The sequence below is a fragment of the Choloepus didactylus genome, chromosome 3 (genome assembly GCF_015220235.1).
Source record: "Choloepus didactylus isolate mChoDid1 chromosome 3, mChoDid1.pri, whole genome shotgun sequence".
NCBI lineage: Eukaryota > Metazoa > Chordata > Mammalia > Pilosa > Megalonychidae > Choloepus > Choloepus didactylus.
In genome coordinates this window covers 108548183-108692361 of record NC_051309.1, presented here as the reverse complement: position 1 = coordinate 108692361, position 144179 = coordinate 108548183, and the positions used below count along the sequence as shown (strand labels likewise).

At 38.6% G+C, this 144179-nt stretch overlaps 2 protein-coding genes across 2 annotated transcripts; one reads left to right on the top strand and one right to left on the bottom strand.

Annotated features, from left to right (window-relative positions):
- Nucleotides 1-36246: 36246 nt before the first annotated feature.
- Nucleotides 36247-41637, top strand: C3H4orf54 (chromosome 3 C4orf54 homolog). Its single transcript, XM_037829019.1, has one exon. It carries the CDS (start codon nucleotides 36247-36249, stop codon nucleotides 41635-41637), a length of 5391 nt encoding a protein of 1796 aa, XP_037684947.1.
- Nucleotides 41638-73931: 32294 nt separating this feature from the next.
- LOC119529693 (microsomal triglyceride transfer protein) lies at nucleotides 73932-115352 on the bottom strand. Its single transcript, XM_037830322.1, has 18 exons — nucleotides 115228-115352; nucleotides 110840-111027; nucleotides 109430-109573; nucleotides 103701-103808; nucleotides 102479-102595; nucleotides 102037-102176; nucleotides 99958-100108; nucleotides 97680-97837; nucleotides 94445-94613; nucleotides 93483-93590; nucleotides 88311-88523; nucleotides 86568-86779; nucleotides 84268-84365; nucleotides 84045-84166; nucleotides 81955-82182; nucleotides 78952-79076; nucleotides 76751-76921; nucleotides 73932-75372 (listed from the first exon to the last, which is right to left on the bottom strand). Exons 1-18 carry the CDS (start codon nucleotides 115286-115288, stop codon nucleotides 75201-75203), a joined length of 2685 nt encoding a protein of 894 aa, XP_037686250.1. The 5' UTR covers nucleotides 115289-115352; the 3' UTR covers nucleotides 73932-75200.
- Between the last annotated feature and the right edge of the window lie 28827 nt (nucleotides 115353-144179).

Sequence of the window (144179 nt, the reverse complement as noted above, 5' to 3'; positions counted from 1 at the left end):
CTTCCAGAGAGATTGCAGCGAAGAGAAGCAAAGTACTTGGCACAGTGCTCAGTCTGTAGACATTCAAATAAGCGCAATCCAAAGTTAGTGATCATGAAGATGATACTAGAAACACAGGGTGTCACCGGACATCACCTTCCAAATTCCCAAATGCATTATGAGATCTGTATTTGAGATTGGATTCTTGAGTGGCTCTAATACCAGATTCCAAAGATCCCTGACACTCTGTAGCCACCATAATGAGTTGGCACCTCCTTACCTGTGTACTGTGTGCTAGCCTTGGATATCTAGAGAACATGGAATTCTTCGAGGCTCTTCTGAGTCTGGAGATAATCTAGGTTTGAGGCAAAAGCTCTGTGGTGGCTCCAGATTTCCCTGGCAACCTCCATGCAGAAGTCCTCCTTTGGTGTGAATCTGGACTAGACAAGGACAAAGCAAGGAGCTCCCACTTTTCTACACTCAGCATGGCACAACCCTATGTGTTTTCTACTCTAGAGGGTTCTCTGCAGTCAGACCCCTCTGCTCCAACTCTGGAGCTCTGGGGAAAAAACAGCTTTACCCTTAAAATTCCCCATTTTATAGACAAAATATATTTCACATTCCACATTTTATGGACAGATGAAGTCATTCACCATTCACTAATTTACTCATTAATTCAACAAGCAGGTATTGAATGCCCAATATGTGGCAAACTCTGGGTTAGGTAGGTTAGGTAGGCACTGAAAATACACTGACAGAACAGGCTGCAAACTAAACATCATTTAAATGCTAGTGATAGATATCACACACTCAAAGGGCATCCAGTGTGGAAAGTCAAAGCTGACTTCTAAATGTGCTTGTTTCTTTCCAAGGTGGCTTATGTGGCACTGCCAAAGCCATCTGCTCTGGAGCAGAAAGACTACTTAATAGGCAAGAGCAGCTGCCACTCTAGGCTTCAATGTGCTCTTTCGGTTCCCGCCAGGATGACCTGGTGTGACCACCCTTTCTAGGTAAAAAGGATTCTGTCTCCATTTGACAATAAATCCTCAACCTGAGAAAAGAGAGGTCATGTCAACTGGGCTGACTTTAAGTCACAGGGGATAGAATTTTTACGACAGTACTACCAAGCAAAGGCCAGCATGTCAATGACTCAGGTGAGCCAGGTTGGTTTGGTTTAGGATCTGATGTTTCATTATCAATGTTTCAGCACCAAGGATGTGAAGGACAATATTTCTGAAATACTAATGTATGTTAATTTTTTTCCTGATATTTTGAGTCTCGTTAAAGCAAAGTGGCTTATCCCTAGCCAGGCGGTGCAGCCAGGGGCAGAGGTAGAGTTGGGCTGGGGAAGAGGGGCAAATGAAATCTGTTGAGATCAAGGTTTTCCACTCTTACAAAATGAGGACTTGAAATAAAAATTAATTTTGCTACAGAAAAACAAATTTTAATCTCTCTTCTGCACATGTGACTTTGTGAGATGGGAGTTATAATTGGATACTTTTTGGGCATTTGGTCTGAAATTAAAGCATCCTAATGCTAACTGCTCAATAGTGCACAACTTTATCAAATTGCTAAATAATGAAAGCAAATATAAGGTCATTGTAAGAAATGTGGAAGATGCAGAAATGCCTAAAGAAAGAGACAAAAAGATTTGTTTGTAACGTTTGTGTGCATTTCCTTCCAGTATATTTTCCGAGCATTTACAAAAATGTTTCATTGAAATTATATTTAGAAAAATATTTAGAAAATAAAGTGAGAAAACCCCAAAATACTAAGCCTATAATTCTAACTAACCAGAGATAATTAATATTAATATAGTTATCCCTGAAAACAAGAGCAAATATCTTACCTCTTAAGGTCTCATTTTCCTTATCTGTAAAATGGATATAACAGTAACTTCCTTGTGGAGCTGTTATGAGATATTTTATGTAAATGTAAAATGTTTTTCACAGTGTCTGTCATGTCATAAGCATTCAGTAAATATTTTTAATTGAATACATATTTTAAACAAAGCAGTATCGACCTCTACAAATTGTTCCATTACCTGCTTTTTAAAAACCTGAGTAATGTATCAGTATCATTTTTCCATGTTGATAAACCTAAATCTACAATGTAATTTGAATGCCTATAGTGTTTCTTTCTGCAACTATATCATATGTATGAGACATTTAGGTTGCAAATATTCTATCGTGTGTATATACTGTAATTGATTTGGCACTTTATGTTGTCTGTAGTTACAATTTGGTATGATCCTGCTGCCTAAGGAAATTAGATCATGTTAATTGCAATAAAATATATTTATCAGACTCTTTCAACTCTCTTTTGCTGGACTTTCAGTTCTCCTCAAAGATTCCTCCACTCATGTCTAAGAGTCCCCAAGAGATTCATCCATTCATTAAATCAACAAGTATTGTTGTACAGGCACTACACTGAGAAAAAATAGACAAACCTGCTGTTCTCTTGGCATTTCCATTTTACTTGGGGAAACGAGACATAAATCAAATAATCACCCAGGTAAATCACAAACTTTGTTAAGGGTTATATAGAAAAAGTAGAGAGTGTTTTGAGAACAAATGACAAAGGAATCAGATCTTGACTGAGTCTTATGGAAGGGTCTCTGAGGAAGTATCTGTTTGAGATGAGATCTGAAGTGAGAAGTTCACTAGGTATGGGGGAAGGTGTTCAGAGAAAATGAGGAAAAGTAAGAGCAGGCAGAGGCATGGCAGGAGGGAGCAGGGAGAGCTTGAGGACTGGAGAAAGCCCAAGGGGCTGTGAGTGAAGTTGGCAGATAACCCGGAAACAGCACCACAAAGCTGTGGGGGAAGGGTACTTTGCGTGTTTGAGGAACATCAAGGAGTCCAGAGTTGCTGGGATGGAGTTATCGAGAAAGGGAAATGGTAAGTTTCAACATCACTGGGAGATTTTGGTGAAAATAGAACTTTCCAGTTTTTGTCATCCCTTTCTCCTTTGGACACAGACTTGCAGGTGGAATGGAGGTCAAACCTGGGTGACTGACACCCTTCACTCAGAGGTGTCCCAACAACTGAGGTGCTGCTATTGGACTAAGCCTGAGTGCTGAGTTTCTTCCTTGGGAATATATTTTTTCCTGAAGTTCTTTGGTCAAATAGACCCTGCAGCAGTGATTCTCAATGGGGAGTAAGAACCCCAGGGGACATATGAAATATCTAGAGATAATTTTGTTTGTCAAAACTTGGGGGGTGCTACTAACACCAATGGACAGTTGCCATGGTGCTTTTAAACAATCTTCAATGCACAGCACAGCCCCCTCCCCATGCCCACCCCTAAACAGAATTATCCCACCCAAAATGTCAATAGTGCCAAGGTTAAGAAACTCTGCCCTAAATTGCAGCATCTGGGTAACGAATTGGGCCAAAGCTGTAATCCTTTACAACATAACTTTTCAATAATAATGATATTATAGCAGCCGTATTGCATACATCATTTTTTTGAACTCTTTTAACCTCAAGAAATATCTTATTTTTCTTCTCCCTTCTTCTTCTCTCCATATCTGTGCCTGGGGGAAGAGGACTAGGGAGCTTATGTGAAAAGTGTCGCTTAATTTCCTACCTCTTACAGCACAATTTCCAAAGCCCTTTCAAGTACTGCCAATTGCTTGTTTTATTTATGTGAGTTGCACCATTACTTTATGAGATCAAGTCAACTCAATCAGTCTTCAATGACTGCCTACCACATGCACAGAACTCCCCAGCCTCTAAAAATCCAGCACAGTGCCTGACATTACATATATAAGGCCTGGGCCCATGGGGATGGACACATACATTACCTAATTTGGCTCTTATATTAGCCCTATAATGGAGGGAACTATATACATCGTTTTACACGGGAGAAAATAGAAGCTCAGAGAGTTGAGTCGTCTGCCCAGGTCATATAGCTAGTATGCAGTAAATTGTCTTAGTTTCCTGGCTGCTACGATAAATATCTCACAATGGATTGGCTTAAACAATGGGGATTTATTGTCTAATGTTTTCAGAAGTGGAAAGGCTTGCTTCTTTCTGGGGTCACTAGCGTTCTGACTGCTGTCTGGTAATACTTGGGGTTCCTTGGCTTTCCCATCACATGACAATGTCCTTTCCTTTTTCTTCCAGGTTCTGTTGACTTCAACTTCTGCTTCCCCACCAGGCTTTCTCTTCAAAAGGCTTCCAGTAATATGATTAAAGTCCATTCTATTGGGTCAAACCTTAACTAAAAATAACATCTTCAAAAAGTCCTATTTACAGTGAGTTCACACTTACAGGAATGGATTTAGATTAAGAAAATGTTTTCCTGGGGTGCATAATTCAAACTACCACATAGAGTTAGGATTTGAACCCGTTATGGTCTGACTCCAAGACCAAAGACCTTTCCTGGACACTGTCACTTGCTCCCTGTTGGGGGAACTGGGAACCAGGACTCTTTTTCTTCCATTAAGAACAGTGTTCCAGTTGGGTCTTTCAATTTGGAAGGCTCCATTATACTCACTCCCAGCTTCCCCCCAAATCAATAATCATAGTCCTGAATGAAGGGAAGATTATTAATCAACTGAATAAGGAGCCCTCATAATGACTTGACTCCGGCAACACCAGAAAGCTTCTGTGAGGCTTCATAAACAGCAACTTCTACTTACTTGGCTCCTTCACTGAGATGATAAAAACTAGCAGAGATCAGTCAGGAATAATAACGTTGGGGAAAATTTCCTGATGTTACACAAGTTCGGTTCTGCAGATTGCTCCCTGGGAAATTGAACAGATTCTCATGGAGCCTGAGGTTAAAACTGAATTTCTCAGAAGATGGAGAGGCTTATTGCCAACAGGCCTATTGCTAATCCTGAGAGAAATGGCTAATCCTCAGATTCCTGTGCCCTACTCACCCCCCAGGGGTACCTATTGTACCTCCCAGAATGTCAGAAATTATTAAAAAGGTGTTATACCCTTCTGTATTGTTGTAAATGTTTGTTCCATTATACACACATTCTCTCTCTAAATGAAAACCTGAGCTCACTAGCTAAATAAACTTTGGTGTAAATACATAGTATATATGCTGTGGTATAGCCTAAAGCTGAAATACATAAAGCAAGTTGCAGAAGAGGATATATAATGTGATTTCAACTGTGCCATAAAAAGAAACATATTTTAAGATGCATAAAATATATCTGGACTGAAGCAATGGATGTCACAGGGAGAGGGCCTGAGGAGGTCAGGGGAGTGGTGGGATGTAGGACACTTTTGCTTTTAGCAGTGTTTGAATACCTAGTCTGCTTTCCCAGGTGAAAATCCACAGTTGACAAGACGACATTTAGGAAGCTCATGGCTTGTATATAATTTAAGGCATTAAGCTCATTATTTATTTACTAAAGGTTGTGCTTCAACTATAGGTCACAGAGACCTTTGATAAAATAAATTACTAGTCTTTAACAAAACTTCTTTACATATCAGGGATCTACAGTCAGATTTCAACATGGTTGTGCCTTCCACCAAAGAATATGGCACATCTTTCATGCACTAATGTACTTCTCATTTTAGGTTGATGTCTCCCTGGTTGGTACATCTCTGTTGAAACCTGGCAATGCTGATTTTGCTGTAAACAGCTACAAGTATCACTGGGCAAAGATGGCTTTGGCTGCACAGTGTCCTGTCACTACCCAACAAAAACGAGATAAGTCATTCACTGACTGATCACAGTTGAAAGCAGAATCAGTAAATCTTTGTAATGTTGGGCTTGCCAAGCAGAACTCTCTGGCACCACAAATGTACAGACTAGTTAGGGAAAGAGCCTCCAGGTCACACTATTCACTCCACACTCCCGACGATCTTTTCTCTTCTCATCCAGCATTTTTTTTTTTTTTTTTTCTGTGATCATACTGCAGTCTCGGCTGAAATTTAAGAAAGACTAAAAATCAGGGACACCTGTTGTATTTGGAAACTACCAAGTCGTTTGTGTACTAGTGGCCATGAGCCTGACAGCTGTGTAAATCCAAGGCAAGTCAGAGTGTACTTCAATAGAAGTGTCTTCTCTGGAAGAAAACATGCCAACAGAACCTCAAATTGTGGCCTGCTACACTGGGTTTGTTTGTTTGCTTTTGCAAAAAGAATATTTTCTGGTCTGTCTCTTTATATACACACACACATACACATGGGTATATGATTGGACTAGTAGTGAATTTAGAAACACCATTTAAAGTGAGGAATCATACAAATAATATGTATAAATGTATACATTTTAACATTTGATTTTATCTTAAAACACAGAAGTGTATTTATTTTCCAAGGTCCATGGAGGGCTAAGGCTTGATTTGAATATGAACACACTGGAATTCTGTTGTTAATTCTTTTGTGTGAACTTCATTTCCAGTGCATCAAAAATGATTTCCAGGTTGGATTTCTTTAAAGTGGAATTAGAACCCAAAGATACTTGTGAAACAATCTGATACCATCTAGATTTTTACAACCTTTTCCCAAATACTTATCACACCCATACATAATTCTACAACAATATTTTTAGTGACTCACTTTTATTAAGTCTTTCCAAAGCATTCTCCGTGGAATTCTAGAAAAAAAAAGACTTTCTTTTCACTGAACTTTATTGACTTATATAATTTGTAATTAAACTAATGTAATCAAAATAGCAAGTACAACTGACACCGACTAGTTTGGGGAAAAAGTCCAACTGATCCTTGGAAAGTAAATGGCTCAGCTGGAGGGAGCAGAAGGGACAGGTGAGGGGGCGTGTCCTCCACGGAGGGCCCAGCTCGCCACTGAGTATAACGGCCAACACATTCCAGTGAGGGAGAGAAAGGCGTGGATGAGCTCTGGGAGAAGGTGAAGTGAAGTTTGGTTCATGAAATCTATGTGGTTTAGTACCTCTTTTAGGGGGTTTCAGTTATTTTTAAGCAGCATAGCTCTTTCTTCAAATGAAATCTTACAGAGAAGAGCAGAGTATCTGACAAAAGTGGAGATACTATTTCACACACACTAGAATGGTTATTGTTTAAAAAGCAGAAAATAACAAGTGTTGGCAAGGATGCAAAGAAATTGGGACCCTTGTACAATGCTGGTGGGAATGTAAAATGGTGCAGCCACTGTGGAAGGCAGTATGGTGGCTCCTCAGAAAGCTAAACATAGAATTACCTCATGACCTGGCAATTCCCTTTCTAGGTATACACCCAAAGGAGTTGAAAACAGGGCCTCAGACAGATATTTGTATACCAGTGTTCACAGCAGCATTATTCATAATAGCCAAAAGGTGGAAACAACCCAAGTAGCAATCAACCAATGAATGGATAGACAAAATGTGATACACACACACAATGGAATCTTATTCATTTGTAATAAGAAATGAAAATCTATTACATGCTACAACATAGATGAACCTTGAAAATATTATGCTAAGTGAAACAAGCAAGACACATAAGGTCAAATGCTCTATGATGCCACTTACATGAAATATCTAAAAATAGCAAATTCTTAGAGACAGAAAATAGATTAGAGGTTACCAGGGTGTGAGGGGAGCGAAGAGTCGTCACTTGGTGGTAAAGCATGTTTGGAAATTTTAGCAATTTTGAAGAAAATAAAGTTTTTGGGAAAAAAAATGAACCAGTTAAACTCATCCCCTCAATTCTCCAAGGTGACCCTTGAAAACATCTGGAACCCCAAAGACTGGTGAAGCATGATTTGAAAACCTCTGACAGAGTCCAATCCTTTCACTTTAAAATGATAAAGTGAGTTCTAAAGATATTGTGACCCAAACTCAGTTTTTCTGTTTCCTGAGCTGATGCTTTCTCTGCTATATTTTCTACTTTTTGTTTGCTGTGTGACTTAGAGCTGTCACACGTGAGACCTTTTCACCATCTTATCTCTGTGTGGCAGCCCAGGGGTACGTATAGTTGCCCACCTCTCCTTGGTATCAGTCTTGGCACATGGCCCAGAGACAAGGAAGGAGTCCAGTAGTACAGCATCAGCATGCCCTTACTCTCTGTGCAGTTCCCTGGATTTCTTGCCAGTAGCTTCTAAACCCTATGAATCATGTGTATGATGAATCAGGCATTACTTTCCTTCTGGTCGTTCTTTAAGATTGTTACTTTTCAACACTTTGTAGGCTCAAGAAGTATTTTAATTGCTAAATACATAGTCCCTCCTCTTGTCTCAAAAGAACTCCCAAACATCTGAGCTGAGTTTGGTCAGCAGAAAGGGAGAGGGGCTAGAATGGCCTTGTAGGCACAGTGAGCCTCCAATGGAAATACCTTGAGATTTGGGCAAGCAAGCATGGTGTTCCAGAAGCAGAAGATGGTAACAGCAGGTGCCAGGCTGTGAAGGGTCTTATATCCATGATAAAGAGTTTGGATGTTATTATGAAGATGATGGAAAGTTATTAAAGGATGGCAGGCAGGAGAATAACATGACCATATTTGTGATTTAGATGGGTCACCCTCTCAACACTGTAGGAAATTGATGGTGGTAAAGGAAATAGGTGAAGGCAGGGAGACCAGAAAGAAGGCTGATACAATAATTCAGGGGAAAGATGATAGAGAGGCCTGAACTAAAGCAGAGACAATTTGGATGGAGGGAAGGAGATAGATTCCAAGGACATTAAGCATGCCAGTATTTAAGTCAGAACACTTTCCAGTGTTAACTGACTAAAAAGCTAGATTGAAGTGGCCAAAACTTCTTTTGGGGGCATGAAGGACAGCATGGATTTCACATGTCATCAAGCTTCATATTCAATTTCAGAGAATATTTCAGTTCAATATCTTCCTGTGGGGGCTGGCATATATGGCTGAGCAGGCTGTGCACTGCACAACTCTAGGGGGTGCTATTAACATAGACTACAATGTGTTTGGAGCCCCTTGGAGTTGTGCAGTGCTACTACCCTGTTCCATGCAGTTGTACAATCTTAAATTTCCAGGGATGGTCTATATAATTTCTTGAGAAATATTGTGTGACATATATAAGTCCTACTTAAAAAAGGAGATAAAGCAAGATTACCAATGGTAGCTTTTACAGTCTAATGCAAGACTGAAACAGTGTTGGCTCCACACAGGCATTGAGAGAAGTTGGAGAGGAGTGTTGATGGTAGCAGGCTATCAAGCAGCTGGATAGAGGACCCATAAGGAGGTCTTGCAAAGCACTTGGGATCCGAACAGACAGAGGCATAACTTGATCAATATGGTGCAGCTCTGGAACACTTGCATCAGCCTCACCAGGGACAGCTTCCAGTGGTGCCCAATTCAGGTGCTTAAGGTATGGACTTCAGAGGAACTTGAAGGGGTCTCAAGAATGACAAGCCCCTCAATAGCATCTACACCCACAAACCAAGCAGTGTTTTATTTCCATTCTCTAGATGGGAAAGTCTGAGGTTCATGTACCTTCCTTTCTCTCACATTGGCCAACAAGGATCATAAGCCTTCCAGAAATAAGCCCTTTGGTTTACAATTTATAGCATATATGAAATATATAAAGAACTAAATGAACACATGAAATTACCCTTCTCTTTACACAGTTGACATCTTTCTGAGACATTTTGGTGCACTACCTGCAAATCAAATTTTATTTTAAAATAGTAGTTCTCATCTTTGTGACAATATAAAACTGCATAGCAATGGCAGTTTATTAAAAATTTATTTGATTACTGAAAGGCTGATGAGAGTGTGATATCATATAGCATGTTAACACAAATTGGAAGTCTCTAAGAGATGAAAATTGCAAATGAAAGTGTCACATGCACTTGATTGCAATATCAGTGCCTAGCAGTATCCGGAACATAGCAGATGTGCAATCACTGTCCACTAAATTAAAAAATAAATAGGGTTGTGTTAACCAAGAGCCTCTACACAAATTATCTCCTTTGATCCTCATAACAACTGTGCAACTTAGGTATTGTTATCTCTGTTGTATAAAAAAGAAAACAGAAACTCAAAGAGGTTAACTGATTTAAGGGCTCAAGGTCATACAGCTAATAAATGGTGGAGCTGGGATGTTGGGATCTGATTTTTTCCACCACTTGACAGCATTTTGTGAAAGCTTTGTTCTATATAATTTTGATGTTAAGGAACCTACTGAAGTATCCTCTTGTAAAGAAGAAAACCATGACCTAATTTAAGTTTTATAAGTCAATTTGTGGGTAGTAGAGGGGAGGTTTTCTAGAGTGGGACATTCATCTTGTAAATGCATAAAACCCCAGTTCCCACTCATTTTGAAGATGGAGTTACCGATGCACACAAAGGACACCATATAGCTGACGACCACAAAAGAAGAAAAAGAGCAAAAGCAACAAAGCAAAATACTACTAATAATAAAAATAATAAATAGATCCAGAATTCCCAATTCCTGCTCTTTTGTCCTGTCTACTAGAATGCTACCTCATTCATATTTAGCTAGAATTATATGATGTTTTATTATTATAATTAAAGAAGTTGTGGGTTTACAGCAAAATCATGCATAAAATACGTCAAATCATACATTAGTGTGGAACATTTGTTACAACTGATGAAAGCACATGTTTATAATTATACTATTGACTGTAGTGCATGGTTTATCTTAGGATTCACTATTAGTGTAGCGCAGTTCCATGGATTTTTAAAAAATTTATTATCATATATGGAACCTAACATTTCGCCTTTTAAACACATTCAGATATATGATTTAGTGCTGTAAATTACATTCACAGTGTTGTGCTACCATCACCATTTCCTTTTTCTTTCTGATTCAAGACTGACAAGTTCGTTTTCTGAAACCATCACCCTGCTTTGTTGGGTGGACTTCATAGGCTAATAAAGTAGAAACTGGTGAGGAGAGGAATGAACACAGGTGTTGGAAGTAATAGACGGAGGGAATAATGATTCTTTGGGCACCAAGTTTTCTTCCAAGTAAAAACTAAAGCCCAGTGTGAGAGGGAGGCTGGTTTAGAAAGTGTCATGTCTCAGATGAATGCAAAGAGTGGACTCGACCCATTTGTGGTTTTTCAGATTTCCGTGTCTCTCCTCACCAGAGTGGGGGCCTCGTGGGCCAGGCCGAAGTCACCTCTAACCATCACATCCTCCTTTGGTGATCCCCATGCTTCCACTGGAGATCATGTCCCTAGGTTCCCATCCCAAACTGTTTTGAGCTTTGCATACTTGGTGTGCTTTCTCTCCTCATCTTTTTTTAGGTGAGGGTGAACAAATGCCCAAGGATCAGGTGTTGGCTATGGAACAGAGAGTTTTCGTTCTCATCAAGATAAAAGGTGAACATAAACCAAAAATAAGGACAGCACCTTCACCAGCAGGATCTTTCAGAGAACGAAACCAGATATAACTAGTTGTATCAGCAGACGCTGCTCAAGAGAATTTATTTAAAGCAATGCACTGCCTTAGTAGGATCAATCTCTTTATTTGACTTGTGAAAGTGTCACATCATGGGCACAGGGCATTGGACCTTAGTGACATTTTCCAAGAAACTTGGAGATCTCAACCTTTCCTTTGTTTGAACATCATTCATTCACCCTGTCCTGATTTGGAACTCCCTTTCCTCAAATCGATTTATTGAAGGAGCTCAGCAGGAACTGATGTAAATTGCCTATAAAGTATAAAATAAGAAGTGAACTTGCTGATTGTTGTAGTTGATAAAACAAGTTCCAGAAAGATATAAATACATACATGCATGCACATAATTTTGGTAGAGGTAACTATATATTCCCCAGCAAGCAATTGCAGATTCACAATGGTGTTTACTGACGTGCACTATATTTAGAAAAGTCAAGTCTGGTAGAACTTGGAAGATGGTAGAGCTTGGCTCTGAGGGCCATTTAATCTGCCCTTTTATTGCTATGTAGTGGAGAGGACACTGGCGGGCCTTGGGTAGGGAGAAATCACCACTAGGGCTTCCACTGCACGAATCTCCTCTTTTGTGACCAAACATAGCCCTACTGCTTCAGGAAGGTTTGCATAAAAAGGGATTGATTTTCATTTGATTCTGCAGAAGGACTCACTGAGCAAGCTTGGCAGAAAGGAGGAGAATAAGAGGGGGAAAAAAATTCTTAAGCAGGTCTGGCCAGCTTCCAAATGCTTCAGGCTGACAGTACAACTGGCTTAATCTGCTTCTTTAGAGCCGAAAACACGCTTAACTTTCAAGGCCAGAAACTCGGGACTTAACAAGTGATTGCCTGAAATTCTGAATTTTTTTCTGGTTAAAAACAACACAAAGCAAGCTATTATGCTTGAACTACTCTGCATGTAAAAAATTAACAATTGCAGGAAAGGTAGTCCTTTTCTTTTACTTAAAGAAACATTTTTAAAAATTTAAAAATTCATACCTCCTGTAATAAGGAATCCTTTTATATCTGCTGCTACAATATGATTAAGTTAAAACTATTTGAGGCAAAAAGATATCATTATTTGAAATGAAATTGATTGAACTGGATCTAAAATAATATTTATTTATTAAACATTTACCATTGGCAGGTATTAATCTCAGTTTGGTTACAAAGACAAAGACCAGTAAAACGTAGTCACTGTTCTCAGCGGGCTTGCAATCTAACAGAGAAAACATACATTCATGATGACATAACATATATATATATATTTCAATTTCCATACAGTATGATGAATGTGATATAAAAGGTATGGACAAAATGTTGTGAAAACAATAAGTAGTAATAAATGTTGCTAGGGGTGGGACAGAAGTTGGTTAAGGCTTCAGGTAGGAATTAACGATCCAGTGAGGCTTTAAAGAGATACTGTTCTACAAGTGTTAGGAGTGAGACTAGGTCTAAGTGAGGACATGTTGTACAGCACCCCAGCACTTTAACAGGAAGGCCAGCTCTGTTCAAAGTGGTTGGACCAGAAATAGTGTCACTCAGCTGCTACCACTTCATCCAAGCCATACGTTCTCTCACCTCAACTTGGACAATAAGCTCTTAACTGTTTTTTTTTTTTTTAAATATTCATTTTATTGAGATGTATTCACATACCACACAGTCATACAAAACAAATCGTACATTTGATTGTTTACAGTACCACTACATAGTTGTACATTCATCACCTAAATCAATCCCTGACACCTTCATTAGCACACACACAAAAATAACAAGAATAATAATTAAAGTGAAAAAGAGCAATTGAAGTAAAAAAGAACACTGGGTACCTTTGTCTGTTTGTTTCCTTCCCCTATTTTTCTACTCATCCATCCATAAACTAGACAAAGTGGAGTGTGGTCCTTATGGCTTTCCCAATCCCATTGTCACCCCTCATAAGCTACATTTTTAAACAATTGTCTCCAAGATTCATGGGTTCTGGGTTGTAGTTTGATAGTTTCAGGTATCTACCACCAGCTACCCCAACTCATTAGAACCTAAAAAGGGTTGTCTAAATTGTGCATAAGAGTGCCCACCAGAGTGACCTCTCGGCTCCTTTTGGAATCTCTCTGCCACTGAAGCTTATTTCATTTCCTTTCACATCCCCCTTTTGGTCAAGAAGATGTTCTCCATCCCACGATGCCAGGTCTACATTCCTCCCCGGGAGTCATATTCCACGTTGCCAAGGAGATTCACTCCCCTGGGTGTCTGATCCCACGTAGGGGGGAGGGCTCTTAACTGGTTTTTTACTTCTTCACCTCTTGCCTTTATACAGCCTTTTCTCCACAGAACACCCAGAGATTAAAATCTTGTTTTCATCTTGTAGGTAAATTCCTTATGACATTAAAGATAGAAACTCTGCATTCCTATATTACGGTGGTCTCAGTTTATTACCATGTACATTCTTCTTGTACATGTGTAATTGTATCTATAACAGTCTTAATTTTATGACATATCTCTTTTTCTAGCTTCTTTACTCCTTTTTTTTTTTGATACCCCACCATAAAGCAAGTAGGTTGAAGTATTCTCATGACAGAAGCACTATACTATTGAGTCAATTAAGGCACAATTTTAGTGATACATTTAATTTTGGCAATTATTTATATTTCTACTGATCTTTGCAGGAAGGTGACCTCATGTTAAAAAGATACTGAAAGTACATAAATTGTTCAACTCCTCGAATCGTTATAAAGATGCACAACTATAACTTTAAATATTTGAAAACCTTGTAGGGTTAGTAGATCTCACTTTCTCTAAAGAAGATTGGACTATGTTTTAGTTTGCTAGGGTGACTGTAATGAAATTCTAATGACTAGTTGGTTTAAACAGCTACAATTTATTATCTCATGATTCTGGACACTAGAGGTCTGAATTCAAGGTGTCAGCAGGGCCATGCTTACTCTAAAGGGGACAGTCAATTCCATGTCTCTCTGTGGCTTCTGCTGGGTGACCAGCAGTATGTGGCATTCCTTGGTTTGTGGCAGCCTGACTCACTCTCTGCCTCTATCACAAGGCCATCTTTCTATCTCTTTTCTCTTTTCTCACTGTGTCCAAATTTCCTCTGCTTATACATACACCAGCCATTTGGAGTAAGGGCCCACCCTAATCCAGTTTGGCCTCATGAACTAATCACATCTTCAAAGATCCAATTTACAAATGTATTCACATTTACAGGCATAGGGGTAGGAGTTGAACACGTCTTTTTTGGGGGGTGGCGGTGGGGGGTACAATTCAGTCCATAACAGACTGTTTCAATCTCATGGTTAGATGTGATTCTGATTTTCTTTCCCCACTGTATTAGTTAGGGTTTTCTAGGGAAACAGAATCAAAGAGAGGTATCTATGAATATAAGATAAGAGTGACTCACGCAACTGTGGTATGCACGAGTCCAAATTCTGTAGGGCAGTCAGCAAACTGTCAACTTGAATGAAGATGTCCAATGAACTCCTCAGGAAATGAATCAGCAACTTCGACGAACTCCTCAGGAAATGCTTTGCTGAGCAGCCGAAGAAGAAGTGAAGGTCTTCTATGTGTCTCGCTTATAAGTCCTCAACTGATTAATTGGATTAAATCCAGCCAATTGCATTCTCTCATTGTGGAAGACACGCCCTTCAGTGAGTCATCAGTCACAGCTGCAGTCAATTGACTGATGATTTAATAAACCAGCCTGTTGGTTTATTAACCAGCCACAAACCTCCTCACAGCAATTGTTAGGCCAGTGCTTGCTTGACCAGACAGCTGGGTACTATCAGCTAGCCAAGTTGACACATGAACCTAACCATCACAGTCCACCCCTTGTCAACTTGTCAGGTATACACATCACCTAAAACCATACTTTATCTCTAAGTAGATAACAATAACAGACATATATTTTGCCTAATAATACTACACTGTGCAGAGTACAACTGGAAACACACTAAATCTCTTCAGAATAGGGCGCAAGTTCTTGGGTGACATTAGCTCTTAAAATTGATTTCCTTTAGCTTAAATACAGCAAAATGAACAGTACAGCTTATGCTATATGATAAGGGGATAAGACAGAGAAGAAAGCAAAGATATTTGCTTTACAGACAAACACAAACATACTCATAACAAAACAAGGAGGAAATATTCATGCCATCATAGTCCTCGTTTCTGTAACTGGTCACATGGCGTAGTTCATATTTATCATGACCTTCTTCCACTAAACATTCCATGTTCCCTTTACCCTCAGCAAACACTTCAGCTGGCTGTGGTTCTTTGCCTGGTGGGGTGACCAAAACCTTCATTCCTTAAGTTTCTTGGCCATTGGTAGTCCTGCCTGGATTGAGTTGTTGCAGTTTTCCATTGACTTTAATCACAGGGTATGGTAGTACTAAGAGATGGCCTAGGGGATCTCCTGTATTCCAGGCAAACTCTTCTTGGCCTCCATTGTGTAGTTGCAGTGCTATTTCCCCTTGATAGTCAGGATCAATCACCCCAGCCAGTATAGTAATCCCCTTCCTTGCCTGTTGATTCAGAGGCATAAGAAGCCCAAAGTGGCCAGGTGGCTGTCTTAACTTCCAGTTCAATGGGATTATTGATGTGTTTCCTGGTGGAAGCACTCCTCCTTCTGGAACAAAGACTTGTAGACCAGCAGAGCTTAAGCTTGCAGGGACAGAAAGCAAAAACTTACCTAGTGGATCACTAGGAGTGATAGTGAATGGTGCCACTCCTGTTTCCACCCCTTGATTCCTGGACCCATGAATCCTGGCTATGGGAGAAACAGCACAATAGAGTGGATGCTGATTCAGAGCATACACAGCATCCTGGAGAACACTGCCCCAGCCCTGCAAGGTATTGCCACCTAGTTGGTGCTGTAATTGAGTCTTCAACAGACTATTGCACCGTTCTATCAACCCAGCTGCCTCTGGATGATGAGGAACATGGTAAGACCACAGAATTCCATGAGCATGTGCCCATTCCCTCACTTTATTTGCTGTGAAGTGGATTCCTTGGTCAGAAGCAATGCTGTGTGGAATAACATGATGGTGGATAAAGGATTCTGTAAGTCCACGGATAGTAGTTTTGGCAGAAGCATGTCATGCAGGGAAGGCAAACCCATATCCGGAGTATGTGTCTATTGCAGTAAGAACAAATCACTGCCCCTTCCATGATGGAAGTGGTCCAATGTAATCAACCTGCCAGCAGGTAGCAGGCTGATCACCTCGGGTACTGAGTGTGGGTCTCTGCTGCTGGCAGATTGGGCACTCAGCAGTGGCTGTGGCCAGGTCAGCCTTGGTGAATGGAAGTCCACGATGCTGAGCCCATGTATAACCTCCATCCCTACTGCCATGACCACTTTGTTCATAAGCCCATTGCGCAATGACAGGAGTTGCTGGGTGTGCTGGTTTGAATGTATTATGTCCCCCCAAACACCATTATCTTTGATGTAATCTTGTGTGGACAGACCTATCAGTGTTAATTAGATTGTAATTCTTTGAGTGTTTCCATGGAATGTGCCCCACCCATCTGTGGGTGATGTCTCTGGATAATTTCCATGGAGGTGTTGGCCCACACTTTCAGGGTGGGTCTAAATTAAATCACTGGCACCATATAAATGAACTGGCAAACCAAAGGAACTCAGTGCAGCTGAGACTGACATTTTGAAAAGGAGCTACAATCAAGAGGGATACTTTAAGAAAGCACAGGAGCTGCAGATGAGAGGAAGTTTGAAGACAGCCGTTGAAAGCAGACTTTTGCTCTGAAGAAGCTGAGAGACGACAAATATCTCAAGTGCAACTAAGAGTGACATTTTTTGAGGAACTGCAGCCTAGAGAGGAACATCCTGGGAGAAAGCCATTTTGAAACCAGAACTTTGGAGCAGACATCAGCCATATGCCTTCCCAGCTAACAGAGGTTTTCCAGACACCATTGGCCATCCTCCAGTGAAGGTACTCGATTGCTGATGTGTTACCTTGGACACTTTATGGACTTAAGACTGTAACTGTGTAACCAAATAATCCCCTTTTATAAAAGCCAGTTCATCTCTGGTGTTTTGCATTCTGGCAGCATTAGCAAACTAGAACACTGGGGAAAGAGGCTGATTGGTATCTGTGATGGTTAGGTTCATGTATCAACTTGGCCAGCTGATAGTACCCAGCTGTCTGGTCAAGCAAACACTGGCCTAACAACTGCTGCGAGGACATTTGTGGCTGGTTAATAAACCAACAGGCTGGTTTATTAAATCATCAGTCAGTTGACTGCAGCTGTGACTGATGACTCACTGAAGGGTGTGTCTTCCACAATGAGAGAATGCAATTGGCTGGACTCAATCCAATTAATCAGTTGAAGACTTATAAGCGAGACACATAGAGGACCTTCACTTCTTCGGCTGCCCAGCAAAGCATTTCCTGAGGAGTTCGTCGAAGTTGCCTGTTTGTTTCCTGAGGAGTTCATCAACCACATTCGTCGAAGATCCCAGTTCATTTCCTGAGGAGTTCATCAAAGTTTCTGGTTCTTTTCCTGAGGAGTTCATCGGATATCTTCCTTGGAGTTGACAGTTTGCTGACTGCTCTACAGAATTTGGACTCGTGCATACCCACAGTTGTGTGAGTCACTTTTATAAATTTTATAGTCATAGACACCTCTCATTGATTCTGTTTTCCTAGAGAACCCTAACGAATACAGTATCCACTAAATGGGTCATTTTATCCACTTTGTTACTAAAATCTTCTTCTGCTGAAGTCACTGTCTTTTGAGCATTCACATGGGACACAAATACCTTCATGTTTTTTGCCCACTCAGAAAGATCTATCCACATAACCCTTCCCCAGACTTCTTCCAATCATGTTCCTTCCAAGTCCTTGACCATCCAGCCAAACCATTAGCAACAGCCCATGAATCAGTATACAAACACACTTCTGGCCAGTTCTCCTTCCAAGCTAAGTGAACAACCAGGTACATTGCTTGAAGTTCTGCCCACTGGGAGGATTTCCCCTCACCACTGTCCTTCAGGGACATCCCAGAAAGGGGCTGCAGTGCTGCAGCTGTCCACTTTCAGGTGGTGACTGCGTATCATGCAGAACCATCTGTAAACCAGGCCTGAGTTTTCTTTTTCTCAGTCAACTGATTGTACGGAACTCCCCAAGATGCCATAGCTATGGGCTGGGAAAGAGAAGGTAAGGCAGAAGGAGTGGGGGACATGGGCATTTGGGCCAACTGGTACATTCAGAACCTGCTTGAGCTCTATCTCATATATACCATTTCCATTTTATGATGGAGTGCTGCTGTGCACACCCAACTTTATGGCTTGTTGGGTCAGACAACACCCAGCTCATGATAGGTAACTCAGGTCTCATGGTAACTTGGTGGCCCATGGTCAAGCATTCTGTCTCTACTAAGGCCCAGTAGCAGGCCAACAGCTGTTTCTCAAATGGAGAGTAGTTATCTGCAGAGGATGGTAAGTCTTTACTCCAAAATCCTAAGGGCCTATGTTGTGATTCTCCTATAGAGCCTGCCAAAGGCTTCAAACTGCATCTCTATTTGCCACTGACACTTCCAGCACCATTGGGTCAGCTGGATCTTATGGTCCAAGTGGTAGAGCAGATTGCACAGCAGCCTGGACCTGTCACAGAGCCTCATCTTGTTCTGGTCCCCATTTAAAACTAGAAGCTTTTCTGGTCACTCAGTAAATGAGCTGGAGTAGCACACCTAAATGAGGAATATGTAGTCTCCAAAATCCAAAGAGGCCAAGTAAGTGTTGTGCCTCTTTTTTGGTTGAAGGAGGGGCCAGATGCAACAGCTTATCCTTCACCTTAGAAGGAATATCTCAACAGGCCCCACACCACTGGACACCTAGAAATTTTAATGAGATGGAAGGCCCCTGTATTTTTGTTGGCTTTATCTCCCATCCTCTGCCACTCAAATACCTTACCAACAAATCTAGAGTAGTTGCTACTTCTTGCTCACTAGGTCCAATCAACATGGTATCATCAATATATAATGGACCAGTGTGATGTCTTGTGGGAGGGAGAAATGATCAAGATCCCTGTGGACAATATTATGACATAGGGCTGGAGAGTTGATATAACCCTGAGGTAGCACAGTGAATGTAAACTGCTGGCCTTGCCAGCTGAATGCAAACTGTTTCTGGTGGTCCTTACTAATAGCTATTGAGAAAAAAGCATTTGCCAGATCAATAGCTGCATACCAGGTACCAGGGGATGTGTTGATTTGCTCAAGCAATGATACCACATCTGGAACAGCAGCTGCAGTTGGAGTCACCACCTGGTTAAGCTTACAATAATCCACTGTCATCCTCCAGGACCCATCTGTTTGATGCACAGGCCAAATAGGAGAGTTGAATGGGGATGTGGTGGGAATCACCACCCCTGAATCCTTCAAGTCCTTAAGAGTGGCATTAATCTCTGCAATCCCTCCAGGAATCCGGTATTGCTTCTGGTTCACTATTTTGCTAGGCAGGGGCAGCTCTAGTGGCTTCCACTTGGCCTTTCCCACCATAATAGCCCTCACTCCACGAGTTAGGGAACCAGTATGAAGATTCTGCCAGTTGCTGAGTATGTCTATTCCAATTATGCATTCCAGCACTGGGGAAATAATCACAGAATGGGCCTGGGGACCCATTGGACCCACTGTGAGATGGACCTGATCTAACACTCCATCGATCACCTGGCCTCCATAATCCCCAACTCTGACTGGTGGACCAGAGTGACGTTTTTGGTCTCCTGGAATTAATGTCACTTCTGAACCAGTGTCTAATAATCCATGAAATATCTGATCATTTCCTTTTCCCCAATGCACAGTCACCCTGGTAAAAGGCCGTAGGTCCCCCTGGGGAAGGCTGGGAGGAAGATTAACAGTATAAATTTTTGGCAGTGTAACAGGGTCCTTCCCCAAGGGACCCCAGCCTCCCCTTCATTCAAGGGGCTCTGGATCTGTAAACTGTCTAAAGTCTGGGAATTGATTAAGGGACCATGACTCTCTGTTTTTGTAATTCAAGGGAGATTTTTGTTCGTGTGACCTAGAATTCTTCTGCCTATATAGTTCAAACTAGAATTCAGTCAATTGCCCATCTATTTTACTACTTGGTACTCCATGATCCACTAGCCAACACCATAAGTCTCTGTGAGTCATATTATTTTGATTGCTGCTTTGAGCCTGTTTTCCATTGTGGTAGCCATGCCCACCTTGTCTGTAGCGATTAACTGCAGCCACTTGGCTTCTGCCGACTCGGGACCCGAGTACCCCCATTGTGTTTAAGGATTCCAGCTCAGTGAGAGCAGTTCCTGCAGTGATATCTGACCTACAGAGAAGGGTGGCTATAGAGCTCTTCAGGGATAATGGAGCTAGTCTCACAAATTTATTCCTCACAGTCCTGGTAAAAGGTGTGTCCTCTGGACATTCTAGGGCTGTGTGAGCAGGTCTTCCATGATAAATCCACTCTAACATTCCAATCTTTCTAAGCCTTTGAATCCCCTCCTCCACATTGCACCAGGGCAGTTCTGGCATTTCAACCTCTGGTAATGCCGGCCACCTTTTGATCCATGTTTCAGCCAGCCACCCAAACAGATTGTTAACACCCTTTCTAACCCCTCAAGCTACAACATTGAATGCAGAATCTCTGCTTAGTGGGCCCATTTCAGTAAATTCAGCCTGATGCAACCTTATATTCCTTCCACCATTATCCAACACCTTTAATATCCATTCCCACATATATTCCCCTGGTTTCTGTCTGTGTAAGTTGGAAAACTCATACAGTTCTTTTGGAGTATAGCATACTTCTTCATGGGTCACATTTTGTACCTAACCCTTCGGGGTCTGTTGGGACTTTAGTCTAGTTGTAGGTCTTGAAGCAAAGACTGGTGGTGGGGGTGGGTCATTAAAAGAGTTAGAATTATCCCTCAAGCCATTTACCTCAGGACATTCTGTTGCATTTTCATCTCTTAAAATCAGATTAATCTCTCCAGACAGAGGAGTGGGGGCTGCTTCCTCAGGGGAGGTGATTACAGGATTATCAGGTACTGAAGGGTTAATCTCTTTAGGTGGGGGTTGGATGGCAGGCTCCTTGGGGCAGACTGGAGGTGGGGAAGCTGTTTCCTCAGGACAGCCCTCTACAGGTAAATCTAACAAGGACTCAGCAGAATCCAGGGTTCCAATGTCCTCACTGCCATTATTATCAATCCATATGTCCCCATCCCAAGTTTTGGGATCCCATTCTTTTCTAATCAATGCCTTTACTTTAACAGCAGACACCCTGAGAGGTTGAGATTTTAGTTTATGTTGTAAATCTGCTACTTACCCAATGAGAGTCTGCATCTGGTTTTCAGAAACCTCAAGTCTGTGGGCACAGGAAATCAGATTTTCTTTTAGGGCACATATAGAAACCTTTACGTCTCTCATATGGTGTTTAAGTTTTCAATTTGAAGACTTTAGCTCGTACCTTTCTATTACATCTTTATCCAATGTATCTAAGAGCAGCCAGCCAACATCATTATACCTCTTAATTCTGCAAAACTCTGTCAAGGTGTCAAAAACACTGTCACCCAGAGCCTTGTGTCATACAAGAGTATGATTAAGAGAATCAAATGGTGCTATTTTGCATATCTCTTTTGCCAGCTCATGCTATGGACTGTCAGTGACCTCTTGATTATTGGAAATAGAGTCACTAGTGCCTTTGAATCTAATCAGAGTAGAAAACAAATTATAAAAGCCAATTTTAAGATTCTGTTTCTCAAGAACCACTCCTGATACCAAGTTGTATTAGGGTTCTCTAGAGAAACAGAATCAGTGAGACGTATCTGTGAATATAAGATAAGAGTGACTCACGCAACTGTGGTATGCCTGAGTCCAAATTCTGTAGGGCAGTCAGCAAACTGTCAACTCCAATGAAGATATCCAATGAACTCTTCAGGAAACGAACCAGCAACTTCACCAATCTCCTCAGGAAATGCTTTGCTGGGCAGTGGAAGAAGAAGTGAAGGTCCTCTATCTGTCTCGCTTATAAGTCTTCAACTGATTAATTGGATTAAATCCAGCCAATTGCATTCTCTTATTGTGGAAGACATGCCCTTCAGTGAGTCATCAGTCACAGCTGCAGTCAATTGACTGTTATTTAATAAACCAGTCTGCTGGTTTATTAACCAGCCACAAATGTCCTTGCAGCAGTTGTTAGGCCAGTGCTTGCTTGACCAGACAGCTGGGTACTATCAGCTGGCCAAGTTGACACATGAACCTAACTGTCACACCCACGGAAGTTGACAAATAGGGAAAGAAGACCTACTTATCACTGTTAGTCTCTGTGACCTTGGTACCTCTTATGTTCTCAGTTTTATCATCAAAGTAAATGGATTGGGTTAAATGACTTTAATGATCTCTTCGAGTAATACGATTATTTATTTCTTTGACTAGCCAGGCCATCCATGTGCCACTGAAATTTTAAAGTAAAGAACAATCCTGAAGAACTATGGAGTAAATCTTTCTATAGATTCTCACTCTTTCTCCAAGAGGGAAATCACAAGCCCACTTTATAGCTTCCCTAAAGTCTGCAAAAGATGGAAAACTTGGCTACACTTTCTTTGTCTCTAAGTGAATATGGAATAGTAAATGTGAACTCTGCCCAGCCTTTTACATTTCTTTGGAGTAACTTTGGTCAGTAAGTCATGAAAACTTCACTAAATGGCCCCCAAAAGATCTGAATCTCAAGCCCAGAATGCTCATTTTCATGAGGCTAGAACAGAAGCAACAACAACTAACAGTGGCGGAATCACTCTTTGGGGGCACTGTTTAAGGCACAGCACGTGTATTACCTCCTTTAATCTTCATCCTGACCCCGTTAGCTGCCTGTATTTCCATTTCACAGTGTCGCCTTGCATCTCATTCAGTCTTCTCCATTCTCCACTCACCAAACTCAGGAGGGAACATTCTTACAGTATCCACAGGGCTGCTGCCTAAGCAACTGAGTCATCAGCATTGTCTTCTTTAAAAAGAACCGTTCTGCATAGTGAGAATTGAATAAGACGTATCCATTAGCAGCAAAAGTACACACCTATACACAAGGCATTCACTGAGGTCATTTTAAATCATTTAAATTTGATTTCATCCCACAATATAAGAAATGGAACCTATTTTACATTTAATGGCTTTTCCAAAATCTCAGTTACCACCCCCAAAATCAAACAGGTGAACGAATTGTTTATAGAAGGAAGGCAGCAAATAATTAAGAATTTGAAAATACCGGAGCTGTGGCTGGGAAAGAAAAGATGCCTGCCTTTCTAGGTAATCGGGTGGGTCTGTGTACAGGCTTCTTATGACTTTTTGATTTTTCTGGCTGAGGTCATTGGTATTAATTAAAGTTCTTCCCATGGAGACAGTATCTAAGGTATACAACTGGTTTTAAATGAACTTCCTTCAAATACAGAACAGGAAGCCAGTTTTCAGGATAGAATTCATCAGCCAGGAGGTGTGTCTAACTTGTGAAGTTGAGCAACTTCTTGGATGCAAGTGTATTTGACTTATGTAAATTCAACTACTCTAGCCATGGGGTGGGAGGTTGGGAAATAAAAGGGTTGTAAAATGTGATTTTGCATATGTGTTCTTTAGTATATACTGAATAAATGTGTGCTAGGTAGTAGAAAGTGTACATAACTATATTCATCTGCATATATATTATATAGGGTTATATGTTCAAAATGCCAAAATCAGACTTTGTGGACAGATTAAGCGAGAAGGCCCATTGGATGGATGACTCCTGGTTCCAAGAACTAATCCCAATCTGATGGTGGGATTATCGGTGGGGTCTCTCTGTGTCAGATACTGGAATTCACCAGGGATAGGGAAGGAAGCTGGGTCACAGTGACTCAGGAGTGTTTTTGTTCAGTCCATTAGGTCTTGTCCAGAATCATGCAGAGTTTGCTTTACCTACACTAAGGAGAAAATCTGGTTGAGAAGACCATTTGGAACTGGGTGAACATATTCCAAAGTCAGTGAGAGACTGTTTTGTGAGATACTGTATCAAAAATGTGTTGCATTGGATTAGATATGGTTTTCTTTCCTATGCATTTGCTTCCCTAGCTGATAAGGACATATAGAGTGTACAGGCCACCAGTCCTTCTATCTATTCTTAGAGACTATGTATGTCGTAAATATACAGACACTGACTCAAGTTTTATGGAAGAGAGTATATATTTACAGGGACTGAAATAGCAGTACATTAAAGTCAGGCAGGTGCTTAGCTGGAGAATGTGAAACCATCTTCTCAAAAGAGTTTCTGGAAGTTTTTTTTATTTAAATATTTTCAGCTTAATAAACTGTTACTAGGAAAATATGTTGTTCAAATTATGAGAAGGGTCTGTAAGTCTGAAATGTATCTGGCTGATTTCTCCTTCCTTTATAATCCCACTAAGCCTAGACACTCAGCAGTGAAAGTTGAATCTTCTTCCACTCTTCATCACCCACGGCTGCTGGCAGAAATTGCCAGCTTTCTGTGCTGAAAGTAAACAGTCTGTTTTGATTAAAAATCTCTGACCTTTTAAAAACTTGTAAACAGAGAGTCTATTTTGACCTGGGAGGCTCTCATATGATATAAAGGGCCAATTTCTAGAAAAGAATTTTGTTGGTGGTAGTGATTGACTTAATGAAGTGCTATGGCATATTCCAAAGAGGCCTATTCTGAATTTGTCTCAACTAAGTTGAGTAACAAACAAAAGTCATTAATTTAGGATTTATTAATTCTGAATTTATTTTAAATGACAACAACATATTTAGACATCTACCTTTGTTTTGAAGAAGTTTTTTACTTAGCATACTTATAAGCTAAGCAAGATAACAAGGGAACTGTTAACTTTTGAGTATTGTGTTCCTAAGGACTTTGGATGCAACCATTTATAGAGAAATGTATTAATAATACCTATAGATCCTAATTCTTTGATGCATTAGTTACAAATCATTCATAACTATTTATATAAGAAGGATTATCCTCAAATAATTTTGCAATTATTCAAAAGTAATAACTAAATTATTTATTGATTGGTAAAATAATTATTAAGTCCCTATTGTTCTGTCATTGAATAGTTAGCAAAGTTATTCATTGTGTGCCTCCTGTGTGTCAGGCCCTGCTTCAGGCCATGGGACAATACCAATGAACAAAAAAGTAAGAAAGAAAAGAAAAAGAAAAAATCCCTGCCCTTGTGGAGTTCATATGGCCCTAGATGTTGGGATTAAAACAACAAACTGCTTCCACAGAGTTTAAATTCTGATAGGAAAGATGAACAAGAAACCAGGATGACAATTTTAAGAGATAATTGGATGATAATATAATCAATATAATATAATATAATGCAATGTAATATAGAGGGTAATGGTATACACGGTTGTTTTGAGGCCCACTTTAGATAAGGTATTCAGGGAAGATCCCATGAGGAAATGATAATTGAGTTAAGCATGAAGGATAAGGAGGACCCAAACATTTTAAAAGCCAGGAGAAAGGGGAGAAGAGTTTTTGAGGCAGATCGATAGCTCAAAGCAGGGAAGAGTTTGCTGCTGGAGGAATATAGAGAAAGTTGCTATGAGTAAAGTTTAGTATGAACGATATTGAACATACAGCTGGAAACTAGATTATATGTGTCCTTGTAACTGTGGTAAGGAGTTTGGACTTTATTCTAAGTACAGTGGAAACAGTTTTAAAAGAGTGACTGGCAGCACTGATTTATATTTGTAAGAAACCATTCTGGCTACTGGAGAATGGATTGTAGGATGCAGGGCGGGAGTAGGGAGAGCAGTCTGGAGGCCCCCTGAGTAGTCCAGGAGAGAATGGTGAGAGCTTGGACCATGGCTGTGACTCTGGAGATGGAGAGTAGGGAAAGGGTTTGGGTATATATTTTGGAAACTGATTTATTAAATGACGGGATCAGGTATGAACTGAAAAAGTGCCACATACTAAGATGGAGAAAACTGGGATAGAAATGTTTGTCCTGGAGAAAGGGCAGGGTGGCATGAGCAACCGCAAGTTCCCTTTTTGACATGTTAAGCCCGTACTGCCTATTGGGCATCCACGTGTAAATGTCAAATAGCTTATGGGATATGAATCTGGCATTCAGGGACAATGTCTAAACTGAAGGTATAAAGTTGGCAGCTTTGAGCACATGAGAAGTGTTTAAAGCCATGGGTCAGGATGTGATTATGTGGAGAAAGAATGTAGATGAAAAAGGGTCAATTAGTCACTAAATCTTTATTGTGTATTCACTATGTGAAAGTCCCCCTGCCTAGGCATTGTGGGACAAACAAAAATGTCAAGACAAAAATCTTTATCCTGGAGAAACTTACATTCTGGGTGAGGAGGAAAAAAAACATGAAAATGAAAGTAAACATCAAAAGAAGGGGCAATTTATTAATCCAGAGAGTAATTACTATGGGCATGGAAAAGAGGAATCACTTTGTGATGGTATTGGTAATATGGGAACCATAGGTGGGGGTTTTCAGGGGCTGTAGGGGGGATTGCAAAGCCCACAAAATTGGATAGGTTGTATATATGGTTGTACATATATTTTTTTCTAAGAGAGGGCCATAGTATTTGTCAAATTCTCAAAAGATTATGTGAGTCAAAAAATATTAGAAGCTTTACCACAGGGGTATAAAGCTTTGATCTTTTTCTTAAAGGATGTGTTCAATTTTAGAAGGTACAGAGAAGGAGGAAGGATATTTTAGGAAGGGAGGGAATATGAGACAGGAGAATATAAATGTTCTGAGATAGAAAAGTGTGAGGCATCCTTGGGAATCCTTTTAGACCTTATGATTGGAATAGGACATTTATATAGGGCAGTGAAGAAACTGAAGTTAGAAAATAGGTAGAGATTAAAATGGGGATAATTAAGGAGATTGGACTTTCTCCTAAAGACCATGGGGAATCAATGGATTCAAATAAATTTTTTTTTAAATATTGAGCATCTGATATGTAGAAAGCAATGTGTAGTGTCCTGGCTGCACATGTAAAAGGAGGCCAGTTAAAAAGTCCACACAGCATAACCATAGTTACCAATAATTAGCATTTATTCAATCACTATTATGGACCAGACCTTGTTCTAAGTGCTTTAGATGGATTATCTAATTTAATCCTCACAACTCTATGTGGTGGACACTAATATTATTTCCATTTTCTAAATGAGGAAATTGGGGTATAGGGAAGTCAAGTTAACTTGTCCTTGGGTATATGGCTAGGAGTGCTGGGGTCACTGACTACAGTGTCCGAGATCCAAAATACTCTGTTGACTGCCCAGGAAAATCTTGACTTACCACAGCAGGAAGAGGCAGCCAGGTCCCATCTTCTCACACCAGGGATATTGATGCCTCTGAAGACACTCTTGCATTTGCCAGGTAGTATGTGAAGTGACAAAATAAATACTGCATAATTTCATAAACGTTCAATTTTATTTGGAGATTTGAAAAGAAAATATGAAAATAGACATGATCAGGAACAAGACAAGGATGCCCGCTGTCACCACTGTTATTCAACATTGTGCTGGAAGTGCTAGCCAGGGCAATCCGGCAAGACAAAGAAATAAAAGGCATCCAAATTGGAAAAGAAGAAGTAAAACTCTCATTGTTTGCAGATGATATGATCTTATATCTAGAAAACCCTGAGAAATCAACGATACAGCTACTAGAGCAAATAAACAAATTTAGCAAAGTAGCGGGATACAAGATTAATGCACATAAGTCAGTAATGTTTCTATATGCTACAAATGAACAAACTGAAGAGACACTCAAGAAAAAGATCCCATTTTCAATAGCAACTAAAAAAATCAAGTACCTAGGAATAAACTTAACCAAAGATGTAAAAGACCTATACAAAGAAAACTACATAACTCTACTAAAAGAAATAGAAGGGGACCTTAAAAGATGTAAAAATATTCCATGTTCATGGATAGGAAGGCTAAATGTCATTAAGATGTCAATTCTACCCAAACTCATCTACAGATTCAATGCAATCCCAATCAAAATTCCAACAACCTACTTTGCAGACTTGGAAAAGCTAGTTATCAAATTTATTTGGAAAGGGAAGATGCCTCGAATTGCTAAAGACACTCTAAAAAAGAAAAACGAAGTGGGAGGACTTACACTCCCTGACTTTGAAGCTTATTATAAAGCCACAGTTGCCAAAACAGCATGGTACTGGCACAAAGATAGACATATAGATCAATGGAATCGAATTGAGAATTCAGAGATAGACCCTCAGATCTATGGCCGACTGATCTTTGATAAGGCCCCCAAAGTCACCGAACTGAGCCATAATGGTCTTTTCAACAAATGGGGCTGGGAGAGTTGGATATCCATATCCAAAAGAATGAAAGAGGACCCCTACCTCACCCCCTACACAAAAATTAACTCAAAATGGACCAAAGATCTCAATATAAAAGAAAGTACCATAAAACTCCTAGAAGATAATGTAGGAAAACATCTTCAAGACCTTGTATTAGGAGGCCACTTCCTAGACTTTACACCCAAAGCACAAGCAACAAAAGAGAAAATAGATAAATGGGAACTCCTCAAGCTTAGAAGTTTCTGCACCTCAAAGGAATTTCTCAAAAAGGTAAAGAGGCAGCCAACTCAATGGGAAAAAATTTTTGGAAACCATGTATCTGACAAAAGACTGATATCTTGCATATACAAAGAAATCCTACAACTCAATGACAATAGTACAGACAGCCCAATTATAAAATGGGCAAAAGATATGAAAAGACAGTTCTCTGAAGAGGAAATACAAATGGCCAAGAAACACATGAAAAAATGTTCAGCTTCACTAGCTATTAGAGAGATGCAAATTAAGACCACAATGAGATACCATCTAACACCGGTTAGAATGGCTGCCATTAAACAAACAGGAAACTACAAATGCTGGAGGGGATGTGGAGAAACTGGAACTCTTATTCATTGTTGGTGGGACTGTATAATGGTTCAGCCACTCTGGAAGTCAGTCTGGCAGTTCCTTAGAAAACTAGATATAGAGCTACCATTCGATCCAGCGATTGCACTTCTCGGTATATACCCGGAAGATCGGAAAGCAGTGACACGAACAGATATCTGCACGCCAATGTTCATAGCAGCATTATTCACAATTGCCAAGAGATGGAAACAACCCAAATGTCCTTCAACAGATGAGTGGATAAATAAAATGTGGTATATACACACGATGGAATACTACACGGCAGTAAGAAGGAACGATCTGGTGAAACATATGACAACATGGATGAACCTTGAAGACATAATGCTGAGCGAAATAAGCCAGGCACAAAAAGAGAAATATTATATGCTACCACTAATGTGAACTTTGAAAAATGTAAAACAAATGGTTTATAATGTAGAATGTAGGGGAACTAGCAGTAGAGAGCAATTAAGGAAGGGGGAACAATAAAAAAAAAAAAAAAAAAAAAAAAAAAGAAAATAGACATGAGTATATTATGGAGTAGGTTGTAATCCTAAAATTAATTTGCATTACTTTTAGTGAACATATTATGTAACTTAAACAGAGAAGTACACAAATCATAAGCACACAGATTGATAAACTTGTACCAAGTGAACGCATCCATGTAACTACCACACAGATGAAGGAGTAAAACCCTACCAGCACTCCAGAGCTCCATGTGGTGCCCCTTCTCTGACACTGTCACCAAAGTTAACCTCTAGCCTGACTTCAAACACCATTGCTTAGTTTTTCCTGTTTTAAATCCTTACATCAGTGGAATTGTATTGTATATTCCATTTGCAGCTGGCTTCTTAATGTTATGTTTGTGAGATTCATCCATTCATTGCATGTGGCAGTAGTTTATAAAATTCACATTAATTTTTAGTGTAAAATATAAAACCACAAAGTTATTTGCTTTTGTACATATTCCGATTTTTTGAGAGTGCTAATTTACTCTTCTTTTCCCTTTAGGACACTTTGACAAAAAATTCGAGCAATGCTAGAACAAGTGCTGAATTTAGGGACAGGTGAACTGGGTCTCTCCTGTCCTCTCATCTACTACACATTAGTTGTGTGACCATGGGCAAGTCACTTAATTTCTCTGAACTTCAGTTTCCACATTTAGAAAATGATGGAGTTAAGCTAAAATGCCTCTTTAATCACATCATTATGAGTTGTCTTTGCCTCAACTCTAAAGTGAATGGGCTTAACTTAAGGGAAGTTTATAGGAGAATATGAATTTTTCCAAAATAATATTATTTTTTCTATTATAAAAGAAAAATACATTTGCTGTAATAATTCAAAGAACACTGAGTTGCATAAAGGAAAATTCAATAATGTATTCACCTCTTTGTTGAATCTTACCTTCCCACATTTAATAAAAGCAATGCTAGATTGGTGTTTATATTTCCATAATATTTTCTGTTGATTCAACTTTATGCTCACTTAAATGGATTTCATTTTTGAAAATTAAATCATTCTAATGCATTTTATTTTGCAATTTGCTTTCCACGGAAACCCTTTCAAGACTGGTACATTTGTCCATCTTCATTTGAATTAATGTCGGCACAATGTTCCATAGCATGTGTGTGCTCTAATCAATCAACCATTCCTCTATTGATTGACATCTAGACTATTTCCAATTTTTTGACATCACAAAATACCGCAATCAAAATCTCTGTACCTATATTATTAAGCCTTCATGTTCTTATTCTCTGTGATAAATTCTTCAAAGCTGGGATTAAATAGATTCTTACAAGATACATGCATTTACATTTTAATAGGAGCAGTCAGATTGTTTTCCAAAAACTTGCTCTTATTTGCATCTTAGTAGCTGAGCTTGAGCAGATTTAAATGTAAGCTTTGAAGCAAGGGAAGATACGAATCTTAAATAGTTTTCAAAATTATTTCAAATATTCATAGAAAACAAGATTGAAAAATAAAACATATTAAGTATATCTTTACAGGCTTGTTTGAAATTGCTGAAGTCTGAAATCAGACATGTGGGGAGAAGAAATATTTCCAAGGTATAATAAAAACAGAAACTTGATTTTGGCCCCTCAAAATGAAATACCAACAATTAAAAGGCAAAGAAAAAAATCAATTCTAGAATCATAGCAAAAAGTCCTTCATGTGATTGTGTAGACAAGCAGCTGAGTTGGTTGGTTATTTAGGTGCTGTTTTGACGCTAACGTAGCAAAACTAAGAATAATGTGTTAAAGCCTCATGTGACATCTTCTCTGTCCTGCCCTCCTGGGCTGGAGCACACCCTATCAAGGCCCTGCATCCTGCAGGTGAGGAAAAGAGATGGAGGCCTTGGGTAAGATGGACAAAGACTTAGAGGTAGCCTATTGGAAATAGTCACAACTTTAAAGAGAAAGATTTATTTGTCCTGTTGATGTTTCACTTGGAAGCTGGCCTGGGAGGGATAATTTTCCTTTATCTCGTAAGATCTAAAACTCCAAAACCTGACAATCTCCAATTCCCATGAGGAAAAGCCAGACAGAAATTTTTGTCTGGGATCCCAAGCAGTGGCTAGGAGCAAGAAGGAGGAGAGTGGATGTAGGTAAAATATCTAAGACCATTCAATGAGGGCAGGGAGAGGGAAGGAGACCAGAGAGGAGCAACTCCTCAATACACAACCTAACTCCAGGGGAGCAGTAAAGAACTTCCTTTGCGCCACCTGTATCCTCTGTGTACGTGCCTGAGTGACTGTTAGTAAGGTTTTATTTCTGGTGGTAGAAGTTCCTATCTGTCCTTCCAAGTTTTAAGGGCATAGCTAATAGGTGGCACTTACAACATGCATGGCACGATTCTGCAATAATGCGCTCTTCTTTGCACAAAACGATAGTGCTACTTTATTTATCCTCATAGTACACACTGTTGTTCTATTCACAGGGATAGTTTTACACTAATCCTCCCTCTCCATTTCCTTGGACTCCAGGGCTACCAGCTGGTCCCATGTGCAGGCAGCTGGTTGTGGTTGTAGAACAACTAACTGGCCAGCAGTGGGAATAACCCTGTGACTTCCACCTCAGAGAATGAATGCTCTATCATCACCAAGCATGGGCTCGAGCCACTCAGTGTTGGGTTCCAATCCAGGCTCTGGCACTTACTGGTTGTGAAATGTCACACAGGTCACATGTCTAGATTCAGCCTCCAGTTTTTGTACTTAAAGTGGAAATAATAATTGCTTTCTCATGGTATTTTTGAGAAGATTATATGTGCTAACATATGTAAAGCATTTACATCAGTAACTAAATAATTAGGTACTCTTTGGCCATCCCCCTCCCCACTGGCAGAAATGATCTTATGGTGCCTTTCCTTCAGATGGGGTTCTTTGAGTGCCTACCTGGGCAAGGAAGAGAAACAGCTGGTCACACTCTGGGTACAGCCAGCAGAAAGGCCTCTTTCAGAAAAGCCTCCTTCATGTCAGTGTGTGCGAATACGTGTGCAGGTGTTTTATAGAAAGTCTTACCCAAAATGTAAAGTAACAAGAGAATATTCTAGCTCCATGATGCCCCAGAAAATTGTGAGACTACCTGTGTTTGAAAGGTCTTTCTTCTGACTCCAATGTTCAGAGAAACCTGGAAATGGAAAGCTTAAACAACTTGCATCGTTTGAGTCTGAGCTTAAACCTAATTCTTCATTTCCAGTCTAGTGGTCTACATTTGATAAAATGTTCTTCCTTTTGATTGACACGTTTGTTTAATGACACTGTCAGTGGTCCTAAATATAGCCATGTCCTTTTACCAGTGGATGCAGAATCTGGCCTTCATTCTTAATTTCTTTGATCATGTTAAAGTTTTACATACTATGATACAGCTGACAAGACTTGCAGGGAATGTTAAGAAACTTTCTCTGCAAAGATAAAAATAATGACACTGAATCATTTCCTTTGTTGCTCTCTGAATTCCCATATAAAGTTATCAACTGAGTAGACCTTGCCTAGTTGAACAAGTGTGCCTGTTTCACACTGGTTAATGCTGGTGACATTAGTCACTGTTAATTGCTCAAGAGTTGAAATCGGGAAGGCAATCACTGAGTTCATCTGTAAAAAAAAAAAATTACTGTAGTTATATTAAGGAATAAAAAGCTCCATGGCTACCAGATGACTTCAAATTCTTTCAGTCAAGAGTCTCCACTTTCATAGTAAATATACTGACCCAGAACTCTGAAAATACCAAAAAGCAGGCAATTTGGGGTTCTTAATAATTGTTTTACTATAACCTACAAATGGTTTTTCCATTTATTAGTTTATTTTCTTCACTTTTCTAAAGTAGAGATTGTCTACTCCAAGTTATAGATTTGTTTGATTTTTAAACAGAATTTGTACTTCGAATTAAACTCTAAGTTTTGGAAATTGACTCTATTTGAAAAAGATTTCCTTTAATTTTTTTTCCACATTGGCATTTATTTTGATAGAGAGAGTAAAGGAGCCACACAGATATTTTGGAGGTAAGTACCTCTTTTACAGAAACCCTCTCTTTTGCCTCTTGGGGAGTTTTGCCTAGGACTGTACTTTCTGAAGGAAGCAAGGCTTTGGAGGTAGATTTGCAGAACTTCAGGCATTAAGCAATTATGCTTTACCCTGCAGCCAGGGCATCTGATCCTCCAATTTTATAGTTTGCCAACTCCAAGGAGAAACTCTGCTGAAATCTGTTGAATACTCATAACAGACAGGGCCGTATGGAAAGTGCTGGAAAAATTCCTCCTTAAACTATAATTCCCTTGATGGGCAAAGAATCTGCCTTCTTCAAATTCTATTCAGCTTTGGGGTGTGTATAGTCTCACAGTCCCTGAGGTAGTGTTCAGGGATTGTTGTCCAAGGCACAGTCAGCCTCAGAGCAAAATTAAAATGGGGTACTAAAAATACACTGTTTGCCTGAAGGAGTCAAGTGTATTTTATTTCATTTTATTTATAGGGGCATATTTCTTAATCCCTGGGTACATAATCTGTATAAATTTGATTATATGAAAAAAAAAAAGAGTGGTTTCTTAGTCTTTTGTGATCATGAAGATGAAACTGCCTACCTGATAAGTTGTTCCCTTCTAATTGAGCAGCTGGGTGCCCTGTAGTCATAGTATTTGAGTATGAGAATGAACAAGGTAGTACAGCATAGAGGTTAAGGACCGAGTGCTGGAGCCAGACTGCTGAGGTTTGAATTCTGCCTCTTTAATTTCTTTCTTTCTTTTTTTATCATTTGGATTCCTTTATTTGTTTAAATGCAATTTTAATGAGATATATTCACCTCAATAATTTCTTAACATCTGTGTGTTAAAATGAGTATAATAATTGTATCTAATTCATAAGGTTGTTATGAGGATTAAATAAATCAATATACATAAATTAAAAAGTGCTCAGAATAGTGCCTGGCACATATTAAGCACTATATAAGTCAGAGTTGTAATTATTATTATTGTTATTTTCATTAAGAATCTTAAGATTTTATGCCATTAAAACATGATTCTCCATAATTAAAAAGTTCTTCACAAATCTAGCAGGTCATGAAGTTTTCTCTTCTTGTTCTTTCATCTCTGTCCTCTCTCCCTGTTTCTTTGTCCCTTTCTCTTTTACTGTCTTCACCCGGCTTTCTGGCTTTATACCCACATTGTGTTCTTGTTATTTCCAGACTTTTTCATGGAGGCAGTGTGAGCAGGAGGGATTTGTGGTGGGGAGAATGGCAGGGTTGTGCTGTCTGTCCACCTCCCAAGTATGAGAAGGTGGATCCTTCAGTTGTTAGTGGGCTCCTACTCCATTGCTACCCACATGTGTACCCAGAGGAAGGAACATATTTTTGCGTGGGGGTGGCATTCATGTTGCAAGGAGATGGTTGATGGTGTTATTTTTGTTCCCCACAAACGTGGATGTTTAAAATAGTGCTTTATTCACTCGGCGTAAGTGACACATTGACTATGTATAGAGGTGGAATTGGGCTTAGCAGGTGATGAGGGCCAGAACTCAGCAAGAGTCATGGGTGCCTACTGCTAGCGCCCAAGGGATCTGCTCTGAGGATGGCCTGCACAGAACCCCCTTTGGGTTGCCTGGCAAATTGGCTTGCACAACTATTGAACTGCCTGAAAGGGCTGCACCCCAGAGCCAGTGAACTTAGATTTTGGCTCCGTTTCCATGGGGCATGCCAGAGGGTCACATTTCCTCTCTGAACCTTCCTCCAAGCTGCACTGTACTCATGAAGGGTAAGTGTATTCGTTGTTCTTTCGTGCCTTTTGACTTGATGCCCTGCAGGGCTGGAACCCAGCCAGCGTAACCCGAATCTTGGGACTGCAGCTGAGGATATATTTAATTGGAGGTTTGTTGTCTTGCCACGGTTTTGAAAACAAACTCTTTTTTGAGATTTATTGGATATTGTAGAAAGGTCTTTGAAAATTGCATTGTTTTACTTTGAGTTGACACAGTAAGGATTCTAGAAAAGATTCTTCCTATTTTGAAGCAAACAGGTTATGTTTCATAGAATGTAACCTGGGGGAAAACGGGATGGAATATTTTATTCCTATGAAAAGTTTTATTACCAGTATTCATCCGATTTGGCTCTCCAAAGAGAAAGAAGAAGAATAGATTTCAAGGTGAATATAAAGCTGTTCCATTTACAAGCAAAATTTTGAAATATTTCTGGACTGTCCTTCATTTAAAATGCAGTGCAGAATTTGAACTTTTTTAAAGAACAAGGGAGAAGACCCTTAATCAGGGACTTGGGAGTGAAAGATAGCAGTGAGTAAGGAATAAAATTTCAAACTTGCTAGACGTCTTTACAATAGATTATACAGAACATTTGGTTGATTTGAATTAAAACCCACATGCCTCCTCCACCCCCACCCTTCTTTTTTTCCATCTCTTTAGAGCCTCTTCTCTCTACCCTCAAGTGTAGTTTCAGTATCACTACAGAATGGACACTAAAAATATTTCTGGAATGACGTGACCCTCTCTTGCCCCATCCAGGAAAGGGACAAGGCTTCACGAGAAACAGCGCATGCTTTCTCTTCATTTCTGGGAGTCTCGGAGTCAATCTACAGATGCTGCTCCTTCCGTGGCTGATGGCATTCAGGCTCACAGCTGCCGACAGTGCCAGGGAAACAACTGTGCAGGACAGCTCAGCGACAGGACACTGGCCACGGTCTCGGCCAGAGCAGCAGCCCCCCGGCCACAGACCACCTCTGCCACCCCACATAGGTATCTTCCCACTTCCCTCAGGTTTGCCCGAGACCCGCCAGAGAGGCTGAAGCACTTGGAGGTGGTGGCAGCAGTGGCAGTGGTGCCTACAGCATTGGGGCCCATCCAGGCACGTGGGACCCTGTTTCGGGCAACTCTGCAGCCCCTCCAGGGCAAGAGAGGGACCCAGGACAGACCCAGTGCTCACCACTGCCTTATCCTGTCGCTGAAACCCAGGCAAGGGCTCAGAATGGAAGTCGCTGCTCCCAAGCTGATGTCGCAGGTCAAACTGACGGAGGTGGGGGACAGGGTGAGCGGAGCTCAAGACTGCCAAGAGCTAAAGCAGCAGCTGCAGCCGCTTCCCGAGGCTTCAGTTTCCTCCCAGGGAGAAGAGAAATATGTTGAGATGTGTGCTTCAGCTGGAATGCAGAGGCAGAGTCCCCGGGCGATGAAACTCACTCTGGAACCCAGCCCAGGGCATCAGAGGGCCTCTAGGAGCCCCAAGGAGAAAGCCAGAAGAGTCCAGGATGAACTGAGAGGTCAAGTGTCCACGGCTCCGATGCCCCAGAAGAATCCTGCTTCCGGCGAACTCTCCAGACCCCAGCTCTCCTGCACTGATGAGGCTGATGACTTCTCTTCTTCATCCTCCTCCTCCTCCCCTATGGACAAAGCAGAGGAGGGTGGCCTTTCCAAAATGGAGGATACCACCACATCAACAGGGGCTCTGGCCACCTCCTCTTCATCCTTAGGCTTTGAGAGTGACGATGGTGGGAGCAAAGAGAGCTGCCAGCCTGGAAGAGGAGGAGGAGGGAGAAAAGCAGGCAGCAGAGGAGGGGGAGGAGGGGGTGGAGGAGATGACACAGAGTGCAGGGGCATTATTGCCAAGTCCCAGGGCAGCAGGGACCCCCCCAGAAATGAGGAGGCTCACTACATCACCACCCACGAGATCCAGTTGAGTGAGGTGGAGCAGGACATGGATTTCGACGTGGGGCTGGCCTCCCGCTGGGATTTCGAGGACAACAACGTGATCTACTCGTTTGTGGACTATGCTTCCTTTGGTGGCAGCGACGAGACCCCGGGGGACGTCACCACCCCAACTGAAGAGGACGACGACAACAGCTGCTACCTCAGCACCACTCCCAGCATCAACGCCACGCGGACTCCCAGCCCCACCAGCAGCGACCCCGCCCGCCCTGGCACGGGCAGCGGTGGCAGTGACACTAGCAGCACAGAAGTGGGCAGTGGCCCCTCTGACAGTGACCCCACTCCCCCACCCACTGGGCCTGGCACTGCCACTGCTTGTGAGCCCTTGCCGGAGCCTCCGGAGGCAGCTTCAGGGGTAGCAGCCGCCGTGAGCAGCTGTGGGAGTGCAGCAAGCCAGATCCTCCTATCAATCAAACCGACTTCCCGGGCTATAAATGAGCCTAGCAACGTGCATGCAAAGCAAAACATTATTTATGCTGCCAAGCATGAAGGCGACATGAGCCTCCGCATCTCCAAAGCTGCCGAACACCATTCAAGTTCACTGAAGCAACACCCGGCTGCAGCCGTGGCTCAGGACCATGCGAAAAAATTCATCGCTGTCCCTGCTCGCCTGCAAACCAGGTGCGGGGCCATCCGGGCGAAGGAGCTGGTGGATTACTCCAGCGGAGCCTCCAGTGCCGTGAGCGAGCTGGACGATGCCGACAAAGAGGTGCGTAACCTGACCTCCCGTGCCTTCCGGAGCCTCGCTTACCCCTACTTTGAGGCTCTAAACATCAGTTCCCGGGAATCCTCCGCCGCACTCTCAGAAGTCGGCTTTGGGCGCTGGTCGACCTTCCTGGACTTAAAATGCGGGGGTGTCGGAGCCAAGGTGGAACAGAGCCTCCTGCGGAGCAGCGCAGCCTCTGTGGCTGCCGGTCTGCGGACGGGTGGTGGGGCCAGGCCCACTGCAGACCAGCTCTACATCCAGTCCAAGAAGTCCCAGACCAAGGCTTTGGAGTTTGTGGTCAGCAAAGTCGAGGGGGAAATCAAACATGTGGAGACACCCTTGTGCTTCCAGAAGCAGGTCCAGACGGGCTCCCGCACTGTCACCCTTCTTGAGCCCCTAAATTTACGCAGTGACAGCAAAGCCAGCCCAGCCACCCGGCCCGGCAGGACCACCAAAGGCTCCGAAAAGGGCCCCGGGTCAGTGTACACTGATGATGGCTCTGAGGCTTCTGAAAGCAGCAAGCCTGCCTTCCGAGCTGAAGGCCACCAGAAGAAGTCCACGTTTGCTTCCAGCCTGCTCAAAAATGTCATTTCCAAGAAGATGCAGCGGGAACATGAGTTCAAGATGGAGAGGGGAGAGGTCACCGACACATCCCACAAGAAACTCCCCGGCAGCTCCAAGGAGACAGAAGGATTTCCCGGGTGCGAGAAGCAGAGGGAGAAGGGTTTGCAGAGGCAGAGTTCTCGCCACTCAGAGGCCGGCTCCGAGTACACCGTGATTAGTGTGTCTGATGCAGGTGGGGAAGGGTCTGTGGCCGACCCTAAATCCCCAGTTTTCAAAGCCAGTGCTCCTCGGGAGAGCCATGCAGGCTCTGGCCGGAATTTTGCAGATGGACACACAGAAGAAGTGTGTGAAATTAAGAAGAGTGCCTCAGAGACTGTCAAGGGCATCTTCCTCCGTAGTCAGAACAGTGCATTCCGGTCTTGGAAGGAGAAACAGGCTGAGAAATGTGAAGAGAAGGCCCCCATTGGAAAGCTGAAGCTCCCCAAAGGTGGGGACTGGCGAGCTGACCTCGGGGAGATTTCTGCCAACAAGTCCACCATCATGTCTCGCCTCTTTGTCCCCAATATCCAGCAGACACCCAAGGACAAGCAGCCCGGGAAGCAGGCCACCAAGTATCCTGCTGTCCAGGCTACCTCCACAGCAGTGATCAGGCCCAAGGCTCCAGAAATCAAGATCCGCCTGGGGAGTGTGCAACAGCCAAGCTCGGACTTCAACATTGCCAAATTGCTCACGCCCAAGCTGGCCAGTAGCAGCACCTCCAACCTCTTCAAGACCACTGAGGACAACAGCAGGGCCCAACAGAGGCTCTTACGTGGGGACAACCTGGAAAAAGTGCCCCAGTTCCAGGTGAGAGACATCAGAGACAAATCCAAGGTTCAAGGCCCCCTCCACCAGGTGAGAGATGTCAGGAAACTTATCAAAGGGTCAGGGGATAGCAGTGACAAGGGCAGTGTTACTCCAGAGCAGGGACTGACTGGGCCCAAACCCAGGCAGCTGGCAGCTGCAGCTGGCGGATCCAGATCCCTGTCCCCATTGGTGATTACGTGCCAGGCCATTGTGAACCAGAGGGAAGACAGCATGGACCGAGAGTCAAGGGAAAGCATGGGCAAAGGTGGCGGCAGCAGGGTCCTGAGCTCCTCCTCCCCAGAAGGGACCGTCTTGGTTCACAGGGCATCTGGCAGGTTGCCTGTGGCCACCATTGCACCCAATAAACCTGAGCAGGGCTCATACCTGCCCGTGCTCAAGATTGTCTCCAAGGCTTCTGCCCAGAGGACCCCAGATAAGCCCAAGGATGAGGAGGTCAAGGAGGAAGGGAAAGCCCCAAAGCCAGCCCGGAATGCCCTGGAGAAGCTGACTGCTGCCGTGAGGTCCATGGAAGAGCTGTATAGCTTCAACAGGAACGAGTGGAAGCGCAAAAGTGATCCTTTGCCTGTGATGACAGATAGCCATGTCCTGTCGCTCATTGCCAGCGAGGAGAGAGAAGGGGCGGGGCATGCTGAGGGGGACACCGACAAGCTGTCCAAACGGCTGGGGGAGGTGGAAGAGCGGGGCGCAGGAAGCAAGAGTGGCGTGGTCCTGCGTGGGGCCCCCATAGAACGTCTGCAGCGGAGAAACTCCAACCCCAGCACTGAGAGCGTGTCTGCCAGGGCAGCCGCCTTTGAAAACCTGGCCAGGGAAAGGCCACGGTCCCTTTATATTTCCCCGGTCCACAAGGATGTGGAGAGAAGCCAGCCTCTGCAGCCTCTCCCACCGCTCCCCAGCAACCGAAATGTGTTCACAGTAAGTACCAGCAGCACCCAGAAAACTGGAGGCGTCGCCGGCAAGTTCCCACAAGGGCCTTCTCCAGAGATTGCTTCAGTGGCAAAGGGCACCAAATCGCAGGGACTGAGGTCCCTCAAGATCTCTCCAGCCACCTGGGCACCTCCTGAGGAGATGATCAACAGGAAAAACAGTTTGGAGAAGGGCAATAGTGACTGTGAGAATTACCTGACCATCCCTCTCAAAGGAAGCTCTGCAGCCAGGGAACTTTCTGGCAGACCTGGGGCTGGCAGGGAGGGTCCCCCGGCTTCGTCAGCTGCCACTCTGTGCAATTTGCCCCCACTGAGTGCCCGCAGTCAGGTCCCAAGTAGCCCCAAAGGTTCCCAGGTCAGCGGAACCAGCCGGCCAGCTTGGCGTAGCAAACCTGACAACCCCCGGGAGACAGTAGCTGTCCCAACAGGGCCTCAGAGTCCAGACCATCCTCCCACTGCCATCTACCACCAGCAGCCACTGCCCTTCACGCTGCAGGGAGCCCAGCCCCAGGTCCTCTGCTTCTCCCCGCCTAGTATGCCTGCCCCAGCACCTGCAGGCCCAGCTCCGGTCCCCACAGACCCCTTCCAGCAGCCTCAGCCTCAGCAGACCCAGCGCAAGATGCTCCTGGATGTGACGACTGGCCAGTACTATCTAGTGGACACACCAGTGCAGCCCATGACGCGGAGACTGTTTGACCCTGAGACGGGGCAGTATGTGGACGTGCCCATGACCTCCCAGCAGCAGGCCGTGGCGCCCATGTCCCTTCCTGTGCCCCCCCTGGCCCTGAGTCCCGGGGCCTACGGACCCACCTACATGATCTACCCTGGGTTTCTGCCCACGGTGCTGCCCACCAACGCCCTGCAGCCCACACCAATAGCTCACACTCCAGGGGTCAGCGAGCTCTCACCCATGTCAGCAGAGACCCCTGGCAAAGAGGCAGCTGCCACATTCACCGAGGTCCCATACTTTGTGGCCTCTGGTCAGTCTCCCGCCTCCTCTTCTTCTTGTAACCCAGCAGCCACCTCCCAGCTTGTGGGGGCCAAGGGCTTCGCCCAGCTGCACGGCAAGCCTGTCATCAGCATCACCTCGCAGCCCCTGGGGCCGCGGATCATTGCCCCCCCTTCTTTTGACGGTACCACCATGAGTTTTGTGGTGGAACACAGATGACAAGCCAGAAGGCAAAATGGAGCAGCTGCTGGTGAGTGAATTTTTATTTGATAAGGCTTAAAGGATTAAGAGCAATCCTGTTTCTCTGTGTTTGAAGTGGCAGATTTACAGCAGGGGAGGCTGTCTCTAGAAATGGGCATTTTTGGAAGAATAGAACAAAACCCCATCCAAATTATTGAGGAGCTAATTTTCCTGCCAAAGCTCCTCCTCTCCCCACTCCTCAGTCCCCAAGGCCAGCCTTTCCCTATAGATTTTTCCAAATTGCCTGACTGCTTCTCCCATCCAAGAGCAGGAGGGATGTGAACCTTCAGTTGGTTGGTTTAGCCATTGGCAAAAGGTTGGCAGGGGGTAGAAATGAAAACCCGGTCTGGATTTTGCAGAGCTTTACTCCTTTTTCCTTGGCAGCACAAGCAACAGAAGGCACTGAACATCCCAGGAAATCATTGGGAACACAGTTAATCTGTTTGCTCCTCACAAGGAAAGGAAGTCAAAATTTTCTTGGTAGGGAGGCACTTCCTCCTTCTCTTGAAATTTCTTGTACCAAGTTACTATTTTTAAACTCTGGCTTTTCAGCTTTCAGATGATCAGAGCACTTTTTTCTTAGGGTGAGTCCAAGGTCTTTAATGTATCTCATGCACACACAAATGCATACACACACAGCTGGACCTCTATGAGAGGGAGAGAATCCAGAGCTGGAGGTGCGCCTTGGAGGGGTTGCTGTTACTTGATCCAGTGACTTCAGACTGAATCCGTTCCGTTCTTCTGCTAATCCCTACCAGACACTCACTTTCATAGGTGTATCCCTCCCTTCAGGAAAGAATCCATGAATCCATTTCTAGTCTTGCCAGCACCCGCCCCCCCCCCCCCATCTAAAGGAAATCAGATAATATCGATTACTGCCTCTCTTGAGTTAATCTGCATTTACAGACTGGAATCCCCTGCTGGAAATGCAGTTCCTGGATGGGAAAAGTAAGATTAGCTTGTCTGAACCAGGACACATCAGGTCCAATGCAAAGACACAGCCAGGTACAAGTACAGAGCTGGCAGTGCTGTGGAGACTAAACTGTCCCTTACTCCATTCACTTCAGATTAGGAAGGGTTGAGATCAGAAACACTCCTAGGACCTTTTACTACTTAGTAAGATCATGCTAAACAAAGAAAAGAGATAGAGGAGAGAAGTCTTTTCTATGCTTATGTGAAAGAAAGAAGCCATTTCTCTTTTCTAAATTAAATGAAAAAGAACAGAAGAACTTTCTTTGTGCAGCAAGAGCCTTAAATTAAGAAATAGAATCATTGGATTACAGTCACAGCTGCTTCTTCTCACCAGCTGTGGGATCTTGGATATGATCAACTCTCTAGCACTCATTGTGTTATATCTAGGGGACAATAATATCTACCCCTCAAAATTTATCTGAATATCAGATGATATGATGCATATGTAAGTGCATCATGAGCTATAAAACCTTTTTTTATACACAATGGATTGTCGCTGTGTATCTGCAAGACAACACTAGGCTACTGTTCAGAAATCTTTTGTTCTTTCTATAAGGATTTAGGTGAATGCACAAGAATCATTTTACTTGCAATCTAGAAATAGATTATTTGAATTACTCCGTTCCAAGTGTTTGCAACCGGCACTGTATCATGATCACAAAGAGCAGAGGGGGAGAATTTTAAAGATAAATCATGCATCTTTTTTTTGTTTGGGGTAGACATTTTTTTTTTTAATTCAATATGCATGAGGATGAGACTCAGAATAAGAGAAGTAGTTTTGCAGAAGGAGCAGCCTATAGGTAAAAGTGTTCTGATTTTCTTAACAGGTGGTATGCTTACCTAAAGCTATTTGGGGCCAGCTAATCCTGTGGGGCCTTTGTGTAAGCCCTGGAGGTACAGAAGCAAGGTGAAGGGAGGACAGAAAGCAGAGGAGGGAGGGACGGGGCACATACTCCCTTAGTGTCCTTTTAGCAACTGCCTTTGGCTTTTCTCCTAATATCTGGAGATACTAGGCTTGGAGTTGTTTCCATCAGTTACAGGCATAAATCAGAGTTTTTAGCATTCAAAATTTCACCAGTGTCTTTGTTAGGATTTTTCCCTTTTTGAAAGCACATCCTCTATTTTAGTAGTAGACCTAAAAATAGACAGAAAGGGCAAAACCTGCTTTCTTGATTTAAGACTAGTCAGGAACTAAAGATTAACTTTTTATGTGCAGGAAAAAATCTAGTTATCCAAACTCAGATATCTAATTAAAATCCTTCAAAACTCACCTTTCTGAAATGTCTATGCCACTTACCAAAGAAAAGTCAGCATTCATAAAAAAGGACTGTGTAGTTCTTTTCTTTATGGGAAAATCTGTTTTTAAAACCCTGTTTAGATATTTCAAAAATTTATATTGTGCACACAATTGATGCTCATAAGGATGGTCACTGTGAGAAGTCTTGTACATTGGTTTTAATTCAAGATTTCCTTTGAAAACCACATTTGTCCCAGAGATTTTCCATGAGGTGGGGTTGAACTTTATTTGCCCCTTTCAGCCGAAAAGACACATAAATGATCTGATCCAACAGCAACATTTGACAGAGGAGAAACCTGGGTCTTAGAAAGAAATGTTTTTTTCTGCAGTTTTCAGAGAGGGAGAGAGCCAGGACCAGTGGAGCTGGCTCTTAGCTCCTACACCCACTCCATGCTCCCAGCAGGCTGCTGTTTATGTCCCTTGGTAGGATGTATGGAGCAAAAGAAAGACGACAGAGGAGGCATGAGTTCTCATCTGGCAGCCAGGACACCTGGGATCAACTTCCAGTTGGTATTTGGCCATTATCTATCTATGTTTCCATTTGCCTCTCTGGACATTTGAACTAAATTTATCAGTTTCCTCATTCGTTTGACAAACATGAATCACATGCCTACATTCTACCAGATGCTGCAGTGGGGATTGAAACCTACTTATGACCAGTATAGTCCCACAACCCAGATGCCTGCACTCCAGCAGGAAGAGACAGACCTCTACAAAGAAAACTGCAAAATTCACGTTCAAGTTCTGTCATAACCTTTAAGATTCTTTCCAGCTCAAACAATAAGTATTTCATCATCTATTTTTAGCACCACGTTATTCAGGAAGCTTTGCTTTCCCCCTCCTCCCCCTGTCCTTCCCACCCCCATATATATTTGAGCACAACTGGCTGCTGTTATCTTGTTCTGATTATTCTCTTATGAATTTTCCTTTTTTTGTTGTTTTTATAGGTGGCTCTTGGCTGCTTCTCTCTTTCTGTGTTCAATATGCTGATACTTCCCAAACTTTGCCATGTGACAACCGATCTAAAAAGATAATAATTAATATTATTTATCTGATTATTATTTGACGATGACATGGCCTGATGGCCCCATAGCTGGAGGGCCACCACAGTTACCCATTTGCAACACACTACTGTGCTAGGCATACTGGTTGCAAAACTTCTACTTTCTCCCTTCATGAGTTCCGTCTTTGTTTAATGCATTAGACCTTATTTGTTTGTCTGTTTGTGTTTTGAAAGTCCCTCTTCACAGGATCTTTGATGACTTTTTTCCTGAGATTACTTTTGTTTTAGTTTTCAGTGATTCTAGGCATGTGACTGTATTTTCTTTCCCTGACATATTCATTCTCGTGCTTTCTCCTGTCCACTTAGATGCCATATTTTTGTTTTAAAACTTTGAGACTAGATATGAAAGGTATAAAGGTAAAATAAATATGTAATGACAACAAAAGATAACTTTAATTGGCACAGTACCTGCTTTGCAGTTGGTACCAGCCTAACAAGAGAACTGCAATTATTTTGTTTTATTTGAATATCCTTTTTTAACTCCTTAGGACTTCATCCATTTGTTTCTCTCATTTCTGAGTGTGCTGTATCCTTGCTTTCTTTTCACTTCCTCAAAGTTATTTCTACCCCTTGAATCGGGACATACACATCAGCAACAGAAGTGGAAAGACGAAGGAGGATCATCAAATCCAGTCCCCTTGGACTAAGGAGGTGGACATAGGAGCTCAGATAGATTGTATGACCCCTCTTAAGTTGGGGTCCCTTTGAGGCTGAGTTGGGACTCAAAACTGAATTACCCCATACCAGGGTCTTATTTCGGTTTGCTTCTTTCTTATGTGCTCTCCATTTCCTCTTCTCCTTTTCTCCCTTCAACCATTTTTCTTTGGTGATTCTACTTCTTAATGTATCTCCCAGTAGTCTACTCCCTGCCCCCACTTTTTTCCTTGCTATTTGTTTGAGAATATATTTTCTGTTCTTTCCCTTTTTTTTCTTTCTTTCAATTTTGGAGTTTTCTTACTTATTGTGGCTTCTCATGACCCATTAACTTCAAGTAGATTTAATTCGGTGCCATGCCCACCCACCCCCCGCCCTGCCCTGCCCTGCTTCTTCCTTTCTCCTCACCTTTTTTTTTGTGTTTTGTTTTTATCACACACTGAACAGCTTAAAGCGGGGACTAGGTGGGTCTTCCCAGCTTCCTCACCTGCACCAGTCAGAAGAGGGACAGGAACCTGACAGCCCCGTCAGCAGCTCTGACCTTTCATTATCAGTTCATCCCATAATTAGTTTCCTGAATCAATTATTTTACTTCTACTCTTTTCCTAACTTGGTTGCAACTTCCTCTCCTGATTACCATATACACCGCCGTTTTATGTTATCTTCTTAATGTCTATTTTTGCTTTTTCTTCTTTTTCCTTTTTCTAAATTGTAGTTTTCCTCTGGCTTACTATTTTGTGCCTGTCTCCACAATTTCACTGCCTTTGTATTTTCTTCCCAAGCTTCCCCTAAAATAACAAAAAATGAAAAATAATAGGTAATGTGTACTAATTGCTTACTACATACCAAGACTTAAATGATGCCATTTGTTTCTTAAAACAAATAGTTACTATTTTTAATCCCCATTTGACAAATGAAAAATTTGTCCCAGATCAATAGCAACAACCTGGGAGAGTAGGGACGGCAATCCAGGCCCGCCGGGCCCCATAGCTGAGCTCTGAGCCGTGACTCCCTTGTTTAGTCACTTCTCTTACTCTCTGCCCTCTGGGTCTCAGTTCCTTGTTGTAAACTGTTCCTCTTCCCTTGTCCTTTTTGTTTTGGGCCTTCCTTGCTACCTGACTTCTCCAAAATTTTTAAGCAGTTACATTTTGCCTCTTGGCTGTATCTTACCTGCAAGGGGGTCAATTAGATGAAACAATATCCCTGAAAAGGGCAAAAGAGCACAGCTGGAGTTTGCCCTGGTGCTAATTTTCCTGACTTCAGTTTCGTTCAGAGGAAAATACAAGTCCTATTCAGGAAGAGAAAAAATCTTCAAGCCATCTCACTGCTGATGGGTGTGTGTGTGTGTGTGTGTGTGTGTGTGTGTGTGTGTGTGTGCATGCTTGCTGCAAGGTTGGAGAAAGGAAAGGTAGGGGAAGAGAATAAGGTAAGAAACTGACCCTGTGTCTGGCGATGTCCAGTACATGGACACAAGCCTCCATGTGTGTTTTACTTTGATTAAAAAGTCTCTATCCTTAATCATTAGAACATTTTAACCCCAAAGAGAAACCTGGCCACTTTTAGAAATTCTAGGGACTGTGGCTGCCTGTGGTGGGGTAATTCTGGGTTTATGTAGAAAGGGGTGGCTATGGGACTAGGAAGACAAGGTGAGAGTGGGTTTGCTGCGGGATGTCAATGAGTTAATACACTTCAGTTGAAAGGGAGCTGTGTGGCTTTGTCTACACAAGAGCAAGTACAGGTTCTTTGAAGTTAGGCCAGACCCTGGCTCAGATTTAATGCTGTTTGTTACTACTCCAGGCAAGGCAACTTGCCCTCTGAGCCTCTGTTTTCTTAACTATTAAACAGGGATAACTTGCAGGGATGTTGTGAAGATTGAGTTATAAAACCACTACAAAGGACATAGCATAGTACATGGTACATAGGAAATACTCGATTTGCCTTGGAAACTAGAACCTTATGAATGTCTCAGAACCCAATTCGTCTTCTCAGGGGCCCTCCTCAGAGCAGAATATCAACCCTTCTTGCAGGCCTCCCAGGGAAGCTTCAGGGGCCAGCACTCAGGGTTGCTCTGTATTTCCCCAAATGGGAGGTGTTGCCATAACTCTGCAGTCTGCTTTGAGTTGGTTGACCTCTTAGGGCAAGCCAGTTGACTATGTGCCAACGTATTCTAGTATCCCATAAGACCTTCTAGAATGTTATACAACTCTGGGTGTGCTTGCCAGCTATGTGTGGTGATTTTCCTCTCTGTCTGGGCACAGGCCTGTGTGGAACAGGGGAAAATGTGACCCAGCTCCCTGCTGGACTGTGTCATGTGTTTTGGTCCTACAATCACGGGAAGTCATCCAGACCACACTTCCACACAGTGTAGTCACCCTCTCATCTCCGGTGACTTCTTGATGATCCACCGCACTACAGTAGATGTTTGTGAGGCTTCTCCTAGGTTAAACTGGGAATTTTTATGATTTTATCCTTAATAGGAATTGAAGCAACTTTAAGACTTTCAAGATTTCAAACAAAATTCCTCCAAAGTTAATGTAAGCGGAAGTGATATGTGAAAGTCATGATGGAAAACATAGTATCTAGACTATTGACCCCTAAAAATAATCCCAGTAGATTGTATAAACAAATTTCTCACTCGCCTTTCTTGCTCTCATCCTGCTGTAGTGTACTTTTCCCTCTCTCTCTCTCTCTCTGTCTCTCTCTCTCCTTCTCTCTCTCTTTCTTCTTTTTCTGTCTTCTATATCTTCTCACTGTGCTCGGGAAGTCTTTGCAAACCTTGCTTTGTGATGGGACTTAACCTGGGTTGTTGTTAGATCCTTAGATCCACATTGGAGTTATTCTTTGTGTACTATTGTCTTTTACTCCTATGTTTGATTTTCCTTTTTCTGCTCTATGTATCCTAATGTAGAATAACTAAAATTAATTATGTCAAAAGTTTTAATTTCCAGCACTTAAGTGCAAAGCAAAATCTAATTAACACCATACAGAACAAATCAGTCCCCAAACTCTCTTGATGGTCATTTCTCAATATAAATTACAAAGGAATAAAATATATACATATGAGCTATAAAACTGTAATTTTTCTTATAGACTTACTTTTTCTTAAACACTTAAACAGGTCAGTTTCTAGATGAAAGGATTAAAATATCCCTTGTCTTGCTACTCTGATTGCATATAATTGGTTAGAGAGCTATTATTTAATACTTCTTGGAAGTTATTTTTTACATGATAGTGTCTCCCTGATCCCTAACAAGCATTGCCTGTAGTCCCCTCTATTTCTGTCTTTCATGATATTATGTTCAAATATTGACTCTCAATGTTAAAAAAAAAAAAATGTTGTTTAGGCAGAGTTCTAGTAGCTGCACAAGAACATATGTAGAAATCAACAGAAAAAAAAAAAGGGATAATTTTTGGTAAGCTTTTGAGCATGCCAATGCTTGTCTTTGAATGGATTTAGCTAAGTTATAGGGTCTAACCACTATCTCCCATTTTAAACAAAACCCACTAGGTGAAATTTCAGATAATTTAGTTAACTGTCATTGGCTTTACAAGAATTCTCATTGTAGTGTTTAGTCATATCTGATTAGTTTACTAACTCATGGTGAATTTCAAACGTTTCGATTTAATTTAAATATCAACTTTACATGCTAACTTTAGGAACGTATCTATTATACTGTTTTAATCCAGCTATGAATGATTTCTATGAAACTGAACACTTAACTCTAAAATAATTTTTGAATAGTTGATTGGGTTCACTTCAATTTTCAAAGAGAAGTTTCCTTTGGACACTTTCTTGAAGTCAGCATAATGCCTTTGGGGTTCAGAAATGCATTCACCAAATGCATTTTAAAATGTGAACTTTATTAATATTGAAATTAGCCAAACAGTTAAATAAAATGTACTTGGACATTTTTCTTGCTTCTTTAAAAATGAGATTTGTGTTTGCAACTAACAATCTTCTTTGACAATGTTTTATTTTTTTATAGGAGCAAGAAAGAAAGATGGACTGCTCTTCTGTAATCTGAAATTTGCATTCTAATAGCACTAAGATGTCATCTGAAAAATCTCCTCTACGTTTGTTATTCTTAGTTTTTGCTTCTTATATACCAAGTATGTAGGTTTTTAATATTTTCCTAAACAACCTTGTTAAGGCAGTTTGTGTTATTTTAGTTTTACAAAGCTGATTGAATGGTTGCATTTTTTTCCCCTTGTAAAACTATTTCTTTTTATACTTTAATACAGGATGTAAGCTTTCTATTCATCTCTTTCCCTCCTGCACTTGTGACTAGGTAAAAAAAAATCCTCTAAGTGTTCATGTAGTTCAATCAAAACATACAACAGAATGGGACTGATTCTGCCCTACTATTGTAAACCAAACCAGCAAAAATCAGTAATTTGAACCACAAATCTCCTTATTGGTTCTTGGAGTGTATCAGTAATCAGGAACTAGCTGGCAGAATTGTAGCACAGATTTAGAGATTAAATATGATAGGTCTGCACTTTGACTTATATACCAGCCAAAACTCGTCATTGTTCTTTTATTGGGTTTGGCATGATTTCAAATGTAATTGTGAAGAACGGTGATTTTAACTTTTGCGTTTTCTTTTAATTTTTTCACTTATGCAATGCCATGCCTGTATTGTGGCCTTAAAATAGAATGGCTTGAAACATTGTAGAGCCAGTAATTGCATTTAAAAATATTAAGTTAGTCTCAGAAAGGCATAAAATATCTATCTCCCTTTAAGAATCCATCCTTTGTTAATCAGCGTTATTTTCCCTTCATAGTTGCATACTCCTGTCTTTCACAGATTGTTTGGAGTTTGAAGAATGAACTGTTTGGGGCAGTAGAGTGGAATGTGAACTTTTATTTAGTGGCTCTGATTCACTCTAACCCTAGCCATACCTATCGCAGTAACCTAGAATTACAAGTACTTGCTCCATATGAGGCAGATTTTAAGAAATGTAGAGAATCCACCTCACAGAGTCTTTCATCAACGTTCAGTACTACCTCTGTTGTAACCCAGTTCTGAAGGTTATTTTAGTGAGTGTTTACAGTTAGTCTTGAAAAGTTGATAGAAGAGATTATTTAGCTTGTCAAAATTAATGCATCAACATATATTTGACTAATGATGCACTGAAACATTTCTTACTTTTTAAAGGTAAGAAATAACTTAAATGTTCTCCCAGGTTTTCTGGAAGGAATCTCCTCCCTTATTTACTTATTTGTTCAAAGATAAAACATTCTGGTAATTTTAAAAGGCCTTATCTTGATTTTAATAATCAGTAATATTTGGCTTCTGCTTAAAATTGCCTTTTGAAGCCACTGAATGTTATGCTATTCATGACAGAAGGTTCTCAGTGAAAAACCCATGTGCCCATTTTTTGTATGATTTGCATAATCTTATTACTTTGAAGTTTTGCTCCCCATCTCAAACTCTAAAAATAACTCAATTTCACTTTCAGGGCCTTCCTTAAAGGTATCTTATATCTTAGAAAGAAATTCTGTTGTGTCAAGGGAATAGTCAGCTCTGGTCACAATTGAATCAATCATTGGGCTAATGATCTATGAAATAGAGTTATACCTTCTATGAAACATGTATGGACAAGATGGTCTTCTGCTGTTTTAGGGAAAGCATTATTTCTTTGTCATGGAGGTCTTCTTACCGAGGTATATCAGCTGATCCACCTGAGGAGTTAACTTCTCACCCCTGGAAAACTTCTCAAAGAGCAATAGCAATTCCTCATTTTCAGGAGCAATTGGCTGGATACAAGGTCACTTAATCTTGAAATGAGAACGGCGAATCCACTTCAGAGATCTCAAACATGTCATACTAAAAGTGGCACCAGGAAATATCAAGTATTTGAACACACTGGGTGAAACTTATGTAGGATTTGGACTGTATAGTACCAGAAGGCATGATGAGTTTTAGGAGAGTCTAGTAGGCATGTCGAGTTGTCAAGTCCTTGCCAGTTCTTCAAAAGGAGAGATACCTCCTTAGCTAGAAAATGTGGAGAGTTCTTACGTAGTGAGGGTCTCATAAGCTATTTATCAATATTTATCAATATTTCTCCCCAGCAGATTTGAGCCTGAAATCTTCACATGGAAGTCAACAAAGACAGAAACTAGGAAAGAAAGGAGAATTTTCACTTGTTGGTTCTATCAAAAAGACCACATTCTCTAGAAAACTGCCAAGGAGGTAGTGAATGTCTAAGTGGTTAAAAAAATAGCTTAAAAATAATGTTTTATGAATACCACCTCATCTATTTGTAATTTTACGTTTCCATATTTCAACAAACTGTACAAAGCTGCTAGGCCACTTACTACCTCAGGTGTTATGGGAAACATTTTGATAGGCATTAGATAAATCTAAATCCTCGTTCTTGTTGTTTTGTCATTTCTTGAGATTGTATTGATATTTGAATGCAGTGGTTATACTCTACTTCTTCAGCCAAAGTTAAGTGGAATAAAGCAAGACTCTATGAAGCCTTCTGACCCATAAAACTATTTCCCCAACAATGTCCTTTTAGCTACTGAACTTCCCTTTTGTGTTTTATGTACATAAAACCATTAATAAAGCAAGTAGCATTTCCTAAATGGTGACCTGAGCTTGAATCTAATCAGAAGTGCATGGTTTGGCTTTTACCTTTTCCTCTCAGGGTTACATGTGTGGCTCAGTTTTCTAAAGGAACCATAGAGCACCATGTATAGGAAATCGCCCCATTTCCTTTTTATCCTGTTGGTAAAATGGTCAGATTGAAATATGCCCCATTTGAATTGCTTCTGGAAGACTGAAAACATTTGTAAACAGTATGAAATTTAATTCACCAGAATGTATTTTCTTAAAAACACTCACTAAAATTAGCTTCAGGACCAAATGAAACCCAGATATGCAGGTGGTGACTTAGAATACAGGCTGTCTATATTTCTGTTCATCGCCAAGTAAATAAATTGAAACAAGTTACACTTTGACAGCATTACAATAAATCTTGAAAGGTAACATACTTTTCAAATTCATCCTTCTATCACTAGGAAGCATTTAGTGATATGACTTTCCTTTTACTTAATTTCAGATTTGACCTTCATCATCCTTGCCTCTTAAAGAGATTTACTGCATTTTCATTGTACTTTATAGCAATGAAAGAATGTGTTTGCTACAAATTGAATGCTCATACTACTTGAAATAGTATTTTGGACTGCAGGACAGTACTGATTTCTAAGTAGATTGACTATATTCTCATAATAAGTAATGTATATGTGTATGGGAAAACACATAAAGTAATAGTCTTTGTGTTTAAAAGCTATCATGGTACACATTTTCCTATGTGGTGCTTGAGGAATTTCATTCTACAGTTTACAAGGTGTAGGTTTGCACCCCCAGGTTCTCAGGGTATGCTATTTTACCCAAATACTTGAAAGAAAAAGGTGCCCTGTATTTTATCAGTACTGTTGAGGGGAAAGATTATATGTAAGTTTGTTGTTTTAGAAAATGGCTGATAAAAATCAAATTCATAAAGTATGTTAGGCTTTTATGTAATTTCTAAGGAGATAAATATATCTGACATATATTTGCAAGAGACTGCTTATATATTCTTAACTAACTTCTGGGTCCTAAGTAGACCTCACATGTGCATAAAATCATTAATACAGCATGTAGCATTTGCTAAATGGTGCCTTGAACTTGAATCTAATAAGAATTGCAGAGTCTGGTTTTCTGGGAATAAAGTGTGTCTGTTTGCACCACAAGTGATTACAAGGCCCAGGTGAGGATTCTAGAAATTGAACTCATTTGTGTGTTCTGTGTCTCAGAATAGAGCTGAATGTTCACATCAACATTTACAAGCTATTAATATTCAGTGTTTCATGTTGCAACTGCAACACATTATTAGATTTATTCCTTTTTAATTCACAATGGTGCACAGTTTAAAACACAAACACACACAGATCTAATTTGATTTTTTTCTCCTTTTTTAAAGTTTCATAGTTGCTTTTACAGCCTAGAGTTTATGGCAAAAAGCCCTGAAAATACCTACCCCACCTGTATCCATTTCCTAACAGGTGTTCCTTTCTCTCTATGTGCCACCCCCCCTTGGAAGATGTGGTTTCTATATTTACATATAAATCATATTTTGAATAATAAAGACAGTGATGGTTGAAAAGAATGTGAAGACTGTGGAAGTTATGTCTGAATAGATGCAAATTGTGGGATAAATGGGGAAGGACATTGGATAATGCTGAATTCTACCTCTGCTTATGGAAAAAGCCAGAGATAAATGGAGAAAGAATGCGAAAATTTAAACTTCTCTCAACAAAGAAATCTTGGTGGAAAAATTTCTGTCTGAAGTCTAATGTGATTAAATTATAGAATGCAGTGAGTTTGGCCAAGGGGACTTTGGATCCAGCCAAACAGCTCTGAGAATTACATTATTGATATATTGCATATGGAGAAAACTAGACAAGGATTCTATGAGACTAGCCTACTCAACTTTATTGCCAGCATTTGTAAATGATTGTGCAATTTTGTGTAATGGACTTTTATTTTGACTGTTTCAAAAAAAAAAAGTTTTCTTTTTTCCAGTAAAAGTAACTGCAAAGAAAACATACATTGTTTGTCTTTATTTTAACTCAAAAAGCAAGCTTTGGACATTTTCATTTTCTTCTGGCCTCTACCGTAAATCTTTCATTTAACTAAAATACTTTTTATTAATGTTTCACATACAATTTGTATTAATTTTCCATTGCTGCTATAACAAATTACCTGTAATTTAGTAGCTTAAAACAACACAAATTTATGATCTTACAGTGCTGGATGTCAAAAGGCTGGTATGGGTCTCACTGGTAGAATCATGCAGCCAAACCTCAAGAATCTGACTGCTTGCATCATTAAACAGCATCGGGAAGAGCCCCCACCAATGAAGTGTGAGGCTCTGCTGACACCAAGGAGCAACCTGGACAAGTGTCTCAGGGGACCCACACTGAGGCCTATGAAAGCGATTTTATTTCTTGCCCTGAGCAGCCAGCCACCTGTATTAGGGCAGTCATTTTGGATACTTACTGCACAGTGAGGATCAACCCTATATCATGTCCCTTAAGTCATGCACTAATCAGCTGAAGTCACAATATAACCCTTAAGATTGAAGCCAGAAGATATCTGAACCCACATTCTACAAAGAGAGACACCCAGGATTCCTCACACTATGTTCAGTGATTAAGGGTTGTAGAGCAGGAAAGAAAGCTGAGGCAGTCCAAGGCCTTTAATTTTGCTGAGTCACCTCTGGTTTACAGCTCTTGTTTCCGGTCCATTCTCAAGCTCTGTTTGCCTCCAGTGAGTGCTGTTCTTCTCTGTGTTGCATTGCCCACCAGTCTTCATCACAGCACACCCACCCAATCCTGGGTATTACAGACCCAAGGCTAAATATGCAGCAGGATTTTGCTGAAAGTGTAGAGTAAATGGGATGTAGATTATCAGGTGGACCATCATAGCTGCATGAGCAAACAACTTAAACCTAAAACACTAACATCCTTATTCTTGTTCCTTGCTATCTCTGACATTAGATAATTTTCACTGATTGTTGATCCCATTCTCCCTATTGCTAGAGCCCTCTCCCTCCTTTCACCCTCCACATCCTCCACTTAATCCAATTTCCTGATTTTTCTTATATGGAACAAATTATAATAAATAATGTTATTCATTATATACTCTACCTAATGAAGCCCTTCTATTGCAGGCTCACTATGCTATGCCCAGAAGTCCTCACCTTCATACCAAGCATGCCCAGTCTTTCAAGGAGGCCCATTGTTTTGCATAACAATTAACCCAAAAACCTAATGGCTAAAACTACAAAAGTGACTTGTTTAGCTCACAGGTTTGTAGTTTGGGCAGGGTACAGCCTGGAAGGCATGGCTTTGTTTCACACAGCAGCTTGACTGGGGACTGGAGGGACCATTGCCAAGTTTGGCTCACTCACATGATGGGAAACCTGATGCTGGGGCTGAGAGCCAGATGCCTCAGTTCCTTTTGCCTCTCTGTGGGCTGCTTGTGCTTCCTCAAAACATGGTGGCTGGGTTCTAACAGCCAGCATCCCAAGAGAGGTGGATGCTGCAAGTTTCTTCAGGCTTGGCTCAGAAACTGATACAGCATCATTTTCATTATGCTCTATTTGGCAAACTCACTGAACAAAATTTAACAGGTGAAAACATAGATCCCAGCTCTCAGTGGGAAGTATGTGAAAGAATTTGGGGGTCATGTTTTAAAACCTACATATTCATTAAGGTGTGTATGTAAGCAGACACATGTTTAAAAAAAATAATTCTGAAGTCAGTTCTTAGATTAGCATAGACAATGTCAAACATTCTAGAAAGAATCTAGAATTAGTTTCTAAAAGGTTTGATGGAAATGCTTTTTGTGTGTGTGTGTTGGGCAAAATATTCGAGTCTGTTAAGGCAGAAATCACTATGTACTTCCAGTGTTGAGGGAATCAATTTTCTTCAGGAAGGAAAGACTGCCTACTATATGCCTGTTGTTCTGATTCATAAAGAGGTTGGGATTTCAGGAAGCCCTTAAATATGGTGAGAATGCCTGATATGCTGATGAAGCTGTCTAGCCTAAGCCTTGCCAAAGGCATGGAGATTGAAAGAGGATACTGGCTAACAGCCACAATAAAGAGGTTCGTGCCAAAGACCCAGCATGGGGCAGGCAGGGGAGCAAAGAGGGCTAGGTGTAAAGAGAACCAGGAAAAACCAGGGCAACCACAGCACACTGAAAGTAAAGTAAAGTAAAAGTAGTGAAGTCAAAGCCCCGCCATAGGCAGGTGATTCCACAGAAGTGGTGTGAAAAGGTAGCCATTGACAGACACAACAAGGACTAATATTTGTTTCTTCCCTTTGAAGTTATAACCAGATCAGCAGATTTCCCTGAGTGTAGGCTTCCCTGAAGGCTTACCTCTCTTCAGTACTACTGAAGAGAAGGTAAGAACAGATTTATTCAAGTTAGGTATGTGTGGATTCAAAACTCACTTCTACAAACTCTTACTGTCAAGTTGTTTTGCCTCTCCAAGCCTCCATCATCATTTCTGTAAAGTTAGCTTAATAAGAGTGTATTATATAACATATTTTAGATGTAATATGTGTATAATAACACATTATAATACCTAAAATGTGATATATTATCTATATATAATATATTATTATAATGTAAGAGTTATGAGATAATATATTAAACTCCCTGTTCCAACCCAGCTCTTGAAGGGCTTGGGTCGACAGTCCTAAGACCAAAGAACATGTCAGGCACAGAATGAGACAGGGTTTATTAGGACTTGCAGGCAGGAGAGTTTTTCCTGGCAGCAGCTGGTTGGAAAATGGAAATAGTGGTCCACAACAGTGAGGGAGGCAAAGGGCAGCTTATAAGAAAGAGTTTAGGACAAAGACATCCCACAGGATATTAGAACAGAATTTCAGCAGAGTTTTGAAACACAGGGGTCTGGAGGTTTGTTATCAACAGTGATCAGGGGAGGAAAGTTTTATGGCTTTGTTTTTGATACCATCTGTACATACTTTCTTCCTTGAGGAGGTCTGATGACTTTCAACTTCTGTCCTGGTCAAGTGTAACAGTGACGCACAAAGGGTCGGACTAATTGCACTCATAAGGGCCTTCCAGCTAAGAACAAGGCAGAGTAACTGGCCTGCACAAACTAGTATATGCTCTTGCTGATTCGCATGCTCCCAAAACAATTTGAAAAGAGCATGGTCAAATAACTGCAGCCAACAAAAACATAAAGCATATAAATCTAATTTTTAAATTGTTAAATGCAGTAACGCATCCCAAGAAATTAGTCATCCACTGCAAAGAACATCTATCCATGAATAATAAAAGGTCGAGATGGTAAAGAAAACTAGTAAATAGATTTGCAGTCAAGCCAAAAGTCCTCAGAATCTCCAAGTATTTGCTAGTGATTGTGGACACTTACTAAATAATTAAAAGCTTTTTCCTTGTTAAACTAAAAAGTGCAATTTGTAAGATGGTTACTTTAAAAATTCCTAAATTTGGACTTCTGCTTTCTGTTCAAAGCAATAAACCAGAGTTCACAGCAAAATTGTTAAAGGTATTTCAAGACCCTTAGCGTCAACTGGTGCCTGCATTCTGCCTACCAGCCACAGTCTACAGGAAAAACAAAATGCATTAATTGAACTTTAAAACACAGCCTCATCAAAATCTGCTTGAAAAATGGAACAGAGCTCGGCCTACTGTCCTTTTGAGGATGGGAGTAGCCCTTTTGAAGCGGGCTGGGTTTGGGCCCTTTAAAGTAACATTTAAAAGGTGATTTCTAAGGGTTAGATAAGTAGATAACATGCATCCAAGTTCAAAATTAACTACAATTCAATATGTAAAGTTCTTAAGTACTACTTTAGCTGAAATTAACAATTATGACTTTAATGCTTTAAATTCCCCACAGGTGTACAACCCTGTCATGGCGCAAGAGGTCTTTTGTAGCAAAAGGACTAAAGAAAGCACCGGATACATTCTGAGACATGAGCTTTTATTATGGGGCTTACCTACAGGGTGGGGAAGTTGAGTCACGTTGCCCTAAATTAGGAGCTTCTCTGAATGGATTCAGGAGCTGCTCTGAATGGCAGCGTGTTCAGAGCACAACATGGAAATAGTCCACACCTTGGGGGGCTGAATAAGTTGGTTATAAGGGCTTGAGATTCCAGTGGGTATGAGAGCATAAGGCAGGGAGCAGGGTCATACAATGTAGGGAGAGGCTGATTGTAATCAACAGGGAGGAAGGGAGTATTATAGAGATAGTGTCTTAGAGAGTCTCAGGGAGGAGGTAATTTTGGGTATAGATTACATTTAGCCCCTGATATTACCAGGAGAGTAGATCAAACCTCAGCTGTCCTAAGTCAAGCAAACTGCTGTGTGCAGTTTTCAAGACACTTGGGGGCCATGGGCTCCCACAACCCCCTTACACCATTACCAGCCTAAAAATTAAGTCTGGATCTGCACCTAAAAAAACCAGTACCCCCAGGTTCAACTAAATCCTAAATGGGCTAGGCCTTATTTAGTGTTACTTGTTCCTCATTTTTTCCTAAGTTGTGAAAAATAACGTGCTGGAATTCACCTTACCAGAGTCAAGCTGCAACTGTTCCTGGGTAAAGACACCTCTTGTTAGATGAAAACTGTGGTAACATTAAATCCTCCAGAAATAGGGTCATAGTTATAAACTTTTTCAAACTGTGATTATAATCTTCCTAATTATTATGTCTCCTCTTGTCCTAGTCAAATGCCTCTTGTCTCTATGTACTCAAATAACTCCAATATGTACAAAACCCTTTTCATCTTCCAACTCCAGCTAAGAATGATCCAGGGTATAAGAAATGTTTTGATTAGAAGGAAAATGAAAGTGGTTTTGTCCTAAATAAGTGGTTGTTACAGAATGTAGGATAAAAACCTGAATGGATGCAGAAAATTGCAAAAAGTTCATGGAAAGGGAAATTTATTTTTGTGGTCAAGGTAGGAAAATGGTAAAAACTAGCAATATCACTACTTAATGTTGAAACCTCACAACTTAAAAAGGTGGTTTTTGTCGGAAATAAAGCGGTACCTGTAAGGGAATAAACGCTCTCTCGGTTCTGGAGGAGAAAAGAATTTATTTACGATCTTGCAAGATAGGGCGTCCAGCCAAACACGCCGAAGGCTGGTGCGCCAGAGGAAGAGAATGGCGATCTTTAAATCGCCTACTCCTAATTCGCAAGTCCCTCCCCTGTTTCCCCATTGACTGGGTACTACAGAAGTTACAGCCTATCCGAGAACACTAACTAATTCATCTTTTGAGATTTTAATTTGTACAGCCAATCCCAGAGAGCCAACTAGCTCATTATTGAGATTTTGAACTGATCAGCCTATCCCCCCCAAATTTTTATTTTTTTGCTGTGAGTTCCCGCCTCTGATATTACCTCATATCTCTTTACATTCCAGTAACTATGGTTACTTTTCCATATAAGGAGCAGGTAGATTCTCTCTTCTCTTTGTCTGGGGCTTGTTTAAACTGGTTTTGCCTCCATTTCCCTTATTCCATGCTGTCTCTATGTGAAAATGAAACTTATTCCTTTCTTACAGTTTTGCAAAACAAAATAGCATTAAATATTCTGGTCACCACCCAAGGTGGTACTTGTGCTTTAATTAATGTTCAATGCTATATATATGTGCCTAATAATTCACAAAATGTAACCCTTCTCATCTTCCAGAACTCCAGCTAGAATAATCCATTCTCCCCCAAAGGAAATCAACAATATCTACAAGTTATAAATCAGAAATTTCACCAGCCATCCCCTTAATTACTTTGTCCCAATTGTCAGCATAAAGCAGCCAGAATGACTGACGGCCCAATTCCCAAGATTGGAAATAAATATTATTTTAAGGGGGAAATTGTAACAGTGACTTTTAAATCTTAAAAAACTGTAAAGAAGCAGAAAATTGTAAGTTCTCCTTAAAACGTAACATTTAAAACTGAAAACAGGCTATAATGGTAGCTGTTATTCTCACAATGGAGCAATTTGTAAATGTAAGTTCTGGAAACATATATAAATGTAGTTTGCACCTTTCTCAGGTGTCACCTAGAAAACAGGACACAACAAATTACTGAAGTTCTCCATGTTAACTAAAATAGTTGACTCCCTTTGTCTCTAATGGGTTTAGTCAATTAAAAAATCACTGGGAAACTGCCCCCAAACCTTCCAGATAGATGGGCCTTTTGTCTACCACTCTTGTTACAAGTTGACTGAATGATTATCTCTTTGTCTCTGAACCTGGATGTAAAACCAAATTAGGGAAACACTTTGGGGAGGCAGATTTGGGAAAACTTCCCTTGCTTTCCGCTGGCATAAAATAAACCATCTTTTCCTCCTCAGCCCGGTTAGGTGTGACTTCTGTTAACTGTGCTGAGCAACGAACCCATATTTGGGAAATACCCCTTCTTCACAAGCAGGTTGCTACATGCCGTGGGGTCTTATTCCGCATTAGAAGGGGTGGGGGAGAGCCCAGGCTCTAGTTAGCATGGAAAATATTAGCTACTTGTATGTACCTCTCCATTATATCATTACTGATTCTGAAAAATTTAAATTCACTGTGTTAATGGTTGCTTAAAGATGTTCAAACTATTTAATGGGATATCTTCTATTTGTAACAATAATGCATATTCAAATAAAGGAAATTGGGAAATTTTTGAATATTTAAAAAATTGAAAAATAGGAAAAAGAAAATCTTAGTCACTTAGAGAGATCCACTACACAAGTGGCCTGTAGAAGGCAAATATTTCTAAATATTTACATGCTATTTTATAGTGCCTCTCTTTTATTTTATTTTATTTTTATTTTTTTGCTTCACAATACTATAAACTTACCATCATATCTTCCAATATTATTAGAGGACATGATTTTTAATGGCTTATTTCCTCATTTGTCTTTGTCATAGTATGCTTAACCAATTCCATATTTTTCAGTTTAATTTTTTAGTTTGAGGCTATCAAAATAATGCTTCAGTGAACATCTCTGAACATATATCTTTGCAAGCATCCCTTATTATTTCCTTGAGATAAAGTCCTCTAAGTAGAATTACTGTATAAAAGGGCAGAATGTTCTTAAGACTTTTCACACATGATTTTGAGATGTTTTCCCACCCACATCTAACCTCCCAACACACCTAAGTTAACCATTCTTTAGAAATAGTTTATTCTAATGAGAAGAGGCCATGTGAATGTCCCATTTAGAAACTTCGTATTTTAGCACTTCACTTGTTTCATATGTTAAAAGAAATAAAACAAAATAGAGTTTCTATGGCTAAGAGATTTCAAATGGAGTTAGGAAGTCATTCTGAAGGTTACTCGTGCAAATCCTAGCTGGATATCACAAACTGCCACAGTAAGCAAAGCCTCAAGCAACGATATTCCTCAAAACCCTAAGGACATCCGGACATCATAAACAAACCACAGGATACAGAACCCAGTTAACTATCTAATCTGAAAGACAATTGGAGTACCCAACTATCCACCAGCCACAAACAACTTGTGTAATCTTTTCCTTTAACACCAATGCCAAGGCAGGGCATGATTTGGGTTGCAACCTGAATCTATGCTCCCAGAATTGCAATTCTAAGACCCCAAATAGATACCTTTACTGTCTTGCAGCTTAGTTTGCTGTTTCTTAGTTGGCAATAATATCCTGAAGATGAAAGGATCTGAGACTCCTGTGACTTGCAAAAATAAATATTTCACAGCTCAAAGCACAAATTGTTGCCTTCACACTATTTTCTCTCCAGCTTACAAATATCAGGAAAAACTTATGTTCTTTCTGTAATTTTAGTATCTTCCTTCCTCTCTGGGTCAAATTTCTCTAGAGCAGGTCTATCAAAGTGTGATCCCCAGACCAACAACTTGAGCTCTGCCTGGGAAACTTGTTTTCTTTGCAAATTCTCAGCCTGCCTCAGGTCTGCTAAATCAGAAATTTGTGGGAGGGGAGGAAGGGAACATCTCTCTGTGTTCTAACAAGTCCTCTAGGTGATTCTTATGCACCCTCAAGTTTAAGAAGCACTGCTCTGGACCTGGAGGCTCTAGCAACTACAGGTTGTTACTTTCCTGGAGGGAAGCAGGAAGGGTGGTGATCCAAAATAAAGAATTCTTTGTCATGGTAATAGAGATATTCCCTTTTCACAACTCATTTTCCACAGTGATTTTTTTAAAAGGAGAAAAATACTTGTCTCTCAGGGTTTTTGTGAGCCTTTTTTAAAAGATGGTGGTTAGGAAATATTGATTTCCTTCCATTTTGGCAAATTATTCTAGCCTGAAATTTGGCCCTTTATTTTAATAATAATTCTGTATCACAAAGGGAGAGTAAATTGCTTTACTACTGAGACTAACTGAAATCTATCCCTTCAAATGGCACCTTGGCCATCCTGAAAGTAATTCAAGTTCTGACTGTCGTGACAACCATAGGGAGTAGTTCAGTATATTTTTTAACATGTATGTGGTGGTTTGAAGCTGAATGTACCCAGAAAAGATAATCTTAAAGCTAATCGATTCCTGTAGTGTGGACCCATTGTAAATAGGATCTTAAGTTGAGATGTGACCCACCTCACTCAGGGTGGGTCTTAATCCTCTTACTGGGTCCTTATAAGAGGAGAAAAGACATAGAGAAGACCCAGAAAAAAGTCAGAGAAGCTCAGAATGAAAAGCCTGAGAACCTTAGAGAGGACACACAGAAAACAGAGAGAAACCATAAAAAACAGAAAGGAAGCCACTGAAGCCAGAAGCTGGAAGCAACAAAACCCAGGAGAGAAGAGACAGACCAACAGATGTCACCATGTGCTTGGCCATGTTACAGAGGAGCTGAGGATCACTGATAGCCAGTCTTTGGGGAGAAGGTATTATCTTGTTGATGTCTGATTTGGACATTTTCATGGCCTCGGAACTGTAAACTTGTCAGTTAATAAATCCCTATTGTAAAAGCCAAACCATTTCTGGTACATTGCATTTCGTCAGCTTTAGCAAACTAAAACAATGTACTGCATGTTAGCTGGAAGATATTGGGGATTCACAGCCCTGCACTTGAGAAGCTCACACTTTTGGAGTGAAGATAAGGTACTTACACAATAAAAATAAGATGAAAACAAGAACAGAAGAAGGCGACAGAGAAGGGCAGCCACCAAAGTGGGTGGTATATGTAATGAATGTACATGGGAAGTAGGTGTCTAAATAGTTGGCAGCTTCTCTTAGGGGGATCTGTGATGGAAACTAGGCTTGGCAGTAGCTTTGAAATGCCTAGAGCAGTGCATGGCACCTAACAAGTACAACATGAGGTGTTTGATAAGTAGTGAAGATAGAGGGAAACATTGGAAGACTTTGGTTAGGCATCAATAATTTTAATTTCTGGGAATTTGTCTGCTCATCCAACAAGTGCATTTTATTAAATTCACCACAGTCACCTCAGATTTTGTTAAAGAGCCTAATATCTTCTTTTCTTATTGAGAAATATATTAAAACGTTTTCACCTTTAAGCACCTAGGTGTATCTCAATAATTTGAAAGATTATCTCACATTGAAATCTTACTCTATGACTGTGTTTACATAATTACTCTTCAAACAAAATTGAGTGGCAGAAGTGTAAATAAAAGTGGGGCTAGAGTACCCAGAAACAGAATGGAGGTAACTCACTTTCAGTAATAAAAGGAACCAGGTAATTAAAACCCGAAAGCCTATGCTGGAAAGAGAATGTCCAAACCTTCACGTGTAATCTTAGAAGATTATGGCAGGAATCTTTCTAGTAAAAATAGAAGGGTGAAAATAGCTTTCAAGTTCATGTGCTGCTCCAAGTCGACTGTGAATAAATTAAACTATTATTAATAGGAGGGTAGCAAAGGATTACTAATGTCATTCTAAATTAACTATAATCCCCTGATAGAAGGTAAATGATTAGCTAGTGTACCTCAAATGGTGGAATTTTTATTGACCTAAATTTTTATGTTCTGTTTTAATCTCATCAAATAGAATTTACCATTGTACAACATGCTCTCTGAGAATCCTAATGGTTTGACTGAACATTCAAGCTGAAGGCAAACAGACCTGACTCCATCTGGGTGTTTTAGATGTCATAAATAGTAAAGAAAGCTGATGCATAGCAAGGTAAGGGGCTGATTCTGGTTAAGTAGTAATTGGGGTACAGGTAAAGAAATCATGTGTCCTGGCTCAAATGTCACATCCTTGATGATGCTTTCTTTATGTTTCCCCTATTTATGTTCCTTTAGGATTTTGGACACATTACTTTAAAAGCAATTATACCATTGTGGTCATTTGAAGATATTATGTACCCCAGAAAAGACCATGTTCTTTTAATCCATTCCTCTGGGTGCAGACTTATTATGGGTGGGACCATTTGATTAGTTTATTTCAATTGAGATGTGACCCACCTCATTCAGGGTAAGTCTTAGTCCCCTTACTGGAGTCCTTTTATAAGAGACGAAATTAAGAGAAGCTAATGGAGAAAAGCCCCAGAGAAGCTAGGAGAGTACCCACAGAAGCACAGAGAGGAAGCCACTGAAACCAGAGTCTGAAAGTAATAAAACCTGGGAGCAAAGAACAAGCAGATGCCAGCCATTTGCCTTCCCACATGATAGAGGTGTCCCAGATGCTAGCATCCTGTCTTCAGAGTCCAGTCCTGTTGATGGCATGAATTGGACATTTTCATTACCTAAGAACTGTAAATTGTAGGTTATAAGTCCCCATTGTAAAAGCCAATCCATTTTTGGTATATCACATTCTGGCAGCTTTACCAAACTGATACAACCAGCATAGTAAAATTATTTTTATTGATTTCTCTTCTCTCACTTCTCTGAGTTTTTTGAGATGAGGCAATGCATTTTACTTTTAGTTTTAAAAATTGAGTACACTGCTTGATCCTAATAGGCCCTTCATGTTGGCTAAGATGTACAATTAAATAAATTAATAAATTGTAAGGAAGGACCCATCATAAAATCCTTATCTGGATTTCTTCCATTTTTACCTCCAAACCCCTCTCCACCCTTTCCACCTGCTTTGTGTATAGTCTGCAACAGTAGGTCCTCTTGCCCTCTGGCTTCTGGTTGTTTTCTGCTAATGGGTCCCATTAGCAGAAGATAAGAGAGAGGAAAGAAAGTGAAGTTAGGGTATTTATTTTCCTGGCTGCTTGATGGTGAGTTTGGTTTGTCCCTCAACCCAAGGACACAGCTTCCCCAGTCTGTGGTCTCTGGGTTCCAGTAATCACTTCCTTCCTTGACCTTTCAAGCTCACTGAAGTTATGAGTCTCAGGGCGCTGCACCATCCATTGTTGTTTCCCTTTGTCCTGCCTTTACCTTTGTAAAGTCTATTGAGTTCTTCTCAAACTACCCAGTTGAGTAGGCTATTGCTTTCATATAGCAATCTTGTTTCCTGAAGGGATCCTGACAAAGAAGGAAAAAGTGATTTGAGGGAGATAGTGACTAAGAATAGGAAAATTTTAGACAAAAGTATGACATTCTGCTCAAGTCCTAAGGAAGAACAATGACTGAGCTGGAATGTAGTCTTCTTTCTGTATTTTCTTCCCTCTCAAAAATGCTATCCATTTCACTTCTTATGTAGAGTTCTTTTACTGTTTTCCCCAAGAACTTTCTACTGCAACTTGCATATTTTATGGCTGCATTTGAGATTCATTTCATGCTTCTTCATGAAAATACTTGTTCTTTGATCTTGGTAATTAACACTTTCACAGAGGACAAAGGCAAAGGGTTACAGAGCAGGCTTTCCATGGGCTGTGGTTTACTGTGGGGGAGGAAATGCACAGAGTCTTAAAGAATCTACTCATTGCTTGACTGTGAGAGAGAAGCTGGAAAGGAAGTCACAGATTCTGGGAGCTGGAAGAAGCCCAAAATACTATCTATGTACAAAATGGAGAGGTTGACTTGTTGTGGATACGTGGCTGGCTACTGGCAGAGTGAGGGAAAATAAAGCTGAGCTTGGAATTTGGCAAAGAAAGAATCAGTAAATTCTCAAGTCAAGTTGATGGTGTGGAGAAATGGGTGGAAGTCATGTTTTTACAAAATACCATAATAGTTTCTATAATGCAAAAGTAGGGTTTCCATAATAAAGAAACCTAGGAGACCCCCCAATACCAATGAAATTCAAGGGTGAAAGTCAACAAAATAGATTTACTATCAAAGGACCTTGTCAGCAAAGTAAAAGGCAGTGTACACAATGGGAGACAATATTTAGAAACCACATATCAGATAAGGGTATAATATCCAGAATATATAAAGAGATCTTACAACTCAACAACAAAAAGACAAACAATTCAATCAAAAAATGGATAAAAGACATGGACAGACATTTTTCCAAAGAGGAAATACAAATGGCTCAAAAACATATGAAAAGATGCTCAACTTCCTTGGCTATTAGGGAAATGCAATCAAAACCACAACGAAATATCATCTCACACCTATCAGCATGGCCACTATCAAAAAAAAAAAAAAAAAAACATAAAATTCAAGTGCTAGAGAAGACGTGGAGAAAGAAGTACACTTATTCTCTGTTAGTGGGAATGTAGAATGGTGCATCCATTCTGGAAGGCAGCTCAGTGTTCCTCAGGAAGCTAAATATAGAATTGCCATATAATCCAGCAATCCCATTGCTAGGTATATACTTGGAGGAACTGAAAGCAGGGACATGAACAGACATTTGCTCATCTATGTTTATAGTGGCATTATTCACAAATGCCAAGAGACAGAAAGATCCCAAATGTTTGTCAACGGTTGAGTGGATAAACAAACTGTGGTATATATATATACCTTGGATGAACCTTGAGGACATTATGTTGAGCAAAATTAGAAACAAAAGGACAAATACTGTATGGTCTCACTAATTTGAACTAAATACAATGGGCAAATTTGGAGAGTTCAAGTTAAGAATACAGTTATCAAGAGGTAGAAAGAGGGTAGAGATTGGGCATTTGATGCTGAAAGAGTACATAATGTTCAACAGGATTTATTGTAAAGATCCAGAAATAGCACACAATATTGCAAGTGAAATGAACAAACCTGAGTGTGAGTATAGTTGAAAGAGGAAGGTTAGGAGCATGTATGACACCAGAAGGAAAGCTAGAGGATAAAAACTGGGATTGTATAACTTAGCAAAAACTAGAGTGCACATTGATGGAGATTAAATGCAGAAATATAAGTTTTTACATGACAAAGAACAAGTGAATGCCAACATTGCAAGGTATTGAAAATGGGGTAGTATATAGGAAAAAATACAATTACTGGAAACTAGGTGTCACAGCCCATGAGGGCTTTGCCAGTCCAGAGGCTAAAGAAGACACTGAGCATTGTCTGATACATGAACTTTTATTCAGGGCTTACCAACAGGGGGAGAAGTTGTGAAGAAATCACAACAGCTCTCTCAGGCCGGGCAGAAATCACATTCACGGGGAAGTTGCACAATTAAAAAGAGGACAGCAAGCCAGTTATAAGAGTTTGAGACCAAGACATTCCTGAGGGTACAAGCACCGGAAAAGAGTCTTGATGGAGGAGGGGGGGGGGCGGTGATTGATAGATAACCACAACATTTGAGAGCCAGGAAGCAGGTAGACTAACATTTGACAACAGGGTGTCGGGGGTACATTTACATCTTGCTCTTTTGTGAGACCAAGAGTTTCTCACCTTCTGTTTACTTCCCATTTCATGTTTTAAAGTTACATTTTAAGGTTAATTTACCCTTTTCTCTTTACTGGCTTACAAAGATGATAGGTTAACATTAACTGCCTAGGTCACACAGAATGCTGTATGCCAAAGTTCTCAGGCCTGTTTTGTTCAGGCCATGGGCTGCCACATGAAGGTCTATAGTTAGCAGTAGCATTGTAATATTCTTCCATTAATTGTAACAAAGACAATATGCCAAAGCTGAATTTCAACAGAGGGTGATACAAGGGAGGGTATCGGATTCTTGTTGTTGTTGTTTCTCCTTTTTTATTTTATTTATTTTTTAATTCTTTATTTTCTATTTTTTCTTTATTTTTTGTTTGTTTTTCTTCCTCTTCTTTTTTGAAGAAGAAATGGAAATGTTCTCATATAGATTGTGGTGGGAAAGCATAACTACGTGATTATACCAGGAGCTGTTGATTGTTCACTTAGGATTGATTACATCATATGTGAATAAAACTGTTCAAAAAATAAACAGAAAGATACAAACATTGGAGAAGATGTGGAGAGAGTGATATGCCTATTCACTAGTGGTAGTTAAGTAGAATGGTGAAGCCCCTCTGGAGGGCAGTGTAGTGGTTCCACAGGAGGCTAAGTGTAGGGTTGCCATATGATCCTGCAACCCTGTTATTTTGTATATACATGGAAGAACTGAAATCAAGGACATGAATAAGCATTTGCACACTGATATTTATGGTGGCAGTATTCATGAGTTAAAATGAATGGAGGTGGTCTAATGGTACATCGATGGGTGAATGGAAGGGTGAACTGTGGTGTACACATACAATGGGATATTGACTGGCTGCAAGAAGGAATGAATTTGTGAGGCATGCAACTAGGCGAATGAACCTTGAGGACACTATGTTGAGTGAAATAAGCCAGAAACAAAAGGACAAATATTGTAAGGCCTCACTAATATAAATTAACCATTATGAGAAAATGCTGAGAATTGAATTTGAGAGCATAGGTTATCAGGGGATAGACTATGTGCAGAGATTGGGCATTTGATGCAGGAGTACAAAATATTCAATAAGGCTTATTGTAAAGATTCATATATTATAAGCTCTTACAGCAGCCACATCTATTCCTGAATTTTAACTGTTATTTAAGAGATATTTGGTACAAAATTTATATTCTCTGTAGCACACTTTCTAATTTAAAATCTGTATGGTCAGTTTATTTAAACAACATAATTACATGGAAACTAGAATAGGGCAACAGATCTTGTATTCTGTACAGGTTAATGTAATACCCTGATACACCTCAGAGTACTTTGGACAGAAAATAAAAAAAGTATTTGCAAAGTCCCCTTGAGGGACTGGGGGAAAATGTAAAAATATTAAACTTCCTCACCTGGGGAATTCCTGATATGCTCTCAAGCATTAGGGACTCCCAATATAATGAGTCAAGCCCCCAGTCTTGGGTCTGGCCCTTATGAAACTTATTCCTGCAAAGGGGAAGCTAAGCCTACTTATAATTATGCCTAAGGGTCACCCCCAGAGAACCTCTTTTTTTGCTCAGATGTGGCCTCTGTCTCTCAGCCAACTCTGCAAATAAACTCACTGCCCTCTCCCTTACGTGGGACAGGGACATGACTCTCAGGGATGAGCCTGTCCCTGGCATTGTGGGGGTGAGAATGCCTTCTTGACCCAAAAGGAGAAAAAAAATGAAACAAAATAAAGTTTCAGTGGCTGAGAGATTTCAAATAGAGAGGTGGTTATTTTTGTGCATTATATAGATAATCTTTTTTAGTTTCTACTGTATTAGAATAGCTAGAAGGAAATATCTGAAACTTTTGAACTGTAATCCAGTAGACTTGATTCTTGATGATAATTGTATAGCTATGTAACTTTTATCATATGACCATGTGATTGTGAAAACCTTGTGACTGACACTCCCTTTACCCAGTGTATGGGCAGATGAGTAATAAAACAAAGGCAATATATATATAATAGTGTGAATGAGGATTATGGGATGTTTTGGGTATTCTTTTTTATTTTTTTCTTTCTTTTGGATTAATGAAAATGTTTTAAAGTTGATTGTGAAGATGAATGTACAACTATATGATGATACAGCGAGCCAATGATTGTATACTTTGGATGTATTATATGGTGTGTGAATATATCTCAAAAAATTGCATTTAAGAAAAAGTTAATAATGATGTTAGCTTTTTTAGTCAGGGTCCATCATCAGCAATCAACTGACTCAAGATTTAAATCCATCTATGTAAAACCCTGACAGTAACAATCAGGCCAGTGCTTGCTCGACCTAAAAACTGGACATGATAACCTAGCCAAGTTGGCAAATGAAATTATCCAGCACATTATCAAATACTTATTAAGTGCTTGCTATGTGCCAGGCACTGGCCCATTACCTTTTCTAATCTACACACTACCTATGGGGTTTGGTGTATTTTACAGATAGAGGAGCTGGGAGGTTTGGGGCTTCATACATCAGTAGTAAGGGGAAGAGGTGAGATTTCAGATACACAGGAGTGTCTAATTCCAAATCCCCTCACTGCTGTTCTTCTGGGCTTTCACCATCCCAGATGCTGCATGAGAAAGGTTCAGATACCCACACAAATGGCACCCAGTCTTGCAAGCTGGAGAGGAAATGACTGCTAGGCTTTCCAACTAGTTGCAAGGTGGAGGTAGGAATAAAGTCTAAACTTTATTTATATAAACTTTTTATAGAAGTTGGCCATTCGTAGAGAAGAACATTGTTCGCTACACCTGTAATATTAAAGCCAACATTCATGATAGTGGTAAATTACATTTTAAAAATGCTTACTCTGTGCTGTATAATATGTTTAACATGCATTACCTCAGTGAATTCTAACAACAGCACAGTGAGGTCCTTAAGACCACATTCAAGTTCAATGATTCCCTAGAAGGACTGAGTGAACTCAGCAAAGCTGTTATACTCATGGCTAAATTTTATTATAGTGAAAGGATACAGATTAAAAGCAGTAATGGGAAAAGGCCTATAGGCCAGGTTCCAAGAGAGTTCTATATGCAAGCTTCCAGTTGTCCTTTCCCAGTGAAGTTGTATGAATAGTACTTCTCTCATTAACAATGTGTGGCAACATGTACAGAGTATTACCAACCCAGAGAAACATACCCAAGTCTTGGTGTACAAGGTTTTAATTGGTGATTGGTTGCATAGAGAAGCTGACTGTATGACTGACCTTAGTCTCCAGCCCCTCCAAAAGTCAAGCTCATGCCATGGGACCCAAGGGTACCACGATAAATCGTATTGTTAGCATAGACTACAGGGATACCTTATTTTATTGTGTTTGACTTTATTGCACTTTGCAGATATTACGTTTCCTACAAATTGAAAGTTTATGGCAACCCCATGTCGAGCAAATCTATCAATGCTGTTTTTTCCAACAGCATGTGCTTACTTCATGTCTCTACATCACATTTTGGTAATTCTTGCTGTATTTCAAACTTTTTCATGATTATTATATTCATTATGGTGATCTGTGATCAGTGATGTTTGATGTTACTATTATAATTGCTTGGGGACACTATGGACCACACCTATATAAGACAATGAACCTAACTGATAAATGTTGTATGTTCTGATCGCTCCTCCAACCAGCCACTACTCTGTCTCTCTTCCTATCTGAGGCTTCTTTATTCTCTGAGAACAACAATATTGAAATTAGGCCAGTTAGTAACCCTGCAATGGCTTCTACATGTTCAGGTGAAAGGAGGAGTCACATCTCTCACTTTAAGTCAAAAGCTAGAAATGATCAAACTTAGTGAGAAAGGCATGTCTAAAGCCAAGATAGGCAAAAAGTTAGGCTTTTTGCACCAGTTATCCAAGTTGTGAATGCAAAGGAAAAGTTCTTGAGGGAAATTAAAAGTGCTACTCCAGTGAACAAACAAATGAGAAGAAAGTGAGAACAGGCTTATTGCTGATATGGAGAAAATTTTAGTGGTCTAGATAGAAGACGAAATCAGCCACAACATTCCCTTAAACCAAAGCCTGATCCAGAGGAAGACCCTAACTCTCTTCAGTTCTATGAAGGCTGAGAGAGGTGAGGAAGCTGCCCAAGAAATATATGAAGTTAGCAGAGGCTGGTTCATGCGGTTTAAGGAAAGAAGCTATCTCTGTAACATAAAAGTATAAGATAATGCAGCAAGTGCTGATACAGAAGCTGCAGCAAGTTTTCCAGAAGATCTAGCTAAAAATAATTGATGAAGGTGGCTATACAAACAACAAATGTTCAATGTGGATGAAACAGCCTTCTATTAGAAGAAGATGCCATCTTGGACTTTAACAGCTAGAGAGAAGTCGATGCCTGGTTTCAAAACTTCAAAAGCCAGGTTGACTTTCCCGTCAGGGCTAATGCAGCTGACTTTTAAGTTAAAGCCAATGCTCATTTACTACTCCCAAAATCCTAGGGCCCTTAAGAATGATGCTGAAACTACTCTGTCTGTGCTGTATAAATGGAACAACAAAGTCTAGATGACAGCACATTTGTTTACAACATGGTTTCCTGAATATTTTAATCCCATTGTTGAGACCTCCTGCTCAGAAAAAAGAGATTCCTTTCAAAAGATTACTGTTCATTGACATTGCACCTGGTCACCCAAGAGCTCTGATGGAGAAGTACAATGAGATTGTTTTCATGGCTGCGAACATAACAGCTATTCTGCAGTCCATGGATCAAGGAGTCATTTCTACTTTCAAGTTGTATTATTTAAGAAATACATTTTGTAAGGGTATTGCTGCCATAGATAGTGATTCCTCTGATGGATCTGGACAAAGAAAATTGAAAACCTTCTGGAAAAGGAGTCACCATTTTAGATGCCAGTGAGAACATCATGATTCATGGAAGGAAGTAAAAATGTCAACAATAACAAGAGTTTGAAAGATATTGATTCCAACCCTCATGGATGACTTTGAGGGGTTCAAGACTTTAGTGGAGGAGGTCACTGCAGATGTGGTAGAAATAGCAAGTGAACTAGAATTAGAAGTGTAGACTGAAGATGTTACTGAACTGCTGAAATCTCACGATAAAACTTAAACTGATGAGCAAAAAAAAAGTGGTTTGTTGAGATGAAATCTATTCCTGGCTAAGATGCTGTGAGCATTGTTGAAATGTAAACAAAGGACTTAGAATAGTACATAAACTTAGTTGATAAAGTAGCAGCAGGGTTTGAAAGGATTGACTCCAATTTTGAAAGAAGTCCTATTGTGGGTAAAATGCTTTCAAACAGCATCTCTTGCTACAGAGAAATCTTTCATGAAAGGAAGAATCAATCTATGCAGCAAACTTCATTGCTGTCTTATTTTAAGAAATTGCTACAGTCACCACAACCTTTAGCAGTCACCATCCTGATCAGTCAGCAGCCATCAACATCGAGGCAAAGTCCTCCACCAGCAAAAAGATTATGACTCTTTAAAGGCTCAGAAGTTAGTTACCATTTTTAGCAATAAAGTATTTTTAACTAAGGTGTATACATTGTTTTTAGACATAATGGTATTGCACACTTAATAGACAACAATATAGTGTAAACACCAGTTTTATATGCACTGGGAAAACAAAAAATTCATGTGACTTGCTTTATTGTGATATTCACTTTATTGCAATGACTTGGAACCAAACCCACGGTATCTCCAAAGAATGCCTGTACACCAGAAAAAAAAAAACATGTTGTTAATTTTAATCCATCTCTGTGATTATGAACCCATAAGGCCTTTTGGAGATGTTATTTTTAGTTAAGGTGTGGTCAACTGAATCAGATTGGGCTTACTGGATTACTGGAATCCTTTATATGCAGAATGAAATTCAGACATAGATTCAGAAAGCCACAGGAAAAGTAAGAAGGTGGAAGTCAATGGAACTTAGAGGAGAAAAGAGAAGACTCCATCAAGTACATTGCTATGTGATGGCAAAGCCAGACCCAAGGATGACCAGCCAGCCAGCTAGCAGATACCAACTTGAGAGAAGCAAGCCTTCTAGCCTCTGAAACCATGATCCCATAAATTCCTATTGTTAAGAAAACCCACTGTATGGTATTTGTTTTAGCAGCTGGGAAGCTCCAACACCGCCCACTTAGGGAATCTGTCCTCTTCCGTAGAGCTGCAGTGGCTTAGATGGATCTGGGCTCAAAAAGTGGTAGGAATGGACCAATATAATATTCAAAGTAATGAAATACAAAAGGAATTCACTAGGATTTCCACATATTTAATCACATTTTATTTTCAATTTATGACCAACAACATGCTAGCTAAACTTTCAATTTACAACCAATGGTATTCTAGCTATATATATATTTATATAGAGATAGGCATATGACCATCTGACATCTGTTTTGGGTTTATCACTATAAACACATATGTCTGTTTTATTAATAAATATTTGAAAACGTTTGACATGGCTCCTTTAATTCACACAAATAAAGACATTCTTTCCTTGATTTCATGTTTCAGCAATACATATCCCCCCTTTTCTTGAAGCAATAGTAAGTTCCCTCAGCTCTACTGGCTATTGTGCAGATTGTAGTCAAACAGACTAGAGCTTCTGCCACAAAACAAGTGAAGCAGAGATATGATGAATGTGTCCCTTATAAAGGACAGTGCAGCACATTACTGTCTCAAAGAGGTCAGCACAAGAAAAATCAAATGGAGTTTCTTACATTAATTTTCTAAATCCTATGTGCTAAATCCAATATTGTTGTAGGGCTGGAGGAAGAGGACAGAATGGCTTCCTTCTAGACACCTGGCCATGTGGTAGCAGAATGACGAGACTGTATGTTTTAATTCTGTATGCCCTCTAACAATGCTTACTAAAATTAAAAACAACAGAAGAGATAAATATTAATTCTTGAAGTTGGCCGATAAAAGTCTTTAAAATGTCTCCCCCATCCCTCAAACGAAACATTGGCCTGGTTTTTCCTGAATAGGCAACATGTGTGGTAGAAAACAAACTACATTTAAGGTTCCATCAAGAAGGGGTTTCATACACATTGATTGGAATTTTTGAAGCAAAATGGGCTTCTCCTGAGCAGAACTATCCTCACTCTACTAAATGGGATTTGAAAGAGGTGTAAGAAAACAGAGAATGTTGCTGAAAATGTCCCATGTGTTGACTCAAAATGACACTTGTAGGTAGTATTCTGAATAGGTCCAAATCTAATCATTTGTGGTTTTTCATAGCTTTTTACAAATATCTTAAATACAGGTAAATATGTAAACACTATGCTCTCAGAGAGCAAGTACTTAGGCATGTCACATTGTATCCCTTCTGGGGAGATGGATTCAAGTGAAAGATCACCTTTCAGTTTCAAAACCAACCACTGGATGCACTCTCTGGCTCAGGGGCAAACACGATCTTGCACATATCCGAGTTCTCTTGATGGAGCGGGAATTCAGATCCCGCTATTAGCCTTTCTTTTCTTTTCCGGGAGACATAACCTCTGCCTGTAGAAAGCCTTTCATACTTGGTCTCGAATTGCCTGCATAACAAAAACAACATTAAAATTACACATACATTAAACTCATCCTCCACCTGTCCAAGTCAAATTATTAAGTGTACAATTGAAGCTTCTGTTTCAACGCAATTTGAGATGGGATATAAGTGCCAAAGGTTACCAGCCTCCATTCCCATGAATGGAGGTGATTTCCCTCTTCCCATTTCTTTGAACACCCACAGGTATACCTAACATGCCTGAAATATAGGAGTCCTGCTATACAATTTCCTTGAATGAAGGACTGAATTCCTTCCCTGGAAATGCTGTTAAGTTTTTCAGGCCTCGCTAGGTCTTCTACACCTCATTCCAGGAGCCCCACCTGGGAGCATCCCCTTTTCAGTAAGTCCCAAGTCCAGCTGGACTGAAGCTGAGAATGCTGTTGGGGAAACATTCTTCAATGTGCCTTTTTGGAGGCTTATTTTTAATACAAGTTAGTGTAAGTTACTGACAGCTTAATACTCTAACTACAACCCACCATCTTTTATGTTGTAAAAATATAACCTCCCTGTATTTGTACTTATATTTATATAATTCATGCCTTCCTTATATGGATAGTGATGTATTAGTAGACTAAAGATGGTGCTTAACTCTGCCCACCTTGTTGGAGGAGATGATGTCAGATGTGGCTTATGTTTTAAGTATACCGATTGCTTTAATGGTTATAATGCATGTCAAGGTGACCTCTACAACTACTAAGAAGTGTCAATGTTACCTAGATCCAAAACACTCTATTAGTCCTTCTAGCTCTGTATGACAGTAGTGTTGTAAATAACGGTTAAGATTCAAAGGATGCAGTGCAGATGAGAGTTAAGCTCTGGAGCAGAAAAGAAGTTAAGAAACTTACATGGAGAGTTGTGTGTTTGCTTTACATGACTCTAAAATTCTATTGAAAACATTTAAAATATATATTCAAAATCCCAAAGACAAGCTTGAGCTAAAACTTAAGCAAGGTCAAATTGCAATTCATTTGGGCCCCAAACCAAGGTGTTTTGTTTTGAACTTTCTGTCTAAGAAACAATTGTGAAGATACTAGATAGCAAATGTGCATTTGGTATTTTTACTGAAACCATCTGGCAACTCCTATGGTAAATCAGATCCCTTTGTTTCCTTGATAAGTTATTTCTGGAATAGTACAGGGTATTAGCTCCATAATCATAGGTATTAGTCCTTAGAGTTTCTTGGTATCCTAGGAACTGACTTTTCTTAGTCTTATCAATCATTCTTTCAGTCATTTAAGAAAATTCATCTTTCACCGGATTTCTACCATAGTCTTTTAATTCTGAAACTGAATGCTACAAACTGAAAGCAAGTTCAAGGTGAACTGGGGATGGACGTAGACCATATCACAAACATTGTTTCTTACCTCAGTGGAGCTTCAGTCTTGTCCATCTGCATGCAAACCAGGAAAGGGTACTGAGAAAACTGCACAGTGGAGATGAACTCCAGCCCTGCTTCTGTTTCTACACTGGTCTCCAGGCCAGCTTTCACAAAAGAGGAGTCCACTGTGATGTCACCATTTATTACCATGGCCACCCTGAAAATTTGGGGGCAAAACATCCTCCATGAACATCAAATTAAACTGAGCTGAATTAACAGCAACAATTTCACAGAGTCTGAACTAATGGCACTAACCAATGGAAGGAAACCTTAAGGGACTGATAGATGACTTAGATGAGCTTGGAGCTCTTTTGGTAATCAGGGCCCGATTAGTTCCAAAGGCTGGGCAATGAGAGTTTGCCCGTCCCCCAAGCCCTCCCCAGCTTTCAACTCTGGATATGGGGAAGAAGTGTCTATCAGATACTACTGCTATTTGGTAGAGGGTACCAAGGGCCAAGACGAAGACACACCTGGAGTCCAGCTCTCTCAGGAGGTCAGAAATAACTGAGTCATCTTAAAAGTAAGTCTAAACTCACCAAGAAGTCAGCTGAAGTTTGTAACAATTTTCTTGGTAAGTCTCTTTCTGTTGGCAATTCTATGTATCTATTATAGTCTATGTAGATATTTCACTTTTACCACTTTCTCCAAAAAGTCTCCGGAGACCTAAATCTGTGGTTGCCAAGATATTTGAAAAAATATTGTCTTACCAAAAACCCTTGGTACTATACATGGGTCATGTACAGTAAGGGCCAGGAGAAACAGATATTGTGGGTACTTCAGTGACAGTCCAGAGAATGGACAGACAGACTGGAGTGGTGAGGGAATGTGGCTTGGATGATAATGCAGAGGGAAAACAATCCCAGTAGAAGGTCTACTATGAAACTGTGGGAAATTGCACCCATAATTATACCAAAGTCATGTATCCACATTTTTTCTGATAGGGGCACTATTTTTTGCTGCATGATTTGCAATGCCTGCTGCTGTTGTTGTCAGTGTAAAAATAGGTCACATGTGGCACTTTTAAATCTCTGAATCTCTTAGAGTACCTCATAACGACTTATACTCAACAAAGGCTTAAGAAATACTTTTTAAATTAATGAGTGAGTGAGTGAACAAATGAAAAATGGAAGATAGACTGGTTACAGTGCGGATACTGATAGATTCTTGAAAATACTTCAAAAAAGTAGGAAGTCCTAAATTATATTGTTGAACCTGTGATGGTCAGTTCCATTTCTCATTCTTTGATTCCTTTTAGTAACACTGCTGGTCACCTTTCACACTAAATGTGCCTCCTTTTGATTGTTTCCAATTCTTGTATCCAAGTTCAAAATGAATAAAAAATTTCCTTTTATCCCTCTTATCCCACCTTGTCAGAGGGGATGATTTCAGATGTGGCTTGTTTTAAGTTTACTGATTGCTTTAATGGTTATAATGCATGTCAAGGTGACCTCTACAACTACTAAGACATATCAATGCTATCTAAACCCAAAACACTCTATCAGTCCTTCTAGCTCCATGTGATAGTGCAGTGCTGCTTCTGCCCCATCATATTTCTAAAGATTCAAAAAAGATAAAATTGAACTACATTTCCATTTCCTTTAAGATCTTGTTTATGTTCAAAATAGGACACTTTCATTTGATTTCAGGTAGATGAGGAAAAACTAAAGTAGCAGAAAACATTTTATTTAGAAAAGAGGAATACTGACAAAAAACAAAACAAAACAAAACAAAACAAAACAAACAAACAAACAAAAAAACAAAGAACAAAGAAACCTTAAGGACTTCTAATGTTTAAGACTTAGATTTTTCCCAGAAATGATGTTCTAATATTTCTTTCTTCCTTCACTGAAGACAGAAAAGCACAAAATGTTTTAAACCACAAGAGGTATAAGCTAAAAAGTTTGCTTCAAAATAAAAGTTTCTCATAGTGTCAACAACTACTTAAGTGGAACTACTTAAGTGGAATACCAAGAGAAGATGAACCCCTCATCACAGGGTGTGTGTCTGTGGATCTTTTAAAGTTGGAAGATTCTCAGCTCAGTTGTACTAGGTACTGAATGACTTCCAACTGTGTGATTTAATGATTACTAATAAAAGGCATACATTTTGAAAAGTCAGAAGGTTAAATAATTCTCAAAATACATCGATGCAGTTCTTTGCATAGAGAATTACACATATTTTGCTTACCGATTGTTCACACGGGTTTTGGACTCACGATACCACAGACTAAATTCCATTGAACCTGAAATATCAATAGCTAGACCACCTTGGACCTCCATATTGGCTTTTAGTCCAGACTGCAACTGAATCTCCTAAAAACAAAATAAATAAATAAATAGATAGACATAGAGGCAGGCAGATAGATAGACAAACAATTATATAGTACAGTTTAGCCAACCCTCTTTCCAAACACACATTCAACCTCCTGCTGTAGATAAGACCATTTGGGTTGTGTTGATGCTAGAGTCTTTCTCCAGCCTTGGAAAAACCTTATCCTAATTTTGATCATCAGCAGATGATTGGTGTGCTAAAAAATTTAGTCAATTAAAATAGTAGAGAATCAAAGTGCCAGTTGAGAAGAGTGTTTTCTTTCAATTGTTGCCACACTTTTGAGCAGCAATGGTTCTCAAAGTGTGGTCCCCTGAAGGACAACATCAGCATTACCTGTGAACTTGTTAGAAATGCATATTCTCAGACCTAGTGAATCAGAAACTCTGCGGGTCAGGCCCAGTAATCTGTGTTTTAAAATCCTTTGTGTGATTCTGATTCACCTAAATTGAAAATGAAAGCATCTCCATCAGAAATCTGTGTGTGGGGTTGGGCTAGGTTGTCTCCCGAGGCCCTTCAGCACTTCTCTAGTTATGTGCTGTGTTAATATGGACAACTGCATCCTGGTGGTGAATAAGAAGCAAGACAAAAACTGCTGTATGGTATACAAGTTCCCGAAATAGCCTAGATTAAGCTTGGAAAGGAAGGCAAGTAATTTAATTAAACTTTAATACCTAGCTGTTTGACATTTGGAATGACATCCAATTAGCAGTCAAGTCCAGCAAGAACATGACAACAATTTTTCAGATGGACCATAATAATTTACAAACAGTCCATCTGAGCAATTTTTTGGTTGCCTAAAGCCATTTGTTTGTGCTATTTGCCAGAATTTAGCCTTAAATCTTGCCTTTTCAGTGTACACTGACGGGGTGATGTTGGCTGGAAACCATTAAAGCTGAATTGGAATCAGATTGCTTGGGGACAGTGTTGGAAGTGATAATGGTTCTGGGAAAAAAGGCTCAATATCCTTAATTTTGATATTCCTCCAAAGATCTTAAGTACATGGCATTGGCAGCATGACTAACTTCTTTATGTAACTGCCCTACTCAGGCTATACAAGCTGTGCATTTGCCAACTATAAATATCATGGTTTCACTTTCTAGAAAGGATAGTGTTGATCTCCCTGAATTAGCTCCACTTTCCAAAAAATGTGGCAGGAAATCTCAGTCGAAGGACTTGGTTTACTACCAGGTGTACTAAAAAAGTATGATTGTGCTATGAATCTATTTTCAGTCTGAAAGACACACTTTGGATGAAGGCATGTGATTCTTCATGCAATGATCAGGCTAACATGGAATCAGAATGAAAATCCAGACTTTTCTACTTTATACATGACTGTCATGAAATCATACTTCTCTTTTGTCTCCTGATGGGCAAGGTAGTTTGTTTTGAGAAATACTGCAAAAACGAGCATAGACTTATGTCCTTGTTTGACCCAGGGTGCATAGTTATTTAAATTCTTGCCTATGAACTAGAGGAACAAGATAATGGAGCTTTGCATTCGTATCTAATGCAACCTCTTCCATCTTTTACTTTTGGTTTCAAAGGTGTTTCTTTTAAGACACTGACATTTTGAAAACTCATCATATCACTTCCATTCAGGAAAATATGTTTTTTGTGGGTTACAAAGGATCCCTTTATTAAGCTACTTCACCAGACTTCATCCTCTGAAGAATAATCCAATTAGCCGAAGAGAGAGAGAGAGCAAGCACAGAGTAATTCCATCTGCCCTGGTGCCTGCAACAGGCCACCCACTGCCAAAATTTCCTTCAATGTCAGCACTTGACCTAGAGTGTTATGTGCCTCTGAAGCTGGGATAGCATTACTGGAGTGCTTTTTAGAGCCATGGGGCCTCAAACAGCTTATCTGTATAGTAACTCCAAACATCTACCTGAAATATAGAGTGAAGGAATGATTTTTCTCTTAGAATATGCCTCAGGTGCTTAATGAAAGCAAAATCCTACAAGATAATTTAGATTGGTGTTAGCAAACCATGGTCTACAGGAAACTCTGGCCCATTGGCTGTTTTTATAAACAAATTCATAAGTATGGATTAGAATGCACAGCAATCACTCTGATTCCCCCAATAGAAACATTTAGCTAATATTCCATTTTTCATATCACTATGCTTAGTAAGGCAGGTAATAAATCAAGCCATTAATGAGAAAGATTTAATGCATCAAATTTTCAAACTCAAAGGATAATCTGATTAACCCTCTTCTGTTTCTCAGGAAATCCAATTAGTCAGACCACCCTCATCCCACAGTATCTTGGTCACTCAAAACTTTATAGAAGAGAAGTTTTGTCAGACTTTAGTAAAATATTGTCAGATTTTGAGCTGAGGAATATGGGAAAGTTATTCTGAAGACTGGCTCAAGAGAAAGAAAGAATCCCCGTTCTCTAAGAATGAAAAAACCTTTCCAAGATTCTGTGAACAGGATAATTTTAGGTTGAGTCTCTGTGAAACATGTGGCTGGCATCAATGGTTGCTTGTGCCTCTACTAACTAGGCAGAGGTCAAAACAATGCATTGTGTGGATCTTTATTATCATCGTCACTATAAACGTCATATGTAGTTTATAAAGCCATCTAGTTTGGCTCCTGCCTTCAAGATAAATATCAAAGCCTTTGTGCTAAACTTAGGCTGTTTTTTCCATAATTTCTTGCTTCTGTCAACAAGTATTTTCACTTTTGCCTCAACAGGGAGGAGACCTCTTAATTAACTTAATAAATACAAAAGAAAACTCTGTTTATCTATAGTAAAGGGAAAAAAAAGAGAGAAAATGCAACAATATCAGGAAGGTTGAATGTGCTTGGCACATTTTAGGGAACTAGATAAATATCTGCAGAATGAATGAATTACCTGGGAGTGATCTGTTAGCAGAACAAGTCCTTTCACCACACTGATAGGGTCACTAGATGCTGACAGAATTTTGGACATCAAATCACCGTATCCATTGAAAAAAGTGACAGGTCTGAGCTGAACATCTAAGAGGATGGCTGACATGCCTGCATAGGAGTCCAGGTTCTCCTCTCCCTCATCAGGAGTGGCTGCAATTAAGGCCTCTAGTCCTTGAGCTTCTATAACCACCTAGGGAAAAGACAACATGACATACACAGCACAAGCCACCTGCCTGTTCTGTAAGTGACGGTGAGGCTTCAGAGCTGCAGCTAGAACTTTTCTAGGGGTAAGAAACTCAACAATCTGCACAGACTAAGCAGAAACAAACAAATAAAAACATACTGTATGTTTGAATATAAGGACAGTTTGTTTTCTCACAATCACCCTTTGTGGCACATATGATTTTATTCATTTTGTAAACGGGGAATAATAGGTTCAAATTCACCCGGTGAGAAAATGGTAGAGGCAGGATTCAAACCCCTTCTGTCTGATTCCATAACCTGTGTGCTTTCTATTTTATGATGTTATCCTAGAGATTCCTGGTCTCTCCAGGACTGTCATACAATGTATTGACTATGTTGGAGAGCTTCTTAAAGGAGATGGAGAGGGGCTGGGACAGTCAGAGCAGACCCTAAAGCTGCTACTGTGAGAGGGTATGGAACTCTCTAAGCCAGATTTTCCATGTCAAACTTTCCTCTCTAGTTAAAAAAAAAAAAAAAAAAAAAAAAAAAGACGATGAACACAAGGGGGCACAAACCCTAATTTCTACCATATATATATAGTACTGGGGATCAAATCATATATCCCACAAAAGACATGTTCTTAGTTTTCATCCACATTCCTGTGAATGTGAACCCATTTGTAAATAGGACCTTTTAAAGATGTTACTATTAGTTAAGGTGCAGCCAAATTGGATCAGGGTGGGTCTTAATTCATATGACTGGATTAGAAATTCTGATGCAGTCAGAAAAAGACACAAGAAGAAGCCAGAAGTCAGTGGAAACCAGAAGAACAGATCCAAGGAAAGAAAGATTGTCATGTAATAGGAAGCAGAGACGAAAGCCAAGGAACTCCAAGGATTGTGGCAAGCCTGCACCAGAATGCTACAGACTTTGGGGATGGCCTTGCCAATGTCTTGATTTTGGATTTCTAGCCTCCGAAACCGTAAGATAATAAATTCCTGTTGTTAAGACATCCAGGGTGTGGTATTTGTCATAGCAATCCTGGCAAACTAAGATACATAGGAAGCTACATGTATTCTCTCCTTCATTCACAGCCCCTTAACCACTGCGCATCTGGCATTTCAGAGTGCATATCAGGAAACAGATGGTGATTCCTAAGGACAGAGGAGCATAGCATTTTGACTATAGTATCATCAAAGAGTGTAGTAATATAATATTGATAAGAGCTCTAATTTATGTAGCACTGGATCACTTTATAAGCTTACATAACCTTATTTAAAAAGTTATGACTTGATACGCAGGACAACTTAAAAGGAAGTATGTTTCATACATTGGAAACTTTTTTATTGTATTTTTTATTGTCGGATATAACATATATATACATAGAAGTGAAATTGGAAGCTTTTATAGATTGTTAGCTAATTTTGGATAAATTTAAAGGTATAGAAGTCAGCCAGTTGTCATATGCCTCCACTTATTCTTTTCTTTCCTAGCAGTATTGGGAGAATATGGATTGACTTTTCAGAGATCCATATTCTATTAGGAAGGTTTTCATTATCTGTGAGTAAAAATAAATTATTATAGAAGATATATGTGAGATATATTAGCACAAATTCAATTTTGTAAACATGTGTATCTTTGAAAAGTCAAAGGGATGTTTGGCAAGTCTAGTGAATCAAATTACTTAATCTGCAAGTTAGTATTGAAACTCTTTGAGACTCTTTCAGATGATGTAATCATGGGTGAGATATGACAAAAGCCACCATTAACTTACACATTCTATAGTGTTACCATCGGTATATGTTTAATTTTTTCTCAGGCTAATTTCTTACATACTTCATTAGGTAAAATTCACGGAAAATAAGTTACCTGAATAGCGTGAAGATCAGTCTTCCCCAAATACTGAAAAATATTTAAGTTGCTCCTTCTTAGAATGCCAGAACCAGAGTAAAGAATATCAAGGCCATAAGTAGATGCCGAATGGGTATCACCTAAAGTCAAAAGGGAAATCAACATTGTAACTTATTAACAGCTCCAGCAGTACCAAGTTGGATAGGGGCATGGAAGGAAAATACCTTTTTGGGTTACATACGTTCTATATAGCCAGTATAGGCAGAAGAGGATCCAGTCTTAGAGAAACGGTCATAATTGTGAGCAACCATTTCCTTCAGAACTCGACGGACCATTTTGCTGCAACATATAAAAGGAAAAAGCTGCCCATTCATCATGATGTCTGCTTCCCAAGTCAGTATTTGGAAAAAAAATCTAAATCAGTGGCAAATGGGGGCCAAATTTTCCTCATGCCACTCCAAGTTTGGGGGAGGTGCCAGCTGGAACATCAGCATTAGGGTTTTCCCCTTCATTCCTTAGAGACTGAAATGTAGCTTGCTAGCAAAACAACAGTGAGATGAGGGCACCCCAGCTATGAGATGGCTTATGCCTGCGTGGTGGACACACCTTAGGAATGGTCTTAATTTTTTTCTTTGGAAGGCAGCTATGCTCACCACTAATTTTTTAGCTATGCCAACGCTGATTTTTTTCTTTGTACCATCAATGTTCTATTGCTAAATATTATACACTTTAAGGAAAGCTGGACTAAAGTGGGGCAGTTGCACAAACTTCTTTTACACCCTTTAATGTCATCACTGGCTAATGATATATAACTGTAAATTTCCAGGAAATTATTCTATATTTATGTAGTTTCCAAATAAAAAAACACCTCAGTACAATCCATATATGAACCATTATCTCCTCTAAAGAAAGTCTTAATCCTTATCCCATACCTCTATCTTGTCTGCCCATCTAATTAGTGTTGAGATTTTTCCATTTATGACTACCTAGCCCTAATTGAGTCAGTAATAATCAAATTATGAAACCACAGCAAAACATCAAAATAGTCAACTAAAGGAATCTGGAAATAGGTCTGAAAATTAGGAAGAGGGAAGGAATGGAAACCTTATATAGGTTCGTCTTTTCCCTAAAATCATTGGGTTATGTGTGAGAAGAAAAAATGAGGAAGGTCATGATAGCCATCCTCAAATATCCTAAGGGCATCATGTGGATAGAAGAATGATTAGACATATTCTGCTTTGCTTCCGGGATAAAACCAGAGACAACAGGCAGCAATTATGGAAAAGATTTCAGTTTTACAAAGAAGTGAAGATTAGTCTCTGAACAACGATACAAATTGCCTCAGAGGTGGTGAGCTTCCTGCCACTGGAGAACTGCAAGCAAAGTCAACCAGGGCTTTGCCAGGAGAGTAGATCCCTACACTGGAGAAAAATACCAAATGAGGTGGTCTTCAGCTTCACTTTCAACTCTAATATCACCGATTCTGGGAATCTGGCCCCCATGTTTGTGGCTTCCTCACATTCCCTAGGCTGCCCCAACCCTATCTCTTTACTTGTCATTGAATGACTAGGTTCGAAAGACAAAAGCAGTAAATACACCCAGCTCTCCCCAGACTTGCCACAGTCTCATAACAGCCAGCAGAGAAACGGGACAGGTCAAATCCATTCCACTAGAAATGCATGGCTGCAGATAGACTTTGCTTCTTTCCTCCCTCACTCACCTATTCTTTTCTTCTTTCCCCTTTTTGTCTTGCTTTTTTCTCTCTTCTACTCATTCCTCCTGTTTCTTGTTCCATTCCTTCAATTACCTTGTTCTTTGTTGCTCTTTCCTTCTCTCTTTTACTGCCCTATTTTTTTGTCATTGTTGTTTCTTTTCTCTATCTACTCTCTGCCCTCCCCTGTCTCTGTTTTCCTTTACTACTAAGTATATTCAAATTGGATCGTTCCTAGGGGTACTGTCCTGTATGTAACTCAGGGGAATAGAAATTCCTTTGGCCCTCTGATTCCAGTGATGAGTAAGTAGCAGAGAGCTCTGGGAGAGCCACTTGGAAGAGTGACACCAGTGAATGGAGGAAGGAGAGACTGAAAGCCAGAAGGAAGATGAGTCCAAAGAGAGTCACTGAAGTCTGCTGATCCCACTCTTCCTATCTTGAATAGACTTAAAATGTGGGTCACTCTTAAGGTTTTAAACTTAAATGGTAAGTTCATTTGATCCGTGATAAATGAGGCTTCAAAGATCTCTAAAATATGGAAAGTTAAAATGAAAGACTGTTGGGTGAGAACTTATATTATTTTGTTGTGCTATCTGTAAAAATAGTACTGTTTTATCAGAGTAAAAAGGATAATTTCCAAATCATAGTGCCAAGTGGATTTGTTCTATCTGTCTCACTAAATAGTTCTCTTATGAGAAATTTAGCAAGCAAACTCTTCTATTTTATGCAACATAACTCAGCACAATGGCCTTACCATTATGGTCAGCCACATGTTTACCACAGCAATACACAAACAAGTTTGAAAAATAAGAGAGACCACCATGTCATACCTTGCAGGCATTTCAAAACGGAGGATGTCCTGGACAAAGGCAAGCATGTATTTATTCATTTCTTTGGGAAGCTCCCCAATAGACAGTAGGAGGTTTTTTACTTCCATGTAGGATGGATTGCTATTTAAAATGATAGCAGCTGCAGTGGTACGCACAGTCTTTTCATGAACTTTATGATTCTGGTGGTATATCCTGTTCAAAGTCTTCTTCACCTGTTCATAAGATGTTCAGGCTTGATTAATGCATGTCTAGATTTTTAGAGTTGATATTATGGCAGATGAAAGTGTCCATGAAAGTATACATGTGCTCCTACATTTCCCATGTTCCTTTGCAAATAGGTTAGGGCTGTATGACTAGCTCTGGCTAGTGGACTGTCAACAGAATCGAAGGGGGTCACTTCTGGGCCAAGGTAGTTAAGTGCTGATGTGACTTCTTCATCTCTTGCTCCTACTATTATGGTGACCTTGGGGTCACATATTGCCTTACCCACATTGGGCATAGCATGAATGAGAAATAAACTTTTGTTAAACTGATGAGATTTTGAAGGTTATTTGTTACTGCAGCATAATGTCGTGTTACCTGACTAATACAGATTTTTAAGGGTACAACTGCCATGTAGCAATGGGGCTCTGGTGAGAGACAAATACATGAAGAGATATTTACCTACAGTCAAGCCCCTCAAAATCCTCTTCACCTTTCTTTCACAAATTATTAAGAAATTTGTCTTAATAATTGTATTCTGTGGCAATGAGTAATTTCACTGGTTAATAGAATTGCCTAACAATATGCAACGTGTGAAGTTCTGTTCTAGGAATTTATAAATATTTCTTTCAATTCTACTTCCCTCTGCCTTTGTATATCTCCTTCAAATCTTGGACTTGCTCTTGGGCATATAAAGGTTAAGTGACTCATCCAAGAGCAAAACAGGAAGGGACAGACCCAGAATTTATGCATAAGTCTGTCTGTCTCCAACTCTTGTGGCCCTCGTATATATCTGAGTGTAATTAAAAGGTGAAATGTTAGATTGTATATATGGTAACAGAAAAAATTTTTTTTAAAAATCCATGGAACTATGCTACACAAACAGTGAACCATAAATAAATCATGGACTACAGTTAATAGTAAAATTTTTAAAATGTGCTATCGTCAGTTATAACAAATGCTCCACACTCATGCAAGGTGTCAATAATAGGGTGGTATATGGGAATCCTGTATTTTATGCATAATTGTTTTGTAAACCCATAAATTACAAAAGAAAAAAAAATCCTCTGACCCTAACTATTATGCTTGGTAGCCTACCATCTTTGACAAAAATCAGAAACACCATTCTTGGCAGGCAATTTCTCTCGAGGTTTATAAACATTGTATGCCCTAACAAAAGCTTGATTTAGATGGCTTCCTGAAAATGTAGTCATAGGAACAACTTAGTTATAGAAACGAGGTAATACTAGTGTTGAAATTTTTCAGCATTTAAAAACCTTCAGAAATGTAAAGACATTTCTGAAAAGAATTTGCTTCTAAATATAAGAGAATATGCTTTAATGTTTATGCTTTAGGATATAGGACATTATCTACTATAAATATGAGGATGTTTCAAAACAGGTTTAAATCCAGTTTGAGTTATTTCTAAGCAGGAAAGAGAGACTGAAAAACAAATGGGGCGAAGAGAGGATTTGCAATTTACTCATGTTTAGGCATGTGTTTTGTTGTTGTTGTGAATGTTGCATATACTCTTGGATTTACCTCCTGGGTTATGAAAGGAACATCGTATCTCTGGAGTGCAGTGGTAGCAAGGTGGCTGACAGGTCCTTCCCCTGCCTCCGCATACTTCAGGAGCAGTGGGATGCCTTCTGGAAGCAGAGCATTTTTCAAAGCCAGCAGGTACATAATGATGTCCTCTTTTTTCTCTGCTTTTTCAAGTCCTCTGAGGATTAACTTCTTCGCTTCGACCACTGCCTAAAAAATACCTCAGACATGTGCATGACCATATATTAAAAAGGCTTGGGCAAGGTTGGTTTCATTCTTGAGTCCAAGAAAATACCCTAATTTTATTTGTAAAATGTTTTGCACTTTATTTTATAATTTGCATCAGTTGCCTGAATGAAGCACAAAATGCAAGTTTGATAAAAGTGCTATACTTTAAAAAATACATATACTGACACACTCTTTTTAAAACAATGAGGTTAAATTAATAATAGCCACTTAGTTTGAACACATTCTGAATGTATAAAATCTTTAAAAAAACTCTTGTGATTGGTTATTTATAAAACTGCCCATTCATTGAATTTCTAAAGAAATAACTGGATGGAGCCGATTTTTTTAAAGTAACAATGTTGATGGAAACACTTAGAGCTCAGCCGTAAGATCTTGTACCAAGTGTTTTGAAAAGTGCTTGTTTCTAATCAGTTCCAAATTTGATCAATGCTAACATACAGTTCAAGAAATATTTCTTGAGTGTCTCCTATGTGGCAGGTACTTTCCTAGATAATTTTGAAATATGCCCTTAATCAGAAAAAGTCTTTTTTCTGACCTGGACAGGAAAAGGAATCGAGTACAAGTTAATAGTTTAGTGGAAAACCAAACCAGAAGTAGGGACATCTGGGTCCTGACCTTATTTTTTGCCACTCCCTGTGTTTCAGGTGCCTCAAATTCATCTTTAAAATAAAGACTCTTAAGCACTAGTTCAACTATAGGATTCATGAACTCTGAAATTATGCTGTGAGTACATGCATACACATATGAGAGAGAGAAACAAATACAAAAGGCTCTAAATAGATGCTTAGCTTCACATGTAATTAGAGAAATGCCATTTCTCAACAATCAGATTGGTAAAAAAATCCAAATATTTGACAATACAGTTCCTTGGCGAGGCTGGGGGAAGTACGCATTCTCACACATGGCTGATGGAAGCATAAAGCGGTGCAATTTCTATGGAAGATAATTTGGCCAAACTGACAAAACTGCATTTAGACCCATCGCCAATGAAATGAAAAAAAAAACCCAAAACATATACTTAAGGATATTCATTTCCGTATTATTCATAATAGCAAAATATGGAAACCACTTGCATGACCATACATAGGAGATGGGTTGAATGAACCGGGGTACATGGACAAGATGGAGTACCAAGCAGTTGTAAAAAGCAATAAGGATACTCTCTTTGAACCAGTATAGGATGATTTCCAGGATATATTGTTAAATAGAAAAAGCAAGATACAAAAGATTACATATAGAATACTATCATTTGTGCAAGAAAGAAAGGAAAAAAGGAAATAAGAATGCATGTGTATATGTGTGTGTACATTAGCTTACTGTTACTAAAAGAAATATAGAAAGGATAAACCAGAAACTAATGGCTGCTTACCCACAGGAGGTAGGTGGGAACTGGGCAGAAGGAGTAAGAAAGGGAATGAGACCTCTTTGAGGATACTTTTAAAATATAATTTTTACTTTTGAAACGTTAATGTTTCACACATACAAAAAATAAAATTAAATCAACAAAGGTGGAACATTGCTGAAATTAAATTCAAACAGAAACCAATTAAACTAAATGTATATTAAATGAATAACAAAACTAAACAGAAGAGACTTTAAAAAGAATCCAAGAAACTTTTGAACATAGTATGTCCTCAATGGAATAGTTCCAAAGACAAAAAGAACTCTAATGAAGTCTTGAACTTTACTTTGTCAATTTGTTTTTGTAGTGTGATTGGTGGAACAACTTCAAAACTATTTTGTGTACATTTTGTAAGGAAATTAATCAATATATTGATGTTCCATTCACTGTGGAAGAAGGAAAATATGATTATGGAAAGGGAGGAGGAAAGAAAAAACCCTGTGTTGAACTGAAATTAGAGAGAGCAGTATGAACTCATGATTATTTATGTATATATATGTGCCACTCCCCACCCACACACATATTTTGTCATAAGGGCCTGTATGTACACAATGATATCCAAGTAATAAGTATTTAGGGGTAAAGAGTAAGATACATGCAACTCATACTGAAATGGTTCAACCACCCACCCTCACAGAAAGGAAAAAAAGAAAATAGAATAAAATAAAGCAACTATGGCAAAATGTTAACAACTGGTGAATATAGGTGAAGAATATACAGATGATCATACAATTGCATTAGTCTTGCAACTTTTCTGTAGGTTTGAATTTTTCTAATACAAATTTTTGGTAAAAGAAGAAAGTAGACTACAGGTAGGTCAAAATGTAAACAAAAAACAAATTGAAAAAAAGATGGAGTGGGGCACTGTACTAATTGTGAACTTGTCTAGTTGCCATTCTGATTGTCATATGGCAGTAGCTTTCATGATTGTAAATGCTGAAAAACCAGAGACCTTGATAGAATGGCAGGTATCTTTGGGGCAGAATAAATATTGTGTGGCTAGCAGATTCCTTAAATTTGGACTTAGAATATGCCCACAGGAGGTAGGTGGGAATTGGATAGAAGGAGTAGGAAAGGGAATGAGACCTCTATTCACATGTGTTTGATTTAGGCAAAAGGTAGATGCGTATTCCACAGAAGAGAGTTGAAAAGAAAATTTGAATATTGGCTACAGTCTGGGGGCCAAGTCTCATTATCTTCAATGATGTATTAAAAAAACAGTTTCTCAAAAACATTAATAAAATCGCATGCCAGTGACAGTGGGTAGTTTGCAGCTGTCTACAAGGTAACTTTAAAGCTATGATGAAAACTAGGCTGCTGTATTATCGGAAGAACTTTAAAATTAGTCTTTTGCTCAGTTTCCTTCTCATGCCATATGCCTCCCCCAGGTAATCCCATTCTCTCCCAAGGTTTCACTCTCTATTCCTAGCCCTCACTCCTCTCTGCAGCTGAAGATAGGCACAGTCATTTGCCCGTTGGATAATTCAACCTGGTCACACAAATGATTTCAAACTTAACATGGCCCAAATAAATTACTTCTACTCTCCTTCCACCCCCAAACCTGGCTCTGTGACTCTTGCTTCAGTGGTTGGCACCACCATTCACCTAAGACCCTAACCTGGGAGTTTTCAGTCACCTGGACTCTTTCTTCTCTCTCATTCGTCATATCCCATTGACCACTAAACACTATCTGCCTCCTAGATGGCTCTTGAATCTGTCTCCTTCTCTCACTCCGCTGCTCCTACATTATTTATGACCTTTATAATTTTTATCTAGGTTATTGCAAATGTTTCCTACCAGAGCTCACTAATTCCAGCTGACACCCGATTCACACACCACTTTGCTTCTTCCTAAATAAAAACATCTATGTCATTCACATGCCTAATAGCCTCATTAGTCTCCCTTTCTATAGAATGAAGCCCAGAGTCCTTGGCTTGTCATGAGACTCCTTAGCTTGTCATTAATGAACATCCAGTCAGCCTCTCTTCTCTCTTTCCCTCTTTTCTGCTTCTTCACTCCCACCCATCTGTCCCTACAAATATAAGAATTTTGTGTTCCAGCCGCACAGAATTTCTCATTGTTTCCAAGCACACTAGGCCCATTTTGACTTTGGGTATTTTCGTACATTGCTGTGTTTCTCGGAGAATGCCTTTCATTCCGTGGTGCTACCATCTGTTCACCTAAAGCTCTTCAGACTAAGCTCAGATATTAGCACTTTGAGGAAAATTCCCCCCAATACTCCCTAACAGAATACATAGCTGCATTTTCTATATTCTCAGAACACTTTGCTCATATTTCAGTAAGATTATGTATCTGCTTATGTTAGATAAACAGTGTCGGAGTTCTTTGAGGGTGGTATAATATCTTCTGAATCTTTATTTCCGGAGATTAGCAATGTGCCTTGCTCAGAGTAGATGCTCATTAAATCCACTAAATGGATGTTTTATGCATCGGCTTTGCCTTTAGCCAAGATATTTTACTGTGTGGATTGCTGAAGTAAATCAATTACTCACATAATTAGGAAAATTAAAAAAAAATACAAAAAGTCATAAAAATAATAAATTTCGTTTTGGCAAGAACTTAATAAAGTGATATTCAAACATTTTCAAGACTATTTTTTCCTAGTAATCTTTTTTATACTTTACATTCTAGTTGTGAGTTGCCTCTTTTATAACCATTTCGTTTCAAGAATGTTCTCCCTATTGTTTTTAATAGCAAATGCTTAGTAAGCAAAATAATATAGTGATATCTGTCTGGGCTAAAGAAAAATGCTGAATAGAAGCTGGTTGTACATAAGTGGACAGAAAAAAGACTATGTTTTTGTACATTCAGCATCTTTATTTGCATTATAGAAAGATGGGGTGTGTCGGATATTAATCTATTTGGATTTTCCATATTTAGTTATGCTTACAAAGTAAGTGCTTTTGCCTTTTTTTAATGAGGAAGATGCAAAAACTGATAATCCACTTAGCCAAGTGGAGAAGCTTTGAGCAAATGAAATTTTAAAAATACAATGTAAAATTCTAAATAATTAGAAGCAACTAAATTCCTACCATTAAAACTGCAAAACACATACACACAGACAAAGTTCTGCTCTAGGAGGTAGCCCTGGAATCTAATATTTTTCTTAAAACAAGAACTATACCATACACACTGCAAAAGCCAAGCACAAGGTGGCACTCAAGAAATACATGCTGATAGAAAGATGAATGGACTGTTCACTTTTTAACAAGTATTTATTATCTTAGTGCCAAGTACTATTTTGAGCAATTGATGTTGAGCAAAATAAAGATCTGTTTCCATGTGGAGCTTACATTCTAGTGAGTAGAGTCAGAAATAAAAAATAAGCACTACAAATAAGGAAATTATAAAATACATTGGATGACAATAATCCCTATGGAAATAGGAAAAGTAGAGCAGGATAAGGGGACATAGATGAGCCCATGCTGGGCAGCATGGTGAGTATTACATAGGATGGCCTGGAATCATATAACACATGGGATTGGATTCTCACTTACTTTAAGTTTGCAGCCTTCATTCTGGCACAGCTTCCTGACGAGGGCCCCGATGACGATCATCACAGTTTCTCTGATGTCATTGCTCCCAAAGGAACCTTGGAACTTTGTCTGTTTGCCAAACAGGGATAAAAGAGTTCACCAAAAACACATAAACATTTCCAAGGGATACTAATGCCAGAAAAAAGTGTCTTTTTTCTCCTTGATGGCAAACTCATAATTTTGCTTTAGGACAGACAGTAACAAATTCACTATCTAGCTTTGAAATGAAGAGTTAATAGCATCTCCCCTTTCCAGGCATTCTTAACCTGGGGTCTATGAACTTCTTAGGGATTTATGGATTGGATTTATTGGGTCAGTGACTCCAAAAGCCGGTCTGTTAAAGAGGGGCTTAGATGCTTTTATCAGATTCTCACATGAGCCAATTTTCCAAAAATGATTACGAACTATTCCACCAGATCCTTTCTAGTAACATAAGAGGCACTTTACATTTAATCTTGGGATCCCAGAAAAGTTTAGCTTTTGTTTCCAATATAAAGTTTTTAATTTTGGAAGAATTGTATCTCTTAAATATACTGTGTATTAAATATCATGAAGAATTTTGAAGCCAAAACAAGTCTTTTAAAATTGATTATTGGGGCATAAAAAAGACTTTTCCTCTTTGAAATTTTGTCATAACTATCTCACAGTATATGATAGGTGAAAACATCTTTTAAATTTCCATAAAGTATAGTTTATGTTATTTGGAGGAAAGGTAAAGAAGATACTTTAAAGGAAATAATTTACTGTACAGCTAATGATTAGTGGATAGAAAATAGTCTAATAGAAGATGAATCTGAATAATTAGAGGCTCTAGTTTGCAACTTTCATTCTGACTCAAACAATTTTTCATTACTGCTTAGATTCTTAAGAACTTTTATGAAGCAGCTGAGAACGTTTATTTTCCGAATGTCCATTCGACTTACAATCAGTGCTTTCAGGAGTGCTTCATTGGGGTGGGAGGCAAATCCACAGGCATACAGAAACCTCTCCTGAAGGATAATGGTGCTGCCACTTTTGAAATCCAAAAACTCCAACATGGCTTCTAATGAGGCTGGAGTCTGAGCAGAGGTGACGGCGTCCACCAGCTGAGGTCTGTAAGGAAGGCACCATCGTGGACACCGGTGTAGAATGCTTAAGGAATTCCTAAAAATCTCTACCACTCACAGATTGCCCATTGATTTTATTTTTCCATAGAAGTGAAATTTTATTATTACAAAGAAAAACCAATGGATAAGACTTTTTTCCTTCACTTACCTCATTCATTTTAAACCATTCCCTTAACTTCTCTCTCTCCTGTTCAATGTATACTCAGAAAATACAAACTAATTGTATTATATTAACCTCAGCCAAATATAATTTGCATGCCCTTAAATAAAATTATATAAATAAAATTATAAATTAAGTAAAAATTGTTTTCTATATCAGTAATATATAAAAGGTACAGTCCTCAAAATTGATTCTCTAATTGGCTTTGCAAATGCATACATTTCTTAAATGCCTAAATATTTAGCTAGAGCAGCATTTTTTAAATGAAAAGATGAAAAAATCTTTTAAATTGAATTTACATCTAAGTGAGAGGTTTTTGCTCATTTTTAAACATAAAAACATCATGGTGTAGTTCTGCATTCAGTCACAGTGAGTATGTATAAACAGATTAGAACTCCTACGGGAAGGTTCAAATTACATAATCTAGTCATCAAAAATCTTTGGTTGGATGAGGCTAAGTTGGTAAAATTTCTGAAAACTACTGTCACACAAATGAACATATGTATGTAGATAGTATATACCACATTCATCTAAACACACCATACATGTGCTCAGTTTTCTATTTTTTAAAAATTATATACTCGCTGTATTGTTTTGATCCTAACAAAAAACCAGTCAGGCTGGGAGTGAATGAGGGAGAGGCCAGCAAGAGATAACTCATTGAGGGCCTAATACATAATCATTGCACTAGAAATTTTACATGTGCAACCTCTCTTTGCTTTAATTTCTTCAGCTATAAAATGGGGCTAAAATTCTAGTTACCATGAGATTGTTGGGAGGATTAAACTACATAATCTACGTAAAATAATTTTGAATAGAGGTTGGCAGATAAACATAGTGAGTAATTGATAAATAGTAGCTCTTATTAATACTATCACCTCAGTTAACCCTCTGAACATCCCTGTAAAGTTAATACTAATATTCCCACTTACATATGAGGAAACAGACTTAGAAATACTGAGTCATCTGTTCAAAGTCACATTGCTAGTAAATGGCATGGCTGGGATTAGAACCCAAGTTTTTCTGACACTGGAATCTAGTCATTTATTTACACTGGTATTGCCCAAAGTGTTTTCCATGTGGCACTAGTTCTACAAAATGTTTCATAAAAAAGAGTTCCAAGTTCATGTGAGTTAGAAAATATTCAAGGAAACTTACAAAGAATATTATCAGATTAAAGGCATTGAAAATTTCTGCAGCAGAGAACTATTTAACCTGACTTTGAACCCCGTGTTTTCCAAACTCAGTTGCCTATAGAATTCTTTCCTCTTGGCATATCTGTTAATATCCTGCAAATTACAGGATATGGACAGCAGACACTTGAATATGTTACATTCCACCCTGCAGCCTTTCACTATCTACAATAAAGAGGAGAAATTAGGAAACTGATTTTACAGATGTTCAAAGTGAGACTCAGAGAGGCTAAATGTTTATGACTTGACTAAAGGAATTGCTATTGGAGGTCACAATTGAAAACTGTCTTCTGATTTTAGAGCAGCAGCCTCTCTATTACACTATGCTACAAGTGTGTTATGCATGATTTGGTACAGAATTGTGTAAATAATCTGATTTAGAAATGACATCATACAGATATCCAAATTATTGCCGCCTTAAAATTTTGGGGACACAGATAAGGCCAAGGTTTAGTGTAAACTCTATTCTATATTATTAGCTAGTTTTTGCACTTTTCTTAAGTACTTTTATCTTCGGTATTAAACAAGACACTCTACCAATATATTTTAAAGTTCTATGATTAAAATAGAGCCTGAAAATTAATGATTTTGCATATCTTTCAACTTCCAGTTTAAATATTTATTTTTGAAGTGAGTAAACAATTTGTGGTTAGTTATATGGAATCCTTATCAGTTGTCATCAAAGCAAGTAAATGACAACTGCAATCAATAATATACAGACATCTCAGAAAAAAGCTTAATTCTCTCCTTTTAGGGGAGTTGAGTCCTTTGAACTCAGTGAATGCTGCCACTGCTTTCTGGTGCCTGTGTTTACAACTAGGCCAATTTTACTTTTTGATGATGTTAACGACTATTTTTTACTATTTGTCAAATGAATTGAGCCATGATCCATATCCTCAATTAAAACAATTGGCATTACACAGCAGATCAATTTGGTTAATTTTGTTGTTTGGTAACCTGTGTTTTCAGACAAAGTGAATTTGAGAATTAACTCACTCGATTACACATGTAAAATGAATCACACTTTCAGCAAAAATTCAAAAATTTAGGGACTTCTTTTCTCTTGTGTCTTCTGGGTATTTACCTCAGTTCTCAGTTTTCTACCTAGAACGTGGCTTTGATGGGGGTGACCACTTGACCACTGGAACGTTAATGAAATCACATTTTTCAACTGAAGCAGCCATACTGTCTTTTTGTTTTTTAAATCAACTCCGAAATCTTTTCAAATGTAAATTTATAGCTTCAGGGACATGATTTCAAAAACAGTGTTTCCTCAGAAATATTTTTTTTCCTTGTATCTGGCAAGCAAAAGAGGCTTTTTGTATCTTACATCATCTCGGCCCATATCACATCCTTCTAATTCCCAGAGGCAAATGAGGCCTGCTGACCCCACATACGGTTCATCTGAGGGGGGAATCATGTTTATCTACTAGTATTTAGCTCGAAGCGCTGCCCTTACTTATTGAAGAAAAGAAAAAAGGAAAAAAAAAAAAAGGGCATTCTATGTCCCTGCTAAAAACTTATAATTGCACTAAAGTACTGCATTGTGGCATAACTATTTGATGAAAATGCAGAAAAACAAAATAATTGATTTAGAGAGGGGGCAGTTAGTTAAAAGGGGTCCTTCTTGACTAATAATAAGCAACAACTTAGCAGTGTTTTCCTACAGACACCCCCACACCATATTCCGAGAACTTACAGTACTTCCTCGCTCTCATTCTTTAGTATTTGGAGGATCTCTTCCTTCTTCGCTGTCCTGAGATGCTGAATGAAGGCCAGGAAGCTTCTGACAGAATTGGCCTTGGACAGACTGTCGGGCTGCAGATGTTTCCTCGTGGCCTGCCAGTGCTCCGGAAGCTGCAAAACATGGCTGCCGGTTCACACCCCATTCATAATTCTCCACTTCCACATTGACAAAAGATGTTTCCCCAGAAATAATTTTTTTCCTTGTATCTGACAAGAAAAACAGGTTTTTTGTATCTTACATCATCCCGGCCCATATCACATCCTTCTAATTCCCGGAGGCAGATGAGGTCTGCTGACCCCACATGCAGTTCATCTGAGGGGGGAATTGTGTTTGTCTACTAGTATTTAGCTCAAAGCACCTCAGGCGAAAGTTAACTCGTCTCTGGGCATATAGGTTGTGGTTCCTCTAGTTAGGTCTCAGGTTAGGCATGAACTAGGCCTTAGTGAAGCTGTGTAGAATTTAAATTAACAACAGGATAGTTTAGAAGGGAAAAATAAAAATCAGCACTGCAGAAGAAGTGCCCCAAGTTTCTAATTTTCCTGAACTTCACTGAAAATCAGAGTTCTGTTTTGTTTTGTTTTGTTTTTTAATAATTGAAAAGATTTCTCTATAACATCTCTATTGTATTTTTGGTATGAAATGCAGTGTTTTAATATTGCTGAGGTATGAACTGTTCATTACTTATATAACAATTGTGCTAAGTAAAGTATTATTTAGATAAAGATATGTTTCACTCACACTGCTATTATTCTGCTGTGGTTTTAAAAATAGTAAATAGTTTTACTTAGTGACATCTCTTGATGTTGAATCAAGCTGAAGAACTTATTTTTCATAATTTACCACTTATTCCCTAGTTGTAAAGAATGCGTTATATACTGTCTGTGATTTCCAACTTTCTAACTCTGGGTAGTCAGCAGGCTACCAGTTTTAAGTTATTCATTCCCTCTAATAAGGAATAGACACTTATTTTTCTCTTTTCCAAACTTCTTTGGTTATCTAATCTTAACAGGATATTCCAAAGCAATATTCTAGCCACTCTTAGCTAAAGATTTATAGGGTCATTTCTGTGGGCAGAGAGCCTATCAATATGAATTCAGAATTTTTTTTGCTTTAAAGAGTTGCAAAAATGACATCATACAAAGTTGGAAAAGCAAATTCCTTAATGATTTAAAACCTTCCTACAATAATTAAAAAATAATTATCAAAGATCTTAGATGGTTTGTAATGTCCAGTAACTATGTGGGGAGAAACTAATAGTTTGTAGCATTAAAAAAGATTATTAATTTCATTATTCAATTTCCTAAATAATTTCCATCTCATATGACATTAGAAAATTACCTCAGAACATTCAATACCATATAGATCAAAAACAAAAGAAAAAATAAACTTTGAGATTGATGAAGATTGTTCCCTTTCTTTTTCCCCTAATTTGATTCAGTAAATTTGAGAAACTAGCAATGAATTAGTGCCTTGTACTTTAAGCATATTGTGATATTACTTCTTGATGATTCTATTTTTCTGAACACCAATAATCTCCAAAGGGAAGAGTGTTTTCTGGTAGCAACTGCAGAGCATGAAGCCAAGGGTTTGTTCTGCCAACAAGAGGTTAAGCATCAGGAAATGCTGGAGCCTAAAGTAATTTCTGTGGCAATGTATCACTACTGATTCATGCAGTAAATGAAATTGCTCTTCGTTGAATTAAATGTTACAAGATGATCTACACTGTTTGTAATTGCAGAGGAGGTTGAGGCCCAGTAAAGAAATATTCCTTAATTTAGGCAGAGTGTTTGGTATCCCTTTAATTCCTCATAGCAATATTTAGAAGAGTGAGCTTAGTTAAGGATCTCACCTGCCGACATGTCGCTACTCAGGGACATTTCAGGATTTAGAAGCATATCCATGTTCTTGACACCCCATGCTTCCCCCAATTTCACCAGACCTCGTATGTCCCTACATTCTGGGTGCTGCCTTTTCAAAAACTGCCCTTAAATCATAATGCTTTTGGTTTGAGATGAGTGGGTGGTATGTACTTGTTCATTTTTGTCAAATTATGTCTCATCTCAGGTGCATAATGTTAGGTTACTCTCCTCACAACTCAGAGGTGGCTGGTACTTCTTTATAAACTTTCTTCATAGAATGAACTGAAGCTTCCACTGGAGACACAAGGAAAATAGTTTTAAGCCCTGATTATCCTCATCTGTCACTACATAACGAGGTTGTTCACACTTACAGAAGGACATCCTTTACACTTGCTCTGAAAGACCTGCCCCACAATGGGAATGGCTTTGTACTTTGAATCGACTGCTTTAATTACTGCTGCAACCTGCTTTCCAGACATCATTCTAGGGCCTGTTTCAGTTGTCTTCAGCTCTAATTTCTGCCTGCATAACCACAGAAGAGAAATATCACATCATCAGCATTCAATAAGTGAGTAAAATACTATTTGTCATTCTTTTGCAAACAAGATATGATGCTAATTTACTCAATTTGTATGAGGCCTTGTCTTTCAAGCTACAATATCTCCAGAGGCGCCTAAAAACTCAAGATAATTATGAAGTCTTTCCAGAACAATGATTTTATTTTAAGATTTGGAGTGTTAAGTCTGGATTTTAAAAATATTATGGCAAGAGAATACAGAAGAAAATTGGCCTGGATGATGAATGAGAAGTGATGTTCAACTTTTTTTTAATTTAACTCAGTGTTCTGAAAATGACGTGTTCTACACAACCACATGCCACTTATTAAGACAGGAAATTTTATTTTCCAAAAATAGCTTCAACAATATTTTTGTCCCACATGATCTTCCAGAACCTTGTCAGTCTACCATCAAAAGGCAGTTTATATCCCTCTCCTTGAACCTGGGCAGGATTCTGTTACGGCCACAACTAAAAGAAGACAGTGGAACTGACACTCTATGACTCTCAAGGCTAGGTCATAAAAGAGAATTCATCTTTTCATGTGGTGACCTACCAGGACATGTGCCTTTGGAGCCTTGAGTTGCCATTTAAGAAGTCTGACTACCCTAAAACTACCTTGCTGAGAAACCATATGGAGATAAAAATAGATGTGTGAGGAGCATCAGTTGTTTGGGGCCCTCCCAGGCACCAGATGGGTGAGGTAGCAACCTTCAAATAATTCCAACTTTGGCCAGTGACTATCACAACTGTGCAGAAGATCCTGAGCAAGACGTGCCTAGTTGAGCTGAATCAAACCCAGAATTATAAGAAAAAATTTTAAAATGATTATTGTTTACTTACACCACTAAATTTTAAGTGGTATGTTACACAGCAATGGAAAACTGACAGACCTGATAAATAATTTTAAATATTTATGCTATATGAAAATTTATGAAAATAATATATGAGGTAAAATGCAAAATTCTACTCCACGTGAGTCTTCATAAAAGTTTAAGCATTTATAGTTTGGAGCACTTCTGCCAAGATTCTGTAACCATTCACTTCTGACATTAGGGTTGCTTCAGAAGAAATGTCTGAGAAGCTATGGCATAAGGTATATATGTTGAATGGTAGAAATTTTTCTTTACCAAATTAAAATTTGAAAATAACACATACTCTTAAATTTGAAATTCCCATTCTTAATGCTGTGAGAAGTATTCTGACCAGAAAATTTTTCTGAAATTGAAATAACAGGCTTGACTATTTAATGTTATAAATCAAATAAAAAATTCAGGGGCATCTCTTTACTATGGACCCTTTTAGTATTTATTTAAAAAAAAAACTGCTGAAGGAGAGAAAATGTAAATGCCACCATTTTTTAACCTTAACGTTAAAAACATTTGACAGAGAAAATAGAAAATGAACTAGAATGAGTCAAGTAATATGGCTTTTTTAAATTTAAATATTCAATAAACTATTGATTTTTTAAAATATTTGTACATTTAATCACAGTCATAGTCCACCACAAGATTCCCTGTGTTATACACTCCCATGTAACCTCTACCTTTCCTTCTGGTGACATATAGGACTCTCAACTTTCCCTTTTCACCACTTTCACACACCATTCAGTACTATTCATTATTCTCACAATAATGTGCTACCATCACCTCTATCCATTTCCAAACTAAACTACTAATTTTTAAGTAAATTCTATTTTTAAAGTTATTGAGTGTTTACTATGTGTCATGTATTCTTATAGATGATATGAGAAATAAACAATAAGTAGTCACTACTTTCAGGGAGCTCATAGTCAATGAAAAAGCACATTGCATATATAAATATCTACTTTAAAACAAAGTGTGATAATAGAATAAAGAATAGCAAAGAAAATTAAAATTTTAGCATTTTCTTACTTTGATATGATTTTGCCTGTAACAGTTCGTAGGAAATTCAGCCAAAAACCATGTGTCTCTTCTGCAAGCACAGCTACAACAAAGCTGTCTTCTATCTTATAGGTAGTGAGAGAAGTAGCTTTTGAACTGACACCCAAGACCTAATAAACAAATATGTAAACCTATTTATATCAAGTAGTCAATTTTTATTTTTGAATCAAGTTAAGTAATAAACTATCTTTTAATCTTCAAAACAGATCCCTCCCACCCTTCCCCCATGACTTCAGCTACAACACAGTCTATTCATTTAACATGTATGAAACTATAACCTAAACAAAAATTATTCGTTTTCCCAAATTATATTCTATTACCTTACTCTTAACCTTATTCCTCTATCACTTTAAATTAGTCTTTGCAAAATATAATCCTTTGAATGCCTCAAAGAAAATTATATTGATCATACCTGACTTTGGGTAGTAAACCCAGACCTTGCTATTTTGCAAGAATCCAAGGCCTTGATTTTGATCACTTTGTCTTGATGAGCCTGGTAGGTCACTTTACAGTCCCCAGAGATATCTACCTAAAAGGAAAAGCAAGAACATTATGTTTGAGATTTTCCTGTAGACCATTTGAATTCTAATGGGAAGTGGCTTGAAAATTGTAGCATGTGGATTCTTTTCCATCCTCCTTGGCTGAGTCTTAGCAGTGCCTTCTTACAGTTGCAAGAATAACACAGGATTTCCTACTTCTCTCCAATGTCCAATAAGAGTTGGACAAATGGCCTGGTGATAACTGAAATCTCTGATAAATGGGTGATCTTGTGGCAACGGAAGTTGACTTTTGATGCTGTATCTCAGTTATGCATGAGTGTGTGTGTGTGTGTGTGTGTGTGTGTGTTTAACTTTGACTAACTGAGCATGATTATTTCCTAGAAACTGGGGTATTAATTCAACTCATTATTAGTCATATCAACAATCTGAGTTTAGGCCAGCATATTCAATACATACTCTGTTTAGCTTTTCTGAGCTTTCCCCAAAGTCTAAGTCAGCACCACCCTGGCTTCTATTCTATTAAACTAACCAACATTCCCTTGACCCAACCCTGTGGTTAGATTTTCTCACCCACTCATGGGCTGGCAAGATTCAGATTTGGAAACCTGGATTCCAACCTTAGCTGTGCCCTTGACTCCAGATGTGATCCTGGATGAGACACTTAACTTCTCTAGTTTAACCTCAGTCTTTTCATGTATAAAATGAAGGGGGTTAGTTCTGAACAGTGGTTCCCAAAATTATCAGAGAAGACTTAGGTCCTCCCTAATCAGAATCCATGGGATGAATCCAGGGAATCCACATTTTAAGTGAACTTTCCATGGGATTGTGGTACATGTTGAAGTCTAGGAACCACTAGAATGATTTCCAAGAGTTTCTGCATCTCTAATATTCAGTTCTTCCATAGATACCCTTAATATAACTGACAACAATTCCCTTTACCCTGCATTTGAATAATAAAATATTGAGGTAAATAGCACCTGTATTCTATGTAAATGAGAGTTGGCCTCTCAATGGACCTTTTCTGAACATTACCATGGTAGTAACTCTTTTACTGGTTTTCTACAAATAGAAACCCATATAAACAATTTTGGTAATCCTATAGCTAAAAAAGATGCCAGATCCCATAGTAAGTACCTCATTGGTGGTTCCAGAGCTCAACTGCATCTGAAATAAACTAGCCAGGCCTCTCTTGAGATTTTCTATAGCCACTGGCTCATTTTGATATGAGTAGAACTCTTTGACCTAGGGTGAAAAAGACAAACACAAATGAAGCAAAAATGCATCATTTATCAGATTTGGTTAAACAAGTGGGAGGAAAGATCAGATTCTCATCCTTATTAATTGTGGGAGAAAGATGACTATTATTCCAAAACTGGGATTTCTTTTTTGTGAAAAGAAGATATTTAAATTTCTAAGTATCTTGACCATCAGAATATGAAATTTGGAGAGGCTGACAATGAAGGCCATGAACTTGATGAGCATACTTAGGGAAGGAAAGAGCTAGGATTTCTGTGACTTCAAGAAGGATTGCTCAAAGGAGAAATCAGGACCATTCTCTGTGAACACGTTGAAATGTTCTCCATCTGTAACCCTGCTTGAAACAAAAATTAATCAAGGTGTAAAATAATGACAAAGAGAAAAGCTTCTCGGAAGAGAATGGTAATCACCATCCTAGAAAATCATGAGATGGCACAGCCTATAAAAGTGATGACAGTGGCCCAGGCATAGCCATGATGCCCGTGGACAAAGTTCACAAGGATGACCTGTTCTCACCCTTCATGACAGTCATGCTGGCCTTGGTTGCAAGGAGATAGAGAAGGTTGGAAGATTTGAGGTTGAGATTGCTACTGCTGCAACACCTGACCCAGACACAGCTCTGGGCTTCCCTTTAGAAAGCAGGGGGGAAAAGTTCAAATGGAGGGAAGACGGGATGGATTAGCTGATTTGGCAGCAATAGGAATCTGAATGGCTCCTCTTAGCTTTGTTTCATCTTTGATATTTATAGGTACATGGACGTTAACAGTGTCTTACACCATTTTGGTAATTTAGTTCATGTTAAAGAAGCAAGGATAAAAATACAAAGAGAATTTTCTAGAAAGCACCTGTTGTTTTCATAACTCCATATGCATCACACGATTTAGAAATAGAGCATAGATACGTATCTTCCCTGTAAAAATTCCCCAAGGTCTATGATAATTATAGTTGAGCATTTCTACCAGAAATATCCTGGTGGCCTTCCTATTTCCCTTTAAAACCAACAGTGACTTCTCAAAGTGAAACAGAAAGCTCAGCAATTACCCAAAGAATTTAATTAATAGCCAGTCTGAGTAATTTAGCCCATATAAAAACTCTAATGTCTCAGAAACAGAGAATATTTTGTCCAAATTCTCCAAAGAGCTCACTCAAGCCTCTATGTTTACTTTCTACATATACTCTGCCTGGCAACATATTTACCAGGTACCTTAACTGGCAATCAATTTTAGTCATTACACTGGATGAACCTATAAATGTTGGAATAGTGTTTGTCCCGGTTAAAAGGGAACTGGAATAATGACCTCAGCGTCTGAAAATCCATGGTGTCATATTCTAAAACAAATCACTGGCAACTTCTCAGCCCCAAGTCTGAGTTTCTTATAGTCTATGTTGTAAACTAGATCTTCTTTCTTTATTAATCACAGTACAATTTCTCTGCAAAATATTTGAGGGTATGTTGTCCTCATCATTACAGTGATTACAATTCTAACTCTATCACTTGAGCTTGGAAACAGCCAAAATTTTCACACAGTGGAAGTGCACACATGACTATTACCCTCGACTTCTTGATCTGAGTCTTAAATACTTTAAAAGCAAGAAGTGTCAGTAGGTAGGGAAAATACATATAATATCACCATTCCACTCATTTTCCTTCCAGGTTACAAAATGTATCTGAGCTATATGTACAATACAAGGTTTTACCTAAAATTTCAGGAAACCCAGTTCTCAGATTCAACCTTTGGATTAAGGTCAAAGGCTCTTCTTTTATTGGACTCCTTGTATGGATCAGGTTTTGATCTTGATCTCTAGGTCACTGAGAAAGTTGTATTAGAGCCCTTTTTTCCCCTGGTAGGCTGAATGATGTAAACTGTGAGACAGAAAGAAAATTTGTATTTTTTTTTCTTCATTTTTTCTATTTCTATTAGTTTTTATTGTCACTCTAGTGGACAAATCTTTCTATGTTTTATTTGACTCCTACCTGTGGGGCCTAAATTCTGTTCCTTTAGTGCAGATTGATGAGATCCAAAATGGATCTCATATTACCTACATTTCAAAATTGTGTTAGAATTGAGGGAGCTTGTGATTAAAAAAAAAAAAAGTCAGAACTTTGCAGTTCAACTTGCGTGGCAGTCACAGCAATAATCCTAAACTCATTAATTTCACAATAGGAACTAAGTTTTATTATATTTGGGCCATAAAGCTGATTACTTCATTCAGTACTGAAATGAATTCTGGACATCTGTGAGCTCAGGGCTCTTATCTAAATTCTTAGTCCCCAGTGCCTCCAGAGGCAGCAGCAGACACAACCTGGTTACAAACTAAACTTTTTAACCCAAGGAAACCAAAATGAAGAGGAAGACTGGAAGTGTTTGCTGTAAGGATAAGCAGTGCCATTTCCAGCCAAATAATTTCATGGACCTGCTTCCCCCTGAATTCAGTCAGCATTATTCACAGTTTCCTTAGGAAGAATATGACTCCTTCTACAGATTTCCTTAATTTATACATGCTTTAATAAGAAGAGGTAAAATTCCATCAACTGACCAAACAGCAAAAATAAACCAAATGAAAAGGATTCCAGCAAATAGGACTTAGTCAATTAGTTGACAGAGCATGGTTGGAAATGGCACACTGGAAAACAAACAAGTGAAATATATATGAGTAATTAGAAGGCTTTTGAAGCATCACATTTCTTTCAGGGTTCAGTGTGTGTACAGTTGTCACACTGCCAAATTCAGAGAGCAAATCGATGCCTAGAAACAACAGCCTCAGCATCCATGTGATTAATTTAATCGTTTCAGACAGCCAAAACCCAAAATGAAATCTGGTAATTACCCAGTTAATAGGATGAGCATCTCAGGCCCATAAGGAATCCGTGCTATAGCTTGAGACATCTTCCGCTTGTCAGTACTAATCAACTTAACCAGAGAACTGTCATATTTCCAAGCTACTTTATGATCTGTAGACAAAACTAGAGTCATGCCCAAACACTTACACAGGGGAAATAACTAGGCATTACAAAAAGAAGATTGCATGAGAATATGCATCTAAGTATTTGATTTGATGGGCATCTTTTTATGATGCAAATATGGAAGCTTAATATATGGCTCTGGAAGGACAAATATATATATACTGAAGAACATCCTTGAAATCAGAGAAATTTCAGGGAGTAAAACTAAATTTGAGCCTGGGGTAGAAAATACTCTCTAAGAAAATTGTTGATCAGTGGTTTAGTCAGTCTTCCCTCAATTTCCCTCATGGTAAACTGAAATGATAGTTTAAGTAAGGATCTTTCCAACAGTGCTGTGGATCAAAATTTCACATGGCTTCTTAGTCTATAGAGTCATGTTTTTTCCAAGTACATTATCATATATTTAAGAGATACCATGATGGACTTTAACCTGTGCTGCAGTAATTCATCACAAATCATTGCTCTTCTAGAATTGGCATGTTGGAGTCACTGAAATAATGATGTGGCAGCTCCATTCCAGCCTTTGAACAGTGAGGACATTGAGTGCTTTTGTGTAACAAGACTTTGCACTCAGCTGGCTATAATGCAATTAATATTTTATGGGTATAAGAATCTTGTCACATTGGAGGCCCAGAGAAGAAAATAAAAATATTTCATGTGGTTTACAAAGTTGTGCCATATGCAAATAAATGAGTTTACAGATACAGTGAAGAATGAAATCAGATACAAGTCAAACAAAGAGGCAGGCATTTTCTCAAATAGTTTCCAGTCAGAAGATGGTATAACAGAGATTTCAAGCATATACTCTGAAATTAGACCCTCTGTTTCAAATCTCAGTGTCACCACCTGCCAGTTGTGTGACCCTGGGAAGTTTCTTAATTTCTCTCAACTTTGTTCCCACATCTATTGCAAGAGGAGGATTATATGATACCTTTTTCTGAGGGTTATTATGAGGATAAAAGAGGTAATTCATGCAAGATCTTTCTTCAAAGCCTGGTATGTAGTAATTGCTCAGTAAATTTTAGCTATTACTAAGTAAACCATAAGCAAAATCTTTCTCGAAGTCCAACTCATTTTAGCCTCATTTAAACTTAATTGTTCATTTATTTATTTTACACACACAATGAGTCTCCACCAAGAACAAGGTGTTGATTATACAGAGATAAAGGCTCAATTGCAGCACAGAAGAAACTTACTCTGAATGTGGATGGCAGACAGTTAGAGGATTGCATATACTGTGATAAATGTTTCCATGGAAATAAACCCAGGGGGCTGTGAGGTTTGGGAGGATGTTGGGAAAGGCTACATGGGATACCCAATGAGTCAGTACAAGGCACAGTTCTGGGTGCTATGGGGAGTGATAGGTGTGGAGTGGAGAGGGAAGGGCTGGAATACAAAGAGGAATAATGTTCTCTGCCAAAAACCACAAGCTAGCAATGAACACATATGACCCAAAGGAAAGTGGTAAGGATCATGAGTGAGATACAAAGTGCTAAGGGAGTTCTAAAGTGGGATAGTTATTTCTAACTGACTGGAATGATGTGAACTTTAGAAAGGCAGGGACTATGAGCAAAGGCTGAAGCATGGTAAGTATTTTGACAAGTGAAGAAGGAAGAGAAAGCATTCCCAAAGATGGTGATTCATATTTGCCTGTGAGAGAGGTGAAGGCACCAGATTTTTTCTTGCATGTTCATTTTTGGTACTTTATTTTAAAATGTGCATCATGATTAGCAATATATTAGGTGTCTGAAATTTATATTTTGAAGTATTTGTTTCATCTTTATTTTGAATCTGGAAAGTTTAATTTTGGAGATGTGCAGAGTTATAACTATAATGCTCCCTTTCTGTTTTTTTTTTTTTTTTTTGACTTTGGTTCCTAAAGTAGAGAACTATTTACTGATTCATTTTTATATATGTCAATACAATATCTGTATTTTCATAAACCCACATGTGTAATGACTAATAATCATTGTTGCATATCAGTTCCAAATACATAAAGACCATTACAATGGACTAGAATCAAAACATAAATAATGCACTCTTACAGAATTTTCTGAGCATTTTTCTAAATGCATATTATAAAGTGTTCATTCATTATTTTAATGCATACAATATTTTTTGGTCATATAATTTTTAAATAAACCTTGAATTATTTTTTAAAAATCAATTTTCCCTTAAAAATGCCATACCCTTTCAAAGGCTTCAACTTTAGCCAGATAGTCATATCTTCAGATAGAATATGACTTATCCAAGTTAGATCATTTCATTATCATTTGTCTACTTTCCTGAAATTATACAATTATGCTGTAATGACTAGCTGTGTTACACTGTCTTTGCAATCCTTCCTAATTTGATACAGAACATACCTTTTAATAAAGCCTCAATCAGCAATTAAGTACTTGATTTTACAATAAATGTTTTCATAAATATAGGAAACATTAAATGGTTAGGAAGTATAAGGGAATTTGGTGCCTTGATTTACTTTTAAAATATATAGTTTGCAATGTCTGTTTACTATTTCTTGAAAAACTTCCACTTATCATGAAATTGGTGACACCATGATCACCTCAAAATATCTACAAGAAGGAAGAAAAATGCAAAGTTGGAAAAAAAAGGTGTGTGACACTCAAAATTACCTCACCTTTCCATGAACTAGATGAAGGAGCACAGGTCTTTGAAGAGCTTCCAAGTTTTCCTTTCCTATGATTTTAGGTGGATTTTTTCCTTCGAAGATGCTCTTTTCTCCTCTCTGCTGATTTACATTTTCGACATTTACATCCTTTATCTGGAATCATGGAAAGAAAACTATTAGAAAAATATCTTATGTCTATTTCCACAGGAATCTCTTAGAAAATAAAATGGTAGGAAAAAAAGACAGGGTGAGTCCATAATTTCTTCTGCCATTTCTCAATCCATGCATCATAGGACCTAACCATTAGAGAATAGAGAAGGTATTTAAAAATTAGGTAATTGAATTAGGTAAAAATATTGATACTTAAAGTAATCTGTCACTTCAAGCTCACAATAACTGTGGCTTGAATATGGGTGTGCTATGCCATTGTCAGTCTTTTCATTCCTGAACTATTCCTGTCTGCCTGATCTCCTCTTCATTTTCTATACCATTTCCTTGACAAGGATCCTGCCCCATTCTACTTCATCTGTATATATAAAATCAATGATAACAGACTAATTACTGAACAAGGAAAAACAATTTTCTGAAAAATAGCTTATTATTCTATTGAGAAATGACTCAGAGTGGTGGATGATGAAGTTTTGATCCAATTTGGAAACTATGACAGTTATTAGAGATATCCAAAGAAGCAAAGATCTCTTGGTAAATTTATTGCAATGACACTTTATTGTACAATGCAACAGCAACTATTTATTGGTTATACCATAGCAAACCTCACTCCAAATACTTGGTCCTAAGTACCTGTTTTATACTAACATGTAGAAAAATAATCAACTTACTAAAGGAATCTATTGCCCTACGTTCTTGAAAATCAAATATGGAATCACAGTATCTTAAAGTTGGAAAAGGCCCCAAAGGTCATCTAATTTGATCTTCTTTCTCAATGCATAAATTCTAAACCATTGTGACTGACAAAACTTTCACTCATGGCAGCACCTGATTCCTTCCTCAAGAGGAATACAAAATCGGTTTACTCCCTCATCGATAATTCCAACTGTTACAGCAAGGAACTTAGGCACCTTCTTATTATCCCTCTCTTTCAGTAGTGTTTTTCTCATGACATGGATCTACAGTCCTCATTCCCAGAATACTTGAAGTGGATTCTAGTTTAGTGTCAACATACAAAACTGGATATTATAATCCAGTTACTCACTAACTTCTGTTTTCTGCTTCAATAATTCAAAACATCATTTTTTATTAATAAAAACTTCAAAATTGTAGATCTACTTATTTTAGTGAAAGATAAATAAACTAAATGGATATTAAGCCAAGAGCACAATCAAGTGATATTGGATGGTACACCTCTCACAGACTTTGCTGACATCCAATTTTTGCATCTGTCTGGTAGAAAATGCCCACCGTAATTTTGATCAGTTGGTCATCATCACCATCAGGGTTCCTCCACAGTAAGACAACATCCACATTAGATGAAATTCGATAGCCCACAGTGTCTTGGAGCTTTCCTTTGCCCCCATCAAGAAAAACTTCAGTGGAGTATGTGAGTTTGTAAAGCCGGTCATTATTTAATGAAAGACCAGTTGTGTGACCTGCACAAAGATAATGATATGAGTAAAGTTTTAGTTGTAAGGCACTTATTAGGCTAGGGACTATGCAATCTTGTTATCAGTGCATCCTTGTTTAATGCGGTGGTGCCCACTGTGAGCTCAGTAAATATTTGCTGAATGAAAGAATGAGACCCTGGTTCTACTTTTTCATCTATTTAAATCATAGACTCAAAAAATTAAAAAAAATAAAAAATAGGTTAACAAACAAGCTGTCATTTCAGAAGACCGTAGTGTGTATCCCTACTCAATAATCAGATTGTCTATCTAAATATTGCCGTGGTTGAATTATAGAACATTTTTAAAAGAAATGCCATTATAGTGCTTTTATTTTGTGGACACAATTGCAAATAGAGGTCTTGCCAGGGATTGTTTTATAAAATTATTCTGAACCATTTATAATTAAAAAAATATTTGAATGCAAAAAGGTCAATGCTAAAGTAATTTTAAGAGTTAGAAGGCAGTTCCGTTTCTTAATTGGTTAATGAATATCTCTCCAAAGCAATGCTCTCTATTAATTTAATTAGCAGACTTTTGATACAAAAGTACAGTTCAGGGTCAGGCATATGTAAATTTAAATTAGCTGAGCCTGAATAAAATGATCTTTTCCTAGAGAAAGATAAAATCTTAGCATAGACTTACATTTGGAGGTGGCAATTTAATACCTAATAATATATATTCATTATTGTGAACCAAGAAAATTAATATATGGACTAATTCACTCTCTCCAATTCAGTGTAACTCCTCTCAAAGAAATGTAAAGCAGTAGTATCAAGTCTTTCCCACAGCTAACTTGAAGAGTTATGGTCATTCAAACTCTTTTAGTTTATTTTTTTCTATGCTTTTCAGGAGACAGGTAAAAAAGATTTCAGTATACATTTTTCCTCGCTGCTAATGGGGTTGCTTTGCCTAGTTAACTATGTACAGGGCAATCATAACTTTTGTTTCCTAAGGATGTATGCATATGTTGTGGGGGAGGGGTTAGCAAGAAAGAAGGTTGGTATGACTAGGCTGGAAGTGAGGCAGCTGACAAAGGAAGTAAAATTCCTTTGCAAAACCAACCAAACAAACAAAGAAAACCTCTGACGTCTTTATCATCTATGGAGGAACAATCTATTCCGTTGTCTCTACAACCTACTATAGCACTTCCCGCCCATAGAAAAAAATGATCATAATACATTATCTTGAATAAACTGTTCTAAATGCTGTTATGTGCATTAATTCATTTAATCCTTGCAAAAAAACTAATGGTGTAGGTACTGTTATCATTCTCATACTATAGATAAGGAAACTGAGGGGCACAGAAATTATACAATTTACCTAAATTCCCACAGATAATCTAAGTGGTGAAGCCAGGATAGAAATCCAGGGTGTCGGGCTCCAGAGACTATGTTTTTACCATACTCTTCTGCTCTAAAACATTAGGTTGAATTAGTTTCCATTTCTAAGGAGTGAGCTAGGAATTAATTCAACAAGGATGTATGGTGGCACTATTCTAGTTCTAGACAGAAAGACAGGAAGTGAAAGAATGGTTCAGGTTTCAAGGTGACAAGAATAAATGGGAAGTTTATATGTGGGTTGTCAAAGTAAAAGTACTATAAAGAAAACCTAAAGAAGGCATTAGAATAGACAAACCATTACAAAGTATAATTATGAAAAAGTAGGGTAAACTTGAGTCTTTCACATTCAGTATATCTCTTCTAAATAGACCCTCCTCCATGCTAAATTTAACCCCTTCATTCTCTTTGCTCTTCACATTCCAACCCACCCTCATCATAAATCTGGGGATTTGCTACCTAGTTACATTCAGCAAGTATAATTTAAACTACAAGATGAGTTTTGGAGTGATACATGGAATCCCAAAATTTAAATGGCCTGATTGTAAGATGGACCCTTCACAAGCGGTTTGTTAGTAAAATGTCAATCATTACAAAGGGCAAGAAGTCTATATAATACAAAAGGTTATGAAGTCTAAGTAGATCAATAGCTGTCAAATCCTGTACTTTTTATTTATTATACTTGGCATAAGCAACTTGTGCTGGGAAGCTAATGACGCTTAAGATTTAGGGTCCCTCACTTACCCAAGCTCCTTGCAAATTCTTGGAAAGAAATTCAGGCAATATATTTTTTCAGTAAAATTTGCAAAAGTAAGATATTTGTGTAATATTTTCTCAAAGTCGGCCCCTAAATTGCATAATTTCAGGTTCTAAAACTCTGAATCGATCACTGAACTCATACCCACAAAAAAACCAATAGCTATCTGTCAAATCCTAAGCTGTTGCCTAGTGTGTGTGTGTGTGTGTGTGTGTGTATGTATGTGTGTTTAAAACTTTATAAGTGCATTTATTTGAAAACTTAAGTTTTTCAATTTTCTGATTTATAGAATGGGTATAAAGGAGAAGCCCACAATAAATATTATATCTCAATTATTTTTCATCAAAATAATCATTTCATTAAGTTTGATATTATGATGTTGAAATCATTCATATTTCCAATTCTCAAGTTTATTTGACAGATAATAAAATAGTAAGCTCTCTATGTAATATTGCTCAGTCAGATATCATTTACAAGTCTTCATTTTGTTTTCATTTTAAGAAAATTTTCATCCAAGGAAAGACTGTATCTTTAAATCCTAAACTTTTTAGAAACTGGTGAAAAAAAAATGGTGAAAAAAAATTATGCTTAGTTCTAGATCAAATGTGATTTGCTTAACCCAGTAGCCTTGATTCTTGAAGTCAATTGCATAACTATATAGCTTATAAGGTGTGACTGTGTGACTGTGAAAACCTTGTGGCTCATACTCCCATTATACAGTGTATGGACAGACGAGAGGAAAAATGGGGACAAACTAAATGAATAAAGAGGGTGTGGCGGGTATGGGGTGTTTCCTTTCTACTTCTATTTTTATTTTATTCTTGATCTTTTATTTTTATTTTTCTTATTTTTATTTATTTATTTATTTTTTGGAGTAATGAAAATGTTCAAAAATTGATTGAGGTGATGAACACACAACCATATGATGATACTGTGAACAATTAATTGTACACTTTGGATGAGTTTATGGTATGTGAATATATTTCAATAAAATTTCATTTAAAAAAGTGTGATTTGCTTAGGTGAAATAATTTAAATTAAGCCCTCCATTTATTGTTCCAATTAAAAAAATGATTTTTTTTCCTTATGTGGAAATTTTCTACACAAAAAAGTCTTGAGACAAATGCCACTTTATGATTAAAAGCCACAGTTTTCACAAAAGGGTTTTAAAAGTTTATAAGTGAATTGTTTTATTTCAGTTACATAGAGTAAATAGTTTTAAAAAGTAGACCTTATCATCCTCAGTTACATGTTAGATCAATTGGCTGAGAGACTCCAAAATGTGATAATTTCACATGGTGCAATATTTAAAATCCAAAAAGTTTAAAATACAACTGATTTAAAAACAAGATTCCACACATTTCATAGAGCATTTTGAAGCCATTCTTCATGAAATGTTTGTTTTCCCTTTTGTTTTCTTTGAAGAGTATCAATTCATGTTTTTTATTTTTAATCAATTTTACCTTAAAATAGAAACTATAACTAGCAAAACTATTTTTTCATAGATAATAAGTCTTCTTTCTTAAGTCTATATTGTAGTTTTTTTTTTTTATTCACCAACGATGATAATTCTATCACTTTTGAATGGCAATGGGAATAAATACATGCTTTATCATTTCATTCATAGTTCTTTGGTAAATCAAATGCCTTTTTCATTGGGTCTAGTTCTTCCTGATGTCACATTGCTAAGCAACTAGAAGGATAATTAAGAACTGCTTTTTGTTGTTTTTTTAATCCTCTTTTACAATTCAAATGAGGGAGCAGCTTTCAATGAGTGGCCAAAAGCAACAGGTAACAATAGCTGGCATCTTTTTTTCCTTTTTTAAAAATGGGAATGAATGGGAAATTAAAGCAAGAAGCACAGGGTCGGAGGGACTGAAAACTAAAAGGAACCTCTGTTTTCTTAATGTATGTAAAAATCTGAATTTGGTTTTCATTTCAACCCAGCCATGCCTTCACAAACATTCCAAAGTTACATGGTTTAGAAGGTGGTTTAGTTAGGAAACTCATTATTGAAACACACACACACACACACTCACTTTTCCCCCAGAGATTAAAATTAAAATTTAGCAAAAGGTAATGCAAACTTACCTTTAACAGAAGCTGAATATGAGGAAATGAAACAGAGGAAAAGCACAGCAAGAAGAATCATATTGACTAGCCTTCTACTGCATCCAGTTCCCAGCTAAGAGTCACTGAGAAGTGTACTCTTCAGGTGGCAGCCGAGGGAGTGACCCCCTCAGAACCTCCGACAATAATGTTTATCTTTGGGGAAAGGTCAGATTCCAAACTCCAAAATCAGGACTTACGTTCAATGAAGGGCTCACTGTTAATGATTAAACTTTGGTGGGCTGCAGCTTTTGGTTTCTCATTCTTTTTATTTTTTTTTTCCCACTCATTAAGGAAAATCAAGGAAGTTTTCATTTTTGAGAGCTAAAACCAGCCAATCTACCTTTTATAAATGCAGAAGTATTGAATCATATTCCAAAAAACCTGGGGGTGACACTTTTCTGTCCAATATATAATCATCATTTTGCCTGTAATGTTAACTGCCTGTCTTCGCATTTCAACTATGTATGTGGGTGGGTGATGAGGATTCTCAACTCAGCTAAGTGTAATTGAATTTTATTATTTCCTGTATGGTCTTTAAAGTTTTTATACTATTTGCATGCTATTATAAAAAAAATTACTATAAATCTTAGGATTTAAATGTAAATTGTTAAGTTATAACCACTACCAATCACTTCAAAATAGTGGTAGAGTAGATAGAACTTTCATTCCTGAAACCTAGATGATTTTCCTTACATGTGCAACTATAACCACATGGGATTGTAGCAAATCAGCACTATCTATCATTAATGTGCCAGCATTTTGGAGCAGACCAACTGGATATATCATAGTAGACCTCTCATCTATGACAAAATACACTGAGTACCTCAACTGGCTAAATTGAGTCCCGTGCTTTTTGAATCCCATTTTTAAGAGAAGAAGCAGAAGAGGAATTCCATTCCTTAGCATTTGTGCTACAGAAAATGAATTGTGAAACTTCTTCAGAACTGAGAAAAATACCTTCATATGGCTAAGGCCACAATGACTGAACCAACCCTTGTTGCTAGCAACTCCCATGAGAGATACCTGTTACGAACAAAACCTTCTAAAATGAGATGGTATAAGGGACATGTGAGGATGATTTGGCAAGAAAAGGAATAAAGTGCTTCCTTCTGAAGGGCCATTTGAATGTACTTGAAAATACTATGGCCATTTTCAGTCTAAAAAGGGTCCTTGAATCTACCCTGATCCCTCTCAGACCCCTTTTCTAGAATCCCTACGTGAACTGAAATCTTTTATTAAAGATTGCAGACTTGATGGGGAGGGACACAAAATGAAATAAAATATAAAAGTCTCCAAAGTTAAGCAAATTCTCTTTCAAAATACATTTTTATACAAAGAACTGAAAGATGAAAATTGTTCTTATCTTCTTAATTGAGTTTAGAAACTTCATTTTCTTCAGTTTTGTATACAAATTATGGCTAAAGTAGGTAAACAAAAATTAACCGCTTTGTTGGGAATACACTTAAAAGTTATAAATACTAAGTTTTTGTAGTGTTAAACAGACAAAGGCAATTCTTAGAAAAGGAACTTTGTTGAAGAAATACAAGTTTTTATGAATAGCAGTCATTATGAGTACAATTTATTGTGGAAATGCTTTATTTCTTTACATTTGAATAGATCTCTACGTGTTTCCATAATTTCTGCATTACATACATAAGGATATAAAGCATTATAGTCACTTAAACCTTACACAAGTAAACTTACATGTGTACTCATTTAAATCAAGACTAGTTGCCTTCTTATTTGATTTTATGAGAAATGCCTTTTATATTTTCATTTGAGGATCACAGTTACCTAAACCTTTAATGTTTGTGGTTAGACTATGTGGTGCATGAAACGTGTCTCTTCGGGTAAAGTACCATTCGTTGTCAGGTGGTTTCCAGAGTCCAACCAATAAAAGACATATCACTATTGCCTAATAAAATAAATGCTGTTTCATTTGAGCATTTGCTTTCTGCTGGAAAGCTCTTATTAGTCACTGCATGAAGTAGTCATTTCAATACAGGGTGTTCAAATAAGGTGCTTCTGCTGGTGATAAATAACACGAACATCTTATATTTTACTTGTAACATTTAGTTTCTAAAAGACATTTGAGAGAAAGATTTCTTGAGCTTGTATCAACAGAGATAAAATAAGAATGCTAAACCCTTTTGCTATTCAGTGAACTCTGTGACAAAGAGGAGGCATTTTCCTCTCTTGCTCTGTTGATTAAGCTGAGCAAACACTGTACGATATATGTAGGAAATAACTTCCCAAAGCTCACCAGATCTTGTATATGGTATGTGAAGTACAGAAACATAGTACATGCAGTAATAATAACAAGAATTACCACCTATGGAAAAATTTCTATGTACAGTACACTGATAAACATTTTACTACTTTTTTTTTAGTAAATTCTCACAACAATCATTTTATATATTAGAAAAATGAGGCTTAGTTTATTTTAGTGTTTTAAAGAATATAGAAAATATAAATATTCAAATCTAGAGCCAATATTTTCCTTTGCTTAAAAAAATATCAAAGACAGGAAGTGGAAAAATTGATTTCTTATAGATAATGTGAAATTATTCATTGGTACTGTCCTTTAATAAGTTCATCACAACTTTTTTGTGGAGGCTAATAGAACATTTGATTTTTGTGGTTAGATGTTCCAGGCTGAACATCCAGGGGGAAAAATTGATTCTGGTATAGTCAGACAAAAATCAAATAATAGATTTTAAAATAATGCCATTGCAATGCAATTTCTTTTGGTAGTGCCTAACACCTTTAATATTAGCTATACTACTATTTTGCAGTGATAAGGAGACTATGAAATAAAGACGGATGACTAATTCCAAAGTACAGTTGTAATTTCTGTTGATTATCAGAGGTTGTCAGGAGTTAAACAGCTCATATCCCCAGATTAGAAGATAAATGAACTTCATCCTGTTAAAGGTTGGAAAAAAATATATTACCCTACTAGATTGATAAAGTAAGTCAGGATATATGATAGTTATAAGAAAAAGTCTATTTATAACATCAAGACTCTTTACCCTGTTCTAAAGAGGCTTGTCATTGATAAAATTTCTTTTTTAGAAATACACTTCCAGCTATCTCTAAATGATAAAAATGGTTTAAAATCTAAGGATATTTTCAATTCAGTGAGGAGTTAGCATTTCCAAGGAATCCTGAAAAAAATATTTTTCTTAGGTTAAGAATGTTCTTATAATGTGGTGATTTCTTACTAAAGCAGGTTATAGATGAATGCCTATAGCAGTGTAAAAGATACTATTTAAGAATTGTCTTTGAGGAAATAAGGACTCAGTAAATGCCTTGCCTTAACAACAAAAACAAAACAAAACAAAACAAAACCCTTGAGATTTAGGTTTGACGCATTTTAAATCTAAGGTCCAAAAAAGGACAGTCATTTTACCCAAATAGAGCTACTAACAAAACCTACCCACTCCCCAACAAACAAATTTAAAAACAACCCGAAAATCCTTATAGGTCATTTTGACCACCCTAGGAAGGTTTAAATTTTGCATGATCTTTGGGCACACAAAACTTAGTTTCTATCACTAATTGATGGAGCTGTTTCAGCAGCAGACTGTTGTAAAGAGAACAAAATTCTTAATTTTCACTGAAATAATTGTATTTAATTTTCTTAAAAAAAGAAAAAGCCAGAACCTATAATAAAAATATCCATGTATAAATACAATTCTCTTTGAAAATTGTATGCAATATAATAAAATTAGGGAGGCGGGGCAAGATGGCAGACTGGTGAGCTGTATGTTTTAGTTACTCCTCCAGGAAAGTAGGTAGAAAGCCAGGAACTGCGTGGACTGGACACCACAGAGCAATCTGCGTTTGGGCATACTTCATACAACACTCATGAAAACGTGGAACTGCAGAGATCAGCGAAATCTGTAAGTTTTTGCGGCCAGGGGACCCGCGCCCCTCCCTGCCAGGCTCAGTCCCGGGGGAGGAGGGGCTGTCAGCTCCGGGAAGGAGAAGGGAGAACTGCAGTGGCAGCCCTTATCGGAAACTCATTCTACTGATTCAAACTCCAACCATAGATAGACTGAGACCAGACACCAGAGAATCTGAGAGCAGCCAGCCCAGCAGAGAGGAGACAGGCATAGAAAAAAAACAACACAAAAAACTCCAAAATAAAAGCGGAGGATTTTTGGAGTTCTGGTGAACATAGAAAGGGGAAGGGCCCTGAGGCGCATATGCAAATCCCGAAGAAAAGCTGATCTCTCTGCCCTGTGGACCTTTCCTTAATGGCCCTGGTTGCTTTGTCTCTTAGCATTTCAATAACCCATTAGATCTCTGAGGAGGGCCCGTTTTTTTTGTTTTTTTTTGTTTTTTTTTTAATCCTTTTTTCTTTTTCTAAAACAATTACTCTAAGAAGCCCAATACAGAAAGCTTCAAAGACTTGCTATTTGGGCAGGTCAAGTCAAGAGCAGAACTAGGAGAGCTCTGAGACAAAACGCAATAATCCAGTGGCTGAGAAAATTCACTAAACACCACAACTTCCCAAGAAAAGGGGGGTATCGCTCACAGCCATCATCCTGGTGGACAGGAACCAATCCTGCCCATCGCCAGCCCCATAGCCCAGAACTGCCACAGACAACCCAGTGTGACGGAAGTGCTTCAAATAACAGGCACACACCACAAAACTGGGCGTGGACATTAGCCTTCCCTGCAACCTCAGCTGATTGTCCCAGAGTTGGGAAGGTAGAGCAGTGTGAATTAACAAAGCCCCATTCAGCCATCATTTCAGCAGACTGGGAGACTCCCTACACAGCCCAGCAGCCCAGAACTGCCCTGGGGGGACGGCACTCACCTGTGACATAGCACAGTCATCCCTCAACAGAGGACCCGGGGTGCACGGCCTGGAAGAGGGGCCCACTTGCAAGTCTCAGGAGCCATACGCCAATACCAAGGACTTGTGGGTCAGTGGCAGAGAAAACTGTGGCAGGACTGAACTGAAGGATTAGACTATTGCAGCAGCTTTAAAACTCTAGGATCACCAGGGAGATTTGATTGTTAGAGCCACCACCCCTCCCTGACTACCCAGAAACACGCCCCATATACAGGGCAGGCAACACCAACTACACATGCAAGCTTGGTACACCAATTGGACCCCACAAGACTCACTCCCCCACTCACCAAAAAGGCTAAGCAGGGGAGAACTGGCTTGTGGAGGACAGGTGGCTCGTGGACGCCACCTGCTGGTTAGTTAGAGAAAGTGTACTCCACGAAGCTGTAGATCTGATAAATTAGAGATAAGAACTTCAATTGGTCTACAAATCCTAAAAGAACCCTATCAAGTTCAGCAAATGCCACAAGGCCAAAAACAACAGAAAATTATAAAGCATATGAAAAAACCAGACGATATGGATAACCCAAGCCCAAGCACCCAAATCAAAATACCAGAAGAGACACAGCACCTAGAGCAGCTACTAAAAGAACTAAAGATGAACAATGAGACCATAGTACGGGAGATAAAGGAAATCAAGAAGACCCTAGAAGAGCATAAAACAAGACTAAATAAAAAAATGGATGATCTTATGGAAATTAAAGAAACTGTTGACCAAATTAAAAAGATTCTGGACACTCATAGTACAAGACTAGAGGAAGCTGAACAACGAATCAGTGACCTCGAAGATGACAGAATGGAAAATGAAAGCATAAAAGAAAGAATGGGGAAAAAAATTGAAAAAATCGAAATGGACCTCAGGGATATGATAGATAATATGAAACGTCCAAATATAAGACTCATTGGTGTCCCAGAAGGGGAAGAAAAGGGTAAAGGTCTAGGAAGAGTATTCAAAGAAATTGTTGGGGAAAACTTCCCAAATCTTCTAAACAACATAAGTACACAAATCATAAATGCTCAGCGAACTCCAAATAGAATAAATCCAAATAAACCCACTCCGAGACATATACTGATCACACTGTCAAACACAGAAGAGAAGGAGCAAGTTCTGAAAGCAGCAAGAGAAAAGCAATTCACCACATACAAAGGAAACAGCATAAGACTAAGTAGTGACTACTCAGCAGCCACCATGGAGGCGAGAAGGCAGTGGCACGATATATTTAAAATTCTGAGTGAGAAAAATTTCCAGCCAAGAATACTTTATCCAGCAAAGCTCTCCTTCAAATTTGAGGGAGAGCTTAAATTTTTCACAGACAAACAAATGCTGAGAGAATTTGCTAACAAGAGGCCTGCCCTACTGGAGATACTAAAGGGAGCCCTACAGACAGAGAAACAAAGAAAGGACAGAGAGACTTGGAGAAAGGTTCAGTACTAAAGAGATTTGGTATGGGTACAATAAAGGATATTAATAGACAGAGGGGAAAAATATGACAAACATAAACCAAAGGATAAGATGGCTGATTCAAGAAATGCCTTCACGGTTATAACGTTGAATGTAAATGGATTAAATTCCCCAATTAAAAGATATAGATTTGCAGAATGGATCAAAAAAAATGAACCATCAATATGTTGCATACAAGAGACTCATCTTAGACACAGGGACACAAAGAAACTGAAAGTGAAAGGATGGAAAAAAATATTTCATGGAAGCTACAGCCAAAAGAAAGCAGGTGTAGCAATATTAATCTCAGATAAAATAGACTTCAAATGCAGGGATGTTTTGAGAGACAAAGAAGGCCACTACGTACTAATAAAAGGGGCAATTCAGCAAAAAGAAATAACAATCGTAAATGTCTATGCACCCAACCAAGGTGCCACAAAATACATGAGAGAGACACTGGCAAAACTAAAGGAAGCAATTGATGTTTCCACAATAATTGTGGGAGACTTCAACACATCACTCTCTCCTATAGATAGATCAACTAGACAGAAGACCAATAAGGAAATTGAAAACCTAAACAATCTGATAAATGAATTAGATTTAACAGACATATACAGGACATTACATCCCAAATCACCAAGATACACATACTTTTCTAGTGCTCATGGAACTTTCTCCAGAATAGATCATAAGCTGGGACATAAAACAAGCCTCAATAAATTTAAAAAGATTGAAATTATTCAAAGCACATTCTCTGACCACAATGGAATACAATTAGAAGTCAATAACCATCAGAGACTTAGAAAATTCACAAATACATGGAGGTTAAACAACACACTCCTAAACAATCAGTGGGTTAAAGAAGAAATAGCAAGAGAAATTGCTAAATATATAGAGACGAATGAAAATGAGAACACAACATACCAAAACCTATGGGATGCAGCAAAAGCAGTGCTAAGGGGGAAATTTATAGCACTAAACGCATATATTAAAAAGGAAGAAAGAGCCAAAATCAAAGAACTAATGGATACACTGAAGAAGCTAGAAAATGAACAGCAAACCAATCCTAAACCAAGTAGAAGAAAAGAAATAACAAGGATTAAAGCAGAAATAAATGACATAGAGAACAAAAAAACAATAGAGAGGTTAAATATCACCAAAAGTTGGTTCTTTGAGAAGATCAACAAGATTGACAAGCCCCTAGCTAGACTGACAAAATCAAAAAGAGAGAAGACCCATATAAACAAAATAATGAATGAAAAAGGTGACATAACTGCAGATCCTGAAGAAATTAAAAAAATTATAAGAGGATACTATGAACAACTGTTTGGCAACAAACTGGAGAATGTAGAGGAAATGGACAATTTCCTGGAAACATATGAACAACCTAGACTGACCAGAGAAGAAATAGAAGACCTCAACCAACCCATCACAAGCAAAGAGATCCAATCAGTCATCAAAATTCTTCCCACAAATAAATGCCCAGGGCCAGATGGCTTCACAGGGGAATTCTACCAAACTTTCCAGAAAGAACTGACACCAATCTTACTCAAACTCTTTCAAAACATTGAAGAAAATGGAACACTACCTAACTCATTTTATGAAGCTAACATCAATCTAATACCAAAACCAGGCAAAGATGTTACAAAAAAGGAAAACTACCGGCCAATCTCCCTAATGAATATAGATGCAAAAATCCTCAACAAAATACTTGCAAATCGAATCCAAAGACACATTAAAAAAATCATACACCATGACCAAGTGGGGTTTATTCCAGGCATGCAAGGATGGTTCAACATAAGAAAATCAATCAATGTATTACAACACATTAAGAAGTCAAAAGGGAAAAATCAATTGATCATCTCAATAGATGCTGAAAAAGCATTTGACAAAATCCAACATCCGTTTTTGATAAAAACACTTCAAAAGGTAGGAATTGAAGGAAACTTCCTCAACATGATAAAGAGCATATATGAAAAACCCACAGCCAGCATAGTACTCAATGGAGAGAGACTGAAAGCCTTCCCTCTAAGATCAGGAACAAGACAATGATGCCTGCTATCACCACTGTTATTCAACATTGTGCTGGAAGTGCTAGCCAGGGCAATCCGGCAAGACAAAGAAATAAAAGGCATCCAAATTGGAAAAGAAGAAGTAAAACTGTCATTGTTTGCAGATGATATGATCTTATATCTGGAAAACCCCGAGAAATCGACGATACAGCTACTAGAGCTAATAAACAAATTTAGCAAAGTAGCGGGATACAAGGTTAATGCACATAAGTCAGTAATGTTTCTACATGGTAGAAATGAACAAACTGAAGAGACACTCAAGAAAAAGATACCATTTTCAATAGCAACTAAAAAAATCAAGTACCTAGGAATCAACTTAACCAAAGATGTAAAAGACCTATGCAAAGAAAACTACATAACTCTACTAAAAGAAATAGAAGAGGACCTTAAAAGATGGAAAAATATTCCATGTTCATGGAAAGGAAGGCTAAATGTCATTAAGATGTCAATTCTACCCAAACTCATCTACAGATTCAATGCAATCCCAATCAAAATTCCAACAACCTACTTTGCAGACTTGGAAAACCTAGTTATCAAATTTATTTGGAAAGGGAAGAAGCCTCGAATTGCTAAAGACACTCTAAAACAGAAAAACGAAGTGGGAGGACTTACACTCCCTGACTTTGAAGCTTATTATAAAGCCACAGTTGCCAAAACAGCATGGTACTGGCACAAAGATAGACATATAGATCAATGGAATCGAATTGAGAATTCAGAGATAGACCCTCAGGTCTATGGCCGACTGATCTTTGATAAGGCCCCCAAAGTCACCGAACTGAGCCATAATGGTCTTTTCAACAAATGGGGCTGGGAGAGTTGGATATCCATATCCAAAAGAATGAAAGAGGACCCCTACCTCACCCCCTACACAAAAATTAACTCAAAATGGACCAAAGATCTCAATATAAAAGAAAGTACCATAAAACTCCTAGAAGATAATGTAGGAAAACATCTTCAAGACCTCGTATTAGGTGGCCACTTCCTAAACTTTACACGCAAAGCACAAGCAACAAAAGAAAAAATAGATAAATGGGAACTCCTCAAGCTTAGAAGTTTCTGCACCTCAAAGGAATTTCTCAAAAAGGTAAAGAGGCAGCCAACTCAATGGGAAAAAATTTTTGGAAACCATGTATCTGACAAAAGACTGATATCTTGCATATATAAAGAAATCCTACAACTCAATGACAATAGAACAGTCGGCCCAATTATAAAATGGGCAAAAGATATGAAAAGACAGTTCTCTGAAGAGGAAATACAAATGGCCAAGAAACACATGAAAAAATGTTCAGCTTCACTAGCTATTAGAGAGATGCAAATTAAGACCACAATGAGATACCATCTAACACCGGTTAGAATGGCTGCCATTAAACAAACAGGAAACTACAAATGCTGGAGGGGATGTGGAGAAATTGGAACTCTTATTCACTGTTGGTGGGACTGTATAATGGTTCAGCCACTCTGGAAGTCAGTCTGGCAGTTCCTTAGAAAACTAGATATAGAGTTACCATTCGATCCAGCGATTGCACTTCTCGGTATATACCCGAAAGATCGGAAAGCAGTGACACGAACAGATATCTGCACGCCAATGTTCATAGCATTATTCACAATTGCCAAAAGATGGAAACAACCCAAATGTCCTTCAACAGATGAGTGGATAAATAAAATGTGGTATATACACACGATGGAATACTACGCGGCAGTAAGAAGGAACGATCTCGTGAAACATATGACAACATGGATGAACCTTGAAGACATAATGCTAAGCGAAATAAGCCAGGCACAAAAAGAGAAATATTATATGCTACCACTAATGTGAACTTTGAAAAATATAAAACAAATGGCTTATAATGTAGAATGTAGGGGAACTAGCAATAGAGAGCAATTAAGGAAGGGGGAACAATAATCCATGAAGAACAGATAAGCTATTTAACGTTCTAGGGATGCCCAGGAATGACTATGGTCTGTTAATTTCTGATGGATATAGTAGGAGCAAGTTCACTGAAATGTTGCTATATTAGGTAACTTTCTTGGGGTAAAGTAGGAACATGTTGGAAGTTAAGCAGTTATCTTAGGTTAGTTGTCTTTTTCTTACTCCCTTGTTATGGTCTCTTTGAAATGTTCTTTTATTGTATGTTTGTTTTCTTTTTAACTTTTTTTTTCATACAGTTGATTTAAAAAAGAAGGGAAAGTTAAAAAAAAAAAACAAGGAAAAAAAAAAAAGATGCAGTGCCCCCTTGAGGAGCCTGTGGAGAATGCAGAGGTATTCGCCTACCCCACCTCCATGGTTGCTAACATGACCACAGACATAGGGGACTGGTGGTTTGATGGGTTGAGCCCTCTACCACAGGTTTTACCCTTGGGAAGACGGTTGCTGCAAAGGAGAGGCTAGGCCTCCCTATGGTTGTGCCTAAGAGCCTCCTCCCGAATGCCTCTTTGTTGCTCAGATGTGGCCCTGTCTCTCTGGCTAAGCCAACTTGAAAGGTGAAATCACTGCCCTCCCCCCTACGTGGGATCAGACACCCAGGGGAGTGAATCTCCCTGGCAACGTGGAATATGACTCCCTTGGAGGAATGTAGACCTGGCATCGTGGGACGGAGAACATCTTCTTGACCAAAAGGGGGATGTGAAAGGAAATGAAATAAGCTTCAGTGGCAGAGAGAATCCAAAAGGAGCCGAGAGGTCACTCTGGTGGGCACTCTTACGCACACTTTAGACAACCCTTTTTAGGTTCTAAAGAATTGGGGTAGCTGGTGGTGGATACCTGAAACTATCAAACTACAACCCAGAACCCATGAATCTCGAAGACAGTTGTATAAAAATGTAGCTTATGAGGGGTGACAAGGGGATTGGGAAAGCCATAAGGACCACACTCCACTTTGTCTAGTTTATGGATGGATGAGTAGAAAAATAGGGGAAGGAAACAAACAGACAAAGGTACCCAGTGTTCATTTTTACTTCAATTGCTCTTTTTCACTCTAATTATTATTCTTGTTATTCTTCTGTGTGTGCTAATGAAGGTGTCAGGGATTGATTTGGGTGATGAATGTACAACTATGTAATGGTACTGTGAACAATCGAAAGTACGATTTGTTTTGTATGACTGCGTGGTATATGAATATATCTCAATAAAATGAAGATTAAAAAAAAAAAAAAAAAGACATAATGCTGAGCAAAATAAGCCAGGCAGAAAAAGAGAGATATTGTATGTTACCACTAATGTGAATTCTGTGAAAAATGTACAATGTTTTATACTGTAGAATGTAGGGGACCTAGAGATACTAATTAGTGGAGGGGGAATGATAATCTAATAAGAACAGATAAACTATGGAGGGTAATCTCAATGTTATGGGAATGCTCAGGAATGATTATGGTTTGTAAACTTTCTTGGATATAGTAAGATCATGTTGGAAGCAATAGAGTTATTTTAGGTTTTTTTTTTCTCTTATTCCATTGTTTTCTTAGGGGTTGTTAATTTTCTTGGGGTATGGTAGGAACATGTTGGAAGCAATGTAGTTATTTTAGATTATTTGTTTTTCTTACTCCTCTGTTTGGACATGGTTTATTAATTTTCTTGGGGTATGGTAGGAACATATTGGAAGCAAAGTAGTTATTTTAGGTTATTTGTTTTCCTTAATCCATTGCTTTGTTTGAAATGTTGTGGGGTTTTTTTCGTTGTTGTTTGCCTGTTTGTTTTTAATTTTTTGATAAACAAAGTTAAAAAATTGAAAAAAAATCAGTAGAAAAATGGGAGTAAAAACTAAATGACAAATAGGGTGGGATGGGGGGATGGTTTGTGTATTCTCTTTTCACTTTTATTTTTTATTCTTATTCTGATTCTTTCTGATGTAAGGAAAATGTTCAGAAATAGATTGTGGTGATGAACGCATAACTATATGATCATACTGTGAACAGTTGATTGTATACCATGGATGACTGTATGGTTTGTGAATATATTTCAGTAAAACTGAATTAAAAAAAAAATTAAATTTGGGGAACTACACATAACATAGATCCAAAAGTATGAGCTTATTGAGTACGAGTACTGAGTACATGAGTACTGCGTGAGTAAAATCAGATGCAAAGTATTTTAAATAATCATTGAAATAAGATGGAAAATATTAAAACATATGAGGATAGAGTGTGAATGGGGCAAAGGCAATATTTGAAGAGAATATTTGAAAAACTTTCCAGAAATATTGAAAGACATGATATTTGTTTTTCATAGCTGCTGTGACAAATTACTACACACTTAGTGGCTTAAAACAAGACAAATTTATTATTCTACAATTCTGAAGTCCAGAAGCCCAAACTGGTTTCACTTGGGTTAAAAATCAAGGCATTGATAGGGCTGCATTTCTTTCTGGGAGGTCTGGGGGAGAATCATTTCCTTTTCTTTTCCAGCTTCTAAGTGCTACCTGCATTCCTTGGCTCATGGCCCTCTTCTTTTATCTCCAAAGTTAGCAACAGCGGGTTGAGTCCTTTTCACATTGCATCACTCTGTCACTGACTCTTCTGCCTGCCTCTTCTACTTTTATGGACCCTTGTGATTACATTGGGTCCACTCAGATAATCCAGGATAGCCTTCCTGTTTTGAGGTCAGCTGTTTAAGAAGCTCAGCTTCATCTGCAAACTTAACTCCCCTTTGCCATGTAAAATAACAGTCACAGGTTCTGGGGATTAGGGTATGAACATCTTTTTGGAGCCGTTTTTCTGCCTACCAGAGGATCAATCCACAGATTCAAGATGCTCAATGAATCTCAAACAGGATAAGTAAAAAGAAACTCACACCTAGATACATTATAGTGAAACTGCATTATACCAAACAGAAAGGGAAGATATTTAAAGGAGCTAGATAGAGAAGGTAGAATACCTTAAAGGAGCAATAGAAACAGACAACAGCTAGCTTAGCAGCAGCAACAATGGATAACTAAAAGATAATAGAATGATGTCTGCAATATGCTGAGAGAAAGTAATTGTCAATTCAGAGTTCTATACTCTGTACAAACATCTTTTAAGAATAAAGTTGAAATAAAGACATTCCCAGAAAAATTAAAAACTGGAAATTTTCAACTATAAGTCTTAAGACTTTACTAAAAGATATTTTAAAGATGTACTTCAATTGGAAGTGACCCCCAGATGGAACCTGAGATGCAAAAGGGAATGAGCCCCAAAGAAAGTGGTAAATACATGGGTAAATACATTGACTAACCCATTAAACCTTAATAATAATGTCTTGTGGAGCTGAATATAACATACACAAGAATAGCACATTTTTTTAAAAAAAGAATGATGTCACAAAGATCTTCTTTGTGGTAGAGTGAACATTTGGATTCCATAGTGCTTGTTCAACAACAAGAATTAGTTCAATAAATTATGGTAATTACAGTACATCAATTCCTGGGAATTTAATGAAACCATTTAAAATAGCGTTATACAAATGTGTTTTATCTCTATATTTACCAAATCTTTGAAAGTAAAAGAAACCAGTCTTCTAAACAGCAGATACAGATAAAGTTTGAGCTCATTTGTTGCTTGAAAAATATATTCATATGTATGGACATAGAAAAGGAATTAGAAGAATATTTGCTGAAACGTTATTATTATTGCTGAGAGGTAGAATTAGGGTTGATTTGTATCTTCTTTTTTTACCCTTATTTTCCCATTTTTATAATATATATGTTTACTCAAAAAATAGATTTTATTGTTTAGAATCATTTTAGATTTACAGAAAAATTGCTGAGATTACAGAGATTTCCCATATAGTCTGTACCTAGTTCCCCCTATTAAACATCTTACTTTAGTGTGTTACATTTGCCACTATTAATAACCAATAATAATACATTATTATTGACTGAAGTCCATATGTTATTTATGTTTCCTTGGTTTTATCCAATACCATTTTTCTGTTCCAGGATTCCATTTGGGATACTACATTATATTTAGTTGTCCTGTCACCTTAGATTACTTTTGGCTGCAACAATTTCTCAGACTTTGTTTTTGATAACCTCAACAGCTTTGGAGAGTTCTGATCACTTATTGCAGCTTCAAACTACCACAGGGGTGGTATATACATCAGAAAAACATATTCTTAAATATAATCCATTCCTGTAGGTGTAAACCCATTGTAAGTAAGGGCTTTTGATGAAGCTAATTCAGTTAAGGTATGACTGCATCCAGGATAGGTCTTAATCCTCTGACTGGTGTCCTTTATAAATGGAATGAATACAGAGACAGAAAAAAAGCAATAGAAGCAAGAAGCTGAAATCAATGAAACCAGAAGAGAAGGGAGAGCCAGCAGATGCCACCATGTGCCTTACCATGTGGCAGAGGAGCCAAGAATCACTGGCAGCTGATGTTTAGGAAGAAAGCATTGCCTTGATGATGCCTTGATTTGAACATCTTCTTGGCCTCAAACTGTAAGCTAATAAATTCCCATTGTTTAAATCCAATCCATTTCATGGTATCTGCCCTTAGCAGCATGGGAAACTAAAACAACCTTCTTCAGCGAGGTCATTTCATACATTGGCAATACAATTAGATTCTTTTATCATAGTTGGCATTTTTTCTGGGACACTCTGACTTCCTAAGTTAATTTTTTAGTTAGTATACATTAAGGTTGACTCTTTGTGCTCTAAAGTTCTATGGGTTTTGATAAATGTATAATGTTAATATAGTCACCCATTATAGTATCATAGAGAATAGTTTTATTACCCTAAAAAAAATCCCCTGTACTTCACCTATCTGAAATTTCCCTACACCATACTCCTGGAAATCACTGATCTTTTTACTGTCTCTATAGTTTTGCCTTTTCCTGAATATCATATTATTGGAATCATATAGCATTTCCCCTCTTCATACTGGATACTTTTACTTGGCAATATGAATTCAAGGTTTGTCTATGTCTTTTCTTCAATCAGTAGCGCATTCCTTTTTATTGCTGAATAATATTCTATTGTATGAAGGCACCTCAATTTGTTTATCCATTTACCTATTGAAGGACATATTGGTTGGCTCCAGCATTTGGTGATTCTGAAAAAGCTGCTATAAACTTTTGTGTGCAGGCTTTTGCATGGACATAAGTTTTCATATTAGTTGGATAATATTCTAGAAGTGTGATTGCTGGATTGTACGGCAGGACTATGCATACCAAAGACTTAACTTTCTAAGAAACTGACAAGCATTCTTCCAAAGTGGCTACACCATTAAGTATTCCCACCAGTAATGAATGAGAGTCCCTGTTGCTCCAAGTCTTTGTCAGCATTTGGCATTACGAAGCTTTTTTTTTTTTTTCAGCCATTCTAATATGTGTTTAGTGTTATGTAATTGTTGTTTTAATTTGAATTTCTTTGGTGTCTGTTCAAATCTTTTGTCCATTTTAAAAACTGGGTTATTTGCTTTCCTATTGGATAAAGTCCATTATTTGATATGTGTTTTGAAAATATTTTCTCCAAGTCTGTCACTTGTTCTTTCATTATATTCTGAATCTTTCAAAGAGAAAAAGATTTTAATTTTAATAAAGTCCAACTTAATTTTTCTATCATGGATAACACTTTGGTGTTGTGTCTAAAAACACATTACCAAGCAAAATGTCATCTAGATTTTTTCATGTTTTCTTCTAGAAGTTTTATAGTTTTGCACTTTACATTTAGATCTATGATTCATTTTGATTTAATTTAATTTTTGTGAAAGGTGTAAGGTCTGTGTTTAGATTTTTTGTTTGTTTGTTTTGCATCTGAACATACAATTGTTCTAGCACCATTTGTTCAAAAATTTGTCCTTTCTCCATTAAATTGCCTTTACTTCTTTGTCAAAGATCATGTGACTGTGGGTCTGTTTGGGCTCTCTATTCCATTATCTATGTATCTATTTTTCACCAATACCACACTTTCTTGATTGCTATTGCTGTATAGTAATATAGTCTTGAAGTTGAGTAATGTCAGCCTTCCAAATTTATTCTTCTTATTCAGTATTATGTTGGAGTGCTGGTGTGCTAGTTTGTATACATTATATCCCCCAGAAAAAGCCATATTCTTTGATACAGTCTTGTGGGAGCAGATGTATTAGTGTTGATTAGGTTGGAACCTATTGGTTCAGTGTTTCCAGGGAGATGTGACTCAATCAATTGGGGGCAAGAACTTTCATTGGATTATTTCCATGGAGGTGTTGTCCCACCCTTTCATGGTGGGTTTTTATTGGATCACTGGAGTACTTTAAAAAGAGACACACAGGCCCAGACACAGAGCAACTGAGAGTGACATTTTGAAGAGCAGCTGCAGCTAAGAGAGGACAAAATGCCCCAAGAGCAACACTTTGGAGAATGCCATCTTGAAGCACAACCTGGAAGAAAGCAGACACCAGCCACATGCCTTCCCAGCTAACAGAGGTTTTCCAGAAGCCAATGGCCTTTCTCCAGTGAAGGTACCCTTTATTGATGCCTTTCCTTGGACACTTTATGGCCCTCAGACTGTAACTTTGTAACCAAATAAACCCCCTTTATAAAAGCCAATCCATTTCTGGTGTTCTGCAAAAAGGCAGCATTAGCAAACCAGAATAGCTGGTTTGAATCTCTTTTTTTCCCAAGAAAAGCCATGTTAGTCAATCTTTAGTGGGGGGCAGACTTTATTTAGTCTTTTGATTAGGGTGGAACCTTTTGATTGACTGTTACCATGGAGATGTGACCCACCCAATTGTAGGTGGGACCTTTTGATTAGATCATTTCCATGGAGGTTAGAACCTGCCCATTCAGGTGGGTCTTAATTAGATCACTGGAGTCCTTTAAGAGAAGCTTATATAGACATTTTGGAAAGAAGCTGAGAAAGACATTTTGGAGAGAAGCTAAGATATGTAATCCAGAGTTTGCCCTGGGGAGAAGCTAAGAATTGACACTGATCAAGATGCTTGGAGATGCTGGGAGATGCAGACAGAATGATGTGTGGAGATGCTGAGCTAAAAGACGAAGCCAGAGTTTGCCCCAGAGAAGCTAAGAGAGGATTCCCAGTTACTTAGAGAGAAATGCCCAAGGAGAACCAAGCAGAAAGCTGAGAGAAGCTAAGGGACACAGAAGCCCAGAGACATTTTGGAGAAGGCCATATTGAAACCAGATCCCGGGAGCAAAGGACCAGCAGATGCCAGTCATATGCTTTCCAGCTAACACTGGTGTTCCAGATGCCATCTGCCTTTTCTCATTGAAGGTATCCTCTTATTGATGCCTTATTTTAGACATGTACATGGCCTTAGAACTGTAAATTTGTAACCTAATAAATCCCCTTTTAAAAGCCAATCCATTTTTGGTATTTTGCATAATGGCCACTCTAGCAAACTGGAAAAGCTGGCTATTCTAGTTTTTTTGTTCAGTTGTTTTGCCTTTTCATATAAACTTTAGAATCAGTTTATTGATATTTACAAAATAGCTTAATGAGATTTTGATTGGAATTGTGTTGAGTGTATAAAACAGGTTGGAAAGAACTGGCCTCTTAATATTGAGACTTTCAATCCATGAACACAGAATACCTCTCCATTTATTTAGATTGTATTTGATTTACTTCATCAGAGTTATGTAGTTTCCCAAATATAGATTTTGTACATACTTCTTAGATTTATGCCTAACTAATTCTTTTTTGGAGGTGCTGCTGGAAATGTTTTTTTTTTTTTTAATTTGAAAATCAAATTCCAATTATCCATTTATTGCTATTATATGGGAAAACAATTGTTTGTTTAATTAATATTAGAGAAGTTGTAGGTTTACAGATAAGTCATGCATAAAATATATAAAATAGAGTTCCCATATATCACCCTATTATAAACACCCTGCATTAGTGTGATATATTTGTTATAATTCATAAAAGAACACTTTTATGATTGTACTATTAACTATAGTCCATCTTTTACAATAGGGTTCACTGTTTGTGTTCTATGTATTATGTAGTTTTTTTTTAATTTTTATTCTTGTAACGTATATACAATCTAAAATTTCCCCTTATAACTATATTCACATATGTAATTCAGTGCTGTTAATTACATTCTCAATGTTGTGCTACCATTACCACCTTCCATTACCAAAACTTTATATTCAACCCAAATAGAAATTCTACACAACTCAAGAACTGTTATAGTTTGCTAATGCTGCGGAATGCAAAACACCAGAGATGGATTGGCTTTTATAAAAAGGGGGTTTATTTGGCTACACAGTTACAGTCTTAAGGCCATAAAGTGTCCAAGGTAACACATCAGGAATTGGGTACCTTCAGTGGAGGATGGCCAATGGTGTCCAGAAAACCTTTGTTAGCTGGGAAGGCACGTGGCTGGCGTCTGCTCCAAAGTTCTGGTTTCAAAATGGCTTTCTCCCAGGACATTCCTCTCTAGCAAGCTTGCTCCTCTTCAAAATGTCACTCACAGCTGCACTTGGGGTATTTGTCCTCTCTTAGCTTCTCCGGAGCAATAGTCTGCTTTCAATGGCCATCTTCAAACTGTCTCTCATCTGTAGCTCCTGTGCTTTCTTCAAAGTGTCCCTCTTGGCTGTAGCTCCTCTTCAAAACATCACTCACAGCTGTACTGAGTTCCATCTCTGAGTCAGCACGTTTATATGGCTCCACTGATCAAGGCCCACCCTCAGTGGGTGGGGCCATGTCTCCATGGAAATATCCCATCAGTTATCATCTACAGTTGGGTGGGGCGCATCTCCATGCAAACAACCTAATCCAAATGTTCCAACTTAATCCCCACTATTATGTCTGCCCCACAAGACTGCATCAAAGAATATGGCTTTTTCTGGGGGACATAATACATTCAAACCAGCACAAGAACTAATTCCCCATTCCTTACCCACAACCCAGCCCCTGTAACCTGTACTCCAGATTCTGACTTGACGAGTTTGCTTTATTCTAATTATTTCTTATCAATGAAATCATATAACATTTGTCCTTTTGTTTCTGGCTTATTTCACTCAACATATTATCCTCAAGGTTCATGCATGTTGTCACAGGCATCAAGACTTCATTTCTTCTTAGAGATGAATAATATTCTGTGGAGACACAGAAGGTCCCATGGCTTGATAGATTATACAGAAAGCTTACTTCCCAAGCTCTGGATGCCTGAAGGCAGGTGCCAAGCTGGGAAAAGGCCAAAGTTTTGCATGTCTGAAGGCAGACAGCAATTTAGATAAGGGCTTCTTGCTGGGCTCCTTCCGTGCTCCTGTCTCCCGCTCCTGCTATCTCCTGTCTAGCCCCAAAGAAATTGTTCCTTGAGATTAAAGACATGTAAACACAATTTATGGCTTTAGAAAAAATATGCCCTCCCTGAAATACCTGAAAACAGTCAGGTAGGAAACTATCTTGAATGCTATAAAAACCTGTAGAAATGAGTAGAATAAAACTTTCTTTTGCATGAACACAGAGGATGGAGTGGGCTCCCTTCTTTCACAATTGGCGCCCTGTGTGAGGCTCACCAATCCTGACCATGACGTTTGCAAGCTGAGCAGTAAGTAGAAGCGAGTTGTCTCACGGTGGGTCAGAAGTTTCCGCCACTCAACGATATGGGTCAGTCTCTCAGTGTTCCCCAGCGCCGGTATGTTTTAGTTTTACAACGGCTGCTGCAGGCTAGTGAAGCTTCTGTTTCAGAAAATAATTTGTACTCTTTATTGTATAATGTTGTTCAACATAATCCTTGGTTTCCTGAGGAAGGCACATTAAACTTAAATGTGTGGGAGTGCATTGGATGAAATTTTAAGTGCCACTTTAAGCAAGAACAAAAAGTTTCCTCTAAAACATTTACTACATGGGCTCTTATTTGCACTGCCCTGGCCCCTCTTCATATTGCCGAGACTGAGAGTTCTAAAACTGAGGTCCCTGAAAGAGAAACCGCCACTCTCTCCGATAAATGCCTCCCACCCCCCAAGCCCTCGGTCCCCATACCGCCAACCGATAAAGGCGGCGGGGAAACGACTATAGCCTCGCCCCCTCCCTTTCCTCCTTTATCACCACCACCGCTGCCTTCCCTCCCTAGAGATGCCATATCAGTTTTGCAATGCTGTCTTCACAAGGTGACATTAGCTGGAAATTTTGTTTGCCCCATTATGCTTAACCAGTTGCCCAGAAATTTTTCCTAGAGTACTGGGACTAGGAAGTCCAGATGAAAGTGCCTGCCACAGACAAACGCCAAGCACATCTGAGTTAAGGTAGCTTTGAAATTCAAACTTTCCCTGTACTGGGTAAGTGTGTAATTTTTTGTTTATTGTGTTCACTTTGCTTTCTTTTGTTTCAATTAGTCTATTGTGTAGTAAAGCTAATTAAGTTGATCCAAGGGTCGTGCATGCAAACTCAGTGGGTTTGAGCCCCACTAATGGTAACTCCAGATTTGTAGTTCTCCTTTTAAATTTTGTGCAGTTTATGTAGTTTGCATTTGTGTGAAAAACCAGTGTCATAAAATAATATCTCTACTAAGGAATATGATAATGAGAACTTTAATTCCCTCTCTCTATAAAAAATGTTTTGTTTTAAAATATTTAGCATCATTCTAATAAGTTTAATTTTGGTGGTAATAGCATGTTGTATAGAAGGTATAAAGAATGTTTTTCTAATTAAGGGAAAAAGGCAAGTAGCTTTGTCCTAAATGATTGTTTGGGAATGTAAAATAAAGCCTGGAAGGATAGGAATGTGGGATAAAGCTTAGATGGATACAGAAAGTTGTAGGTTTGCAGAAAGTGGAAAATTTATTTCTGTATTCAAGGTTAAAAGATAAATAAAAAAAAGCTGTAAAAAAGTTTGTGAAGACAATTATTTCTGTGGTCAAAGTTAAAAAAATGGTAAAAACTAGTAATAACACTGCTTAACAATAGAACCTCAAAACTTAAAGAAAAAAAGGTGGTTTTACAAAACAAAATAACATTAAATATTTTAACCACCACCCAAAGCAGTAATTAATATTCAATGTTGTGGGTATGTGCCTAATAATTCACAAAATATAAACATTCCTCACCATACTGCAAACTCCTCATGTTATGGTCTCCTGCTGTTTTTATTAAGAAAAAGGTTTCCTTAAATTATTAAGGTGTTATCTCTTGATAAAAAGTTATAGAAGTGTTTTTCTAAGTAATCAGTATAGGATGCAAAAAGTCTCTTTTATCAAAATAACTTCTTGCACTCAACATATGTTAAATTTATCATGTCCTTGGTTGTTTAAAAATACTATCTTCTCACTTTTAAAAAAAGCTAAGTCTTTTCCTTAAATTTAACTAAATAAAAAATATATATATACTGTTTCAAACCTAATAACTTTTTTTTTTAATGATCATTTTATTGAGATATATTCACATACCACGCAGTCATACAAAACAAATTGTACTTTCGATTGTTTACAGTACCATTACATAGTTGTACATTCATCACCTAAATCAATCCCTGACACCTTCATTAGCACACACACAAAAATAACAAGAATAATAATTAGAGTGAAAAAGAGCAATTGAAGTAAAAAAGAACACTAGGTACCTTTGTCTGTTTGTTTGCTTCCCCTACTTTTCTACACATCCATCCATAAACTAGACAAAGTGGAGTTTGGTCCTTATGGCATTCCCAATCCCACTGTCACCCCTCATAAGCTACATTTTTATACAACTGTCTTCGAGATTCATGGGTTCTGGGTTGTAGTTTAATAGTTTCAGGTATCCACCACCAGCTACCCCAATTCTTTAGAACCTAAAAAAGGTTGTCTAAAGTGTGCGTAAGAGTGCCCACCGGAGTGATCTCTCGGCTCGTTTTGGAATCTCTCTGCCACTGAAGCTTATTTCATTTCCTTTCACATCCCCCTTTTGGTCAAGAAGATGTTCTCCATCCCACGATGCCGGGTCTACATTCCTCCCCGGGAGTCATATTCCACGTTGCCAGGGAGATTCACTTCCCTGGGTGTCTGATCCCACGTAGGGGGGAGGGCAGTGATTTCACCTTTCAAGTTGGCTTAGCCAGAGAGAGAGGGCCACATCTGAGCAACAAAGAGGCATTCAGGAGGAGACTCTTAGGCACAAATACAGGGAGGCCTAGCCTCTCCTTTGCAGCAACCGTCTTCCCAAGGGTAAAACTTATGGTAGAGGGCTCAACCCATCAAACCACCAGTCCCCTATGTCTGTGGTCATGTTAGCAACCATGGAGGTGGGGTAGGCGAATACCCCTGCATTCTCCACAGGCTCCTCAAGGGGGCACTACATCTTTTTTTTTTTTTTTTCCTTGTTTGTCTTTTTTCTTTTTTTTTTTTTTTAACTTTCCCTTCTTTTTTCAAATCAACTGTATGAAAAAAAAAGTTAAAAAGAAAACAAACATACAATGAAAGAACATTTCAAAGAGACCATAGCAAGGGAGTAAGAAAAAGACAACTAAACTAAGATAACTGCTTAACTTCCAACATGTTCCTACTTTACCCCAAGAAAGTTACATAATAGAGCAACATTTCAGTGAACTTGTTCCTACTACATCCATCAGAAATTAACAGACCATAGTCATTTCTGGGCATCCCCAGAACGTTAAATAGCTTATCTGTTCTTCTTGGATTATTGTTCCCCCTTCCTTAATTGCTCTCTACTGCTAGTTCCCCTACATTCTACATTATAAACCATTTGTTTTACATTTTTCAAAGTTCACATTAGTGGTAGCATATAATATTTCTCTTTTTGTGCCTGGCTTATTTCGCTCAGCATTATGTCTTCAAGGTTCATCCATGTTGTCATATGTTTCACCAGATCGTTCCTTCTTACTGCCGCGTAGTATTCCATCGTGTGTATATACCACATTTTATTTATCCACTCATCTGTTGAAGGACATTTGGGTTGTTTCCATCTCTTGGCAATTGTGAATAATACTGCTATGAACATTGGCGTGCAGATATCTGTTCGTGTCACTGCTTTCCGATCTTCCGGGTATATACCGAGAAGTGCAATCGCTGGATCGAATGGTAACTCTATATCTAGTTTTCTAAGGAACTGCCAGACTGACTTCCAGAGTGGCTGAACCATTATACAGTCCCACCAACAATGAATAAGAGTTCCAATTTCTCCACATCCCCTCCAGCATTTGTAGTTTCCTGTTTGTTTAACGGCAGCCATTCTAACCGGTGTTAGATGGTATCTCATTGTGGTCTTAATTTGCATCTCTTTAATAGCTAGTGAAGCTGAACATTTTTTCATGTGTTTCTTGGCCATTTGTATTTCCTCTTCAGAGAACTGTCTTTTCATATCTTTTGCCCATGTTATAATTGGGCTGTCTGTACTATTGTCATTGAGTTGTAGGATTTCTTTGTATATGCAAGATATCAGTCTTTTGTCAGATACATGGTTTCCAAAAATTTTTTCCCATTGAGTTGGCTGCCTCTTTACCTTTTTGAGAAATTCCTTTGAGGTGCAGAAACTTCTAAGCTTGAGGAGTTCCCATTTATCTATTTTCTCTTTTGTTGCTTGTGCTTTGGGTGTAAAGTCTAGGAAGTGGCCGCCTAATACAAGGTCTTGAAGATGTTTTCCTACATTATCTTCTAGGAGTTTTATGGTACTTTCTTTTCTATTGAGATCTTTGGTCCATTTTGAGTTAATTTTTGTGTAGGGGGTGAGGTAGGGGTCCTCTTTCATTCTTTTGGATATGGATATCCAACTCTCCCAGCCCCATTTGTTGAAAAGACCATTATGGCTCAGTTCAGTGACTTTGGGGGCCTTATCAAAGATCAGTCGGCCATAGATCTGAGGGTCTATCTCTGAATTCTCAATTCGATTCCATTGATCTATATGTCTATCTTTGTGCCAGTACCATGCTGTTTTGGCAACTGTGGCTTTATAATAAGCTTCAAAGTCAGGGAGTGTAAGTCCTCGCACTTCGTTTTTCTTTTTTAGAGTGTCTTTAGCAATTCGAGGCATCTTCCCTTTCCAAATAAATTTGATAACTAGCTTTTCCAAGTCTGCAAAGTAGGTTGTTGGAATTTTGATTGGGATTGCATTGAATCTGTAGATGAGTTTGGGTAGAATTGACATCTTAATGACATTTAGCCTTCCTATCCATGAACATGGAATATTTTTCCATCTTTTAAGGTCCCCTTCTATTTCTTTTAGTAGAGTTATGTAGTTTTCTTTGTATAGGTCTTTACATCTTTGGTTAAGTTTATTCCTAGGTACTTGATTTTTTTAGTTGCTATTGAAAATGGTATCTTTTTCTTGAGTGTCTCTTCAGTTTGTTCATTTCTAGCATATAGAAACATTACTGACTTATGTGCATTAATCTTGTATCCCGCTACTTTGCTAAATTTGTTTATTAGCTCTAGTAGGTGTATCGTTCATTTCTCAGGGATTTCTAGATATAAGATCATATCATCTGCAAACAATGACAGTTTTACTTCTTCTTTTCCAATTTGGATGCCTTTTATTTCTTTGTCTTGCCGGATTGCCCTGGCTAGCACTTCCAGCACAATGTTGAATAACAGTGGTGACAGCGGGCATCCTTGTCTTGTTCCTGATCTTAGAGGGAAGGCTTTCAGTCTCTCACCATTGAGTACTATGCTGGCTGTGGGTTTTTCATATATGCTCTTTATCATGTTGAGGAAGTTTCCTTCAATTCCTACCTTTTGAAGTGTTTTTATCAAAAACGGATGTTGGATTTTGTCAAATGCTTTTTCAGCATCTATTGAGATGATCAATTGATTTTCCCCTTTCGAGTTTTTAATGTGTTGTAATACATTGATTGTTTTTCTTATGTTGAACCATCCTTGCATGCCTGGAATGAACCCCACTTGGTCATGGTGTATGATTTTTTTAATGTGTCTTTGGATTCGATTTGCAAGTATTTTGTTGAGGATTTTTGCATCTATATTCATTAGGGAGATTGGCCGGTAGTTTTCCTTTTTTGTAGCATCTTTGCCTGGTTTTGGTATTAGATTGATGTTAGCTTCATAAAATGAGTTAGGTAGTGTTCCATTTTTTTCAATGTTTTGAAAGAGTTTGAGTAAGATTGGTGTCAGTTCTTTCTGGAAAGTTTGGTAGAATTCCCCTGTGAAGCCATCTGGCCCTGGGCATTTATTTGTGGGAAGATTTTTGATGACTGATTGGATCTCTTTGCTTTTGATGGGTTGGTTGAGGTCTTCTATTTCTTCTCTGGTCAGTCTAGGTTGTTCATATGTTTCCAGGAAATGGTCCATTTCCTCTACATTATCCACTTTGTTGCCATACAGTTGTTCATAATATCCTCTTATAATTTTTTTAATTTCTTCAGGATCTGCAGTTATGTCACCTTTTTCATTCATTATTTTGTTTATATGGGTCTTCTCTCTTTTTGATTTTGTCAGTCTAGCTAGGGGCTTGTCAATCTTGTTGATCTTCTCAAAGAACCAACTTTTGGTGATATTTACCCTTTCTATTGTTTTTTTGTTCTCTATGTCATTTATTTCTGCTTTAATCCTTGTTATTTCTTTTCTTGTACTTGGTTTAGGATTGGTTTGCTGTTCATTTTCTAGCTTCTTCAGTTGATCCATTAGTTCTTTGATTTTGGCTCTTTCTTCCTTTTTAATATATGCGTTTAGTGCTATAAATTTCCCCCTCAGCACTGCTTTTGCTGCGTCCCATAGGTTTTGGTATGTTGTGTTCTCATTTTCATTCGTCTCTATATATTTAGCAATTTCTCTTGCTATTTCTTCTTTAACCCACTGATTGTTTAGGAGTGTGTTGTTTAACCTCCAGGTATTTGTGAATTTTCTAAGTCTCTGATGGTTATTGACTTCTAATTGTATTCCATTGTGGTCAGAGAATGTGCTTTGAATAATTTCAATCTTTTTAAATTTATTGAGGCTTGTTTTATGTCCCAGCATATGATCTATTCTGGAGAAAGTTCCGTGAGCACTAGAAAAGTATGTGTATCCTGGTGATTTGGGATGTAATGTCCTGTAGATGTCTGTTAAATCTAATTCATTTATCAGATTGTTTAGGTTTTCAATTTCCTTATTGGTCTTCTGTCTGGTTGATCTATCTATAGGAGAGAGTGATGTGTTGAAGTCTCCCACAATTATTGTGGAAACATCAATTGCTTCCTTTAGTTTTGCCAGTGTTTCTCTCATGTATTTTGTGGCACCTTGATTGGGTGCATAGACATTTACGATTGTTATTTCTTCTTGCTGAATTGCCCCTTTTATTAGTACGTAGTGGCCTTCTTTGTCTCTCAAAACATCCCTGCATTTGAAGTCTATTTTATCTGAGATTAATATTGCTACACCTGCTTTCTTTTGGCTGTAGCTTGCATGAAATATTTTTTTCCATCCTTTCACTTTCAGTTTCTTTGTGTCCCTGTGTCTAAGATGAGTCTCTTGTATGCAACATATTGATGGTTCATTTTTTTTGATCCATTCTGCGAATCTATATCTTTTAATTGGGGAGTTTAATCCATTTACATTCAACGTTAAAACCGTGAAGGCATTTCTTGAATCGGCCATCTTATCCTTTGGATTATGTTTGCCATATTTTTCCCTCTCTCTATTAATATCCTTTATTGTACCCATACTGAATCTCTTTAGTACTGAACCTTTCTCCAAGTCTCTCTGTCCTGTCTTTGTTTCTCTGGCTGTAGGGCTCCCTTTAGTATCTCCAGTAGGGCAGGTCTCTTGTTAGTAAATTCTCTCAGCATTTCTTTGTCTGTGAAAAATTTAAGCTCTCCCTCAAATTTGAAGGAGAGCTTTGCTGGATAAAGTATTCTTGGCTGGAAATTCCTCTCACTCAGAATTTTAAATATATCGTGCCACTGCCTTCTTGCCTCCATGGTGGCTGCTGAGTAGTCACTACTTAGTCTTATGCTGTTTCCTTTGTATGTGGTGAATTGCTTTTCTCTTGCTGCTTTCAGAACTTGCTCCTTCTCTTCTGTGTTTGATAGTGTGATCAGTATATGTCTCGGAGTGGGTTTATTTGGATTTATTCTATTTGGAGTTCGCTGAGCATTTATGATTTGTGTATTTATGTTGTTTAGAAGATTTGTGAAGTTTTCCCCAACAATTTCTTTGAATACTCTTCCTAGACCTTTACCCTTTTCTTCCCCTTCTGAGACACCAATGAGTCTTATATTCGGACGTTTCATATTATCTATCATATCCCTGAGGTTCATTTCGAGTTTTTCAATTTTTTTCCCCATTCTTTCTTTTATGCTTTCATTTTCCATTCTGTCATCTTCGAGGTCACTGATTCGTTGTTCAACTTCCTCTAGTCTTGTACTATGAGTGTCCAGAATCTTTTTAATTTGTTCAACAGTTTCTTTAATTTCCATAAGATCATCCATTTTTTTATTTAGTCTTGCAATGTCTTCTTTATGCTCTTCTAGGGTCTTCTTGATTTCCTTCATATCCCGTACTATGGTCTCATTGTTCATCTTTAGTTCTTTGAGTAGCTGCTCTAGGTGTGTCTCTTCTGGTCTTTTGATTTGGGTGCTTGGGCTTGGGTTATCCATATCGTCTGGTTTTTTCATATGCTTTATAATTTTCTGTTGTTTTTGGCCTCGTGGCTTTTGCTGAACTTGATAGGGTTCTTTTAGGGTTTGTAGACCAGTTGAAGTCCTTATCTCTAATTTATCAGATCTACAGCTTCGTGGAGTACACTTTCTCTAACTAACCAGCAGGTGGCGTCCACGAGCCACCTGTTCTCCACAAGCCAGATCTCCCCTGCTTAGCCTTTTTGGTGAGTGGGGGAGTGAGTCTTGTGGGGCCCAATTGGTGTCCCAAGCTTGCGTGTGTAGTTGGTGTTGCCTGCCCTGTATGTGGGGCGTGTTTCTGGGCAGTCGGGGAGGGGGGGGTGGCCCTAACAATCAAATCTCCCTGATGATCCTAGAGTTTTAAAGCTACTGCAATAGTCTAATCCTTCAGTTCAGTCCTGCCACAGTTTGTCTCTGCCACTGACCCACAAGTCTTTGGTATTGGCGTATGGCTCCTGAGACTTGCAAGTGGGCCCCTCTTCCAGGCTGTGCACCCCGGGTCCTCTGTTGAGGGATGACTGTGCTATGTCACAGATGAGTGCCGTCCCCCCAGGGCAGTTCTGGGCTGCTGGGCTGTGTTGGGAGGCTCCCAGTCTGCTCAAATGATGGCTGAATGGGGCTCTGTTAATTCACACTGCTCCCCCTTCCCAGCTCTGGGACATTCAGCTGAGGTTGCAGGGAAGGCTAATGTCCACGCCCAGTTTTGTGGTGTGTGCCTGTTATTTGAAGCACTTCCGTCACACTGGGTTGTTTGGGGCAGCTCTGGGCTATGGGGCTGGCGATGGGCAGGAGTGTTTCCTGTCCACCAGGATGGTGGCTGTGAGCGGACACCCCCCTTTTCTTGGGAAGTTGTGTTGTTTAGTGAATTTTCTCAGCCACTGGATTATTGCCTTTTGTCTCAGAGCTCTCTTAGTTCTGCTCTTGACTTGACGTGCCCAAATTTCAATTCTTTGAAGCTTTCTGTATTGAGCTTCTTAGAGTAATTGTTTTAGAGAAAGCAAAAAGGATTTAAAAAAAAAAAAAAAAAAAAAAAAAACGGCCCTCCTCAGAGATCTAATGGGTTATTGAAATGCTAATAGACAAAGCAACCA

Coding starts and splice junctions, on each gene's coding strand:
- LOC119529693 (XM_037830322.1), bottom strand. CDS start 115,288: ATGATTCTTCTTGCTGTGCTTTTCCTCTGTTTCATTTCCTCATATTCA. Junction 109,574..110,839: donor ACCAACTGATCAAAATTACG/GTGGGCATTTTC, acceptor CCATGATTCCAG/ATAAAGGATGTAAATGTCGA. Junction 76,922..78,951: donor AAAACCCGTGTGAACAATCG/GTAAGCAAAATA, acceptor CCAAATTTTCAG/GGTGGCCATGGTAATAAATG.
- C3H4orf54 (XM_037829019.1), top strand. CDS start 36,247: ATGCTTTCTCTTCATTTCTGGGAGTCTCGGAGTCAATCTACAGATGCT.